The sequence below is a fragment of the Papio anubis genome, chromosome 3 (assembly GCF_008728515.1).
Source record: "Papio anubis isolate 15944 chromosome 3, Panubis1.0, whole genome shotgun sequence".
Classification (NCBI taxonomy): domain Eukaryota; kingdom Metazoa; phylum Chordata; class Mammalia; order Primates; family Cercopithecidae; genus Papio; species Papio anubis.
The window spans coordinates 44,545,050-44,689,228 of NC_044978.1; the positions used below are offsets into that span (position 1 = coordinate 44,545,050).

Here is a 144,179-nt window from a genome sequence, read left to right on the forward strand (position 1 = left end):
CATGCAGAAACTACCTACCAAAGGTCTCACCTCCTAATACTATCACATTAGGAATTAGGATTTCAACATATGAAGTTTGTGAGGACACAGACGCTTTGTCTATAACCAGAATCTAATAAAAATTATCAGGCATACAAAAAAGCGAGAAAATATGAGCTGTAAAAAAGATAAAAATCAACAAAATCAGTCTCAGAACTGACACATGTAACAGCATCAATACACAAGGACACTAAGATAGGTATTAAAACTGTCTATTCCCTATGCTCAAAACTGTGCAAGAATGTAGAGAAAGATAAATCAGGCAAAAAACAGACTGAAGAGATTTTAAAAGCCTCAAATCAAAATTTAGAGATAAAAATGAAATGCTTAAAATTAAAAAAAAAATACATTTGATGAGGTAAACAGCAGATTAGACATTTAGAATTATCTAAATGTCTAAAAGATATAGAATTTATCTAAAATGAGAAAGAATAATGGCTAAAAAATAAATGAAGAGAGCTTCAGTGAGCTGTAGAACACCTTCAAGTGGCCTAATATATAGAGAGAGTCGTTGAAAGATGGGGAGGAGGAAAAAATTGAAGATATAATAACCAATAAATTAGATGAACTCTATAAACCTACAGATCCAAGAATTTCAATAGACCTCAAGCACAATAATATGAAGAAAACTACACCAAGGTATATTAGAATCAAATGGCTTAAAGATACTGATAAAGGAAAAATATGAAATGCAACCAGAGAAAAAAGACACATTATATACAGAAGAACAACATAAAAATGAGGGTAATTTCTCACTGGAAAAATGTAATTAAGAACATAATAGAGCAACATCTATAAATACTGAATGGAAAGAACAATCTGTCAACTTAAAATTCTATACCCAGCAAAACTGTCTCTCAAAAACAAAGGTTAAAAGAAAACTTTTTCCAATATACAAAAGCTGAGAATAAAACTATCACCAGCAGACCTTACTGCAAGAACTGTTAACACAGGTTCTTCAGGCAGAAGAAAAATCATATCAGATAAAAGTTTGGAATCACACTAAAATACAAATAGCAGTAGAGACTTTTTCTGATATATAAAAGCTGAAAATATAACTATCACCAGCAGACTCTTACTACAAGAACTGTTAACACATGTTCTTCAAGCTGAAGAAAAATCATATCAGATAGAAGTTTGTATTTACACTAAAAAATAAATAGCAGTAGAAATGGTAAACATATGGATAAATATAAAAGCCTTTTTTATTTTAAAATCTCTCTAAAAGATAAATATCTATCTAAATAAAAAACATTAACAATACCATACTGAAGTGTATAACGTACAGGGAACACATGTACAAAGGCTGGAAAGGAGAAATGAAAGTATATTGTTTTAAGGTTTTTAGACATGAGGTGGTGTAATATTAACTGAACATATAATGTGACAAGTTAAACCCTAAAGTAACTACTAAAAAAAGAATATGAGGTAATAAGCCAATAACAGAAATAAAATGCAATAATAAAAAATGATCAACTCCAAAATAGGGAAAAGAGTAAAAAAGGAAATAAACAATAGATAGGACAAATAGAAAACAAATAGGTAATGGATTTTATACCCAACTGAACTACTATTTATATCAAATGTAAAGGGTTTAAACATCTTAATTAAAAGGCATAGGTTATCATATTGGCAAATATAAGCAAAACTCAATCCTATGTTGCTGTACTTTAAATACACAGAAATAGGTTAAAAGTAAATGAATGGGAAAAAGATATATCATGTTAACATTAATCAAAAGAAAATAGGATTGGTTATATTAATAATAGAAAATTTTAGAACAAAAAAATTACTAGGAATAAAGCAAGACATTTCATGATGACAGAAGGTTCAATTTATTAGGAAGACGTAACAATCCTAAATGTTTATCTACCCAACAACAAAGCTTCAAATTATACAAAGCAAAAACTAATAGATCTGCAAGAAGAAACAGACAAACCCCTATTATACTCAGAGATATAAATATCCTTTCAATAGTTAACAGAACAAGTAGATAGAAAATCAAGAAGAAAATATAAGACGTGAACAATGTTAATTGACCTAATCACACTTTCATAGAACACTCCACCCAAAACCAGCAGAGTATACATTCAATTGTACACAGAATGTTTATCAAAATGGACCATTTTCCTGCCCACAAAAAAGTGTTAAAATTTTAAAAATTCTATGAATATGGAATATATTCACTAAAAACACTGGAACTGAGTTAGAATCAACAACAGAAAGTCTTCAAAAACAAATCCCCAATTATTTGATCACAGAACTTAAATGAGGGATTAGAAAGTGTTTTGAACTGAATGAAAATGAAAGCATGGCATTTCAAAATTTCTGGAATGTGGCTAAAGCAGTGTTAAGAGGAAAATACCTACATTAAAAAGAGAGAGAGACACATCAGGACAGAAAGAGGTCTCAAATCACTGACCTCAGGTTTCATTTTTGGAATCTATCAAAATCAGAGCAAATTAAACCCAAAGTAAGCAGAACAGAATTAACAATAAAGATCAGAGAGGAAATCAATTAAATTACAAAGAAAACAATAGAGAAAATAAATAAAACCCAGAGCTGTTTCTTTGAAAAAAAAAATCAATAAAATTGATAAACCTACAATCAGATTGATGAAGAAATAAGACAAAAATATGCAAATTACCACCAATATCAGGAATGAGATAAGTGACATTATTACCGATTCTATAGAATAAAAGGATAACAAGGCAATCGTTATGAACAACTTTGTGCCGATAAATGAAATGGACAGATTCCTTGAAAAGTAGAGGCTACCAAAGCTCACCATGCTGTAAAGAGTTCACAGCTGCCCTGTCTCCAGAGAATTGTTCTTGGCAGAATGGAACCTGCCTACCTGGGGATGCATGACTCCTAAGGGGAAAACCTGCAAATAATAACCAACTATTAAAGGGATTAAAAAATTAATCTCTCTACATTTGTCTCAAGTTGGAACCAATTCTATGGTGCAATTCATGCTCCAAAGCCCCCTTGGAATCAGGCTGAAGCTAGATCCCGCTTCCAGCCTTATTTAAGCTTCCTTCCCTGGCCCTATTCTGCTGTTCTCAACCTCTTCTTCCTTAGTTCTTCTCAATGAATTACTTTCCAAGAATCCGTTTCAGCCTCTGCTTATAGAAAATCCTACCTAAGATAGGGCACTAGAGGGAGGCTAGAAGGCAAAAGAGAGAGAGAAAGGACTTGCTCCCCAGCAATGACCCCTTATCTTGTGTTATGGATTAAATTGTGTCCCACAAAAGGATGTTAAATCCTAATGCCTGGACCTGATTTGGAAATAGTGTTTTTGCGGATGATCAAGGTAACATGAGGTCATTAGGGTGAAGTCTAATCCAATATGACTGGTGTCCTTATAAAAAGGAGAAATTTGGATGCAGAGATAGACCTGCATAGAGGACGGATACAGAGAGATCACTACCTATAAACCAAGGAGAAGAACACTGGAGGCTGCCGGAAGCTAGGAGAGAAGCCCAGACACACTGTGCCTCATATCTCTAGAAGGAGCCAACCCTGCCAACATCTTAATTTCAGACTTCCAGCCTGCAGAACTGAGATAATAAATTTCTGGCTTTTTGTTGTTGTTGTTTGAGATGGAGTTTTGCTCTTGTTGCCCGGGCTGGAGTGCGATGGCGCGATCTCTGCTCACCACAACCTCCGTCTCCCGGGTTCAAGCGATTCTCCTGCCTCAGCCTTCCAAGTAGCTGAGATTCAGACATGCGTCACCGCGCCCGGTTAATTTTGTATTGTTAGTAGAGACAGGGTTTCTCCATGTTGGTCAGGCTGGTCTCGAACTCCCGACCTCAGGTGATCCACCCACCTCGGCCTCCCAAAGTGCTGGGATTACAGGCATGAGCCACCAGGCCCTGGCGAATTTCTGTTGTTTTAAACCACCTAGTTTGTGGTACCTTGTTAAGGCAGCTCTAGGAAAGGAATATATCCTGTCAGTAGCAACTGGCTTCAGCCTCCAATCTTCTTCCCACACGGCCATCATCAGCTTCATTTCATCATCTCAGGTTATCAACACCTGCTGGGCAGCAACCCTATCTACACAGCTCTACCAGGGCTCTCCAATAAGCGTCTAGGTTCTATTAACCCCAACTCTTCCCTCGTCCTCAATCCCTAGGGATGGGAGTGGCTACCTGCAGTAGTGTTCCCCTTTCGCCTTTTCAGTTCCACTTAACTAATTCCTCATCTGTAATTTGCACTGTGAAAATAGCTAGCATGGTTTATTTCTGACAAAGACCCCTGAGTAAAAATCATCTCATTCCGAATTAAGAGCCTGAATCCATAACATACCTTATAAGATCCCATGCAATGTGGACCCTGGCTATTTCTCTGCCCTTGTTTCTGCCCAAATATTGCCTCGGTAAACACTTTTCCTGACAATGTATACAAAATTATTATTTCTCCCAACCCCGGCAGTCTTTGGCCATGCTCCCTTTTCTCTGCAGCATTCCTCGCCATCTGGTATAATCTATATCTGTTTGTTACCTGTCTTCCCCACTAGAATATGAGTTCCATGAGAAAAGTTTTGTTCACTGCTGTGTCCCCAGGGTCCAGATCAGGCTCTGGTACACAGTAGGTGCTGACTTTTGAAAAAAAGACTAACTGTAGAAAACACCCTAGAAGCAGCCCTACCATTTTTGCGTCCATTTATCTGAATTATAACCAACCTTTAATTTGTAAAGGATATTTACCTCGCTTTGCTGGCTGTCCTTCGTTTGTGGAATCACACTTTAGTAGCAAAGTCTGTTGCACTTCCTTAGTGATAGTGCACTTTAAACTGTGTGCTTTCTTCTATTTCACAATTTACTTTTTGAGACAGGGTCTTGTTCTGTCGCCCAGGCTGGAGTGCAGTACAATCATAGCTCACTGCAGCCTTGATCTCCTGGGCTCAAGTGATCCTCCCACCTCAGGTTCCCAAGCAGCTGGGACTACAGGTGTGCTCCATCATGCCCGGATAATTTTCCTTATTTTTTTAGAAATGGGGTTTCACTGTGTTGCCCAGGTTGGTCTTGAACTCTGGGGCTTAATCTATCCTCCTACCTTGGACTCCCCAATTGATGGGATTACAGGGGTGAGTCACTATGTCTGGCCCAATTTAAAGTTTTTTTAATGCAAATATTAGCTCCATTTTAAACCTTTAAAAATTATCAACTCCATCAAGATCAGCCACTCAGCAGCATTTATTGAGAGGCTGGTTGCTGTGCTAGGAGTTGAAACTAAACTATGTTGGGGTGTCCAAAGAAGGAAATGCAATTCCTGCCCTTGTGGAGCTTATAATCTCATGAATATTCAACTTGCACATATGTAAGCGTCTCAGGTATTTACCAATGATGCACAAAAGAAAATAAATAAAATATAGTATCTATATACTTGTTAGGTGAGGTGCAATGGTTGAAGGGCCATTCAAACTAGAATAACTCTTAGAAGAGGTTGTTGTTAAGCCTAAATTTAGAGAAAGAGACAAAGATGGATAAGTATGAGGGAGGAAAGAAAGGGCACTTGCAAAAACAAAAGTGAATGACAAATACACGGAACTAACTTAATTAGTTACCTGGAGTCTGTAAACGAAAAGTCTGCGAATTTGGCCTCTAGCCTCTGAGTTATCTATTCTGCACTTCTCCTCAAATGTATCAAATTATATTCTGAACTCAAATGGTCCTAGACTTTCAACAGTGGTTGGAGTCACTTTGCACTCCTTCCAAGTTATCCTAGGTCTCAACTGAAATGTCATTTTCCCAGAGAAGCTTTTTCCAGTCGCTTAATCTGAAATAGATGTTCTTTGTTATTCTATCCCTTAGCATTTCTTTCATAGCCTTTACCATAATTTATAACTGTAATTTTATTTGTTACCTTATCATTTGACTTCTATATTAGATTAATAACTACCTAGAAGCAGGGTGTTTGCATTATTTTTCAGTACTATATACATATCAGCATGGTGCCTAACACTTAATATATATTTGTTGAAATGGAATTAAATAGTACATATTTCTGTGAAGGCCAGAAATCCATACACAAAACTGATTCCAAAACTCAAAATAATTTTATTTTAAACACTTACCAAAGTTAAATTGTCCTCACTTCTGATACACAGAAATGTATATTCATATAACTCTCTTGATACATACATATACAAACATATATACATAATTCACATACATGATAATATTTTGACCTTTACTTCTGAAATTAATTTCAATTTATGTCACATATTTCATTTTTTACAATCAACTAAATACGTTCATGAAAATAATTAATTCTTCTAAAGTAGGGAATATAACTCTGGATAGGACCTATGAGGGAGGGATGGTCCAAGCTGGTGCTAGCTCATACACAATGATTTGGTGTACATTTTAAAAAGGACCCACATCCTCTGGGTAGACACAGACACACAGCAACATAAACTCTGCTTGGTGAACGGAGCCTGGGCAGGACTTCAGCTCCCACTTTAGGTGCTCTTGCACAGGGCATGACCTGCACATAGGTGGCAGTTCTGGAGAGGATTACTCAGTGGTGGTGTGAGCACATGTGATCTAGCCATCCTTGGGCTGTTCCATTCCTTGCTAGAAAAGGCCAATTTGATTTGTCTGGATTATTTTCGTCAGGAAGGGGTCCCTTCTTCTTTTCACCACTCTCTGTTTAGCTGAAGAGGGAGACCTCTCCAATGAAAGAGGACCATTTTTCATGTTCAAGTGTATGCACGGCTATCCTCTGTTCCTTCAGCCTCCAAGGGGGCTTTCAAGGTTTAATCGAAAGAAATAACCCTGTGTTGATTCTTGATTCCTAAGAAATTATGCTGTCAGTCTGGTTGTAGGCAAGGGTGCAATTTTCCCTCTGGAAAAAACGAATCAGAAGTTAGTCCATTTGTATAACACTGCTTAGTAACTGTTTAGAAATTATATCAGTAACACTAAGAATAAGCTCAAGCTATCTCCTAAGTGACCCAATTTATTGACTTTCAGGACAAACAGTAGATGAAATCAATTCTAGTTTCCATATATCAAAACTAACAAGCATGTCTTATTTCAGTAATCTTTTATAAACTTTCTGTATCTTAGGGTCAAGGGTTATAACAGATGCATAGTATTTTAAAAACAAAATTAATTTACCTTTAAGTGTCCTTAGTCTTGAAGTATAAGCCATAAGAAAGGCCTGTTTCAAAACTACTAATATGAATTTATCAGAGTAGGAGCTCAAACCACTGAAATATGTTTTTAGAAGGATTTTTACTTTGGAAAAGGAATATAAACTTGGCATTTGGGAATAAAGGGTTGGATAGTGGAAAGCACCCCAGATTGGGTTCGAGTCCTTATTCTCAAACTATCTAATGAGATGAAACTATGCAAGTGATTTAAATTTGATGGGATTCATCTTGAGATCTATTAATGAGTTTAAAGTCTTAAAGTGCTTGCAGCTCTCTGATTAATTTTATATTAAAAGTTCTCAAAGCAGAAAGAATATCAGATATAAAAAACAAAACAAAACAAAACAAAACAGCCTGTGAGATCCTAAGTGGACTTACAATCACGTGTATGAAGAATCATGTGTATACAGCAGCCCCTGGGGAAAATGTTAAACGTGTCATCGGGGCCCTACCTTTAGCTGAGGACTGGGCCAGACATCCTAGCAGATTCTTTTCAGTTATTCTGATGTGTCACTTCTTTTGGGAAAAACCTAACTTCACTAATATCCAGGTTCAGCAAGTGAAAAAGACAGAAGCCTTACCTAGCCACCGTGACCACTTTAAAGAAGTGATTAATTTAGTCAGCTGCCCACCTCAATCATCACCAACTTTTGCAATCGCTTGGCGAAATCAATGTCCAACAAGTGAAGCAAATCCAAATATGGTGAACATTCCTCCATTGCCAAAATGGGAAAACTGCCTTATCTCCTCATCAAAGCCCATCTTCTGGGAAATCAGCTCCTCTGTTAAATACCCAAGTGGGCTAGAAGCACATTTTGTGTGCAACCCTGTAGAAGCTCGTCCTGATGCCAACTTGCAGGGATCCAGTAAACCTCAAGTCACCGCTCTTGATAACGTAGACATCTTTTTAGAAACACTTTATTTATACAGACTTTGTCTAGCTGGGGAAAAGGTTAATTTATTTGTATACACGGGGATAAGTAGAGCACAGCGCTTCTGGACGCCCTTAAACTTGCAACTAATTCTTTCTCCAGATCTAACGCCTCTGTTTCTACTCCCGGGGAATCTCTCCCCAGGGACTGCGCGCGCGTGCGTGCGTGTGTGTCTGTGTGTGTGTGTGTGTGTGCTTTAAAATGATCCCTAATTCCGCGCCCAGCTTCTCTCCGTCCACCTGTGGCCCAAGAACCTGTGTTCCCAGATGGCACCAGCGGGGCCTGGCTTATTCCAGAACACATGTGGGGCCTTGAAAGGTGCCTCGGGGACTAACCCGCCCAAACCGAGGCAAACACTCTGGGAGGCCGACTCCGGCTTGGCTTGTGGCCCGACACACCGCCCCACTCCGCGCACACGTGTCTGTGACACTTCAGCGGCTTGCAGGACCTCCAGCGAGGATGTCTCCAAACCATCTCAGCCTACTCAACGGCATGTGGGATGTCCCCCTGCCTCTAAGTCAGACCCCAAGAAAGATCTTTGAGGACTTGAGCTTCACATTGAAAATCAGTGTGGAAAATGGGGGTGTCCGTGCGGCTGGGGGAGACAAAGGGTCCCAAAAACTCCCTCCCGTCCGCTCCAGCCCACTTAGTTCACCCTCCCACGGGGCGAGGGGCGGGCCGGGGGGCTGGGGTGGGGATGGCCCTGGAAGGGGTCCCTCCCTTCCCACCTCCCACGGCCCACCCTCACTTACTTTCTCTCGGAGCCTCTGCTTGGCCGCCTTTAGCCCAGGCGATGCGGAGGGGAAGCGGGGAGGAGAGAGGAGCCTGCGGGCTGCAGCAGCCGGGCAGTCCCGGAATCTCCGGACTGCGCCCCTGCCCCAAGCCCGCCGGGAACCGGGGCCGTGGACGCCCCCACCCGGGCGCCGCGGCGAGGCGGGCGCGCTGGGTTCAGCACCCTCGAGGCTGGCTCCGAACGCTCACGGCCCTCCCCCTCCGTCCGCTGCCGTCGCTGCCAGCCGCCCCTCCCCGCCGCAGCAGGGAGGCCGCCGGGGCCCGGGGGACGCGCTCGCGCGGGGGCTGCCCCCTCCCCTTCCCCCCACCCTGGGCGGGGGCGCGCGAGAAGCGGTGACGTCAAGGGGCGCGCTGTGGCAGCACCTCCCCGCGCGCTAGTTAAAAAGAAGAAGAAAAGAGGGAGCGAAACATGAGAGGCTGTGTGAGAAGCTGCAGCCGCCGGCAGAGGAGACCTCAGCATCATCTAGAGACCAGCGTTGACCCTGCCTCCGCCTGCCCCGCCGCCGCCGTCGCCGTTTCTGTTCCTGCTACTGTACCACCTAAACAACTCCCGTTACACGGACAAGTGAACATCTGTGGCTGTCCTCTCCTTTTCTTCCTCCTCTTCCAACTCCTTCTCCTCCTCCCACTTCCCAGCCGCAGCAGAAAGCCCCTAACCCAACTGACACTGGCACAACTGAAAACGGTGTCATCTGCACAACTTTATCTCGCTCCTCGGGCTCCCCTAAGGCATTGGACCCATCGCCGCGTCTTTTATTTTTTGCAAAGTTGCATCGCTGAACGTATTTTTGTCCCCGTCACCTCCCTCTGCCTCTGGAGTGCCCTGCAGCCCCGCAGCCTCCTCCTGGAGCTGCGCCTTAGTGCCTCTGCTGGGCAGTGGCGTTCCCCCCCCATCCTTCCGCGCCCAGCCCCTGCTGCTCTGGGCAGACGATGCTGAAGATGCTCTCCTTTAAGCTGCTGCTGTTGGCCGTGGCTCTGGGCTTCTTTGAAGGAGATGCTAAGTTTGGGGAAAGAAACGAAGGGAGCGGAGCAAGGAGGAGAAGGTGCCTGAATGGGAACCCTCCGAAGCGCCTGAAAAGGAGAGACAGGAGGATGATGTCCCAGCTGGAGCTGCTGAGTGCGGGAGAGATGTTGTGCGGTGGCTTCTACCCTCGGCTGTCCTGCTGCCTGCGGAGTGACAGCCCGGGGCTGGGGCGCCTGGAGAATAAGGTAGGCAGTCACCGGCCTCACGGACGCGTACTTGGCATATTGGCTGGGTGGGGTTCCCTGTGGCTCTGGCAAAGCCGGTGGCTGTAAGAAGGGCAAAACTTCTTTGGGGGAGTTCTTTTCATAACTTTTCTAAAGCGCTAACGTGATTCTGTTGTGTGTTCTCTGGGGTAAGCGAATAGCTTTCCCGCCCCCAGAGTCCGCGGTCGGGATGCTGTGCAAACTTGCCTATCTCTGAAAACAGACGCTTCTGCGGTACCCGCACCCTGGGCTGGGTAAATATTTTAAAAGAATCGCGATGAACAGTGTGTTTTGGATCGAATGGGGCACTGGCTGCGGTGAAACTGTAAATTAAGGTGGCTGTGGTTTCCGGTTTATTTTTCTAGGGTAAAAAGATTTGTGCCGTTTTCTCCACGTGCTCGGTTAGGGATAGGATTGAATTGTAAAGGATGTTGAAGCATGGTTGGTTTATGATCCCCAGCCCCGTCAGAGGGGGGTGTCTTGCATTACATTAGTTAAACCAACAGAAAGGAACTCTTGGTCCTCCGGTTAGGGACCTGAAAAACACTGGCGAAAGATTTTGCTGGGGCGTTATCACGTAAAACTGAGACGATTCTTCGTCATTTTGTAACATTATAAATTCAGACTTTCAGGGTCAGTTAGGTGTCTTGGAAGAAGATCTTCTCTAAGAATTTGTTTTAAGAGTAATGGCATTTACGTTATCCTTGTGTTAATAAGTTTAACTAAATACTAACATGGTGTTTGTTGACTGTAAAGACACGCTTGTTTTTGAGTTTGCAATATCATTCTTGCCAGGAGATGTAGTCATGGGTGGTATTCACTGTACACCAAGGAATGATTGCTGGGTCACGTCATTAACAATCACTGCACGTGAAATAAACAATCAGGTGTCTTTGCTCCCCCTCCCTTTCCCCATTTTAGGTTTAATTAAGAATTCCTCTGTTAGAACACTGCCAGTTGTCAAGGTCTGAGAGACTCTTGGAAAACTCGTGCTTCAGTCTTGCTGGCCCAGGCATTAAAAAAAAAATACCCAGGCTGAATCTAATTTTTATGCTCAGTTCACGGTAGATTTCACTCTATTCTCATGTAAACAGCTCCTACGAATCAACATATGTGTCTGGGTGGTATCTCTCACTTTGTTTTGTAACAAAAAGCCATATTGCATCATTTAATTTGCTCAAGTCATGCAAATAGGAAAAAATCAATAGGACAAAAAGGGGTCGACTTATCCTCCTCCCCACTAAACTGCTGCCCACACACAGAGTCCTGTTGCTTATGGCAAAAGAATAACAACAACACCATTGTATTTGTTAGTTGGTTCACTAATGGGTGAAACTAGAGAACATCATTCTCTTTCAGTCCCCAGCTCTGTCCAAATGTTCATGCCTTTTGAGGGAGCATTTGTCCAACTCCTTCTATTCCCAGATGAGTGAGAACTGTCTTGCTGCAGGTTTTCAGCTGCAACTCTCTTTTTATTCTTACCATATGCAGCAGGAGCCTGAGATTCAGGGAACAGATATTCCAGGATTTTATTCAAAACAATGTCATTAAGCTCCCGTGTTGCAATTGAATTAAGTTTCAAAATAGCTACATTCAGGTCACCTTAAAGGTTTTATCAGGAGCCCTAAAGAACCAGCAAATTCAGAGAAAAGTTTAGAAATATTTGCCTTTAAGTCTCCCTTGGTGTAATATATACTATGAATATACTGATGATCTAGGGACCCCTGCAGTACTCAACTCTTCCAGGGACATATGGAATGAAAATTTTGTTCTTCACTAAATGGTGGGGAGAAAGGGAAGGGGGATGGGACCGAGGGGAGTTATAGCCCTTAAGAGAAGTTATATAATTTTTTTTAAAGAAATCATTCTTTAGGAAGCAATCTGCCATGTTAACTATACACATTCCTTTCTGTTTTATGTGCTTCCAATCTTCAACAAACCCCTACTCATTTGGAAAGTCTGTCTGAATTAAGTTTGGTACACTAGACTTTTGCTGGTTCCATTACAAGTGGTTTATAAACTAACAATACCCAAATTGTTCAAAACAGAGATTTGCTATAGCTATGCATATGCATTCTTGACCTATATTAGTTCTCAAGTTTTAATAGTTTTTAAAACATGCTATTTTATAATAAACTTCAGTGTTTCCCTTTTTCCCATAAGCCTTCCTGGATTATAATATATGTTAGGATCTTATTTCATAATGTGTATACAGGAGAGATGATTGCTATTTGAAAGGGCCCTTTTTTTGTTTATGGAAGAAAAAAAATCCCCAGAAACATTTCTGCAGCTTTTCAAGAAACTACAGTAGTAGGTTTTTCCTACAGGAAGAAATTTCTTAGACAAATAGATAGTAGCAAACTAGGTAGGAATATTAGCATGCTCAGCCATACAATTAAGTCCTGTTTCTAGGCTAAGAAATTTTCTTTAATGAACTAGAATTGAGTTCAATTCTTTAGTCATGGAATTATGTTCTATTTTAATTTTTTATATATTTTAATAATGTTCTATATTGTAATAAGATTGTTAACTACCTTGACAAATAAGTACTGTCAAAATTTAGGAAGTCATATTATCTTAGCAATATTATCGCACTTTCTAAATACAGCATGCTAAAAGAATCTAATTCTCATTAACCAGATTGAATCTGCAACCAACTAAAATACCCCCATTTCTAAAACTTAACTTGTAGCCACAGAGGCATAGAAGCTCTCTCTACCTTGGGTGGTTTCACAGCCAAAGCTGTCAAGGAATGGGTGAAAAGTAATTGTTTTCAAGTGTGCCCTTTTACAATCATTTGTTTGCTCTGGCTCTTTCAGGCACAAAGGCTATTGTTGAACACATCCAACTAAACAAATAACTCATCCTGGGGTCCCTTTAACAGCTGCCTTAGTACAATGATCTATTTACATATTAGCCTAAAATTGAAACTGAACTCTTTAATGACATAATCCAGCACTATAGTTCAGAGACACATGTGTTCTACCCAACAGCTGAACAACCTTGTAGGCATATGATTTTTAGAAATAACTTTTTGTGTACCAAGTGATCTTAAGGCGACATCTTAATATACTGTCATGTATTTTCTCCTTTTGTCCCCTCATCGAACCCGTGTGGGTGCCTTTTGCCCTCTTTGTTTAGTTACTTGGTAAATAAAGAGAAATACAGAAGGTCTCTGTCACCCATTTTACTATTTGTTGATAAGCTATAGTTGGAGGCCACGCTTTACTGTGTATCCCCTATTTATCTTACCCTTCTTCTATGGATTTTACTTTCGTGTGGCTAAAGATTAAAGGATGACCTGCCAGATGTTATAAATTAGTAACAGCCACAATGATTACTAGGCATGCTGTAATAATGTCTCAAAGTTTTACATGATTTCTGAAGTATATTTAGTTTTAACCACTATGATGGTTTTGTATACAGCTTTCAAAAATTGAAACAGGAAATTAGCTTAAGTTTCTTCTTAAGATTGACGGCATCATCAGAAATAAAGTTAAGGACCTATATAAGACACCGACACATAGGCAAAAAAGAAGAAGAAATTACGCTACACACACCCAGACTCATCTGTCTAAAACCCTGTTGCAGCTTTGGCTGAGTCAGTTTAATTGACTTCAGTAAGACTATTGGTTCATTGAAACCAAAGCCAGAATGATGGCTCTATCTATCTTCAAATAGGTATTTACACTGCAGACCTCACACAGAGCAAAATGTTACCATCCTGCTGGGCCGGAACAGCATGAAACTTTAAAAAGAATAATATTATACTTGATTTCAGATAATTTATTGAATCCTACTTCTGAAACTTTTGATGAGAGATCTGTGGCCAGAACACATTCCAAAAATTGTAAAAGACAAAATTCCTTAGGCACTAAAATCAAGCTCTTCCTGGATAGCAGCTGAGAGAGTATACGAGGATCATTTTGTTTCAGCTATAAAAAATGGAAGCATGCATAATCTCCATAAAACCAAAGGTAATTACATTCCAGTTTTTCAGCCAGCAAAAGAGGTGGCTTCAGCATCCTGCAGTTGTTCTGTTCTTAGTGGACTGCTATATGATAAACAAACAGAATTGCTTTATGATAAACAAACAGAACAGAGTTGAACACTATTAATATTGAATAGATCTGGTGAGGTCTGCCAGAGTATGGACAATAAAAGACATTTAAAACATTCTTGGAATGCAAATTCTAAGGGTGTAGTCCATGTTTCCTTTTAGAAAATTTTATCCATTTAAGCAATTGTTATTTAAATAAATTGATAAGACTGTAAATATAATTGTGATTAATAATAATTTTTCTGAATATTGTAGCTACAACCCATTATACGTTTTTCCAAAATATGATCACTTCTATTGGACTTGCTGCATACTAAAATTTCAGTATGTTTGTATTCAATTTTTTTTCATTACTATGCTCTTGCAGATTCAAATTTTTGTGATGACCTGGAATATCGTTATCCCAAAAAACAAGCCATAGATTTACCCAAATTAGAACCTTAATTTGTTAAAGGAATATTTGTTTAAAACAGTGCTCTAGAATTTAAAATGTTAAATTTGATTGATAGTTCTAAAGAAGTAATAAAGTATAAATATAGTTAGATGGATTGGGAAAAGGTTTAAAATTCAATTCCATTATGTTGTTTTTAATGTAAAAAGTCAATACTTGATTTTGACAGCACTACATTTCCCAAGTCAAATATTGTGTTGATATTGCTTTCTGTATATATTAAAGGAGGTTCTGAAGGCAGGTTTTTAAAGTTACTGCTAAACAACAAGACCTATTCTGTCTATTAATTGCTAAACTCAATGAATCAGTAACTCAAATTGGTCTTATTGAAATAAAAGACATGTCACTGTAAAAATTGGGATGAAGGTATGCCACTTTTCATTAAAATTCACTACATATCATTCAAAAATACTTCGTTAAGCTCTTGTGTTTATTCATGCATATAACATACCTGAGGACCCAGTTAAAAAAATTTTCCTGGCTAAGATATAACGAATAATAAAAATTGGTTGTAAACCTGTTTGATTTCACTTTGGATATTATTTTTATAAAACATGAACGGCAAATCCTGCTTTAGAAAACTTTCCCTAATGCAGTCTGCAAATTGAAAACTAATTGAAATTTGAGAAATGTAACCCAAGTATATTTTTGACATAATCATATTAAGAATTTCAGGAATGAAATAGATTTTCACGTAAGACACAAATAAGTCGTGTCTTGAAAAATTCTGTTTTGCATGCAGTTGGACAAAGGTTGGGATTTTAAAGCTAAGTATCATTCAGTATACACTTTGAGGCAGAATGAAGTGATAAAGTCTTAAAGAGTCTAAATATAATTGTCTTTTATTTTTTCACACCTGAAATACAGATGAAGTCTTTGATTTGCAAGAATAAGAAGCACTTTTATGTATCCCTGCCTTTTGTTCTCCCAGCCCAGTCCCAGAGACTATACTTGTATCCTTATAAAGGCATTCTGTATTGTGACACAGTAATTCTTTTCAGAAAACTTCATTGGCTAAATTAGACTTTTCTACTTACACAATTGCAAAAAAAATAATAACTATACCTAACTTTACCTAACTAAAAAAATTGTTTGTTTCTGATTTATGACTTTCAGATATTTTCTGTTACCAATAACACAGAATGTGGGAAGTTACTGGAGGAAATCAAATGTGCACTTTGCTCTCCACATTCTCAAAGCCTGTTCCACTCACCTGAGAGAGAAGTCTTGGAAAGAGACCTAGTACTTCCTCTGCTCTGCAAAGACTATTGCAAAGAATTCTTTTACACTTGCCGAGGCCATATTCCAGGTAAGAAAAAAAAAATGCATAAGTAAAATAAACCACTGCACAATATCCTTGTAAGATACCTGTGCTTAAATGCTTATTTATAAGACTTGTAAAATTTATCTTGTCTTTAAAATTACCTATTTTACCTCATAATTAACATTTTCAAATTTATAACTTTTATGGCCTCTAAAGGGAATATTGTAATTTCAGTCTGCAAATAGTATAATTGGTTTTGTCGACTTATTATATATTTCTTGTTAAGCTGATAATACAGGTGGTAATCTTTATACACATTGTATTCTCAATCCAAATTCCTCGTTGGTGCCTTCTTTACCCATCACCATCAATATCAAGGCAACGTCTTCTTCTACACAGCTGATACATAACTGGAGAATGTCCACTGACTTGTAAGATAGATCCTTAAACAAAATATGATTAGCAATCCAAAAAAGTAATATCTTACAAAGCACTTTCACATAAAATGATGAATTTTCTCCTCAAAACCCCTGTAAGGTAGGTAGAAACAGTGGAGTCCTCTCCAATTGACAGATGAGGAAATCTGAGCCTTGGGAGAAGTCAAATGCCTTACTCAAAGTTATACAATGAGAAGGTGATAGGAGAGATATGGACGTTCTCATGCATATAGTGTCATGAACATGCCTAGTCACTATTGTAGTTTGGACTCTAATAAGCATATATATTCATTAATTAATTTTTATCATCAAAAATTTGTAAACTTTTGTTACTGTTGCTTTAGTTGGAAGACTCAACACAGAGGAAAAAAATAATTTAATGAGACATTCTATTAGGCAAAGTCGCACACAAATCTACTGAAGATTAAGCAGTATTTAAGGAAAAGGCAAGTTTTAAGAACTGTAGAATGCACTGAGAGAATTTTTTTAAGTGCTCTATACATTTTACTTTTTTCTCTGACTCAGGAAAGTGTAGATTTTCATATTTTTAATATAGCTCTCTTAATAACCTTATAAAATATTTTGACTTGGGTTGCTTGCTTCCTTGAATATAGCATAACATATATCTAAACCCATTCAATATGAAAATATTATTATTGTTTTCATAAACCACAGCCATGTTTCTAAGCCTTTTCTCAAGCAGCTGTTTCTTCCTCTTTATCACATTCCCCAGAGCAAAGCAGAATAGGTCACGGTTGCCTAGATGGCCTACAAAGAAGTGATAACAGATTCGATACCATAAATGTTTGCTGGAAACTTCAAGTCTTGAACACTTGCCTTTAGGACTATAAATTGAAAGTGATATCAACACTAAGCATTTTTATTTACCATTATCTACTTTAGATAAATACAACATGCTGGATTTGGGGACTTAACTGTGGGGGTCTTTATATATTTGAAGTAATTTTAGCTTCAAAAAACAATAAAATAAAAGTAATATCCACTGAAAGAGAGGGCACAGCAAACAGCTCAGAGCCAGAACTGCAAGCACCTCACTCCCCAGATCAACATATGTGGTGACGAATGACAAATTTATTTTTCTACAAAGTTTGTATATATGTAAAACTGCTGAAGTGCATCAAGATGTCAAGTGCTTTTGGTGGCCACCCAGGCTGCTTTGAAAGATAACCAGATGAAAGCTCCACTCTAGAGGTGGACAGAGCAGCAAGGGTGCTTTCCAGAGACTATGGAAGGCTTTACCCACAAGCAGAGGGGGCTGCCCCTGCGTACATCAAATGCTAATGATCATTCTCAATACTTGCCCCAAAAGTGAGCTATAGTAACACACTTGCATTACTTATGCTAATCGATTTGTTGCCTGGATGGATCCTTGGCATGTAGGTTACCATTTCCTAAAGTACAATAAATAAGATGCTAATCCCCACCCTTCCCAGCCCCTGCTCCCAGCAAAGAAGTGTCTTCACAACTGTGGAACACAGATTTTTTGGAAATTACTATAAAAGCAAATTTTAATAGTTTTCCCTTAAGTTGATTTAATGATATGGTTCACTTTCCTCTGAAGTTCAAAGTGTTGGAAAACAGCTACATTGTGATTCTTTTTTAGAAGAAACTGATCAACATATTTTTGACTATCCTCATTAATAGCTTCATCTTTCTACACAACAAGAACTTGAAGAGGAAGGTACCTCGAGGGATGTATTTTGCTAAAATAAGGCAAATGCTGAAAGAATTGGGAGACAGAAAATAATTCCAGAGACATCTTCATTTTTTCCCTATTGCCCAATACATGAAGAAATGTATATATAAATGACCTAATGATTTGCTTTGACTCCACGGCTTTAAGAAAGCACAGTCACTTTAGAATATTCATATACCTACAAGATAGCTACTTCCTAGAATGCTTAATCAAGAAATAGTCATAGTCTGCTTATTTTTCCAAAAATGGGAAAAGATATTACAAATCAATATAGTGAGTATATACTAGAGTTTTATGAATCATAATATTTTCCAGTTGTGAATTCACTTAGGGAAGTAAATTCTCAAAACTTCTAAAATTGCCAAAAACTCACTGCTCGTCTCTGCAGGTCTTTTCTTCTGCTTAACTGAGCAGGGTAGCTACTTTGCTAATCACTAAAAGAAGGCATAACATACTCTATGGGAAGCATATCTAATGGACATCTATTGGCCTTGCTTCTTCCTCTATATCTGTAGTCATAATGATTTTTATCACTCTTCGACCTCTTCTCAGCAGTAGGTTATTGTAGTGTGAAATGTCTGCACACAATTAGTTCAATTGGTTTAATCCTGTTGCTAATAAGGCCAAGGTCAAGGGTTTGATTCAACTGAATTTTTCTAGTCCTTAGCCATTCCTAACCCTGGTCAGTTAGCTTACACATGTGTCTTCTTAGTCCCAAGGAGAGTAAACCAGAAGGAGTAAATAGATGGATATATCAAAATCCACCGCTTCTATTAGGATATGTTCATGAGTAAGTCTTACTCATGAAGAGTCCGTAACTCTTTTTTTTTTTTTTTCCTTATCATGATGAGCAGCACTTACAATGAGGAAAAATAACTTTTCCCTGGAATACATGCTGAGAGAAAAGGGAGAACTCAGAATACTCCAAGGAAGCATTTATTTTATACGTCAGTATTTATCGGGTGCTTTGTGGTATAGCATAACCAGGCTCACTATCCAGGAGAGTATTTACAGGTCCAAGATAGTTGATAAATGATCAGAACTTAAAAAAAAACAGCTGCTAGAATATTCAGTGTTTGTTCATTATTAGTAGACCTGACCATATTATGATGATCCTGAGTGAGCTAAACATACGCTTTCAGTAAAATGCCAAACAAAAGGGAACCCTGGCAATAAATGTTAAAATATATCTCCCTACTCATCATTGTTCACTGCAGAATCGGGTCATTTAAGGTAAAATATTAATAAAAGTGTTAGATACTTAAATTCAAATAAAATTACATGATTGTAAAAAAAAAAAAAAAAGCCCATGTATTTAAATGAAATCTTCTGAACTGGTTTTCACACTTAGGTTATTCAATTTGTCTAAATTACATAAGAAGCTTGGAGTAAACTTATTGTCTGTATTTTTTCTTAATTTGCTAAGCAGGCATCATACCTCTGGAGCCACCAAGTTTATGAATATGTATTCATTAATCTTTAGATATTTCATTTGAAAATGACTTCTCATTTCCTCGTGTTTGTCGCAGTTACTAATTCCATTTAAATTGGAATCGATCACCAGCATAGTTAATTAATTTCCCCTTAAGATGGTATTGGTTAGTAGACAGTAATGCTGAAATACACATGTTTTTTAAGCAAGCTGGACATTTCTTTTGAATTGCATTTTGAAATTTTCCTGTGACCCTTCGGCAAACATCACATTAAAACTATATTTGTCACTCACATATCCAGTTATAAATATGACCATGGTGTGACAGTCTTCCTGCATGCATAATACAGGCATGGAGATTTTGTTGCCTGGTGGTAAATATTTCCAAAACAAGATCTAGCCCAAAACTGTGCAAAGAGTTTGATTTAACAATTTAGTTTTTTTTTTCTTTTTACCACTAAGAGACTTGTTTCACACTATTAGGCAGTTTTCATCTGAATGCTTACCCATTTAAGAAGGGAGGGGAAAAGTTATCTTTTGCAAATGGTGACTTGCTAAAGATGAGTAAATGCTTCTATGGCCTTCATTCCTCTCCCTAGTTTCTAATCCTTGAATTTTTTTCAAAGAAAGATAACTTTCTGATTGCCTTGCCCCTCCCGTGGAGCACTTCCCAGCTGCTTGCCTCTTTTTCTCTGTGCCCCCCAACCGCATGCACACACACACACATACACACACACACACGCACACACACGCACTCCCAAGGACATCTGCTCTTACTTGCCTGGTTGCCAAGACAAGATCCTTTCCAATAGCCTAGTCAGAAATTGGCAGTGAAGAGTCTCTCTCAGAAAGTTCAGGGTGAGACATTTCACTCAAAAGTTAGGTCAAAATGTACTTCAAGCTTTACAACCATTTGGGACCTTCACATTCTAAGATAAGTGTTAGGTTTGAGGGGTCCTAGGTCAAGCACATAGAAAGTAAACTTGTGGTGTCTTTTATGCACCATTGATGAGTCTCACTTGGCTGATTCCAAATTCTTAGAAATCCTTGCTAAATCTGAATTTGTTATACAACTCCTAAATTTCTACTGAGCTACTCAGTATGTTTATCACAAAATTGATGAGGTATGAAAATCTAATTTGTTATATAAAAATAAAAACTTTAGATATATGATATAAAGTATAAGACCAGAAGCAACAATTTAGTTCCACATATAAGGCTGACTCTGGCAGCACCATCGTATTTTGAGAGCAGAAATCATTAGAATGTGGAAGTGAGTCTTTCTAATATGTCCCAGAAAGGTAACACCTTATTGACTCAAATTGTAAAGGTAATATCAAAACTTTTTTGCCATAAAGTTCTTTTATTTCATATTCAAAGATAGCTGTCTTTATATAATAAAATATTTAATGCATAAGAAAAGAAAAAACATCTTTCTTTTAGATCCTATTAAGTAACTCTGTTGTTATTTTTGTTTTGACTTGTTGATATGTCAGCTTTTCTGTTTGAGATGATTGAAGGAATATTTTAAATATAATTTTTCTATTACAAATTAATCATTATCTCCTATAAGTGAAGTGCAGGAAAAACATATTTGAATATGGAGGTTCTGTTATAAGCATCAATTCATTGCTTGATCATTACACAGTGCGTCAGTTGTTTATTATAGTATATAATGACCTTGTGTTATTCATCAGATTTATTATTTAATCTTATCTAAGTGGCAATACACTAAGATTTGTAAAATGACCAAAACTGGCACCTGATGGACTGTCTCCTTCCTGATTCTTGTTTGTTCATCTGAGGAAGTTATTTAGTATTGCAGGAAAAAATGCTAAATACTGATGATGAGATAAGCTCACAGGTACAACGTACAGTAGCTAGAGAATCTTGAAAAGACATCAATGCAACAGCAAGATAAATGCTGAGTTTGTCTTATTTGTACCTCACAGGAGCCTTTTAATACCCAATACAATATTATTTCACTTTTACCACAATTTTAAAATTTAGTTTAAAACACAAATAGGAATCCCAATCCCTGATTTTTTTCCTTCTTTTTATTTAGTATGTATGTATGTATTTATGTATGTATGTATTTATTTATTTGGATAGTGTCTCACTCTGTGGCCCAAGCTAGAGTGCAGTGGCATGATCTCAGTTCACTGCAACCTCCACCTCCCAGTTCAAGTGATTCTCCTGCCTCAGCCTCCCGAGTAGCTGGGAGTACAGGTGCATGCCACTATGCCCAGCTAATTTTTATATTTTTAGTAGAGACGGGGTTTCACCATGTTGGCCAGGCTGGTCTCAAACTACTGACCTCAGGTGATCCTCCCGCCTCAGCCTCACAAAGTGCTGGGATTACAGGCGTGTTTTTATTTCAGTCTAGGTTCTCCCTAAAATATCCATCTAGTTTCTAAAAATTGTTTTCCTCATCTTATATCTTTCAAATAAGGTGGTTTTACTATGACACTAAGTGTTTCTAATGAGTGTTTTTATGTTTTTTAAAGGTTTCCTTCAAACAACTGCAGATGAGTTTTGCTTTTACTATGCAAGAAAAGATGGTGGGTTGTGCTTTCCAGATTTTCCAAGAAAACAAGTCAGAGGACCAGCATCTAACTACTTGGACCAGATGGAAGAATATGACAAAGTGGAAGAGATCAGCAGGTTCATAAAGATAAATGCTCTTTAATCTTTAAAAAAACCCAACTGACAAATCTTGTGGTTTTGACAGTGAATCAACTGTCTGTGCTTATGTTCAGCAGCTATATCCTCCAGATGCTTTATTTTTTTCTTTGTGGTAGTTTGTTTCTCTAAAATTCTAGCTTAAATGCTTTTAATACTTAGACTACTAATCTTACATTATGAGCTTGGCTTCTCTATGACTCATGTGAATTTTATGGGTGTAGTTTTAAGCCTGAATTTTAAGATTGTTGTTAGCCTATGGCACTGTGAAAATGTTCAGCTCAATTACTATTGGCAAATCAGATTTTTCTAAATAGATCTTAGAACTTTCTCTCTACATGCCTTCCATAAGGTTTATTTATTGTGAGTAAAACTGATTTTAATTATAGTCACTGAAAGATGAAACAATGAGATTATGACTTCTAAAAATATATACATGTTTTGATTCTCTTATTTTACTTTCTGATAGAAGGCTGTTCTGTTGTTTGCCATTGAAAGAATTTAAAAGAACCACTTAAAAGAATTATATTGTAACCCTTGGGTTAGCAGCACTGCATGGTTCTCAAAACCATGATTCCTAGAGGAAATAGAGTTTGAAAAGGATGCCAAGTGCATCCCTTATCTCCTTCATCTCAAGAAAAGCTTACTGGTTTTCTTTAATTTGTTTAGAAAGCACAAACACAACTGCTTCTGTATTCAGGAGGTTGTGAGTGGGCTGCGGCAGCCCGTTGGTGCCCTGCATAGTGGGGATGGCTCGCACCGTCTCTTCATTCTGGAAAAAGAAGGTTATGTGAAGATACTTACCCCTGAAGGAGAAATTTTCAAGGAGCCTTATTTGGACATTCACAAACTTGTTCAAAGTGGAATAAAGGTTGGCTTTTTAAATTTTATTTATTTTTGTGCTGGCTATGTTAATTTTATTTTAGTGTTACCTTCCTCACTGAAGGTATTTCTTTGTAATAAAAGAAAGAATCTTGCAGGAGAAAATAAGGCGACCACATAAGGAAACAATAATTACGGCACCTGAATTAGGACAGTGACATTAAATTTCTGTTATTTGTTGACTATCGTGCAATGCAATCGAATTGATATCTGACATGCTTTCCCCATGTAATTGACACATTTAAAGGAATCTTTGGCTTTATAAAGTATTTGTTTAAATATTGTTTAATGGGCATAGCACAGGATTGTACATCCATTTGCTAGTAGAAGCAAAGAGGTCTTTTGGTTATTTTGGCAATTGCAAATCATTCTTTCACCATCTCTGTTTTTGAGTCTGTCTCATAAAAATACTACTTATACTATGACTTCCTTGTACAATGTTTTTACAGGTAAGTCAAATATTTCTATAATTAGCCATCTATATAACATATATTGCCCTCTTTTTCACTTCTCTAACTTGAATTCTCATGTTAAATAACCTAGGTATGTAAACAAAATTATTGTCAAGTTTGTTTTACAAGAGTAACACAGTACATTAGCAGTACTAAACTATAAAGCAAATTATGACATTCTAAAATTAAGACACATGTAATAGCTCATGCCTATTTTAGAGTGAAACAAAGTAACAATATGATTTGGGAAGAACTGGTTATCCTTTTCATTTCTTAACTGAAAAAAAAAAAAAACCTAAAGGAGGATTTATAGTCTTCTACTCACATAGAAATGAGCTCTTTCTTGCTTTGTTGTGCTGTGCTCAGTGGTAAGAAGACCCAAATCAGAAGAAACAAGTCAGGAAAAATACAGATATATTCCTGCTATTTCATTTTCTTATTGTGTGAGAGTTAAGATGACTCCAGTCTTTACTTTTTACCATTGTAAATAATGTTATTTATTATTCGTATACATTTTACTTAATCTGGTCATGGATGACTTCCTTAATATTCATTTACAGGAAGGGCATTACTGAGTTGAAGATTATAACCATAATACATATTGCCAATTAGCTTTAAAAATATTTTCAGATATTTGAGAATAATATTAATTATTTGAGAGAATATTAATATTAACAATAGTTTTCAAATGTGCTTTGAGTAAAAATGTTAGTACTAAAAAGATATGTATGATATAATGTAGATGTAAGGAGGGCTCAGAATACTGGAAAATGGTTTTATAACAAGAACTGATGTTCTTGTTTCTACCTCAATTTGACTGCCTTTTAAATCAGTGTTCCTTCAGCATCCCTATTTCAATTTATACCCTTCATAGGGATATCTGATGATTCATTAGAATATTCAGCTCTGACATGGAGATGTTTCATCATGCAATAAAATTGTACAAGCAAGGATATAACAGTGCCTTGGTTCTGAGTATGTGTGTTTGGCAGTCTTCTAGGAATTCTGCACAACTTGGCCAAATTTGCAAGAAAACTTGCAGAATTTGGACCTCCTTTTCCAGAAGAGCTCCCGAGTTTTAGGGGCCTAAAATATACTTCAAAATCTATTATTCTAGCGACTGATATGACATATTTTAAGGTGCAATATTTTAAATTCCTTTGGTGTTTTAGCACTAGTTATGCCCACAAGATAGGAATGTATCACATGGATATCAGAGTGTGTATAGTGAGTAATGAGATCACATCCTTCTTACTTCAAGCAGGTTATGCTGCAGGTGGCCTTTATCTCAGTGTCTATGGAACTCCCTGATTGGAAGAGTTAAACAAGGCCACTGTCAGTATGATGGGGCAAATACCATCACATTTATGAGTTGATCATAGCACTGATTTTGGTGGTTGCCCCTCAGATACTTGTAATGTAAAAGAGTTTTCACAGCTATTTTTGGCTTCTTTAATATATGAAAGTTATCATATATTTATGACAGGATTCTGTGTTTGTCAATAATCATTTTGCATAAGTAATGCTTATACTTTATGAATTTTCAAAAATTATCATACATATCAACTCTTCTCTATTTTTTCAGTTTTAAAATCCTAAGAGAGGGCATAAAGCTGTTTAACAGACTGAAGTATTAATTGCAATACTCAAATCACAGAATTGGTAATACATACTAAACCCAGCCTCCACATGTTTGAAATTGAGAATAATAAACACCACAGTGCAGAACCCCTTCACGATTACATTAATTGATGACCAAGAGGAATATGTTAAGTCAGACATAAGGAGGAATTGCTGATTATAAGAGTTTCTAAAATATATTGCTGGCTATAAAAAAAAATCTGGCATTCCTTGTCTGCTAATGTAAATTAATTGGGAGTGATTTCTGTCACATGGTAAAGGCTGACCTTTTTGTGGCGAACAGTCGGACTTGCTTATCTCTTTAAACCTCTACCAACCCTGATTCTTACAACTGCTTGAGAGGGATGCCATCAGCCAAGAGCCAATCATAAGGGAACTTGGACAACTCTTCCTAAATGGGTCCTGACTGAAGCTAAAAAGATGATGTCTTTTTTTTAAACACCAAGATCGTGCTGTGTAAATTGTAGGAGATTGTAGTACCCTGGGGGCTAAACTGTCTATAATTCCAGAGAAAAAGTTAATCTGCAAAAAATGCAAAGCACAAGCTAAATAATTAACTTCTTTTTGCTACAGAAAAAAAAGTTGTAGCATTGAGATTAAAGAGTAAGTCAGGAATATGTTTTTAAAATATGTAGTGATTTGATACGTCTTTGATGATAGTGTACTCTACAAGCCAATCACTAATACTGGCACTGTGAAGAATGGGCCACGTGTCAAATTGATGAACAAACTTTAAAACTTTCATTGTGTGTGTGGCTGTGTGTGTGCATGTGCACATGCAGCATTGTTATTCTGTTGTTATCGTTTTATTCCAAAGGGCAAAAATTACAAAAATTTTACTATCTCCCGAAAGAAACACTTCTTTAAGATACTCGGTGATTTGAAATCTTTAAATTGAGCTTATATCTGAGCTCTGAAATCAGAGCTTCTGGCAAGTACTAGAACCAGTTTTGTCTGTGTAAAGTCCTTGGCAGTGACAGACTAATGGCTCTCAAGAATGGCTTCACAGTACGATCACCCAGAAGCTTTCAAAAATTCTTATAGCCAAGCTGGGTGCGCTGTCTCATGCCTGTAATTCCAACACTTTGGGAGGCCAAGGCAGGAGGATTACTTGAGGTCAGAAGTTCCAGACCAACCTGGCCAATATGGTGAAACCATGTCTTTAATAAAATTACAAAAAAAAAAAAAAAAAAAAAATAGCCGGGCATGGTGGCATGTGCCTGTAGTCCCAGCTACTCCAGAGGCTGAGGCAGGAGAATCACTTGAACCTGGGAGGCGGAAGTTGCAGTGAGCCCAGATCATGCCACTGCACTCCAGCCTGGGCAATGCAGTGAGACTCCATTTCAAAAAAAAAAAAAAAGAAAAAAACCAACTTCTTGTACCCCAAAATAGTCAGTCAGAATATCTGGGGTTGGCACCCAGGCATCAATATGTTTTTAAAGCTTTCCCAGGTAATCTCGACATGTAGCCAATTTGAAAACCACTGATAGAGACCGAGCCAAACTTCTGGGTCAGTTACACATTGAATGAGACATATTTTCTCTGCCAAGCCTACACCCAAGTCCTATTCCTGACTTAACAACTAAGAGCAGGTGGTTGGACACCAGTTGTCATTTGCCCTGTACCTTTTCTCATTTACTTAGTTTATATATATATCTTATCCAATTTGAGTGAGGAATTGGGTTAATTCTGGCAACATGTAAGATGCTTGATATAAAGGATACGAAATACCATTTGAAAAAAAAAAAGGTATTTAAAAATCTCAAGTTAATTCTAACTGGGAAATGGCTTTACCCATTAATCTTTTTCTGTTTTTATTCCATTTTGGAATCTGGTGCTCAGCTAGTTGGTGAAATTGCTATTATTCTTGTTCTTAAAACATGTGGATTGTGATTATATATGTAAACCCTTGTTAAAAGCGACAAGGCCACCAGAAGATACTCTAGTGTAATTTCACCAAAGCGCCCCTGGCTGCCAAGAATGGGAGAGTCAGCCTTAGCTTTGCATGTGTGTTAAAGGAAGGACATGCCCGCACCTGTCACTTGACAGGGTGGCCCCTCAAGGAAACTAGCAAACACCATTCTCTGCCACTTAGTTCTTGCGAGTGGTCAGAGGACAAAGAGTTTCACACCCTCAGCAGCCCTCGGCTGGCAGCACACAGCAGACACAGCTGAAAGGCTTGTCTATCATTGGAACAAGTGTCACTGGACTCCTGTCCCTCTCTATCTACTTGGATCCTCATTTCAAAAGATGCTTTTAGAAGCAGTCCTTTTACCAGGGGAGGAGAGGACATGAGGCTGAAAGCTGCTAATTGTCCGGGTGACTGAGCCAATTGAGGTGGAGCTCTTGAGAGACAGCAGTCCCGGTGCCCGGGAGTCACAGGAGCATGTGGAGGAGGATGCAGGGTCCACCAGGGCAAGCCCTGATGGGGCAGCCTCTGGTTTCACAGGGTTGTAAATCACAAACATAATAATGAGTATCAAAAATTTAGTGAAATCTAAGTCCTCATCAACCATGGAGGCTGATGTTCCATTTCTCTGAACTTTGTCAAACCTAAATTTTTACATTTTTTTCTTTGACTTGCAACCGTAAGGTAACCCATGAAGCATTAGTGTGTTTTTGCTTGAGTGAAATGAGTCAAAGAAGATTGAGAAGCAATTTATTTTTCAAAAGTAGTATTGGTAACACAGCATGCATACACATTATACACACATACACATATGGTGATTATTAGATCATGTAACAAATGCTTCCCCAGAAAAACTGCTGAGAACTCTGCTTTTAAGTACGCGTTAGGTTAGAATAAAGCCCGTGTTAATAGAAAGAAAGCAACAGATTATATTTGTTAAACATTATAGTAGAAGAATCACCATTGTGGCATATTTTTGTATACTGAATGACATTTTTGAACTTTTTGACTTAATCGGATTACTGGTCAGAAGTCATTACGCCTCATCTAAAAGAGAGTTGCTATAGTGGTGGAAATAAACAATAAATAAACTCAGTCAAAAAGTGGTAGAAATTGTCTTCCCCAAAATAAAAATTTTTAGGCAACTTCTTTTTTTTATAGTTTAAAATTCTGGTTACAAACCATTTATGTCATGTAAAAATATAAACAAAATGCAAATTACAAATAAAGATGTTTTTATTTGGTTTTTTTTGTGTGTGTTTGTTTATTTTTTGGGACAGAGTCTTGCTCTGTTGCCCAGGCTGGAGTACAGTGGTGTGATCTCGGCTCACTGTAACCTCTTAGGTTCAAGAGATTCTCCTGCCTCAGCCTTCTGAGTAGCTGGGATTACAGGCATGTGCCACCATGCCTGACTAATTTTTGTATTTTTAGTAGAGACGGGGTTTCCTCATGTTGCCCAGGCTGGTCTTGAACTCCCGGACTCAAGTGATGCACCTGCCTCGGCCTCCCAAAATGCTAGGATTCCACCACGCTTGGCCTCTTGTAATAAAGTTTTTGACTGCAGTTTTTTCTAATATCAAGGTAGTAATAACATGGCTTTGAATCCAACTATTTTTATTTTATTAAGTGTTGCTGATCCTTTATATCACAATGCTCTGTACTCTGTGAAAAATGTCATTTTCAATTTTTATATAAGTTTAATCTCATTTTAAATGTATAAATGCCCACAAAGAAAAATTATTTTTCATAAAGCCAAAAGTCCCTTAATAATGTGAAATAACCTCAGTGTAATTTTCCATTTGGTTGAGTTAGTTTTTGCTCCTGGTATTCTTTCATTATTTTTGAAATTGCTATTCTATTGATAAAACCTATTAACAAGTGTAAATGAGCATTTATGTGGTTATGCCAGTTTAAGGCAGTTTAATCTATATATTACTTTCCGCCATATTTTTTACTGAAGCAGAAACTGGCGTGGCAGATGCAACGTTTCTCCAGTTGAGTAAAGAAAGTCCTGCCTTCTCTTAAATTTTAGGTCCCGCCAGTTACAGCAGAGGTGAGGAAAGTTTTTACATTAATATCTTTATATTTACCTAAGATTTGAAGGGCAAAGGAAATAGAAGCTATAAATCTGAGAAATCTCATGGTAATCACTTAAAACAAGTGAAAAACCAAGAAATCTGGACCCTAGAAAAAGTTTGCCATCTTTTTTTTTTTTTTTTTTTTTGAGACGGAGTCTCGCTCTGTCGCCCAGGCTGGAATGCAGTGGCCGGATCTCAGCTCACTGCAAGCTCCGCCTCCCGGGTTCACGCCATTCTCCTGCCTCAGCCTCCCGAGTAGCTGGGACTACAGGCGCCCGCCACCACGCCCGGCTAATGTTTTGTATTTTTAGTAGAGACGAGGTTTCACTGTGTTGGCCAGAATGGTCTCGATCTCCTGACCTCCTGATCTGCCCGCCTTGGCGTCCCAAAGTGCTGGGATTACAGGCGTGAGCCACCACGCCCAGCCAAGTTTGCCACTTTAAAGGGCGTCTCTCTAAGTGAGATGTCTACCATCTTCTAGAGACCATCTCTGACTAGAAAAAATAAGAAAATCTATTGGTGATATCAGTTATCATTGTTTTCCAGTGGCTATATTACCTCATAAAAAGAAAATATCAAACTTCACAAAACTATCTCTAAATGGCATAGAATTCCCTTTGGTACAGAATTCCCTTTTAAAAATAATTGATTGTTTCCTGATACTACAGTAGTGTGTGTGTGCGTATATGTGTGTGTGTGTGTGTGTGTGATGAGAACACTTAAGAAATCTATTCTCTTAGCAAATTTCAAGTATACAATAAAGTTTAATACTGTAGTCTTCAAGCAAGCCATGATGTAAGCAGAAACTCTCTTCTTCTTTCTTATTAATCATAACCACCACTTTTTAAGCCCTTACTTTCACAGTCATTACATAGATCACTTCTGGAATCCCTGTCAGGTAGGTGTTAATATCCCTTTTCATAGATGAAGGGACTGAGGCCCAGATGTTAAGGAAACTGCCCTGATACCACAGCTAGCAAGTACCACAGACAGATTTTAAATGCAGTTTTTCTGACACTGTGCTCTCAACCAGGATGCTATGCTGCTGAATGCTGCTATATTCCTCTGATGAGTGGCACTGCATGAGAGGAGAGACTGCAGAGCGTGTTAAGTAAACAAGATTGGTGATGGTTGGTGTCAGCATGCTCAATAAGGATGCTGAGAGCCCAGCATCCAGAGTCACAGATAGACACCTGGGTTCTGATCACTGTTCCTACCAAGCCTTACTGGTTGTTTGGCCTTGGACCAGTTGTTTAGCCTCTCTAGGCTCACTTTCTTCATCTGTTAAATAGAGACAATAAAAGGTCACACCTAATATTTTGCATGCACAATCACACATAAATGTGAAGTGCTTTGTAAGCTGTTAACCATCATCTATTATACTAACATAAAAAGGAGGGGAGGAAAGAAACTATGCATGACTCACAAGCTCCAGTGACCACTGCTAGCAATACACCCTGGGGTTGAAACAGCCCCTCCTAAAGTGAATTGTGGTGGCTCACTTCCAATCCTAGCATTTTGGGAGGCTGAGGCAGGAAAATCACTTAAGGCCAGGAGTTCAAGACCAGCCTTGTCAACATAGCAACATCCCATCTCTACCAAAAACTTAAGCATTAGCCCGGTGTGATGGTACACACCTATAGTCTCAGCTACTGGGGAGGCTCAGGCGAGAGGATCCCTTTGAGCCCAGGAGTTCAAGGTCACAGTGAGCTATGATTTTGCCACCACACTCCAGCCTGGGTGACAGAGTCAGACCTCATCTCAAAAAAAATAAAAATAAATAAATAATAAATAAAATAAAATGTGTCTGAATAACTTATGGAAAACTCATGATAGTGTTAGCATTCGCACCAAAATAATATGGCAATCCCATGGAAACAAAGTTATTGATGCATGTGGAGTGGCTTCCTTTACCTCAGAAATATAAACCTAGGATATATATTTTTATTTAAATGTGTTACTAGAGAAAAACAACATCTTTTGACAGCATCAACTTTTGACATTAATTATAGGGTATTGCTGCGCACCTCACTCTGCAGAGCCCCCAGCTCTGGAGTTTCTCGAAGCACATGACTAATGATGACTAAGCACAAAGCAGCCAACCCCTAAGAACTACAGCAACCTTTCAGCAGCATTTCCTTGCTTTCATAGTAGTTTTTCTCAACCTGGATATTATAGTAACGTCGGTCTTTTTTGTGTTTATTTTGGAACACGGTTTGTGTCAATCTGCCACAGAGTTAATAAATTGTAGGATTTGCAAAGGAAATATACTGGGACTGAAAAGTAAGAAGGCACATATTTTTGCCCACTAGCAACTATGGCTCACAGCACAGATTTAGAATGTCGGTTGGGAGGGAGGCAATTGGGTAAAGCTGCTATGAAATTAATATGTAATGGATATTACAGAGAGTATATTTCTCAAGAAATTAATATTATTATTATTTTGAAAAACAGATCAGGCCAGGCGTGGTTGCTCACACCTATAATCCCAGCAATTTGGGAGGCCAAGCCAGGAGGACCATTTGAGGTCAGGAGTTCAAGACCAGCCTGGCTGACATGGTGAAACCCTGCCTCTATTAAAAATATAAAAATTAGCCGGGCGTGGTGGTAGGTGCCCATAATCCCAGCTACTTGCGAGGCTGAGGCAGGAGAATCACTTGAACCCTGGAAGCGGAGGTTGCAGTGAGCTGAGATCATGCCACGCCACTGCACTCGAGCCTGGGTGACAGAGTCAGATTCCATCTCAAAAAATAAAAAGCAGATCAGTAAAACGTGCCATGAAATCAGAGAAGAGAGAAGTTTAAAAGATTTTAAAGTTAAATAACAGCAACAGTAGATGGTAGACATTATCAGTGAAATGTGCTGAAGATCAGGTGCAAGAACATGTAAGTGGAGCCGCTCATAGTGGCTCATGCCTGTAATCCCAGCACTTTGGGAGGCCTAGGCCGGCAGATCATGAAGTCAAGAGATCAAGACCATCCTGGCCAATATGGTGAAACCCCGTCTCTACTAAAAATACAAAAATTAGCTGGGTGTGGGGGTGCACACCTGTAGTCCCACCTACTCAGGAGGCTGAGGTAGGAGAATCACTTGAACCTGGGAGGCAGAGGGTGCAGTGAGCTGAAATCATGCCACTGCACTCCAACCTGGTGACAGAGCAAGAGTCCATCTCAAAAAAAAAAAAAAAAAAAAAGAATATAAATGAAAAAGCCCCAACTACCTATCTCTCAAACCTCAGGCTACAATAGACCCTCCTTCTATCACCTTGATTCAATATTTTATATAAAGTCTAAATACCAAACAAATTTGCTCTTTGTTTTGTGTCTACCTTTCTATGATCAACTTTGGAAGTTTGTTTATGTAGCATAAGGCTTTTAACAGACTTCTTTCATCTTTGCACTTTTATAAGTATATACATAAATTTATTTTATATAGTATATAATATTTATATGCAATAAGTATGTACAACAAATATGTTGTCAATTTCTACAATACATTTTAAGGTATTTGTTGATAGTAGTCATCAACTGATATTTAATTTTAAAGTCTATAATTATGTTGAACTATTACAAATCAAAGTGCCCAGAACTGAGGACATAATCCAAAGTGTTTTAAAAACTAGATCATTGTCTAGAAATTAAAATTGTCTTTGGACCTTTCAGTCAAATATGTTTTGAAAAATAAGATGCTATTTATCAAGACCATTTTATAATGTGTTATCATGAGAAAAGCTTTTTCTAAATCACGTAAGTTTCTATCCAGCATGACCTTGTGGTTCCAGCTGACAATCCATACAGTCAAAGTTGCACTCAGGAATTACCATCAGAAGGGAGGTCAAATTGGAATCCTTTATCTAAAGAATTTCCATTTTACTCTATCTATATATGTCATATACACCTTAAAGTTCATCTATTCACTCACTTAAAATATTATGCAATTCCTCAGTCCTCAACTTCAACTTACAGAAAATCTATTAAAAATATCAACTAGTTTAAGATAAAATATGTGCTAATTACTCTATCATACCTCTAGGTAGCAGGATAACAAAAAAAAAGAGAATGTCAATGAATATGATCTAAACTAATTCCATCATTGCTAGCAGTTGAAATAATTTAATCTGATTATAGAACTAAATCCAGTAAACTGAAGCTTAACACAAAAATAAAGCATTATTTAAAAATATCTTACAGTTTTATATATGCCCACAAAAATTCTTGTGGAAAGAGTGTTTCTTTTAAACATGCAAATATTGAATAATGTGACTTTCTCTTTAAGAATAGCTAAATTGGCCAGGTGTGGTGGCTCACACCTGTAATCCCAGCACTTTGGGAGGCCAAGCAGGTCAAGAGATTGAGACCATCCTGGCCAACATGGTGAAACCCTATCTCTACTAAAAATAATAATAATAATACAAAAATTAGCTGGGTATTGTGATACGCACCTATAGTCCCAGCTACTCGGGAGGCTGAGGCAGGAGAATCGCTTGAACCCAGGAGGCGGAGGTTGCAGTGAGCCGAGATCACTCCACAGCACTCCAGCCTGGTGACAGAGTGAGACTCCATCTCAAAAAAAAAAAAAAAAATCCCCTGCATTGACTTGCATCTGTAATCCCAGCACTTTGGGAGGCTGAGGCTGGTGGATCACCTGAAGTAAGGAGTGCTCAATCAGCCTGGCCAACATAGTGAAACCCCATCTCTAATAAAAATACAAAAATTAGCCAGGCATAATAGTGCATGCCTGTAATCCCAGCTACTCGGGAGGCTGAGGCAGTAGAATTGTTTGAATCCGGGAGACGGAGGTTGCAATGAGTCGAGATCATGCCACTGCACTCCAGCCTGGGTGACTGAAGAGACTGTGTCTTTTAAAAAAAAAAAGCTAAATTATTTACTTTTAGGTTGGTGCAAGAGTAATTATGATTTCTGCCACACTATTTGGTCCTAATAAGCTGTTTCTAAACCACCCTCTTATTCTAACCTGACTTTGATCCAAACAGATCACAAACTTTCATAAAATGGCATCTGTCCTCAGGCTTTTCTAGATAGGGAAACATGACTGATAAGAAACCTTAGCCCACAGTTTCAAAGTGTTCAGAAGAATTCCTTTAAGAAAAAAATGAATTGTGTGTGTGAGTGAAAAAATGCTTAAGATTGTGGTGGGGGGAGGGGAAAGTGCTAGTCTTAAGAGGATAGAAATAACGAAATTTAATTCCCATTAGATTCTTAGGCTTTCTAGGAAAGACGTGGTGATGAGGCTCCCGTAACTGCAAATATCTTTCTGGATGGCTGTGAACACATATGTTCAGGAAAAGTGAAACAAAACTTGAACCAACATCCCTCCACACACAGGTCACCAAACATCTGTCATAAGTTATCAATTACTACTCTAGACTGGACTCAAGCCTGTGACCCGAGGTTGAAAAAGTCCCATAGTTCATTCTCTTACCCTGTCCGTGATTTTTCTATGTATCACCTTTAAAGCTTCTGTTTAAATCTCCAGGGATTTGGAAGATCAGATGACTCCGTGACGTTAATAATGTATTTACACCCGAGGTGTCTGTGTGCCTCACCCTGGGGCTGATCTTATGCTTGCTGCACCAAAACGCTTTACCCTGTCATTGACATAGTTCTTTAATTGCATAAATGCTTTAATTGCAAACTACAGACAATGTCTCCTTGTCCGAGGAGAGTGTTTTATTTTCCTTAAGATTTTGAGTTTGATTAAATGTTAATACATACAAGAGTTCTGGGCAAATAAACAAACAAACAGGCAAACAAAAACCGAAAACCCTTCTGGGCATGTCTAGGTGAGCTTTTTCCCTTGAGAAGAATTAGTTATTGGAGGGACTACTAAATAAAACTTAGGTGACAGCATCAATTGTCAGAGCCTTTGATCTCTAATGGGTTGCATTCCTGTAATATTCCACCTCAGTTGGATGTGTGAGAACTAACCATGGCAAAGCCATATCACTCACTTGCTGACCATATGATATCAGTTTTGCCACACAGTGATGGCATCATCTCTTCTGGGATAGTGATGACCTCACTTATGAAATCAAAGGACTAGGCTAAATAATACCTTAGGTCAGCCAGGCGTGGTGGCTCACACCTGTAATCCCAGTGCTTTGGGAGACTGAGGCAGGCGGATTACAAGATCAGGAGTTGGAGACCAGCCTGGCCAACATAGTGAAACTTTGTCTCTACTAAAAATGCAAAAAATTAGCTGAGCGTGGTGATGGGTACCTGTAATCCCAGCTACTCAGGAGGCTGAGGCAGAAGAATCACTTGAACCCAGGAGACAGAGATTGCAGTGAGCCAAGATCACACCATTGCACTCCAGCCCGGGCAACAGTGCAAGACTTCGTCGCAAAATTAATTAATTAATTAATTAATTTAAAATAAACATAATAATAATACCTTAGGTCCTTTCTTGCTCTACAATTCTGAGGAATGGAAAGTAGTGCAAATCTCCAAGAAAATTATGGAAAAGATAAGGGTTCCGTGTGATCAGGCATTGGATGACTCCTTGCTGGTCCTGGCTCAGAAATTGTGGGGCATACTTTGCTTTCTTTTGATTATTTTTCCCTTTGTAGTAATACGGAAACCCAGTCAGCATCTCCCAATGCAGGGTTTGGGTGGGTACCTTGCCTCATTGACCAATAGGTGCATCGTCTTTCTGTATGATCATCATTGCTCTGTTTAAAATTTTAAAAGCTGCAGTAACTCAACATGTAGTGAGGTTTCAGGTTTTAGTTAATGACAAGATAATGTCTTGAATGTGCAGGAAAACAGGGAAGTAAATTTTTTCAAACCTTGATCAAGGTGAAGATATACCATGACCTCGAAGTGGACAGTACTTGGGGTGGTGAGGGAGAAGCCCAGCCTGGAACTCAGAGAAGGAAAAGGAAAGTAGTTGTAGGTGATAAGATTGCAGAGTTGAGCATCCTGTGTTGGTGGGAGCACAAAGTGTATAGGATCTGCTATGATCTTTGGCTTCTATACTGAGTGAGATGGGGAAGCATTGGAGAGTTTTGAACTGGAGTGACATGATCTGACTTAAACTTTTTAATTTTTGTTATTTTTTAATTTTTATTTTATTTATTTAGTTTTTTGAGATGGAGTCTTGCTCTGTCGCCCATGCTGGAGTGCAGTGGCACAATCTCGACTTACTACAACCTCTGCCTCCTGAGTTCAAGCGATTCTCCTGCCTCAGCCTCCCAAGTAGCTGGGATTACAGGCACCCGCTACTACGCCCAGCTATTTTTTGTATTTTTAGTAGAGACAGGGTTTCATCATATTGGCCAGGCTGGTCTCGAATTCCTGACCTCAGGTGATTCGCCCACCTCGGCCTCCCAAAGTGCTGGAATTGCAGGAGTGAGCCACCACGCGGGGCCCCGGCCCAAACTTCTTAAACAGGATCTATAGTGGCCACGCTGAGAGTAGACTTGGAGAGGCAAGGGTGGAAGCGCAGATGTAGGGTAGAATACTGACTTCTAGTACTGGCTCTGCTATGAACGTTCTTTGTGCCTGTAAGCCAGTCATTTCATCACAGGAGCCTCAATTTTTACCTGTAAAATGAGAGGATCATTAATATCTGAGGTTCCTTTCATTTCTACCTTTCAGTGGGTCAATACTTGGAAGAATATTGCAAATTTTTTCTATTAAACATAAGCATTTTTACACATGGTGTTTCCAAAATTTATACCTTCTTTCTCATAGTTTTAAAGTGCAAATTTTGAAACTCAGTACATTAGCAACATAGGATATTTCATGGGTTCTGGTGAAAGGTTGTAAATTACAGGAAAATATCAATTGTGGTAATGTAATGAAGAAGGCTCACTCTACGCCAGTTGTAATTGCTAATTCATGAAAATGGTAACCACAATTAAAGACTGTTTGAATGATACACACACACACACGTATTCCTCCTAGGAAATGCACATTTAAAGGGGTAAAGGGGGGAAAATATGATTAAAGCATAACTATACTTGGGTTTAGCATATAAAAGGTCAAAATCCAGGTATCTTGAAGTCAGAGAGGATTAAAATGAAAATGGAACATAAAAACATAGGCCTCTAATACGGGGATATGGAAAGCTTGTTGTAGGGAATTTCTAACTTTTTAAATTGTAAAATAATTGACCTTACTAATAAAGTACCTGTAATTCACTCTCAAAAGTAGAATAATCCCAAATATCCATAATGGGTTTCTTTGTTGTAGATGAGCAAATAACCTCATCTAACAAATCATTCTTTCAGGCTGTATGTTAAGCTGGCAAAGAACTGTCCCCTTTCCTACCTGCATCTGAATCTACAGAAGTTAATTTTGTTGTGGATAGAGTAAATTAGATGTGAAAAATTGAAAAGGGAAAGAGGTTAATGCTTGATCATCTTACTTGCACATGCAAGGATTGAAGGGCTCTGTTTCCTTGAGAGAATTCCCATGATGCCAATTAACCTAACTTATTCCAAAACAATTCTCTGTTTGGAAAGAATAATTTTCATTGTGGGTGTTCCTTGAAATTGTATGCCTCATCCCCTGTTATTACTGAGATGTGTGCTGTGCAATTGAAAGTACCAGCCTCGTTTCCATACACTGTATGGATTAGAGCTGTATCCCACACACGGTGTCAAATAATGTTTTAATTTTGTCCAATGAACACATATTTTAACTTCTAGCAATTTTTAAAAAATGTGCGAAGGCCATCTCTGCCTAATATTAAACCCAGTATCTTATGTCAAAAACTAAAAGCAGGAGACTTGTTTTAATCAGGAAATAGCTTTTCTTGTCATTTATTTTTTAAGTGAACTTCCTTGGTTGGATTTAAATGGCATCTTCATTTTTTAAAATAGTATAATGCATTTTTCCTCCACTGTGGGAATAAACTGAACTAGAAAAGTTTGAAAAGGATATAACTAACTTTTGGTAAATGTATTATCCTTTTTTTTAGACTGCGTTCTCTATTTGGATTGCTGGAGTAAAAAAAATGAATAAATCAATTAACCAATATGCATTCTGAAATTTAATTTGGTGAATAGAATATATGTGCTTTTCATCAGGTACACACCTTTTTAAGTCTGAAACCACCACACACAAAGAATTTAATTCTGACAGACATTTGTTCTCAGCATAAATACTTTAGGGCCAATAGTTGTCCCCACTTAATCATGCTTCTTAAAAGTGAATTCCAGAAGACTTGAGGCCCCAAATGACCCCTGGTAAGGTGAGTTGTCAGTAAATTACTTTTATGATGTGCCCTGGGGAAGTAGGTCTGCTAGAAACTTGGTAGGGAACTGGCCCCCTTTGCCTGTAGGGAGATGACCTTTAACTTCATCTAACCTTTGTGTTTCTAATTCTAAATTTCAGGGAGGCAGTTAGTCACATTGTTGGATATCATTTTAAAAGAGTCTCTCCTGTACTCAGAAGACAGTGTTAACCACAAATTTGTTGTTTAACCTCTAAATGAAGCATCCTATAAGCATTTTATTTCTATACTTTAATTTTAAATACCATTTAATGAATTGAAGTAGAAAAGAGTTCCAAATGGATTCATAGTTAAATTATGACTGCCTTAGATGAAATTTAGGAAACACTGCAGAACATTTAATCTCTCTAATTTTGCTAATTTGAACTTACTGTGGGGCTTGAAAATGCATATGAACAGTTAGAGATGAATGAAGATGTTACATCAGAATACAATTAATTTTTCACAAAATATTTAGTTATTGAAGACAAATCTTGCTAACTTTGTTGTCTTCATTATGAGAAAGTTTTTATGGTGCTTTTGGGGAATAATAAATACAGTGAAATTATCAAACATAGGAATTTAGATTCAGTTTTGGACTAAAAAAATTCTTATTTGTCTATACTAAACTGAAATCATTGGGAAATAATTTTTGTTCACAGGACATAAAATACACAGAGATTATTAATTTCTCATTGGTTTTGGCTGACATTTGATAGGGCAGTATTTTTAATTCCTTCCTAAACAAAAATAGTTCATGGCTCAGTTTTTTTTAAATATAATTGTACTATTAGATTAAAAAATATTTACATATATATACATATATGTGTGTATATATGCATAAAACACTGTATTGTTCAATGAAATATTACTAAAAACAATAAGCTTTTCTAAAAAATTACACACCTAATTTTTAACCAGAGAATGTTTAGGTATATGAGTACATAGACTAAATGTAGAATATTTCCATAATCTCTTTGGTTTATATTTCAGTTTATAGCATAAGCAAAGCCAGGCAGTCTAAACTTTGCATTTGATATCAATCCTTTGGAGGAGATCAACAAAAGCAGTCATAGGAGCCATTAGTATAACTTCAGTAATTTTTCAGTGGGGAAAGAAAGAGATCATCAAAATTCTTTCCTATAAACCAAAGGTTCTGGCTCAAGAGTGTATGTAAACAAGATGTATGTTTTAAATACAGCTTAAATGCCACCCAGGAGAGAAATTCAATGGTGAAAGAGTTGTCAACAGACTGAGGGCAATCTTTAAATGATGGGCAAAATATTAAATTAATGACACTAATGTTGGGAATACACAGTCATGTGCTTCCAAGAAATTCAGCACAAAATGTCCCCTTTTCCCCCACCCTAAATTGTTTATATTTGGATCCAGAGAGATAGTAAGGCAAAAGATTTTACTTGAGAACATGGCAACCAAACTCAGAATTTTGAAACAAATTTGAAAATAAAGTTAGAATGAAATGTTATTTTAATCCTGCCGAAAGCATTTGTTCGTCATCATGTACATTTCTACTTAGATATGGTTAGGAGCAGGGTTTTTTAAGTTATTGCTTGTGTGTTTGTTTTTGTTTTGTCAAAAATTTTGCATGAAAGTAAATTTATGGTCGTAACCATTACAGCATGTCCCACATTATCATTCTCTGGAGACTCGCTATTCAGTTTCCATTCAGCCTGGACCAAAAGACACACTCATAATGTGTTCTATGTAATGAACAGGGCCCATCTCTGGAGTCATCTCCGAAGCCCAACCCAAAACACAGGACCTAGAATGTGGAAGGTAGTTTCCCCACAGGAATATCAGTGTGCTTTGATCAGAGGAAGGTAAATGGGTGGTGGTCAGGAAAAGCAACAAGGATATGAAGAACTCACATATCATGAGGGAGAGGAAATAGAAGCAGAGAAACTATAAATAACCTGATGTATGCCTTAAGGAAAGTATAACCAAAGTCTTGGAGATGCCAGAGTAAAGAACAGGTGAACAGGTAATTCCATCCTTCTGAGGATGTCTGTCTCACATAGGAATGATTCTTAAAGGATATGGGCATTGCCTTTCATGCAAGAAACATGATTAAGAGATTGAGATGAGGCTAAACATGTAAACTGAGACCAGAGAGGGTACCTATAAAGCATCTTATATGTTCAGCTAGGGACTCTGTGTCTCTTCTGTGGTAGACAGCAAGGGAAGTTATGGCCAGCCTCCCAGTGATGTGTTAGGTCTCTGTGCAACCAGTTGGCTTAAGACAAATGTTACCTTAGCTACTGTGACTGCCATTCTTACCCTTGTACAGGATTTGGGAGCTTCTCCCTGTTTGGAGGACAAGACGGCTTAAAAACTGAGTCTCAAAAGAATTGAAAAGTGAATGCAAGGGAAGAAGACTTTAGGAAAAACAGAAACTCAATTCAGATGCACTTCGTCAAAAACCAAAACAATTTTACTCTCCCCTGTGTTGGCTTCATGTTTTCACAGGCTTTCTCTTCATGGCACAGATTGTAGCAGCTCTAGACTTACATCCTACCAGCTTAGCAAATCCAGGAGAAGGAGGGCTGCTTTTCCCTGAGTCTCAACAGCAGTCTCATAACAGATGCCACTGGCTTGGACCCTACACCCATCCTGGGGCCACTCATGGTCCCAGAACTTCTCTGGAGCCAAGGACAGAGCCCAAAGCACTCAGCCACAAGTGTGGAAAGGGTACCACCCCCAGGGGGAATGGAGGTGTTGTTAGTAGAGAAAGGAGTGGACCCTGGGCAGCAATAACAACAGACATTTACTGCTTACAGAACAAATAAGAACACTCAGAGTCAGAGTCCAGACTGTTAATATTCAATCCTGTCTGACTTTCTCCCTGTGCTTCTTAGTACTAGGCTTTCCTCTGTTAGGGACATTGAAGGTTTATAAAGCAACCCAACTAAGGCTTTCACTTGGTAGAGTGTGCCTAATTAGGCGGTATTTTCTTAATGTTCATATAATATTTGTTTCTTGCTTACTTATATCTACTTACTTTTATAAGACATGTAGACCCAGAGAGGTACCCACATTTGAGGTAGCAATGAAATATGTCCAGGAAGCCTTACTGGAATGCCAGAAGCAATGGAGTCAAAAAGACTGACTTAGTAACTTCTAAGTTGCAGAAAATGGCTCATTTCCCAAAAAAGGAGTAGATGAATCCTTGTAGGAATCACATCTATACAACCTATAGTCCCATCCTTCCTTTAAAAGGCTTTTGTAAAATTTCTATTTGATTTCTGTCCGTTAATCATATTTATTAGGGAATCACTGTAATTTGCATCGAAATCCATAAGAATAACAGAAGTATATCAGGAAATGCCTCCAAAATGCTTATATAGAGATTATGAAACATCTGCTGATGAGGTTTTGTACTTTGGTAACATAATTTTGAATTGTTTTGTACCCTATGGCTCTAAAGTTCACATCTTCTTTCCAGTGATGTTGAGTTCCATTATGTGCAATTTAATTAACTTTTGTAGACAAGTATGACTTTTTCATTATTATTAAACTTTAAGTTCTGGGATGCGTGTGCAGAACATGCAGGTTTGTTATATAAGTATACATGTGCCATGGTGGTTTACTGCACCTATCAACCCGTCATCTACATTAGGTATTTCTCCTAATGCTGTCCCTCCCCTAGCCCCCCATCCTTCTGACAGGCCTTGGTGTGTGATGTTCCCCTCCCTGTGTCCAGGTGTTCTCATTGTTCAACTCCCACTTATGAGTGAGAAAATGCAGTGTTTGGTTTTCTGTTCCTGTGTTAGTTTGCTGAGAATGATGGTTTCCAGCTTCATCCATGTCCCTGCAAAGGACATGAACTCATCCTTTTTTATGGCTCATAGTATTCCATGGTGTCTATATGTCACATTTTCTTTATCCAGTTTATCACTGGTGGGCATTTGGGTTGGTTCTTTGCTATTGTGAACAGTGCTGCAATAAACATACATGTGCATGTGTCTTTATAGTAGCCTGATTTATAATCCTTTGGGTATATACCCAGTAATGGGATTGCTGGGTCAAATGGTATTTCTGGTTCTAGATCTTTGAGGAATTGCCACACTGTCTTCCACAATGGTTGAACTAATTTACACTTCCAACAGTGTAAGAGTATTCCTATTTCTCCACATCCTCTCCAGCATCTGTTGTTTCCTGACTTTTTAATGATCTCTTTTCTAACTGGCATGAGATGTTATCTCATTGTGGTTTTGATTTGCATTTCTCTAATGACCAGTGATCATTGGTTTGTTTTTTTTTTTTTTTTCTGTTTGTTGGCCGCATAAATGTCTTCTTTTGAGAAGTGTCTGTTCATATCATTTGCCCACTTTTTGACGGGGCTGTTTTTCTCTTGTAAATTTGTTTCAGTGTTTTGTAGATTCTGGATATTAGCCCTTTGTCAGATGGATAGATTGCAGAAATTTTCTCCCATTCTGTAGGTTGCCTGTTCTCTCTGATGATAGTTTCTTTTGTTGTGCAGAAGCTCTTTAGTTTAATTAGATCCCATTTGTGGATTTGGGCTTTTTTTGCCATTGCTTTTGGTGTTTCAGTCATGAGGTCTTTGCCCATGCCTATGTCCTGAGTGGTATTGCCTAGGTTTTCTTCTAGGGTTTTTATGGTTTTAGGTCTTATGTTTAAGTTTTTAATCCATCTTGAGTTAATTTTTGTATAAAGTGTAAGGAAGGAGTCCAGTTTCAGTTTTCTGTATATGGCTAGCCAGTTTTCCCAACTCCATTTATTAATTAGGGAGTCCTTTCCCCGTTGCTTGCTTTTGTCAGGTTTGTCAAAGATCAGATGGTTGTAGATGTGTGGCGTTATTTCTGAGGCCTCTGTTCTGTTCTGTATGACATATTTTAATTTGTCTTTAGTCATAATAGCATGATTAACATGCTGTAGACTACTTAAAATGTAATATTGTCAGTATTTCTTTATACTTTGAAATATGCAGGACATTTCCGAACATTCTCATGAATCTATTAATGTGCCTTTGCTATTTAATATGCATATTAAAATCTGTTCCTGTTTATTCACTTAAATGAAAGCAAGAGAAAGTTTAAAAAGCACAAACTCTGACTCTGTTGGAGAATGTGTGTGCTTTTATCTCTAGCAATTTGGAAAGACTTTAAATGAGTCATTTGTTTTCTCATTGACAGTCTTTGTTACATTTAAACATGTTCATGAAATTAATGCTAACTATATACAATAAGCATTCAAAAATAAAAAGTCAATTTCTTTTTAATGGAAAAAACTTGTTTATGTCTTATATGTCTGAGTTTTAAGTAGGAGTAGTTTTATGTAATTATATGACACGATTTTACTTTTTTCTAACTAAAAACATGCTTATGTGCTCACTGTGCTTTACTAAAAAAACTTTCTTGTTTTCTATTGTCTGCCACATCCATTCTAAAATCAATGTTTAATTTACTTATGTAGAAAGTTTAAATAACATTTCTGCTTTATTTCACCACTTTAACCCCTTGTCATGCTGTTCATTCTGTCATTCATTCAAATGATGGGAAGACATTTTTCTTTAAGACAAGCTTTTTACCCATGGCGCAACCCATAGAGGATTGTTACCAGAAGACAGTTACAAAGCTACTTTCTGTTTGATCAAAAAACGGACAGATTTGTGGAAATCAGCTCAGAAGAATAATCTGTTTTCCAAGATCTCTATGTAGGGACTTAGTAAATGTCTTCCCTGTACTTTGTAGATCTGCAGAAAATAATATGGTTCAGCTCTACATCAGAGCTATGACTATATGTTTGCCATTCATTGATGGATTCATTCATTCATTGAAAGAATGATTATTGGACTTCTTCTAAATGAAACAGAAGAACTAGAAAAAATCCAGAAATTCTATTTTTGCATGTTGATGAATTACAATAAGCCAATTGTAAACATTCAGATAGAGATTTATGGTATTAGAAAGAGAGAAAGATAGAAGGAATGAGGGCTTTTGGACTTGTGTCCAGGATTACTGTCTAAGCAGGTTCAAATGTCTTCCCATTTACTTGTTTTCTGTCAGGATATTGATGCAGTCTCATTGTTCCCAGTATTGACCTGCAAAATACTAAAATGCAGAAAATTTCTATTTATCTCTACCAAAGAATAGGAATTTCTCATTAACTGAATATTTTGATTGACTAATAATTTAAAAGATACATGGTAAAAATGACCAATTTTCAAAGAATGTACATAAAGGTATCATGAAAAATGTGAAAACAGCTTATTCTTATATGTAAAATATGAAATACTGTAATATTCAGGTCATCTTTACAAATATATCAGGTTTACCACCTTTCACTTTCTTTATGTGAAACCCACTGAGACTAGATAGGTATTAGAATTCAGGGACTTTCAGATGTATATTAAGTCAATATGGTTCATATATTATACATTAATCTAACTGCAGAAAAACATCTGAATATATAAAGACTATGAATTGTTTCACAACCATTCTGGTCTAGTTTTGCTGGAAAATAAGTATGCACTAAACTTATAAAAAACCTTTTGCTCTTTAGAGTTTTTTGGACTTCAAAAGTCTATCAGATTGCAAAGTTGTTTTTTTTGTTTTTTTGTTTTTTTGTTTTTTTTTTGAGACAGAGTGTCTCGCTCCATCATCCAGGCTGGAATGCAGTGGCGTAATTTCGGCTCACTGCTCCACCTCCTGGGTCAAGCAATTCTCCTGCCTCAGCCTCCTGAGTACCTGGGACTACAGGTGCAGGACACCACACACAGCTAATTTTTGTATTTTTAATAGAGCTGGGGTTTCATCTTGTTGGCCAGGATGGTCTTGATCTCCTGACCTCATGATCCGCCCGCCTCAGCCTCCCAGTGTGTTGAGATTACAGGCAGGAGCCACTGCATCCGGCCCCCAGATTTCAGACTTCTTATTTTACAGCAGCATGCTTTAGCATCTCATTTATCTGGCAATTAGATTTCATCATCACCTTCGGGGGACAGAATTGGGAAGGCAAAATGAAGCAAAACTGGCTTCTGAGCATCAAGGAAAATAGCTGTGGGTCACGTGCTTTAGTTATAAAATTATAAAACTTTTGGAAGTGGAAGGAACCTTTGGAATCATGCCACCTAGCTCTTTCATTCTACAGTTGAGGAAACTAAAGCATGGGGAGACAAAATTGTTAGTTTGAGGTTGGCTAGCCAGAGCCATACTCATGTTGAATTATTTGTAAAATTAATCTTCATTGTTTAACAAGGCTAATGTTTTGCTGTAAGCTTTCCCAGAACGTTCATGTTTCTGAGTGATAGTGATTAGAACAGCAGATTAGAAATATAGGGGACATAGAAGGCACTCTAGAGACTAATTTACCGAGAAGTGGAACTGAGAAGCAGAGGAGGAACAGCAGATTTGCAGGACGGCAAAAACTTCTCAACGTACTCTGAAAGTTAGACAGCAGGAGTAATAGATTGCTTTAGGGATGACAATGCCTGCTGGTTGTTCAGGTGCTCTTAACCAAAGGAAATGCAGTGTTTTCCCATGAAAACAAAGTGAAGGACCACATGGCACCACGTTTTGACAAATCCGTTCACCCTGGGTTAGATTTATTTCTTTCAAAACACCACCAAATATCAAAGTAAAAAAAGAGTATTTCAGGGGACTGGAATATATGGGAAATCTCTATCTCTGTTCAATTTTCCTGTAAACTTGAAATTTTCCTGAAAATAAATCTATTAAAACAGACAGAAAGAGAGAGAGAAAGACTGCATTCACTTCTCATTGATATTTCAATTAATGGAATTTCTTAACAGACACCTTTCGGAAGAGAGACTGAAACAGCAGCATTACTGCTATTGACTATTAGTTATTTTTAAGAAAACACCATCTCTATGTGTGAAACAAAATACAGATGAGACCATTTTCTAAAAGGTTGACACTAAGACTCTAAGAACAAGTTAAAACTGTATTTACATAGGCAAGGATGTTTAAAATATATTTTTCAAAGATCATCGGCCAAACTTTTATTAGCTTAATCTCTGTTAAAGTGCAAATATTACTGAGAAAGCTGACTGTTATCCTTACCAGTCTTTTTAGTTTAATGAGAGCAAATTTCAGTTCTTGTCTCAAATGCAGATTCTGATAAAATAAAACTTGGATATATTTGATTTAGAGAGGAAGAAAAAGATTTAAGCAAAGAGAGAAAGAAAGGCAAAACCTGAGAGGATTTGGACACAGAAAACAAGTCTCTGGTTTTATAATCTTGCCCACATTAAAGTAGTAACTTCTAGAATAAAGCTCCATTGTCAGGTCATAGGATTTTACGTTCTTGTCCAGTAATTTCCAAACATTATTAGTTTGCTTAGATTGTTGACATGTAATTAATAATTAATGTTTCTTGTTTTCTATCTAAAATAAAGAAGCTTGGATCAGATTGAACAGAAATAAAATATCTTCTTAATCTCAGTCCTCCCTTGGGATAAACACAGAGCTAAGCTATTCACTTTAGTCTTCATTTTTAAATAAGAAATAAAGAATAAGTTGGTATTTTATGAGGAGTTTCTGAATATAAAAGTTGAGCTATAGTTAAAAAAAAATTGTGGCTAATTACAACATTTCCTTTTGTTTTAGGAATGTTAAGGAGTTAACAAAAGACCACTGTGTTTACAATAGTTGGTTCTTGGAAATTAAATTTAAGATAATAGTCAAATAATGTAAATTTAATTGAATTTAAAACATGATAAATTATTGTATACCAACTGCTTCCACATATGTAGATATTATTTAGCTTTTGGGCCAGAGTAAAGTGTACTTAAGACATGCTATATGGTAATGACTTAGATTTAGGCTTGACAATCTACGGGTTGAATCTGGCCCGTAGCCTGTTTTTGTAAATAAAGTTTTACTGGAACACAGCCACATCATTTGTTTATGTATTCTCTGTGGCTACTTCTGTGCTACAACAGCAAGGTTTGAGTAGTTGCCAGAGAGATTCCATGACCCACAAAGCCTTACGTATTTACTATTATATCTGGCTCTTTAAGAAAAACGTTTGCTGACCCGCGATTTGGATGGTCAATTAGTGATTCTCAGCACACTCCTCCCTGAGTTGTGTTGCCTTAAATCTTTGAAGACCTCCTGTAGTCCCAGCTACTTGGGAGGCTGAGGCAGGAGAATTGCTTGAACCCAGGAGGCAGAGGTTGCAGTGAGCTGAGATTGCACCACTGCACTCCAGCCTGGGTAAAAGAATGAGACTCTGTCTAAAAAAAAAAAAAGAAAGAAGAAAGAAAGAATTAGTCCAGTCACAGTGACTCACGCCTGTAATCCCAGCACTTTGTGAGGCCAAGGTGGGAGGATCACCTGAGGTCAAGAGTTTGAGACCAGCCTGGTCAACATGACAAAACCCATCTCTCCTAAAAATACAAAAAAAAAAAAAAAAGAAAAGGAAAAGAAAAGAAAATCTTTGAAGACACTAGAATATCATTTGTACAAGGATATTTTAACAATATTAAGGATATTCTAAAAAGTTTAGCATATTTTGCTAAATACAGATTATAGTCATATTTGAGATTATAGTTTATATTTCCTAGGGCTTTGAATTTTTTAGGACATCATTAAGGAACCATTTTTTATTTCCATATACCAGACTAGTGAAAAGAAAGTGGCATTGTTGCTTCTGATTGCATTCTGTAACTTTCAACTCTAAATGACTTGTGTAGGATTTCCACCAGTAATTGGTTTGCCTGGGTCTTGTATACATATTTCACATCCTAACTTCATTATCTTGGCCCCCTGCATATGCTGCTACTCTCTACCATTATCAATGCAACAATTTCCATGTACTGTATAACTGCAACCTTTTGCACTATACAAGATAGCCCAAGAACACTCTTCATGAGTTGCATCCTAACTGTAGCACTACCCACCTTACACTGACACTCCCTGTCCATGTGGGCCGTAAGGTCCTGGAGAAGAGGGATCATACCAATATCATCTTCCTGCATGTCAGCCTTGGGCACTGTTTGCTGTACAAAACTGAAATTTTTATCTACAAGTGTACTTTTAGAATTTTCTCCTCTGTTCAAGCTCAGTAGTTGAAGTAGACATTAAAGTAAGGGTGTCCATTTAATTTGTCACCAAATTGGGACGATTTTGAGAGTAAAGAAGAATGTCTGAATAGTTGTACTAGGACATAGACCAGAACTATGTTCAGAAAACCAGGACATACAGTCACCGTAATATTTGGAGACTTTTAAATTACAAAATTTCCTTAACTATACCATGTCTGATATTAAATACTTGTACATCATAAAGTAGACATTAAAATGACCTTTATAATAGCAACAAATGACCAAAAACAAAAACATTTGAAAAATTGTGGAATTTCAGTTAACTCGGACTTAGTATCTTGTGCCTGATAGAAGCAACATGATGGCCAAGCCTCCTTTTCTTGCTCTTCTATTTTCATAGGACCTTCTCATCCTTTTCATCATCAAGAAAATCAGGTGGCTGTCACTATAGACAACTACCGATAAAAGAAAACAAATTAGAAGAAGGCGACTCATCTAGGATTGTGTCAGGATTAGGAAATAATGTCTTGCACCAGCCATCTTGTTCCATTTCTTTCCTTTTAAATTATTGCTCCTTTTATTCGAAAGCATAATCAGGCACGCATTGATCTTACAATAAGCTTTACTTATAGTAAAACTGAAGCACATTTTAAATTATGCAGTTCACTATATTAAGCCAGGACTTTCCAGTCCACCCAAAGTTTCCAGTAAAGTTCTGTTTGACCTTTGTATAAAGACCACCTTTACTAGGTGACTTATTTTTGCTGCCCTCTTGGGTGGTCGAATGAGGCAAATTTCCCTGTTGAACAACATACAACCTTCTTTTTTGCCAAGTGAACATTACACTGGGATGTGGCTTGGAGGCACAGTTTCTCAATACTATAAACAACTGCTTTCTTGGAACAGCTTGTTGCTGAAGCATAAAGAGAGGTTACTCTTGGTTTAGCCTTGAGTAGCATATGAATTGGTTAAGGAAGTAAGTGTGGCTCACCCACCAAATTACAGTGGCCATAATATAATTAAGTTCGGTATCCTCCCTAGAGGCTCTAAGAAGTATTATTATGACACCAAACTTAAAGAAGAGGGATTTTTTTCTTAAGAGCCAGGAAATTCATGAGAAGCAGTCTTTGGGGGAAATGCTGCAAAGATTTTTAAAAATCAGTAGAAATACCTAAAAGTTGTTCAAGAAAAAAGGCTGGTTAAAATACAGTAGTTAGTTATCTATGATCCTGAAGACTATTAAATCAGTGTCTCTCACAAAAATAGGCTGCCTTGGCATTAAAGATGTTATCGAAATTGGGATGGAGAAGAAAAGGGAAGATTAAAGATATATTCATAATATTAATAGTAAAACAAAGGAAAATAGGAAATGTTACTCAAAAAATTATAGGAAAGGCAATTGCTCTCTGCTTATCCAATTTGTAATTAAAACGCAAAATTTCTTTTAAGTTAAAGACTTAATTTAGACTATTAAAAGATTATTAAAGACCTGCGTGTCTCTGAGTAGAAAGAAGGAGAAAAGAGAGTAAGAATGTAGAGCCATTTACTGGCTCAGCATAAGGCCACAGCTTTCTTAGCAATGCAGCTTGTACAGTTGTCAGAACTTTCTGGTAGAACCCTAGTCCGGGTGCAACAGTCACAGAGACAAATATGAAAACGGGAACATGTGTGAAAACTTAAACACATAAAAAGAAAGATGCTTAGCCTCTATTTCTTTCCAAATAATTGCTGTTCAAAGCATTGCTCTTTATCTCCTGGGCCCCATGATGGAGTGGCTTAAAATAAATCATCAAGTCTTCAGGGCAAGGGTGATTAATTTTTTTGGTCATATACTGCTGCTTTGTCACTCTATGTAATTGTTGTATTCAGCCAGTCTGCTTATCATTGGTCACAGCTTCATAATGTCACAAATAATCCTGCTTATGTTTATCTGTTGAAGTGTCAGCCATCCATGCAATAAATCCTATGACAACCTAATAATATTCTCTTCATGTGTTTTGTGCAGAAGCTACATTGCAATAAGCATGGCTTTCACATAAGTAGAGAGTTTTGGAGTAAAGGAGTGACTCAGGGCAAAGTGTGATTCCACAGACAAATCAAAGGGCCGAATGCAGTATCTGGCAAATCCATCTTTAATGCAGCCATTCCTCTACATGGCCTTGGTTTAGAGTCTACATTAATGCATTAATTCTAGGCTAGTACAGAGCTTAATGATGCATCCCTGCTTAATTTCTACCAACTTCACAGAGGATATTTTTGTCTCCTGCAAGTAGTATTCAAGAAAGTTTATTAGATGTGCTCGTAGTGTAGTGAGCCTTATGTGTGAAAAGGAAAGCCAATGCCTTTGAATTCTTTCATTCTGTGTGGAGTTGCCCTAAATTAAACTGATGCTTCGGTGTCTTCATCCCTTACACAATCAGTTGCATCACTCCTCCACCACAAAGCCATAAAACTCACTTGATCGAGTGAGTGTTTTACATGTTTCAGGTGCCTAATAACTTTTGGCAACTTTTTTCTTTTTCTTTTTTTTTTTTTGCTATTGGCCTATAGGTCATCTCAGCATTATCAAAGCTAAGTTTGACAACTTACATTCTATTTGCATGTGGCTTTTAACTTGTTAGGAATGGGAATCCACCTTTTTGAAGTTCCACTGTGTTAGTGTCTTTACAAGATCCAGTCTTGTAATCTAGATATGATTATCCCTTTTTACAGATAAGGAAACTCATGTTCAGAAAGTTAAGTAATCTTCTCAATGATATATGTCTAGCAACTGGTAGAACCAGGATTCAAATTTTATGTCCAATAATTGTGGACAAAATCTGTCTAATAACCAACCAAAACCCAGACTATGAACGCATTTAAAGAAATTTTGCTCCAGAATCAGCACTGATTTTCAACTCTGCTGTCTTCTGTGAACATTGCATAATAAACTAACACCAAGTCAAATACAGACCATGTTCCTGTCTGAGTCAGCCTTGGTTCCCAAGCACGAGTCACTTTCAGAATAGCTTGTTGTTGAAGCAGGAAAAAAAAAAAAAGTTGTGCTTGATTTGGCCTTGCGTAGCAATGTGGATTGTAAAGGAAGGTAAACGCAGCTTGCTAGAAGAGTCCCAGTGGTGCTGGTCGACAGAGTGTCCATCTATAGAATTAATTGGAGAGTCTTTTTTTTTTTTTTACGTTCCAGGCAGCCAACGAGTGAAAATGCATAATTTAGGCAAGTGTTGAGGAAAAGGCTCACCTGTGCCAATATAAGATTTTCCCATCTTGAATGAGTGGGAAGTTTAATTTTTCTGCAAAAATAAATAGGAAGTCTAAGTATTAGAACTTACGGGGAAGAGTTATGCTTTCTAATGTATTTAAATAAATGTGAGGTTCTTCTGTTCCCTTTCCCAGTCCATTTTATCCTTTAAAAGACACAAGTCACAGGGAGCATGTTAAATGTCAAAGAAACTATGTAAACTGGTAGATGTTAATTAACTCTGCCAGACAAAACAGTTGCAGGATTGGATAAATGAGGAAGTGCATCATCTAAGAAGTTACATGCAAGAATGGAAGGGATGAGAAGTCATTCTCATACACACAAAACTTCTCAATTCTCCTGTGTCTGGATGAAGGCCATAGACATTTTATGAATTTAAGGTGGGAGCACCAAAAATATCATTGGAGTGCTTATTTCTTCAAGCTTGCTGTGTTGTAAATGTCATCTAGGGACGACACCATACCAGTAGGAAGATATCATTTAGAGCTTGTTCTAGATACTGAAACCATTTCGGTGACAGATAAATACCTTCTTAAGGGTTTGGTTTGCAAAAAGAAAAAAAAAATCTTTCTATCAATTGCTGGATGAGGTCACACAATTGTTTCAGTCTATAGTGATTAAACTATACCTGCACACATGTGATTTACAAGACAGTTTGATTTCAGAAAGCTTTTATTAATGTATTTGATTTCACTCAGAGTGTGTTCTTTATAACAAACAGGAAACCTCACTAACTATAATTCAAAGTTTGAGGAATGGAAAGGCACATAGATGATGTCGTACATTATAAATATTTTTTGTACTTGCTGGTTTATTTCTAAGGAAATTATGAAAATGACATCATAATGATGACTGACTTTTATTAGTGTTTTTGCTCTGAAAATCTAGACAAGTAGTTACAAAGAAAAACAAATTGTCTAGTGTTACCGCTTAATACTTTGCCTGATGTTTTCTAGTGACATTAATCTTGGGAAGTGATTCCAGGACTACTTTGCTACCATGAGTTCTCTTTTATACATTTATCATCAAAAAGAACATAGTGGTAAAGTACAACATTTTTTAAAACTCAAAACAGGAAATAATTACTTTTGATTTTTGCCTAGAGTACTGCTTGGATTAGTCTACAACTTGAAAAACAATTTTAGACCAGTATTTTATAGACCATTATTTGTTACTATCAGAGGAAGGTTTAACATAACTATTTATTATATATTTTAGCAAGATGCTTCTTTTTTCTACTACTATCAAATAGAAATTGTTAACGTTCTGTTTCTAACTGAAGCCTTACTCTAATATCTTTTCTAGGTAAATTATTTTATTTTATTTTATTTTACTATTTTTTTGAGACGGAGTATCACTCTGTCACCCAGGCTGGAGTGCAATGGCGTGATCTCAGCTCACCACAACCTCCGCCTCCTGGCTTCAAGCAATTCTCCTGCCTCAGCCTCCCAAGTAGCTGGGATTACAGGCATGCACCATCATGCCTGGCTAATTTTTGTATTTTTATAGAGACAGGGTTTCACTATGTTGGCCAAGCTGGTCTCAAACTCCTGACCTCATGTGATCCATCCACCTTGGCCTCCCAAAGTGCTGGGATTACAGGCGGGTAAACCATTTTAAGTGACTTATTTGATAATTGTATGTTTTGAAAGAGAAGATAATTGTGTAAAGATAGATGAAATTCACGAAATTGAGGTTTAGGTCTTAGAGTCTACTATTAACCTACACAATGAATATTTGAATACCTAGAGGTGTCAGTCATTGGGCTAAGTGCTAAGGTGCAATCGAAGAATAATAAAACTTGATTTCCATCTAAGATTTCTGTATGGGGTAGGGAAATCAACACAAAGTGATATGATGGTAGTATGGTGTCCTAGCAACACCTAGAAACTACTAGGACGAAAAGAAAAAGACATGCTTGCTACACTCTGGAGTCAAGGAGGACTTTGCAGAAGTGCTGGAGCTGGTCTTAAATGATCAACAAGTTATTCCATAGAAACTAGATGGGAATGATCTTCAAAGCGAGGGAACAAACAAATGCAAATGCATCAGGATATGAAAGCCAAGAGAGCATCAGAGTTGACCGTAGCTGGAAAGACATGAACATGAGATGGAATGACAGAGCGGAGACTGGAAAGAGAGGTTAAGGCCATATTGTAAAGTGTCTCATAGCCCCTGATAAATTATTTGGGCCTATTTTATAGGTGATAAGAGTCAAAAAGTTTTGCTTTGTTGTTATTTTGAAGAGGCAAAGTAAAATGACCAGATTTGTTTGTTACAAATCTATGTGAAGAATGGGCCAGTGTCTTATTAGCATAGCCAACAGAAACAAAAAACTCTCACAATCAAAGAAATTTTTTGTTCTTTATGCTGTCGGTGATATTTTTTAACCTCCATTTAGATTTATATCAAGAAATTCAAAGAAAACAGCTTTATCTGTGTTTTAACCAGCTCAGCAGCAGTGGATGCCAAAGTCACTCCAGCATTAATAAGGGCAGTTCTACCTTAGGCCATATTCCTACTTTAAGACTGTTTTGGAATGATGGGTAATATTGCACAAAATAATATTTCATTGTATATTGAGGGGCTCCCAGACAATCTTATATGTATCTCCAATATCTACCATTTATTAAAATTGAAAGACTGCCAATTTTCCAATAGAAAGAAAACAAAACTTCCTTTATCATTTTCATAGTGATAAAATATAGACCACCAGATATCTGGATTTCTAATATCAACACCAATATGGCCTTACATTTTGCTTATAAGTATAAAAAAATTCAAGGTTTATTATATCACGCTTACTAATTTTGACAGGTAGTTTCACATTTGAGCCCCTGATTCCTGCTGTCTAGGCTTACATGTGTGACATAAAGACAATATGTTTGCATCTGGCAATATTTAAGAAAGAGAAGAATAAGGCAATTGATTGATATTGCTGACATTTGTGTCCATAATTAGGCTGATGGATTGCTGCTTCAGGAGTTTTGCTTTTTTAATCATTTGATGATTCTTGAAATATCTATGTAGTTTTTGCTAATGTGCTTATATTTCTATTTTCTTTTTTAATTATCACACATAATACATATAAATACAAACAGTGCCTCTGTTTATATACTTAAATAAGTCTATGTATAGGATTTTTTATATAAGGAAGGAGATGCCTTTTTAAATTAATTTTTAAATTTGATTTCAAATAACTCCAGCCACCCAGTAACACATGCAGCTTTACTGCAAAAGCTGCACGTGAGAAGTCTAAGTACCATCAGCAATGCCTCCACCAAAGCCCTCACTCTAAAGTCACTTGTCACACATTCTATCAAATAAGGGAGAAAAAACCAAATACTATATCCTATTACAGTTTTCCACCTGAGACTATCAAAATAGAAAAGAAAAGAATTTTTCCTAATGGAAAAAGTCTAAGTGCTCACATAGAATCATTGAATTATCATTTTTGCTAGAGTTGACCTTATGCATTTCAAGGGTGGCACTGTCATGTACAGGAACAGGACACTCATTGCTTCTCCCACCCATCCCCACCATGATGAAGAAAAGAGCTGATTAGTGAACAACTAACAAATATGTGCCATCTGGGTACTAGTAACTTTAAATTTTTATTTAACGTATTTTTCATTTTTTAAGAAAGTACCTTGTGAGTTAGAAGTTATCATGCCTTTACAATAGAAAAAAGCTGAAGCTCAGGGGTGTTAAATTATTTCCCCAAATTCAAACAGCCTGGAAGTCACATAAGCAAAGATTCAAACCCAACTGTCATGTAATAGAGCCCACATTCTCTCTACCATATTTACGTGTGCCCTCAGATACCTAAAATTCTCCACAACCAGCAAGAATAGGAGTACACATATTTTTGCACTCTTCTCTTCCATTTCTCTTTTCCCAAAGAATCACACTCATTACAGATAAAGTATCTCTCTGGGAGATGCTGTTCTTTCTTTACCTGGAACTTTCTTCCCTTTCTGGCTCCTTCTCATTCTTGAAGTCTCAACTTGAATTTTTAGAGAAGTCTTCCCTCTTTAGAAAGGTCTGCCCTGACACCCTAGCCTGAATTAGATTTCCCTTGAATTATTTCCCATAACACCCTATTCTTGTCTTTTACAGTCCTCTCCAAAGTTGAAATATGTATTTATGTATAGCCTCACTTGTGTAAAGTCTCTCCCCAACTAGAATACAATATCCCAGGCTGTGGTATATTGTAACAATGGCTAAATTTTTTTGAGCATCAGTAGTGTGTCAGGGATCATCCTTCTATCTTTCCATGCAACAACCCACAAGGTAGGAAATGTGTATATTTTGAAAGTGGTAAAACTGAGACACAGAGAGGCTAAGGTAACTTTCCCAAAGTTAGAAAGCTATCGAGTGAACGAGCCAAGTTGTAAAGCAAGGTAGCCTGGATCCCTGGGCCCATACTCTTAAACACCATGCTGTGAATGAACAGGAATCTGACAGATGAGGACATGGAATCCACTGGCATACCACATCTGCCCCTTGATGACTGAGTGACATGCTGGGATCTGAGAGCAAGAGCTGTGCAGTGAGTGAGGATAAATGTTCATAACGTTATAGGTGTTGAAGACAGTGGGTGCTGGCAGTCAGGAAAGTGGAACCACCATAAACACTTCATTTGCCCTGTGATTTAGAATCAGGAACTAATCTCTGCATAGTGATTCTGGGAATTGGAATGGGACTCAATTTTCCATCAGTTTTTTTCAAGCTGCTACCTGGGTCGAATTATGAACATACTAGAACACTGGTCAGTCTTTCACTGTTTGGCTCTTCCCTTATGGACTAATAACACAGTCTCAAGCAATTTTAATATCAGAAGTTCCCTCAAATTCTGTCCTTTGATCCAAAATTGTATTAATCATAGATATTTAAAGTAAATTTTCATTATATTAAAAATGATGAGGAACAGAGCTTTTATTCATTGAAATCTATCCTGTTGGTGAAACTGCCATGGAAAAGGTGAACAACTGGACACTGTCTTCCTTAAAATAAATCCTCATGTACTTAAATAAGGTTATTTGTATTCCTCAGAGTTTTTTCTTTTGTGACTTTAAGAAATTCAAGCCCTCCCTTTAGACTTTCTTTATAAATCCTGTTCTAATTTTATAATCACTTTTCTATCTTTAATCTGAATTTCATCCAGATTTTTTAGATATCTATAATATACAGTTCCCACATTTATTTTATCTGAATGGAATAGAACATAATTTCTTTCCTATAGAAAACATGGAACTACAAAATTTTATATTTTAAATTGTCATATAATTTAGTACTAAAGATGCATTTAGTCAGAAATACATAATAGTTTTTATTCAGAATTAATACAAAGATATAAGATATCAAATATCAAAAAGAGTTCTTAATTTAGATATCTGAGTCATAGCAAATGTTTATTTTCTAAATGTTGATTTGTAGCTATTGATATTTTGGAATAAGAATAATTTTTCATATAAAAATGAATGTTTACATTGTTCATATTTTAGCGTTTTAATGTTTCTGTGTTGTTAGAATTCCGCATTTGATCATTTTGTAAAATAGTACTTAATAAAAATATCAAAGATTCAAAGAATTTGATTCTGCTACTGGGTAAATTGCAAGTTTAATTGACATATAAATCATGTAAATACAAACTCTACTTAGAAAATAATTTTTAAAGTACCATAATTGTGTTATGACCTCGAAGTTCCAGCAATCTATTGCATAACTCTTCAAGAGAAGTCACATGGAGGAAACCTCATATTTCCTTAAATTTATTAGTGTTCCTTGGTGGTCTAAACTATTGGGGTTTTTTTTCAAGGTTTCTTTTCAAAGCAATAATCTTACTTAATTGCTTAATGTTTTCTCTTATATAAGTCAGTTTGAATTCTTATTTAGAGTAACAATAGAAATATATAACGGCCAAGAGTAGTGAAACATGACTAGGAAACTCAAGTATACCAGTGTTATATTTCTATATAATGATGTGAAGATAATGCTTTTAGCTGCATGACCAGCATATTAGCCACACATCATAAAAACCAAACTTTATAAAAGCAAGAGGTCAAATTCATTAAAAACAATTTTGTACCCTTTGCTACAGTTAAGCATTTATCTTTAATATTGTGATTTCTTTCTTCTATTAAAAGGGCCCTGAATCTCCCATTTTCTGACAGGAGAAAAAAAATTAAAGCAAAAAAGTTATAAATCACATGAAACTATCGAGAATACTTACTTTATATTCCTGGGTTTAATGTTTAAAATAAAATGGTAAGACTTTATGTCTCAGAGATTTTAGTTTTAAAGATGGTGAATGAAATCATATAAGTCCATTTTATTTCCTTTGTTTTCAATATAAAAATCTAATATTCCAGTAATTCCATAAAATTAACTTTTGTTTTTACAGAAGTTAATAGTTCTTATGTTTGTAAGATTATTACTAATAAAGTATGAAAATGCATTTGTCTTTATTATAGACCAAGTCATTCTAAAAAAGACACTTCTTATCCACTAATAAATTATAAGGGAGTCTGAATAAGTTAATGGGTTTTCTAAATTGTCTTCCTTATTCCAAAGGAAATACTTGCTTTTTTAACAAGATTTGCTCAACATTTGTCAACTTAATTTTTTTTAACTATTCATGATTTAAGAATGGTCCTAAGAGTGAAATCCATGAGACACTGAGAGAAGAAAGAATTGAACCTCTCCAAACATAAATAATATTTCCTTTATTCTGTGGCATCATCTAGTCTTTGGGGATATGTATGTTTTTAATGGATGTGCATACTCTCACACACTCCTTGAATAATCTTATATTCATCTTTAGCTTATAATTGAATATCCAAATTTAAATCTAAATTTGGTGCCTTTTTTGTTTCTATAAATATGTGTCATATTAGTCAATAGGGGCCTGAAGTAATTTTCACAGCTCTTTGCTACTATCAAAAATACACATTTTTCTAACATAAATCTTGGCAGTGCATTTTCACATTGGGTTTGTTTTTGGTGGGGAGGAAATATTGTGATTTGCCATCAGTATTATTAAAGAACACACAAATGTTGGGATCTATTTCTTTCACCTCTTATCTTTGTCTACTAAATAATTGCTTTATGTTTAACTTTAGAGTATAAATTTTATATATTTTAATGAAAAAACTATATTTCTACCATAGCAAAGTTAAGGGTGTTTCAATTTTAGAACAAAAGTTTACATTACATCAAGCCTTACAAATCATCCATTAATAAACCAACCACTGGTAACACATACCACCTAAACCTCCTGAAAAGACATACACAAATCTTTATCAAAAGTATGTGGTGAGCCTTGTGCTAAATATAAGTGTAAATGTGCCTGTCCATGCCTGCAATTTTCTGAAGTCCAAAAGTTCTTTGGATGGCAGGCAGCAAGTTAATACTACTTCTACATAATGTGCACGCATTCCTCATCTGATCAAAATATAGGACTTCACATTCTCTGCTTCAAAATCACATTCCCTTCTTGAGAAGCTTATTATGTTATAGAACAACTGAATGTGAGAATAGTTCTTCCCTCTCTGTGCACTATAATAGTTAGATCTTCAATTCGAATAGCACTTTAGAGCTCATTAAGTAATTTTACATTCATCATCTTCTTGGATTATCTGAACAACCTTATGTGATAGATTGAAGATATTTACCAAGAAGTTTTCCTTTGCCTCAGTATTTATGCCACACAAATTTACACAAATCCACACTTCTTTTTTTCCCAAACAGGCCATTTACTGGCACAACACTACCTTAAAACCTAAATTAACCTTTGTGTTAAAATAACTGAGGTACACACTTCAGTATATCCCACGTAAGTTAAAATGACTATGTCATTTAATTTAAAGTAATATATATGAGTTAAAGTAACTGAGGGATGAGCTTCATTTTATTGCCTTGAAGAACTTCAGAAACCCAAGTTACTTAAGACTGTTTCAAAACTGCCTCAGTTCATGAACAATAGGTGCTGATAAGAGAATATAGTCTCTTCTCTTTTTGTTCATTTCTTCATTTAGGAAGTACTTGGTAGAGCATTGTAACATAATAGTTCTCATTGTGTGTCTTCCAATTACAGACAATCTCTGCTTTGCTACCTCTATTTGCACATTTGGGGCAAGTTACTCAATTCCTCTATGCCTCTGTTTCCTTACATGGAAAGTAAAGATAATAAAACAGTATTAAACTTTAGAGTTGTTATAAAGTTTAAACAGAATAATGCTTGAAAATCACTTAGTACAGTCTCTGGGATGCAGTAAGAACTCAGTACATCCCATTTGTACTATAACAAGGAGGTACAGTCAGTACCTCCACTGTCAATGAGGTACTATGTAAGAAATCAGAAATGCCAATATGTGGTCTCTGCCTTCAAGAAGCTTACAGTAGGCCGGGCGCGGTGGCTCACGCCTGTAATCCCAGCACTTTGGGAGGCCGAGGCGGGTGGATCACGAGGTCAGGAGATCGAGACCATCCTGGCTAACACGGTGAAACCCCGTCTCTACTAAAAATGCAAAAAATTCGCCGGGCGAGGCGGCGGGCGCCTGTAGTACCAGCTACTCGGGAGGCTGAGGCAGGAGAATGGCGTGAACCCGGGAGGCGGAGCTTGCAGTGAGCCGAGATCGCGCCACTGTACTCCAGCCTGGGCGACTAAGCGAGACTCTGTCTCAAAAAAAAAAAAAAAAAAAAAAAGAAGCTTACAGTATACTGGAGACTTGTTCCTAATTTACATATCTAACATTTGGTTGTATCTAACATTTTGTTGTGTCTAACAAATTAGTTAGCTTAATATTTTACCCTTTTACAGTTCCGTCTAGAATATAGTTTTAAATTTTTTGTTCAACAAGTCTTAAGCCTATGGTTCATAATAGTTTTGTAAGGTTACAAAGTTTTTTCTAATTTTAATTTTTATTCATTTTTTATTCCCAAGAATATTCTTGTAGTTTTGTTAAACCATCATTAGTTTACTTTCATTGAGCCTAAGTGCACAGAATAAAAGCTTTGCTTTCTCTAAGTGTCACCAATATTTCTATATTTTTTTCTTCAAAAAATTGTTTACTGCCAGGATTTTCTTTTTGAGAAGGGTTTATGCTTTTTGGAGGCTTATTGTTTTATTACTTTATTATTTCAAATAGATGTTTCATACAGTTTAATTTTATTAGAGCATTTTGTCTTATTGAGAAGATATTTTAGAAAACGGAACTTTGGAATACTATGGATATTATTAACATCTGATGCATATTGAGCCAGATAGTCCCTTGTGTTTAAGTCATTCTCTGATATTATATTGGATTCCTTAGGCACATATATTAAAGTTTCCACAGCTGTCGACTGCTGCCCGGGCAAGATAAAAGGTACAAGTCAAACCAATCTCTAATACGCCGTAATGTATCACATGCCACAGTTCAAATGCTTTAAAAGCCTAGGGAGGAAATAGTAATATGAAGACAATAAATTAAATTCCATTTGACAAATATAAATTTTATATAAAATAAATCATATATATACATAAAATCTTGTGACTATAATAGTTGTAAGTGTATAACTGAGTATGTATATACATTTTTCCCCATAGGTGGAAACATCAAAAGATCATTCATATATGGAATAAGAAGGAGCTATGAAACTAGAAATTCTAGAAAATAGCCACTTCCAGTATCTTCCAATGTCTTCACTCTGAGTAGGCTGTAACTTAAACCTAGTATGACTGATTTATTTTGTTTTTTTGAAGAAAGTAGAAAAGAGAATTACTGTCACTTACAGGTAGATGATTTCCATGTGGAATCTCTTTTATTCTCCCATTTGCACTTTTCTAATCTGTCTTTGCATCTGCTACCTTCAAAAGATAAAATGCTTGAAAATCCTAAACATATATTTGACATGGACCAATTGCCACATATCAGAGATTATATACCCCATGAGACGCTTCCTAAAATTCTGAATTGCTGGTTATCTTCTAGCAGCTCTCCAGTGTTATCTAAAGCAGGACAGATTCCTTTGTCAGGTGTGATGGAGTGTGATGGAGGTGAGCTTGTGTCCCCCCAGCATTTTAAAATTGTATATGCAGTTACACCCTGCATAAAGACATTTGAGTCAATAATGGACCACATATACAACAGTGGTCCCATAAGATTATAACACCATATTTTTACAGTACCTTTACTATGTTTACATGCACAGATGCTGGCCGTTGTATTAAGTTGCCTATAGTATTCAGTAAAGTAACATGCCGCACAGGTTTGTAGCCTAGGAGCAATAGGCCATACCATATAGCCTAGGTGTGTAGTAGGCTCTACCATCTCAGAAGGAATCCCCATTGTTAAGCCTTTCACAACTGTACTTTCTTGGAGGACTGAAACAGTGAGTAAACATGATTAAGGAGAAGAGACAAGTTGAGCCTCAGTATTCCATTAATTGGAGTAAGTTTAAAGGAAAACCAAATCCGGAAAAGTAGAGGAAATTTTAATGAAAAGGGAGAATTCCTATTAGAAGTGATAGGTCCTTAGTTTATTGTGGCTGGTTGCATCCTCAGAGAATAGTGCAGGCCAGAAAAGCCAAAAGAGTGGATTACAAAATGACATGAGATATTTATGTCTTTCCCAAACCTAAGTTTAGAAGAAAAAAAAGAAAAAAGTCAAGTTCAAGAGTAAGAATTTTATGAATGAAAAGAAAACTACCAAATTATTTGAAGTATTCCCAAGTGGACTTGATCATGATCTCCATTTCCCTAAAAAAGAGAATGGGCTAAGTAACCTTTCAGGTTCTTTCTGGGGTGTTTTCTGACACCAAATGAGAAGTTTCCTCTCACACCCACCAGTCCTCCCACACCAATTGTGCACCCAATGATTCAATTTAGTTCAATTCAATTCTGAAACTATCTGGACTTAGCTCAGACCTCACAGGTTAAGGACTCAGCCCCATAAGACTGCCCCTACTTCAATTACCAATCACAAATGGGGTGCCCATGCTACCACATTTCTGCCTAGCTGGCTACAAATTTGGAAGTTCCCATAATTCGCCTTTAGGCTTGATAATTCACTAGAATGACTCACAGAACACAGGAAAGCACTTTTATTTACTATTTACTGGTTTACTATGAAAGATACAACTCTGAAACAGCCAAATGGAAGAGGCATAAAACAAGATATTGCAAGGGGGTGCTGTGCAGAGCTTCCCTGCCCTCTCTGGGCGTGCCACTCTCTGTGAACCCTATTGTTTAGGGCCTTATGGAGGTTTCACTACACAGACATGATTGATGATTGAATTACTGGCCATTGGTGATTGAACCCAACCTCCAGCCCCTCTCACTCCCTGGGATTGTGGGGTGGGCTGAAATCTCCAATTCTCTAATCACACGGTGGGTTCCTCTGGCTACCAGCCCCCATCTTGAAGTTATCTAGAAGCCCACCAAAGTCAGCTTATTAGTATAAAATCAGGTGTGATTAAAGGTTCCTTACAAATGAAAAACAAAATGCACTCCTATCACTCAGGAAATTCCAAGAGTTTTAGAGGCTTTGTGCCAAGAACTGGAGACAAAGAACAAATATATTTTTTTAATATCACAGAAACGAATAATTCAGTCCCTCCCATAAGCTAGCTCAGGGACCTCAGGGGATTGACTCCTGTTCTGAGACCAATTTAGACTTTCGGAACTATTGAAAAGCGATGCTCCTTATCTTTTCCAAGAGTTGTAAAGAAGTCAGTGCTCTGCAATGTGTTTCGCAGCTTATACACACAGCAAAATAACACAGCTTTAATCAACTTAAAATGCAAAGATTGTCCTCCAGTTAGTAGAAATGGTTTATATATATTTAATTTTACCTTCTCTGTATCTTGGATACTCGTTTGACTAACTTGGGAGTTTTGATCTGACCTGAATTCATATGTGAAAGTTTTACATGTCCACATTTTATCAAATGGTCTTCTTGCTCCTTCTCCTCAATTCTGAAGGATACCTTCACCTCATTCTGAAGAATGTTGGTTATTCTTTCAATACTGACAGCTATGAGAAAGAGCTTATTGTAACAGAGTGTTCCTTAAGTATTTCCTTGTGAACTTATATATGAACTTCACTGGTCTCCTCGTTCAGTGCTCACAGGAGGGCATGGCCATGAAGACACAAGTCATAAATCCTTGGGATCCTTTTTTAGAAATCAATTAAAATATTCATGTGGTAGGCAGAATAATGCCCCTTCCCAAATGATGTCCTTGTCCTTTCCCTAGAACTTGTGAACATGTTACCTTACATGACAAAGGGGAATTAAGGTTGCGATGGAATTAAGATTGCTAAACAGCACATAGGAAGATTATCCTGGATCATCTGGGTGGGCTCAGTGTAATCACAAGTTCTTAAAAGTCGAAGAGGGAGACAAAAGAGGTCAGAGTGATGTGATATGAGAAGGATTCAACCCGCCATTGCTGGCTTTGAAGATGGAAGAAAGAAGACACAACCTGAGAAATGCGGATGGCTTCCATAAATTGGAAAATGAACGAAAATGGATTATCTCCTAGCACCTCCAGAAAGAAACTTAGCTCTGCCAACATTTAATATAAACTGTGAGGCCCATGTTGAACTCTAATCTACAAATTAAGATAACAAATTTGTGTTATTTCAAGCCACAAAGTTTGTGGTAAATTTTTATAGCAGTAATAGAAAATGAATACAATCTGGTATTGTGTTTGAACTAACAGTTCTCAAACAAACCTGTTTTCCCATTTCCAACCAGCAAATAGTTCCAGTCTAAGAGAAAGCATAGATTTGTGTGAGAGGGTCACATGTTAGCCCCAAGTCCTCTTTTTCCTCTTTTTCCTTTCATGATACATATCAGCAAAACATATGCAAGAAAATGACAGTTAATAAAAGAAATGTGAAAGCCTGCCTTATAGTAAAAGTATATATCTTATAGGGAATTCAAAATACCACCACTCTATTCTTACGTTAATTCTTAAAAATTCCTTGAGCATTAAGAGAGCAACAATTTTACTAGAGAGCTTCATTCATACCTGTGTGCCTGTGTCATGTACATAACATAAATTACAAGATGGTCTTACTGTTTGTAGAAACTCTGCTCATTTCTTCATGTAATTTAGTTTTTATGTAATCAAGCTGGTTTTTTTCTTTTTCTTAGCAAGTTTTAGAGTGGGGAAACCTCAGGCACCAATATATAAATTAATCTTTGTGTCAGAAGTTACCAAAAATATTTAATTCTTATCTTTAACACTTGTTTTTTGACCATGCACATTTCCAACATTGTAGCATTGTTCATTCTCCTCAAAAATCTCCAAGTATGGTTGGAATGAAACAACTCAAAATTCAAAACTATACTTTGTTATGTGCTTCCATATATAAACTCATTGAGAGCAGGGATTTATTCTTGTTAATTGTTTATCCCTAAGCACCATATCCAACACATAATGGGTATTCAATAAGTATTTGTGGAATAAATGTAAAATAAAATTTTTGACAAGGCAGTAACAACTAATGTCTTGAACATAGTGTCACATTACTTAGTTTATGTTTCATGGCTTTCTTAATATCATAGGGTCATGTTGTGGATGACTGAACTTGAAGTCAGCCACTTCCCAAAAGGTCACTAAGAAAAATTGTGTTTCCTAAAATGTACAAGTCAGTAATTCCTGAAGGACATTAGGGCAAATTTAAAGCAAAAACAGAAATCAGAAAAAAAATAACTTTAACCACATTAAAATATGAAGAGAATGCTGTCTTTTAAATATCACAATGAAAGATGTTGCCCCACAATGTCTGTTAAAAAAGAAAAAAATAGGGCCGAGTGCAGTGGCTCACACCTGTAATACCCACACTGTCAGAAACTAAGGCAAGAGGATCGCTTGAGCCCAGAAGTTCAAGGCTGCAGTGAGCCACGATTGTGACACTGCACTCCAGCCAGGGTGATAGAGTGAAACCATGTGTAAAAAAAGAAAAGAAAAAAATACTTTATGTTATAATCATTTTATGATTATCTCTTCTTTCAAATGGATACTTAATTATTCAAAGAAGGGAATATCCTTAATTGGTTAGAACTTTGATCTGTTCACCAGGGAAGAATTTATCCCAAAGCTGCAGCACTAGGTCTGATCTTGTACTTACATTAAAGTTATCAGTACTCTTCATTTTGTGGTTGTCTATTTTCTGTGGACCCTGTGAAATTGCTTTTAAGAGCTGACTGATAACTAGAATGGCAGATAGTTAAACACTTATTAAAAGTGCCCAAAGAGGGTTTTATGATTTTCTCTGAAACAAGTTAGACTCCAGGTTCCAAATTGTGGGAACATTATTTTCAAATCATTCAGCACTCCAAATTTGAGCAGTCATTTGTGTTTGCTGTAGGGCTGTCCAGAAGTTAATGTAGCATTGAAGAGCTGAGCAAAGGGGAAGAGGGGGTCTTGTGTCAGCCTATGAAGCTTGGATGAGGTTCAAGTCAGTAAGTTGTTTTTTTTTTAAGCATTACCAAACTGAGGAAACCCTAAAATCTTGTTGGTAAGTTACTTGTTGCCCTTCTAGCTTTCAGTTTTGTTCTAGCAATGCTGTCTGTGCATTCCCAGAAGCACAACATACAAAGTGCTCAGTGCTAATAATGAAGTACAATTATGATGTGAATATTTGGACAAATCACTGCTTTTCACATGAGTAAGGATAAACATTTTGGACATTGGTTAACAGTTTTTAAAAGTATAATGTTAGGGCTGGGTGCAGTGGCTCACGCCTGTAATCCCAGCACTTTGGGGGGCCGAGGAGGGTGGATCACCTGAAGTCAGGAGTTCAAGACCAGCCTGGCCAACATGGTGAAGCCCCATCTCTGCTAAAAATGCAAAATTAGCTGGGCATGGTGGCGAGTGCCTGTAATCCCAGGTACCGGGGAGGCTGAGGCAGGAGAATCACTTGAACCCGGGAGATAGAGATTACATTGAGCCGAGATTGAGCCATTGCACTCTGGCCTGGGCAAAAAGAGTGAAACTCCATCTCAAAAAAAAAAAAAAAAAAAAAAAAAAAAAGGATAATATTAGAAGTCAGTGTCTTTTTGAAAGGCACGACTGCCTGAATCACAAATCTTCCATTTGCCATTCTATTAATATGTTTTTCTCCCTTTTTAGCCAGCTTGGCTCAACTAATCACTAGAAGCTCAGGAATAAAATAAAAACTCCCCAGATGCTCCCTAGACTCAATTCAATAACTGACATTTCTGGAAGGAGTGTATGATTTTGATTCCATATTCTCTGAGCCATAAAACCACACATAATGAAGGGGAAGGATGAGAAGTGGTAAGAAGGAGAGCAGTTAGTAATACTGACACCAGGGCTTTGTTGTTTTTTTCTACTGAGCCTCTAAAGTTGCGTTATCGGATTTGGAAACAGAGTGAAGAGAAAAGGGAGTCTTTGGGTTAGGGGACTAGACCAACAGAATGGGGCTTTGAACACACACAGTCAGAGCTGGGGCAAAGGGGACTATGATAATAGAAGGAAGTACAGGAGCCTGGGAGATCTGGTCTGCTGGCCAGTCCCAGTTCCAGGCACCAACATCTAGGCTCTCGGGCTAGGACAGTGTCCTAGTGAAGACTACAGCTGAAGCAACCTTAAATATCTGGTGGTATTTCTGATGGTGTGGCCTCTAACTGACCCTAGTCTAAAATTAACCCTTCAGTGCCCAATCAACCTATTTCTTCATAAGATCTTCAAAAATGACCCAGACCTTAGAGATAGGTTTGCATTTGAGAGTTAAATCATAATTTGTCAGTAATATATTTTAATTAAATAGACAACATAACTCTGAAGTCTAATTCAAGTGAAACATGAGCTCTCAATACATTAATCTCCTGGCACAGTGTGGCACAACAGGAGTGTATCTCTCCTTTCTAATTTCTGAACATTTAAGAATCCTGTTATATAATTTTTAAATCTAGATTTGAGAAAATCTAGGATATTTACATAATATATTAAATTGTTTTCATCAGTGTAGTTATAAAAGTGAGTATTTCCCTGAAATGACTTAAGAGTAGTAAAATTTCTAAACTACTTTGCACCTGGAAGTTGACCCAAAAATGAGGTCATATGTAATGATTAATCAATTGTAAATCCTATTATCTGAAAAATTCAGACTTACTGACTTTTTTTAATTGCTTTTTTGATTTATTTCTCTGTCATTCACATGTCTCATTCTTTTTCCATATTTGGCACTTGACTAAATGTCAAAAATGCCCCCAAAGTCATTTCTGTGATAGATGGTATCTCTAAAGTGAACGGTTGTCCTCCATCACTTGTGGATTTGTTTAAATCTCTTTTCCCATCTGTCTTTCTACGGTGCCTTAATTCTACATTCTTAATTCCTGAAAAGCAACCAACACAGTTTTAAAGCATGTTGCTATCCAATTCAAATTGTATTTCTGACGATTTGATTAAAAACTACAAAGAACTACTTTCAACAAAAGCTGCTTATAGTGGAACAGAAACATTTGTGAAGTAGGCATGCAATACTTAACCTGCACTCACAGCTTTAGAGGGAAATATATTTGAGGGAGGAATTAATCACAAACGAAATCCCACCCTTGGGCCTCATTAGACAATCCGTCAAGGAGGTTCCAATGTGCAGTGGCTTCTCTACAGTCAAATTGTACTTACATATCCTAGCTTCCAGTGTCTCATGAGAAATCTAAGAGATTTTTATATAATGAAGATTTAAGCAGAAAAACAGCACCCTCGAGTTAATACTAAAATCACCAGAACAAGATAATCTGTAAAACAGAGAGTCATTCATATGTAAGTCATTAGAGTTTTACCTTTATGATTAAAATTAAAATTATGCATATTGTGATGAGCAAGAAAGTTGACTTTTTGACATTGAAATAATGATTTGGTCGTTCTGTGTATTTGAAGCCATTTTAATATTTATATGCTCTGAAAGTTTGGGTATTCTACTTTGGGTGATCTATATCTAAAAACAGTTTTCTCTAGGCCAGGAAACAAATCGATGTTTATTAAAAGTAAACTTTTATGCCTAAACCTTTGAATTCTGAACTCCATGTAAAATAAGAACTACAAACAGTTCCTTGCTTTGCTAATAACATATACTATTCTGTGGGGGACAAAAACATGAGAGTGCTTCCATGACTGAACATGACCTTGTGAAGAGGTTGCAGTATTAGAGATTTTTTTTTTTTCTCTGCTAACACTTGAGAAGGAATAACTTCTCATAGCTTTTTGCCATAGGCTATGTCGTGATGTTTAATGGAATAAATAAGGTGATGTGCCATCAGCAGTTGCAGCATTCAATTTATATGCCATGTTTTTCACCGAGAAAGTGCTCCCTGGCTTTATTAGTATGTGAACTTTAAGCCTCTGATCTAGATAATTTTAGATACTTTGATTTCATTATAGAAATTCCTAGACTACTTGTGGGATAAAACAAAGGCTAAGATCATATTGAATTTCAACAAGTTGAATTAGCAGAAAATGAAGATAAAATGCCTTTCTATTTAAGAACATGATGATGTTTTAATTGTTATAGCATTTGGCATGCCTAATGTATACAATCCTTGACATTCGTATAATAACACAGGAAAGTTGTTTGGGATTTTTCTTTAATTTCCTAGTGTCCCCTTTCCTCCCTAGCATTTCTCCCACTCCTTCCCCAGCCGTGGCCTTTAGGCCTCCTCCCGCTGCTTCATCCTTCTGTAAAGAAAAACCTTATACAGCGAAGGGATTCGTGTAAAACTGCCTCATTTATAGATAGATAGGCAAGGCTGCCTATTACCTAGCTATGATGAACAGACCACCATCGTTGTGACAACTGATGTAGATGCCTCCAGGGTAAAGCAAAGGTTTACATATTACACAAGCAATTTAACTGTTTTCTAAACATATTGCCAAGACAGTGGGAGTTGGCAGCCCACACTGTGTTTTAGGTTTTGGAGACTTGGATTAGAAGTGACTGTTGATTATGAACCTTTTTATTTGTCTTCTATGAACTACAAGCAACCTAGTAACCCGGGAAAGAATTCTTCACAGCACTTAAACTTGTCTTCCCGGCGTCCCAAGATTACATACACAAATCACTTGACAAAAGTGGTGTAAGACTCTTGCGCATAGATAACCACACAAGACAATTGTCTTGTTCTAACCCTTAAAGAGTTCCACAAAGTGAAATGCTTTATAATCCTTTTTTGTGCAGTAGGCAAGGAAGAAAAGAAAGGAGGTTGGGCAAAGATTATCCAAAGGAAAGAAAGAGACTCTTTTGGGGTTCCAGTTGAAACACAATAAAGAACATAATTAACTTTACAATTCTTTGTGTTTTTCATTTGACTGCAGGGAGGAGATGAAAGAGGACTGCTAAGCCTCGCATTCCATCCCAATTACAAGAAAAATGGAAAGTTGTATGTGTCTTATACCACCAACCAAGAACGGTGGGCTATCGGGCCTCATGACCATATTCTTAGGGTTGTGGAATACACAGTATCCAGGTATCACTAAAAGGCATCAAAGCATAGACATTTTTCATCTTATTTTCTCATCATTTTTTCATAAGCTTTTTTATTTAGAAGTTGCAAACAAGTAGCCAAATAAGGTGGCAATAATTAAATCATTATCTCCGTCTTACTGAAAACCCCCTATGTGTCTTTAAGAGAAATTGAGAACAACAATGGTTTTGACATTTTTCCTCAATTATCTCTCAACTTAAAGGCTACTTCTGAAACTTGGAAAATAATGTGATTTTTCAGCAATTTCTATTAGCTCCATTTCAAATATATGTTTCCTTATTTACTATGTGCCAGGAGTTTGTTTTTTCATTTATACACTATTTACTTTCTAATGGACTCACCTTAAATCTTTTAACAGTCATGGTATTGTTTTCTTCCCACAATGTAGAAAAAATCCACACCAAGTTGATTTGAGAACAGCCAGAGTCTTTCTTGAAGTTGCAGAACTCCACAGAAAGCATCTGGGAGGACAACTGCTTTTTGGTCCCGACGGCTTTTTGTACATCATTCTCGGTGATGGGATGATTACACTGGATGATATGGAAGAAATGGATGGGTTAAGGTAAAAGACTGATCACAAATGGGTTTCTGTCAAGGTTAAAATGGTTTAAGTGCCAGGAGAAAAGGTGGGCACCGGTAAATTAAGAACCATCTTTGAAAGGTCACCTTGTTTAAATACTTAACTTTTGTCGTCAGTGTCTGCATTTATGAAATGGAGAGGAATTCACTGATAACGCTATGTGATCTTTTGTTTGTCATGAAAAGAGTTACTCTTGCGTAGTTCTCTGCTCCGGGGCTGCCTCTGCTAGGCACAGCACTGAAAAGCAGTGGCCCTGTACAACCATACTGCCTCTCAACACTGCGTAATGGGCTAAGATCGCCCAGCGAAGCTGCTTGGGGAATACAGAATACATAGATGTAGGTTGACAAAAATTAAGAGAACAGAGGCAGAAGAAAAAAAAAAAGCAGGGTACTACTGATGCCACAGTCCTCAGCCACCATCACACTGTGTCTTGGTTCAGTTGCTTGTCTGGTTTCATTTTCCACAATAAGGAATTTATTTTATTTAATTACTCATTTATTTATTCAGACAAAGTCTCACTCTGTTGCTCAGGCCAGCATGTAGCGGCGCCATCATGGCTCACCGTGGCTTCAAACCCCTGGGCTCAAGAGATCCTCCTGGCCGCATGCCACCACATCTGGCTCATTTTAAAATTTTCTGTAGGCCAGGCGCGATGGCTCACGCCTATAATTGCAGCACTTTGGGAGGCCGAGGTGGGTGGATCACGAGGTCAGGAGATCGAGACCATCCTGGCTAACACGGTGAAACCCCGTCTCTACTAAAAATACAAAAAATTAGCCAGGCGAGGTGGCGGGCGCCTGTAGTCCCAGCTACTCGGGAGGCTGAGGCAGGAGAATGGCGTGAAGCCGGGAGGCAGAGCTTGCAGTGAGCCGAGACCAGGCCACTGTACTCCAGCCTGGGTGACAGAGAGCGACTCCGTCAAAAAAAAAAAAAAAAAAATTTGTAGAGATGGAGTCTCGCTGTGTCGCCAGGCTAGCCTTGAACTCTTGGCATCAAACAATCCTCTCACCTTGGCTTCCCAAAGTGCTGGGATTACAGACGTGAGCCACTGCACCCAGCCATTTTAATATTTTATTTCAACTAAGGGGATGATTCTTTCATCAATAGAACAACCTCACCATATTTAATATAGGTGAGATATATAATGAAAATGTAAAACACATATTCTGTCCCCCAATTTCTCAGTGATTTCACAGGCTCAGTGCTACGGCTGGATGTGGACACAGACATGTGCAACGTGCCTTATTCCATACCAAGGAGCAACCCACACTTCAACAGCACCAACCAGCCCCCTGAAGTGTTTGCTCATGGGCTCCACGATCCAGGCAGGTGAGAACACGTCTGTCTTCTCCCTGACTTTAAAGCCAGGCGGGGATCCGGGAACCGGGAAAATATAGCATAGAGCATATACCATCACAGAGCAGCCAAAGATGGTATCTAAGGCCGTGCCTCTGAAATCACAACGGGTCCTTACTCAAGTGAGTATTTAGCACTCTGTCTTCTATTATTGTGAGAAGCAGATTGAGAAGGCAGATTAGACAAGGAAAAGGACAAATTCATGGAGAAAAATTCACCTTAAAATGTGGAGAGGTTATTATCAGATAAACACTATTGGACTAGTGTAATGACCAATACTTTAATCTGAACAGTTTAGAGAGATACACTTTTTGATCTGTCTCCTTAAATCCCACTGAATCTTAAGTTCTTTATATATTACATGAGAGTGATAATAACTGCCTTGCAATGATTAAATAAAAATCTGTAAGTAAAGTACCAAATAGTGTGTCTGACCCCTGGTAAGTTTTAAATAAACTGCAATTCTTATTATCATAGCTTCACTTAAAATATGATGCTGCAGTGTTAATTTGCAAGGAGTTGAGCAAAATATTAACTTTTATTTCACTTTGAAAACATTGCAAATACTAAAGGACTCCATATTAACTGTTGGTACTATAATGAACCAAAACAAAAGATAACTAAAAAGTATGTAGAGTGAGAAATTTGGGGTACATTTTGTAAAAATGCTATGAAGTATAATACAGCAATTCAGTAACAAAAGCTTCATCCAGTCTATGATCTATTATTCCTACTCAGGGATATCTAGCCACATCCATTCATTTACTAGGTAAGTTATTATTACCATTTAATGTTTATTGAGTGTTCACTATGTGCAAGGTGAATATTTCTCAAACTTTTTATTTTTATAATCCCTCATGCCCTTCATCTCCCCTCCATCAAACCCAAGTCTACAGTTCATTTCCTTTTTGGCATCTCAGCAGATCTTAAAATCTGTGTGACAGGGAATACTTAAGGTGGGTTCAGGATGTGGAGGAAACTGTCACATTCCATTCCTAGAGCTCAGAACTCACAGATACCACCACAAAGCAACACTTTGAAGTCAGGCAGCCTGAGTCACCACAATCCCACTGGAGCTTTCTCACAACCTTCCTGGGGGTCCTGAACCTCAGTGCAAAAACATGGGACGAGGTGCTTTACAGACCAGATGTGTGGCAAGATGCCTGTGCTGCGGGGCCTCCCCACCTCTGGTGGCAGAGGGCTGAAGGAGAAGTTGGTGTTTATATTCCACTTCCCTCCAAGAGTATTCTAAGCAGAAGACGATTTAATAAAGTAGAAAGAAAACTAAATTAATCATTGGCTAAAAATAAAGCAAACTTTTGTTAAGCACTTTGCTGCAAGGTGCTGAACTAAGTATCTTGTGTACTTCATCTCCTCTCTGCTTCTCAGCAAGGCTCACCATCAGCCCCACCTCTCCCACTCCCCTGTTATTAATAGACTAGTTTTCAGGACAGTGGTAGATGTGCAGCAAAATTGAGATAAAGGTATAGACATTTTTATATTACCCTTACCTCCACACATGCATAGTCTCTCCCATTATTATCATCCCCCATAGAGAAACATTTGTTATAGTCGATGAACTGACACTGACACGTGATAATCACCCAGAGCCCATGGTTTACATTAGGGTTCACTCTTGGTGTTGTGCATTCTGTAGGTTTAGACAAATAGATAATGACATTATAGTCATATAATGACACCATTATAGTATCACCCAGAGAGTGCCACTGGCAGGGCGCTTTTTCACATAAGAAACTGAAGGTTACAACGGTCAAGCAGTTCTTAGTGGACCTGGTATTCAGCCAGAGCCATAGCTCCAAGCCCCCAGCAACTCCATCTGGCCTACTTTCCAGATTTGCTGTTTCTTCTTGGAAACAAGTCAAATCTCTTTTTCTCATAGTTTCTCCATCTTCAAAGAAAGGTAATAGAGGAAAATGTTCTCCCCGCTGTGGATTTAGTTCCACCTTAAGTCACAGCATGACTCTATCATGATCCCTGCCAGGCATTGTCTTCTGTGAATCATTGAACTAGAGAGGACAATAAAGGGACTGTTGCCACAGAACAACTAACCCATCTTTGGCAGGTCAGGCTTATGGTTTCCCTGTCATGAATGAGATCATCTGGAGCCAAGAGTTTATGTTTTGTTTTTTGTTTGTTTTTTTTTTTTTATAATTGCTACATGACTCTTCTGTCTCTTAAGAACCAGCACCAACTCTCATTTTTGTATCTTATTTTTTAAATTTCTTTATTAGCTCCAATGGTTTGATTTTGTTTTTAAGTAATTAATATATTTTGTTGGCCTAGAACAGTGATTCTCAGTGGGATAATTTTACCCCCAGGGGACATTCGACAATGTCTGGAAACATTTTTGGTTTTCACAATTAGGGTGTGGTGGAGGGCGAGGGAGTGATGCTACTGGCATTTCGTGTGTAGAAGCCAGAGATGCTGCTAAACACCCTATAGTTGGCAGCACAGCCTCCCCAGACAAAAAATTACCTGGCCCAAAATGTCAGCAGTGCCAAGGTTGAAAAATCTAAAAACAATGCAAGCCTGTTTTCCACACTTTTGATAACTTCAAAAATTGTATTACGTAACTTTATTCTTCCCCCAACCCAAGCTCCTCATACCCTGTCCCTCAGTGACTGAAATATTCCACAAACCTTGAGCCCCTCTTATATTCCTGGCTTTGAACCAGATAACAGGAAGATAGTAATGAAGTTGCAAGTCCTGCCTCCTCTTATGGAGCTTCCTGTCAGTGGCTTAAGTCACAGAGATACTCTGGCCCCCAGATTAGGAATGGAAAACATGATAACAGAGTCAACGTAAAGACTTCGACTTTTGTAGGGACCAGCTTTACTATATTCCCGGAATTAGAGCACGTGTTTTCCTGTGTTAGAGCAGCCTAAGTTTTAGAATGCAGCAAATTCATATAAGAAACTCAAAATTAATATTATAACTAGTACTGTATTGTGTGGCACAGAGATGAGTTGACAGTGACACTGTTTTTTTTTTTATGTTATTTTACTTTAAATTCTGGGATATGCATGCTGAATATGCAGGTTTGTTACATAGGTTTACATGTGCCATGGTGGTTTGCTGCACCTATCAACCCGTCATCTGGGTTTTAAGCCCCACATGCATTAGGTATTTGTCCTAATGCTTTTTGTCCCCTTGCACCCCATCCCGCAACAGGCCCCAGTGTGTGATGCTTCCCTCCCTGTGTCCATGTGTTCTCATTGTTCAACTCCCACTTATGAGTGAGAACATGCGGTGTTTGGTTTTCTGTTCCTGGATGGTGACACTGGTTCTTATTCACAATACTTTATCAGTGTATTATACATGTGATATTCCTTAAGAACAGACTAACATTTGTTTTAAGACAGTGTGCACATTTGTAACATAAGAAATTATAAATCATAACAAGAGAAATTAAGAAATATATTCCAGAGATTAAGCTTCAACCAAGTAAGCAACCACATTGGACTACTTCCTTCAGTGCTTTCTAGAAGATCCAAACTAAATTGCTCATAGGATTCTTGCCAGTCCACAAAGGGCTCCTTCCTATGTCAGGAACCTCCAGTGTGAGCTTGGAAAAGATCACGGTAGGAATTAATGTGCATCCCCTCTTGTTATGCAGATGTGCTGTGGATCGACATCCCACTGATATAAACATCAATTTAACGATACTTTGTTCAGACTCCAATGGAAAAAACAGATCATCAGCCAGAATCCTACAGATTATAAAGGGGAAAGATTATGGTATGTAGAGCATAATTTGCTGATTTTGCTTTAGTTCGAGTTTTGTTTTAGTATATTTAGTAATTGAAGAAAAAAGGATTTCTGAAAAATGAGCGTTTGGGAAAGCATAAAAACACTGGCCTAACAATCATGAGGGAGTAAATTGCTCACTTTTTAAAGCTCCAGTGACTCTTACAAGCCCTGAGGGTTCCATCTGGTTAATTACCATGGATTGAAAGGTTCTCAGTAGGTCCAAAACATTTAACAGTCCTTCAAAAGTTAGCAGCTTATATTTTGCTCATCAAAGAATCAAGATGAATAACTTCTATTCAATAGGGGAGAGCAGCTTGTCTTAACATCTTATATACAGAGAAAAGTGTTAAAAGTAAGACATTTCTCAATATCCAACATGCTTGTCTCAGCATTAGGAAAATTGTAAGTGATTCAAATAAGAATGTAATTTTTTAAAAAAATGTTTATCTTAGAGAAAACAAAGTAATCAACTTGCAAAAACAAGTCATGGGAATGGGACATTTAAGCAGTATTTTTAATAACATGATTACTTGAATATTTAGAGAGAACATGTAAAAATATAAAGTTGGATAATAAAAAAGTTCAAAACACTTAGTTTTTTCAATATTTTAGTATTTATTCCATTTGAAGGAAGCAATATATCAACCATTATTATTATTCAGGAAGCACAGTAGATTAAGATTATTAAATTGATTGCTTTTTCTATTTACTCATTCAATACAGATATTTGTTTAACACCAGGAATGAAGCAGCTGTGTTAGTTCATGTGGTATTCAGTTATTTCACTTTTTTTAGGGGCGTGTGTGTGTGTGTGAGCACGCGCATCTTTTAAAAGCCAAACCAAAGAGTAATGTGATTTGAAAAAAAAAAAAAAACTAATGAGTCACTAGCTTGATGGAATTTTGGCTATATTTGTAGGTTAAACAAAATTCTACAGTCACATTAATTGAGGTTAAGCTAAAATTGGTTACAATATTAACAGCACTACATTTATTTATTTTAAAACACATCTACAGTGCTTACTACATGCCAGACCCTATAGTAAGCACTTTATATTCATTTCCTTTACAGAACAACTCTATGTGATAGGCACTATCATTGGCCACATTGTACAAATGAGGAAACTGAAGCACAGAAAGATTAATTGTCACACAATACAAAGTGGCAGAGTCTGGATTTGAATCTGAGCAGCCTAATTCAAGAGTCTGTGATCTTAATTGTTCAATTATGCTACCTCTCAGTGTGCTCATTATTTAAAATTTCTCTTATCTTTTCTACTTTTTTGTAGTATCGTATACACCATAATCACAAGGGAGGGGAAGAGGTCATTAAAATTACTATCTTTCCACAAAAGCCTTTGATAAAATCTGTTGATAATGACTTATTTGATATTAAATACATAAAGGGTAATTTTCAGATTAGTTTGCAAGTAGCTTTAGAGCTTTTCCATTACAATTAGCATGCAGATATCCAAGTATGTAATGGCCTGAACAGAAAGACAGAGGCACAAGACTATACACATGTAATCAGGAGTTATTGAAATAGACTTTGTTATCCACACAACTCTATGAACAGAACATTAAAATATTTTAATGAAGATATTACTTGACTAAGTTACAACATTTTCACATATAGAATAAATGCATGTTTAAAGACCTTTTCTGTACTATGTTTTTATTTTCATTAAAGTGTAGGCTTTTAAACATTTTATATCTTTTGACAGAGGTCTGTCTCAATTTACTCAATATATGCGGAAGTATTTCCACAAAAAACTTAGTATGTAAAGCCTTAAACGTTTTTTTAAAGTATTTTGGTTCTAAAGTAAATAATCATGAGTCCCAAAATATCCAGATTCTAATTTCATTGAAAACTTGGTATGTCTTGAAAATTACAACAGCAGGCGTTTGCAGAGCATGCTCATTTCATTTAGCTGTACATGGAGGTCTTTTAATGTTGATATTATTTAGCAAAGACTGCTTTCATTAAATATCCCTAGCAAGAAACCCTTTGGTGTATCATAGAACACATTTCAGAGTTAAATCACTGTAGTAATTGTTGTTTGGTGTACATTCCTTTTACTTTACGAAAATATGTTTCATTTGATCTAATGCTATGTTTCTTTCCAGAAAGTGAGCCATCACTTTTAGAATTCAAGCCGTTCAGTAATGGTCCTTTGGTTGGTGGATTTGTATACCGGGGCTGCCAGTCAGAAAGACTGTATGGAAGCTATGTGTTTGGAGATCGTAATGGGTAGGTTTGCTGATACCACAACAGTATGATATATCAAATGACATATCCATTAATCATTTGGCAAACTGCCACAAAATATTCAAATGATTGTCTCTTTTTGTGCATCAGATGGGGATCACACATAAATAGTATTTACTGTTAGTTCCATAGATATAGTGGTTTAATTGAAGAACTTCCAAAAAGATGCTCTCTCGACAGGCGTGATAAATTTCATAAAATAATTTTTAAGTGCACAGAAGTCTTCAGATGGACTTTTCATATTATTTGGGCTCTTCCCTTCATCCTCAACATAAATTTACCATGACAATAATTAATTTGAAAACTATTATTTTACTTGCCACATAAATATTTTTTAAATTATACTGGAAGGCTCAAGATTTTTGGTTTTGCCAAATTTTCAGGACTTTAAGCAAGTTAATATAATTTGTCTCTATAAGTAGGAATAATACAAAATTAAATTTTAGTCTCAATTTTCAAGGTCACATTGTGGATAATTGTAAGAAACTCTGTGACAAAATCCAAATTAAGAATCTTGTTTCCTAAGTCACTGGCATTCAGGCATATGGCAGAGCTGATACTCTCGGTCGCTACAAGGAACTAGAAAAATGTACTGACCCCATGCTCTTCCCCTGTCCCTCTCTCTGATTAATAGCACAGCATGGATTCTAGTCCTGGCGAGGAAATATCATTCTCTGGATGAAGGGGAGGGCTTTTCTCATACTCAGGTACTTTTAGTGCCCCCTCCAAACAAAATCCTATCTTTCAGTACTTTCTCCACATATGGGAATTTCACAGTACTCACACACATTATGGGCTTTATTATTTTCCCCTTTAGAAGCCAGGTCTATGGCAAAGCAATTGTTTGTTATGAATTTTATTTGAGACATTTTATTGTCATCATTAAACAAAAGTATGTATTCATTGTAGGTTTATGTTATGTTTTGTTGTAGGAATTTCTTAACTCTCCAGCAAAGTCCTGTGACAAAGCAATGGCAAGAAAAACCACTCTGTCTCGGCACTAGTGGGTCCTGTAGAGGCTACTTTTCCGGTCACATCTTGGGATTTGGAGAAGATGAACTAGGTACTGTACAATCTGCCATGAAGCATAAATATAGCAATCTTATCCTCTACTTGTTGGAAATGTAATCTACAGCAAAGATTAAGATGGTCCAGTTACATATTCTCTACCAGTAACTTTTCCCTGAGGGCCTTTATATTTTATTTTCACACTAGAAATACTAAAATATAAGGCAGAAAAATGGGAGGCAGGAAAAATAATTTTTTAGTCCTGAAGAGATAATTTTTTAAATGTTTAATGATATGTTTGATTATACATCTGAGTAATTTGTGTATATTCTCTATCTAAAAACCTTTCCATTTATCCATGTCTCTTGGAATAAATAAAAAAGTTTTGTTGGAATCTGAAACTTGCCTTATCTGCTATTTCTTTTTTCTTTTTTCTTTTTGCCCATGGGGGCATGAAATTTGAGCAAGATGATCTGAGTACAGATCTTCTTTCGAATAGAATAGAAATTATGTTCTCATGGGACAATCTATGGTATAACATATAATGTATTTCTTGGCATGTTTATCAAAACGTATGCAGCTTAAAAAGCAAAAAAGAAGTTGAAATTGAAATATGATTCATCAGTGAGTAAATAGTTTACTCTCTACTAATTCAAATTACAGAGATAAATGTAGTTTCATAGTGACTCCCTTTAAAAAATAATATTCAAAGAAACCATAACTACTATGCTCCTTTAGCCTCAGAGATAAATTTCTAGGCATAAAGAAGAATGTATGTTTCTCACGTAAATCAGAATATTTTCTCTAAAACTTAGGATTTGGATTTTTTTACATCAAATGGAGACTTCATCAGAAATAGTTTCATGCCCTTTACTTAGAATAATAAGGGACTCAGACAAGACTGTTGAAACACATAAGATACGTTTCAGAGCCACAGGAACATAACAATTCAAAGAAGAGAATCCAGTCTATTCTTTTCTTGTTCCAGTACTGAAAGCAATTTAAAAATTTTCCTTAACATTCCCTTACCCCACTCAAAGGAACCAGAAAGATACTTTTCCTCACTCACATCCTCTGTAATATAATTTTAATTTCACTGGCAAACAATGATTTGAAAAGTAAAAGAATGAGGCCAGGCATCGTGGCTTATGCCTGTAATCCCAGCAATTTGGGAGGCCAAGGCAGGTGGATCATCTGACGTTGGGAGTCCGAGACCAGCCTGGCCAACATGGTGCAACCCCATCTCTACAAAAACTACAAAAAATCAGCTGGGTATAGTGGCAGGCCCCTGTAATCACAGTTACTTGGGAGGCTGAGGCAGGAGAATCGCTTGAACCCTAGAGGTGGAGGTTGCAGTGAGCCGAGATAGCACAAAGAATGGTTTGTGTCTGAGTTAGAGATGAATGTTTAGATGTTGTGACTGAATAATTCTGATTTTCCCAGACCTTGCTACAAATGATTCATCATCACTCATTATGTTAACATCACCACCATTAGGTAAACCATCCCAAATGTCTGTGTCCACTTAATACTATTTAGGAGCAGAACTAAAAAATAAAAATACATAATCCTGACTCTCCAAAAGCTACAACCCTGTATATACCTCATAATTAAAATAAATACAGTTTCACTGGATTACATTTTAATGTGAAACTCCCTAGCTTTAATTGAAGAACCATACAAGAAAGTGAGTAAGTTTTTGCACCTTTTGAAATAAAAGTATTGAGAGTCTGGGACTTTGCATATTATTTTTTAACTATAAAGTCAGGACGGATTTGTTGTGAGGATTAAATGAAGTAAACTATAAAATATTTGACAAAATAATTTTAATTCTTTTGCTTACATTCCTTTGCTTTGTACTTTCATTTTTATTTTTTCTGTTGTGCCTACGTTTTTAGTACAAACTGTGTAAATCTTTTTCAGAAGTAGAAGAGTAGCAGGGTGTGTTTAATGCACAATAGTAAGAGAAATATAGACTAAATCAAGGATTATTTCATAAGGGAGGACCAAATATAAATTTTAAAACTTTATAAATGTGTAATTATAAATACAGCTTCTAATTTTCTATTCACATGATCAATTCAACACATAGAATTATATGGAAGTAGTGGTGATAAACGGGGTGGTTTTCTCCTAAAAGAGTACCTCATCTGTTGTATTTCATCATTATGAACACAGCTAGCATCAAGAGTTAAGAGTTTAGAGAGTTGAGACGGAGCATCATGGTGTCTCTCTCTCTCTCTCTCTCTTCTTCTCTCTCTCTGTCTTTCTCTCCCCTCTCCCCCAGTGTTTATTTTAACACATTGCGATGCACTTTCATATATTCCAAAAAAGCTAAAGATTAAGAAGGCACACCCCAATTTCATGTGGCCTCAAATTATCAATTAACGGTAACAACTTGATAACTAACATGTATCAATCTTGCACAGAAATAAATCAAGATAAAACTTGCCCATTTAATAGTCACTCAACAAATATTTATTGAGCACCTACTCTGTGCAAAGCTCTGTTCTGGATGCTGAGGATGCAGCAGTGGATAACGAGACAAAAAGTCGGCTGGGCGCAATGGCTCACGCCTGTAATCCCAGCACTTTGGGAGGCCAAGGCGGGTGGATCACGAGCTCAGGAGATCGAGACCATCCTGGCTAACACGATGAAACCCCGTCTGTACTAAAAATACAAAAAAAAAAAAAGAAAAAAAAAAAAATTAGTCAGGCGTGGTGGTGGGCGCCTGTAGTCCCAGCTACTTGGGTGGCTGAGGCAGGAGAATGGCGTAAACTCTTTCAGGGAGCCGAGATCACGCCACTGCACTCCAGCCTGGGTGAGGAGCGACACTCCGTCAAAAAAAGGAAAAAGACAAGAAGTCTAAACTAGTGTCATGAAATTTATGTTGCACAGGAGGAGGAAAATCAAAATAAATTTTTTAAAATACTGTATATAAATTGGTGATAAATGCTTTGAAGAAAAATCTAGTAGTGAAGAGGATTTTGTTGGGAGTTGGGGAAGGTGCGATTTTAAAGTGCAGTCAGGAAAGGTGATATTTAAGTACAGCCTTGAAGGAAGGGGAAAAAGATGAACCTAGTGGAGACTCACAGGAAGATGGAGCCTGTAATAGGGGCCTGGAACAGCAAGAACCTGAGACAGGAGCCTGAGTTGGGAACTTGCCTCCCATGTCTGAAACCACAAGCCAGTGAGGCTACAGAAGAGTGAACAAGAGGGCAAAATGTTGCAGATGAGGTTATAGCAGTAGGTGCTACTGTGAGGATTTGCTTTTGCTCTGAATGAGATAAGAAGCTATTGCAGAGCATTGAAACAAAGGAGTGTGATCCAACTTACATGATCTAACTCTTTTGAAAAGAATCACTGTGGCTGGTACGTTGAGAATACACACAGAAGAACAAGAGTGGCAACAGGGAGCTCAGTTAGACAGCTGTTACCATAATCTAGATGAGAAATAATATCTGCTTGCACTGGAGTAGTAGTGGGATATGGAAAGGAGTGACTGGAATCTGGAATTCTGGATGCACTGTAAAGGCAGACATGTGAGACTCTTGCATAATCTTTAGGCAAGTGATTTTCTTGTGGACAGATGGAGATAGATTTACATACAGAATAACTGCCAGGCAATAGGAAGTAAGGACCTGTACTGCTATAAATTTGCTTACTGTTATTTCTTTCTTTAACAGGTGAAGTTTACATTTTATCAAGCAGTAAAAGTATGACCCAGACTCACAATGGAAAACTCTACAAAATTGTAGATCCCAAAAGGTGAGATTTCTTTTTATCCCATTAAGTCAATAATTTTCTTCTTCCAGTTATTTTTGTTCATTCAATTAATGATAGGAACGTCACAATTAGCAATCAGCCAAGATGTACACTTCTGCCACTTCCATATGCTTAGCACTGTCCTGAGAGGATCCTCTTCCCCTGTCTATGATGACTAATGCCACTATGCAGAACTTCAAAAGCTCATTCGTGTGGTTCTTGCTGTCATCACAGAGCAACATTATATTCATGGAATCAGAGTCTTCAGTTAAAAGCCAGACAGGGGCCCTGACATGTGAGGCAGTGGCTTAGGCTCTGGTGTTGGAAGCCATAAACCCTCCTTATTGTAAAGAAAATGAGAAACATACTGGCAGACATGACAGGTGCTTAGTATGATTTTTGTTAAGTAAACAGGTAAGTTACTCTGGCAGTTCAACATCTGAGCCTCATTTGGAAACTATCTGAAAGCTCACAGCGCTCATGAAGACTGTGGTAACTAGACAAATATAAACTTAAGTAGGGTTTTGTTATTTGCTTCAGCAAAAGAAAGATTTGAATGTTTTAATCCTTTAAAGAATATGTTTATCTCGCCCCGGTCCTTCCCACTCATGCATCACAACATTTATACATATGTACTTCAATCATCTTGAATCATCACTAGTCAGTTGTTAATTTCATGGATCAAACCTGAATTATCAGAAGCTGCTAAAATTATATGTTGTTGAAAAGACATTAGTCATCAATTTAGAAACAGCTAATCATAACGAAACCTGAGGATCCTTACAGACACGACTGTTGCTGAGCACTCGGACTTGTTACTCTTTAGCCACACCATGCTGCAAATTTCAGATTCCTTCTATATTATTTTCATGACTCCATTTTCAAATTTCAATTCAAGTCTTTTTCAAAAAAGTTAATTCTAATACTCTGAAAAGTTTACTAAGGGCATTTTAAAATATTCTTTTTAAATTGTAAATTGTGTATGTTTTTCTGAAATTTTCTCCTTTTTTATATGACAAAACGCTTTTCTGAGAGAAATGTAGGTTGACATTGGATCTTGCAGAACAAAAAGAAGAACCAGTTCTAAATGATCTCTGGGCAGTATCACATATCACATATCACAGGTTGATAACATCCCTTCTCTATTTGACTGTATACATTTTCTTTCACAGTAAGAGAAATACCCATCTATATACTACAGCAATTTTTTTCCCTCAAATGTGAAATTAATGTCCTCCATAAGAAAAGCAAAGACATAAACAACAACAACAAAAAAATCAGACACTTAGGGGATTGTTGAAGTTGGCAACCTTAAGAATAAAAATCAAACTAACATTAATTCACAAAATTCTAAAGATTCATAATGAGGTGTAGGGGTTTCACTCAGATATAATACAATTAGTTTCAAAACAGTCATTGTTATTCTATTATACTGTCTAAGTCTATATGTTTTTGCAAAGTACCTGGTAGCATTGTAATGGATTCTCTCTCCTTCTCACAAAAATCTTTCTCTCTTCATTTGGATTGTTTAGTCTGTGACTGAGCGGAGGTGAATTTTACACCTTCAGTCTATTATTAGTGTCTAATTACCAAGGTTGCCATAAGGGACCTTGGCTTTGTGATCTTAGTTCTCCTCTAGTAGGGTGGTCTCAGAGTGACATACCTGAAGGCCTGACTTCTCATTATGGTGCCTGTTTCTGGTGAGTCATGTCATGTGGGGGGCCTGGGTTAAGATTTGTGTTTGCTTTTCAGAAGGTGGGGGAAGTAGCAGAGTCCCAAAGAAACCGTCCTTGTACACAGACATGAGCGTAAATTTCAAAATTAAACTGACTATAAGAAAACAAATGTTTTTATAAACATTTGTTGGGAGCCTCATGCTGTTTTGATTTGGCCATCAACGTTTATTATTATTGTATTTCTTCCTAGATGAGTTGAAGTTCTATATAAGCAGACACTTAAGTGTGTGAACAGGATTATTTTGGAAACAAACTAATTACAAGCATAGTGGTATTCAGGATGTCCGTGTTACGGCAGAATTGTTTTTCTAAAATTTTTGAGGCTGAATTTTAAAAAAGAATCTTATCAACTAAAAAAACAATATATAGACACATTTTGTTATACCAAAAATCAAACACACAAATTAAACTCTTAGGTTAATTGTATTCTCGTACCAAAGCCCCCAGACTTGCTAGAATAATGTTTTCAGAATAACTTTCAAACATCAGTTGATTTGTGGCCCAAGAAGAGAAAAGCAGAAAACTGTGAAATTTTTATTTTCTGTATTATATGTCATAGAAGTTACATTCTTACCATAGGATTTATGTTTTTCCTATTTTTTTCCTACATGTGCGCATGCACACACACACAAACACACAATGAGGGAGTTTAGAAACCATGGAAATTATACGTATAGTATCTCTTAAATCATTTTGGCAAAAACAGATAAGGTTCTAGTATTACCACCTCAGTCTGTAAGGACAATTTGATCTAAAGCTGTAAGCTACATAATCATTTACGTAAGTTTCAAATCAATTACAGTGTGCAGCAACCTCAGAAAAGGATGGTGAGATATCCTCTTGTAAAAATTAAATGCCATTGTTTAGCATGAAAAAAAAAGAAAAGAAAAGACAATGCCTAGAACTCAGGAGTTAAGAAAAAACTCCTGAGTTTAACAAAAAACTCCACCAGGCCGGGCGTGGTGGCTCATGCCTGTAATCCCAGCACTTTGGGAGGCCGAGGTGGGTGAATCACCTGAGGTCAGGAGTTTGAGACCAGACTGGCCAATCTGGTAAAAACTCCATCTCTAGTAAAATCACAAAAAATTAGCTGGGCATGGTGGCGGGTGCCTGTAATCCCAGCTACTCGGTAGGCTGAGGCAGGAGAATCACTTGAACCCAGGAGGAGGAGGCTGCAGTGAGCCGAGATCATGCCATTACACTTCAGCCTGGGTGACAGAGTGAGACTCTGTCTAAAAAAAAAAAAAAAAAAAGCAACTTCCAAGGAAACAGAAAAGGAATTAAGTTTGCCTCCATGTTAGAACATTGTACACACTCTTGGAATACCTTCAGGGATTGAACAGTCACATCTTATGGCAGAGCAGAGTTAAGGTCAAATCAACACCAATCACCCAGTTTACTCAGCCAACTCACAGGATCCAAAAAAGTCTCTAGTACTGAATTCAGTATGCCTTAGCCTGGGGGCTCCTTCAGCTAGCAGTTCTAGAAAACAGATTTAGATGAACTGAACACAAAATCTTGGCAATAATTTTACTTTCACTTAGTAGTGCCATCTGAAACTAGTCAAGATTGGGAGCAAGTCTATCTGGGTCAGACAGGGAGTCAATTGGTCTGGTCTCTAAATCTTCCTTAGTGTAGCACCCAGCATAGATTATTTCACCAAACTGTGCCCCTTTGTCCATCAAAAAATATGTAGAAGATGATATTTCTGTCCCTGCTGCATTCTACAGAGGACTGTGAAGGTGTTTAAATAATGTATTTTAAACATATTACATTCTTTAGTAATTTTTGTGTGTTTATTCCAGGCATTCCAGGATTATTTTCAGATGCTCTCTCAACTTTTAAGGTTCCTTTAGTTCCAAAATTGGAATAAAGACATCTATGGAGCTTCTAATAACCTTCAATAGAGCCAGGCATGGTGGCTCACGCCTGTAATCCCAGCACTTTGGGAGGCCGAGATGGGAGGATCACTTGAGGTCAGGAGTTCAAGACCAGCCTGGCCAACATGGTGAAACCCTCTATGTACTAAAAATACAAAAATTAGCTGGGCATGGTGGTGCATGCCTGTAATCCCAGATACTCAGGAGGCTGAGGCAGGAGAATCACTTGAATACAGGAGGTGGAAGTTGCAGTGAGCCGAGATCATGCCACTGCACTCCAGCACTGGGCAACAGGGCGAGACTCCGTTTCAAAAAAAAAAAAAAAACAACTCTCAATACGTAGTGTTCAAATGTCCAAATTATACCGTGGACGCTCTTTGCTAAATCCTTTCAGAAGTACATAAATGTTCCTAGGGGTGGAAATTAAAGAATTCCGACAAAGTTATGTAACTTCCAAGATTTATTTTTATAGAACACAAATTTTTTCATAGTATTGACAAATATTCTTTAATTTTTGTTTCAGATGAACTTAAACCAAATGACTTTTTTTGAAACTTTTCCAGGCTTTATTTCTCTAGGAATTTGTAAAGGAAAATTATTCTCCATCATGTTGATTTAATTACTATGTACCCACTCTTGCTATATTTTAACATATCACTTATCTGTTACCCAACCAAGTCACACAGACCATTCCCTTAATAAGGCTATAAATTAACAATGCAAATTCCAGGCTCGAGGGGTCATTTTATAGAAATGTTGTATCCCCAATCTCCTCTGTGACCAATATCAAAAACTGCCCCTCATTCTTCTTCCCCCCATGGCCCACTTACTGCCCTTTGTTTATTGTTTTCTTAATATCTTCATCCTACTTCTTATTAGACTGGATGCTAAAGAGTGTTTTTTTCAAAAAAATCACTTCATAAGAGGAAACCAGTTCTGTTTATCCTTTGCATATGTCTCAGGGAGCCAGCAGGCAGCTCTGCCATCCCAAAGAAAGTTATACATAATAGAGCAGCTTTAGCCCAATAAGCCAGTCTAGTCCCAATTCATCAGTCAAAGTTTTATGCAAGTGGCCCCCCTAAGTTGATAAATTCCCACAGTGCCTGTTGACCCAGCTGCCAAGTCCTCTTGCAGCAGGTGGTGTTTTCATGGCCACCCTGACAGTAATACAAACTGTTTAGCAGCTCCATTGACCTTTCAGCTATTAACAGGGATACAGGCTCCACTAGGGACTAGTTTTCAAACATGACAGAATTTCTTAACACTAGAGGTCATGAACAAGTATATGCCCTATAAAAGTCCATTCAGCATGGTGGATTTGAAGTCTAAGAGGCAAGGAAACATTTTCCACATTTTTGCTATCATCATTATTCTATGTATCCAGTAACCAAAGATGAATATACATGTATCTGTCTGATTATATTCTTTCTCAGTATACTAGATTTCCTGTTGTGGTGCACAATACCTTTTCAACTAACAAATCCCTACTAAGCTGCCATATAGCATCTGAAATTTTAGAGATATACTACAAAAGAATTGGGCAAGATCAAAGTTGAAACTTCTAATGAATGGATAAGCATGCATACATAATAGATGGTAGCAGCCTGAGTATAACTAAAATTTTATTCATACTTTAGTAAGATTTGCATACATGTACATGTGTACAGACATACTGAAACATACAGGTAACACATGCAATATTATGTAGAGCCATCACCTATTTCAAAATAAATAGGCACTATTATATAATAATTTGTGAAAAAAACTGTGTGTGACCGTGTTATTTTAAAGTGTTTATGTCTTGTTTTTAAAATCCATCATATGCTTTTATTCCAAATGCTGACAGATTTGTATTTATAAAATGCAAAACTACTTCTATTTCTCCCCTACTTGAAACCCTTCACTGGTCTCCCACAGCTATTAAAGATGAATCTAAACTCTTAATTTTTCCCCAACTTTAAGGTAAAATTGACAAATAGGAATTGCATATATTTACGGTGTACAACATGATGTTTTGATAAATGTTGTGAAATGACAGAGTCAAGTTAACTTGCATATCCGTCACCTTACATACTTATCATTATTTATAGTGAGAACATGTACCAGTCTTCTTGTGTGTGTATATATATATCTCTCCTATTTCCTGGAAATGTGACATATGACCACAGCATTCAAAGAAATTCTCTCTTTTATTCTAAGTAGTCTCTCTTAAGCTATGAATTTCAAATCTTAGAATATCATCTTCTTTAGTAATTGGACAGATTGCTATGAAAACTTGACTGAATTGCCACTTCAAACTAGCATTCATTTAAAAAGATATAATATGGAGAATGTGAATGATGAAGAATATATTCTTCAAAGTGAAACTTATATATTGAGTCAAAAATTCCTAAAAGCATTTTCTTTTTCAATTAACACGGCCACAACCACTGCCATGCCCACCACTGTCTCTTGTAGGACAATGCTACAAGTCTGATATTAGTCCTTTTGAATATCTTATACTTTTATCGTAAGGTAGTATATCATCAGGTATTACAGTACCTTAGATAAAGACGGATTTAATGTTGCATTAGATATGTCTAAAACAGTCATGCAAATTTTTTGAAAAGATGTTTTCTAGAGGAAGATGTAGCTTATAAAGAAAAAAACTGCATCTTAGCATCACTTTGTTACTAATTCATTTTGGTTGAGTTAAAAAAATTGTTACTTAAATGGCTTATTTTTGTCAACTGTGACGAATGAATGATATATGAACACCAAAATTTGGAAATTTATCAGGCTAGTCATCTTCAAAATTTGAACTGACATTCGTGTGCTCTTTTATAGGAAAGAAACTTGTTTTAAATTTCTTTTCTCCTTTAAAGCATTTAGTGAATCTTAAATTTCTACCTTTGAATGATATGAAATTAAAACACTGGTAGATCTATTGCTTTATAAGTGGAGAAATGGAGTTAAGAATTTATTTTTTGATGATTTCTAAAAGAAAAATACTGCATTCTTAAAACTTTTGAATGATGTTGTAATATAAGTGTTATTTATTTATTCTCTGTGTGTGTGCGTGTGTGTGTGTTTGAAACGGAGTTTTGCTCTTGATGCCCAGGCTGGAGTGCAATGGCATAATCTCGGCTCACTGAAATCTCTGCCTCCCGGGTTCAAGCGATTCTCCTGCCTCAGCCTCCCAAGTAGCTGGGATTACAGGTGCACGCCACCAAACCCAGCTAATTTTTTGTATTTTTTGTAGAGATGGGGTTTTGCCGTATTGGTCAGGCTGGTCTCAAACTCCTGGCCTCATGCGATCTGCCCACCTTGGCCTCCCAAAGTGCTGGGATTACAGACATGAACCACAGTGCCCAGCCTATTTATTGTATTTGTTAATATTAGTTGTCATTCCCCTGGGCTGTTTTCATTACAATAAAAATAGATAAAATCCAAAAAAATTTCTCTGATTATATTGTTACATAAGCAATAGTTGTGCCTAACATTTTTATCAATTATGGTTTATGAATTAAGTATTTAAGTTAAAAACTTGATTTTGGACATGAAATTCTGAACAGAATGTATTTCCTTTATATTAGGAAGCAATGGCATTGGCTTTTTTATTATACCTTAATTATTTAGTTTTTATTTTTGTGCCATATCAGAGTAAGTACAGATATAATCCAAGATTCCTGATTTGAGTAGCCCTGATTTCATTAGAAGCATTTTTTGTATGTCTCCTGTGTTCAATTATGTGCCACAGATGGAGAGAATGAATAAGAAGTTGGTCCCATCCCCTAAGGAGTTTATTTTTACTTTAAACCAGGAGATTGCATATATTATTAAAATGTAAAAATTATTATTTGAGGCAAAACACTTTGAAACAAAAATACTGTACCATAACACTGTACATTATAAATTGCCAAATTGATGATCCAGAAGTTATTGATGTAGGTAAAATCCACCATTGTTTGGTTTTCCATTTCTGTTCTGCTACAGTGTGACTTTCTTTAACACTAATAAGCTCATGTACAAAAGAGAATCTCAGCATAACATGAAAGTAGTTATGTAGCTTTTCAAGCAAGACGTAAGGAGAATTATAGGGAAAGGAACACGCCCTCAGTCTAGCTGTTGCACAGGCAGAAAAAGCCTTCTCAACTGAGCTGTCAATGAAAAGTAAGTCCCTGCACTGGGTTTCCGCCTTTCAAGATGCATCCCACAGCTTTCCATGGCTCTCTTCAGGGTGCACATCCTCTTTTCAGAGTTCCACTTCCATCATCATTTTGTTTTGTGTGTTTCTAATCTTTCCTGAAGCGACCTCCAGCTACTTCTGAGCTGCTCGCTTGGTTGCCCAAACTTTCTTCCAAGGTACCAGCTTTTGTTTTCATCACTGCTTTAGTTACAAAGCTGCACAGATCTTGAGGGGTCTGCCCCAAACCAATTCTTCCCATAAGCCCTTGTCTTAGTCAGCTTAGGCTGTTATAACAAAATACCTAGGTGGCTTAAACAACAGACATTTACTTCCGACCATACTGGAGGAAATCCAAGAGCAGGGTGCCAGCATGGTTGGATGCTTGGTGAAGGTTCTGTTTCTGGTTTGCATATTGCCACCTTCTCACTGTATCCTAATATGATGGAGAGAGAAAGAAAGCAAGCTCTCTGGTGACACTTCTTATAATGGCAATAATCGTATCATGGGGGGTCTATCTTCATGACCTTATTTAAATCTCACTTCTTCCCAAAGACCCCGTCTCATAATGCTGTCATTTTGGGGGTTAGGGAGTCAACATGTGATTTTGGAGGGAAACAAGCAATCCATAACAGCCCACTTATTTTAAGTGCCATTTTGTGGAATACAATATTTTTCAGGAACATGTACATTGAATTACAGTAGAAATGCCTATTTTTTCTATATTCACTGCTCATATTATAGTTGATCAGTTTCTAAAGCTAGGATATTGCAAATATAATGCCACAAATACCTATAGCAATTTGATAAAACTGGACCTTGTCTATCTAAAAGCACGTAACATTAGAATTTAGTTTCATTAATCTTTTCTCCTAGGTTTTTCCTGTAAGATATTACACAACTTTTCATGTCCTGATTTTCCCATGGAAATATATGCATTGAGTTAAGCTGATAAACCAAAGTTGATACAGGAGATCCACATACCCTTTTAGATATTTGTGCACTGTGGTGATGTTTGTGTAGTGAGATTAATAGGACCTGAAATAAAATGTGGGTACGTTGCTACCTTTTTTCCTAAACTAAGAGGGCCAGTTCAGTGGAAAGAACACTGAACCAGGAAAGAGTTCCAGAATTCTCTGTAACTAGCTGTGTGACAGCCACTTAATAGCTTCATACACTTTCTGATCTTTTAAATTTAAGAATTGCAAAGTTGGCCCTCACTCATGAGAATAAAGTTAAACATGAAAAATGTAAGTGGCTTCATTATTTGCTTTTATTATGGTTGCATCTTTAACCACAAAAGAAAATTAGATGGATATTTGTGAAATTTCTGACAATCTTATTAGCAGTAGATAGTCAAACCTATGGCTCAATTCACTAAATTACTATTGCTTTTGCCTCCTTTGAAAGGTTTAGTGCCAACTCAGTTTCAAACTGCCTAGGTATTAAAGCCAAGTAACACTGTTTATTAGTGAGCAAGTCAGTTCATCATGTGAGGATGAGACTTTTAAATCGCAGAAATCGTCAAAATGAAGAGAATATTAATCACAAAGAAGACAGCCAATGCCAAGCCCCACTTGTTTTCAGGACATTTCAGAACAGAGAAATTTCTAGACACTATGTGAAAATAAGACAGAACATTAGCTTTATCCATCCTAAACTCAAATTTTAGAAATATTTAGTACAAATTAAAAATTTGAATATGATTTATAAAGTACATAAATTCAGAGTTATCCTTGAATTCAAAGGTTTTTTTTCCTCTTTATTCTAGTATCAGAGTTATTTAAGAATATATAAAACATATATTTCTGCAGCCTACATATGCTATAATGTCAAGGAAGGTATTCCTTAAAAATAAAATGAAAGCAGTAACTCTTAAAACATTTAATTTCTTGCTGTACTTCAAATAGTACTTGAAAAATACCATTAGGAAATGTATGTTGCTGTCAATACTGCCATGAAGTCCCAATGAGATCAATATTACGTGGTTACACAGGAATAGATTCCATTGGCTCTGTTCTTCTACCTGAAATATGATTGTATTATAAATATGTGATTCCTCAGCAAAATTGAGTTTGTATAATGCATTGTTTTTAAAGCTGCTACAAAATGGCTATGTATAGTCTCAAAACATGCGGTAAATCCTTCAGAATACAGCATTCTACTCCTTATAAGTAAACTGACACTGAAGAAAGAAACACCAATATGACCAGGAAAAATTCAGTGAACAGCCAGATTAAAGACAATTGCAAAGAAGAAAAATATCAGTTCGTATACTGCCTTTGAGAAAGGCAATAAAAAGATGACACAGCAAGTACTATACTAGCACTTATTCCTATGCCTAAAGCTCCACAGATGGGAGACAGTAAAAATTTATCCCATCATGAGAAATTTTTCACTTCCTTACCCTTTTTTAGGTAAAAGTGATGAGTATTGGCTTAAAAACGATGAGTGGTCAAGGATAATCATTGTGTATCAAATTGCTTACAGCGTGAGGAAATTCATTAAACCATAGAATCTGCTGTGGCATTCGAAGACTGTCTCCTTGTTCAGGCAAAGACTCCACCCAGTTGGAAGATTTCAGAGCATTCTGTACTTGGAAGCACCTGAATATACTAATTAAAGGCCACGTTGATTCCTCTGGCTGGGAAATGGACCTAAATTAGAAACAGGCCTCACAAACTTGAATATGCATGTGAGACACCTGACCATTGTGTTAAAGATTCAAAATCAGTAGATCTGGGGTTATGGCCTGAGATTCTGCATTCTGTGGAATGAGGATTTTGACTTATCAGTTTTTCCTAACTCATGAGAATGAAAGAAAGCATGGAAGAAAAGTAGTTTTTTAAATGTTAGAGTTGCAAGGGTGCCCTTTTCCATGTGTCCCAATGTGTCTATGGATAAAGAAGTAAGATAGTTCTTATGTCACCTTCCACCCTTAAACATAAAGCTGTCTAAGAGAGGCTACAGAATTAGTATATCTTCTAATACCTCTATCAGGACTTCACACATAAGTATTACTCTTGATCTGTATATCTTGTTTTACAATGAAATGAATTCAAAATCTAGACACCTCACAAAAATTTCAGAATGAGCTCCTTTCCTTTTTGTTAGACAAAATAGATTTCTGCAGTGCTCATTTGGAAGGGTGGTCCTGCTCAGACAGGATTTATCCTTGTACCTCCACACAGAATCAAAGGACTTCCCATGTACTGATTTATTTGTTCATCCCCTAAATTAAATATCATGAAATGAAAACCATTCATAATACCACTACCCAAAGACGTTCACTGTCGGTCTTAGCTATTCACAGAAAGTCATCCCCTATAACGTGTGTTATAAATAACTTATGCTTCTCAACTTCCTTTTTTTCAAAAAAGTATCCAAATCTTTATACTACTACACAAAGCAAGCCAAAGTTGGTTTCTAAGAACATTTTTTAAATTTCTGAAAACAGTGCTTTATACATTAAAGAATGTTGGACAGTTTTCTGCACCAGAGCTTTAGCGTTTCATTATTTGTCATGCGTGAAGGGATTAGGAAATATGTTTTTCAGATTTAAATTAAATTCAAGGGCTATGGGGATAGCTGAACGAATAGGCTAGATATATTCTTTTCTATAAGCCTAAACACCCTCTTGGGTAAGTTTTCTGTTTTGAAAGTTACTCTGATTTCATTTAGTAGAGTGAAGGGTCCAGAGGTTTAAAGAGTTGTTGTTTAAAAGAAGAACGAAACAATTTAAATGATTCTAAATCATTTAAATGTATTAAATTAGATTTAATATATTTAAATCAAATTTAATACATTTAAATCTAATGTATTAGATTGTACATTAAAGCACCCAATTTTCCAGTCCAATAAAAATAAGTATGAAAATGGGTGAATGCATCACAGATGTATACCCTAAAGTTTTGTTTAGGTCCTATCTAGGTGTATATATGTAGCACTTAAGTATATGTAAGATGGTCTATTTCAATATGACAATAATAATAAAGTTTAAAGGTACTGTTTATTCCCTTTTTGTTTCTCTTTATTCCACGTAAAGAGGCCTTGTTCTTTTCAGTGAAAGGGAGAACGTCACCATTACAAAAAGTGATTGCAGGGAAATGGTTGGAATCACCAAAAATCTTTGTCAGATGCTACCATATATTAGAAAATTGAATTTTAATGTGTTGACTTAATTCTCACCTGGAAGAGAAGACAGTCCTGTCTCTTTATCTCATGCTGACTTTGACTTCTTAACCTTCGGTTTATTTACTATGATTATAATTATTATCAAAATGTATCTTTCAGAATGAGTATAACTGTACCTTGAAAAAAACTTTAAGACAAGTTTATTTAAGCAATAGAGAGAAATACAATAAAGGTTTTGTGTTTATGATATGAAAGTATAGCAATTAGATTTTAAGGATATCCCTCCCCTGAATGGCCCATATTTTCCTGATGTCTTTACACAACAACATAGAAAGGGCGCAAACACCCTTTTAAAATTCCACATTCTCATTAATTTCATTCATTCAACAGATTTTTATTAACCATCTTCCATGTGCAACACATTCTTCTAGGTCCTGGGGAGTCACAAGAGATGAGAGGAAATATTTGTCCTCATGGAGTTCATATTTCAGAGAGTGTGTTTGAGAAAGTTGCTACTATATAAATTCAATTTAATTTCTTTATTTATTTATTTTGAGATGGAGTTTCACTCTTGTTGCCCAGGCTGGAGTGCAATGGCATGATCTTGGCTCACTGCAACCTCCGCCTCCTGGGTTAAAGTGATTCTCCTGCCTCAGCCTCCTGAGTAAGCTGGGATTAGGCACCCATGACGACACCCAGCTAATTTTTGTACTTTTAGTAGAGACAGGGTTTCACCATATTGGCCAGGCTGGTCTCGAACTCCTGACCTCAGGTGATCCACCCACCTTGACCTCCCAATGTGCTGGGATTACAGGTGTGAGCCACCGTACCTGACCTAATTTAATTTAATAAACATTTATTGACTTATACCGAATTTTCCTATTTCCTATGAATATGAATACTTGAAGAAGATAAAATACATGGTAGTATGTCATCTTTCTATAACATCCCTTAAACTAGTTGCCTCCTTATCTGTGCTTCTATAATACTTCATGTGTGCCTGTATCATAGCAAAGATCACACTGCATTATACTTTTGTGTATGCCTGTTTGTCTTATCCTCAGTGGTCTGTGTGAGGCTCAGGACCCTGTACTCTTTATGTCTTATCCTCCTGAAGAGCTCAGTACTTGCCCAAGTGAATGATTGGACTTGAAGAGGATTGAGTATGTAGCTTCTGCCCTTAGAAAATCTTCAGTGAAGAAGGGAAAAAAATAGATAAACAGCCTATTCCTGACGAGAACCCTATAAGAGACAAGCAATCTTTTATGTAAATGTTCATATTAAGGGAATCTTGATAGAGCAACAGTTTAAAAGAGAGAGGATTGATTTAATATAATAAGTACAGAATGTTATTTATCAACTATGTAGAACAAAAAAAGATAAATTCTCCTGGTATTTAAATAAAACTTGAGGGAATTACAATGTTTGTATATTACAGCTACACAGTCTTATATAAATTAAAGTAAACAAGCCCAGGTGGGAAATAATTACTACATCCGCAGGTAGACAGACATTTACCAAATCTTAGGGGAAAAAAAAAAAAAATTTAGAATCTTCTCCCTAATATGAGTTTCCATATGTTTGAATGTTTGGTGAAAAATAGTCAAAGCATCAAATTGGAGTATCAACAGGGAAACAGGGGTCAGACACTCTCCCTGAAAGAATTGCCCTTCAGTATCGGATTCCTATTTATCATGTCCTCATTCCTTTCCCCAGTGCCCGTGAATCAGTGTTCCTATACTTTGCCTCAAACAGGCAACATCTTCTAGTTGTTGTTTAACAAAGTTCACCTATATACATGATCTAAATGATGCCATCTCTTTAGATTCACCAGTTTAGGCATAAACCATCTCATGGGGAAGTATGTGAGAGTAGGTACCTGCAAATTTTGCATTGCCTATAACATGTAATAGATTTTTGACATATTCTGTTTCTGGGTCTCTTTTCTTGAATGAGTCAGAAAGTGGGTGAGCAAGTGAGTAAGGAATAGAAATTAGATGCACAGAATTCTGCAATTTCAATGAGAATTTTTGTTTACTGAATGCCACTTCGTAGATGATCATGGCCTACGACTCAGAAGAATTTCATGGCTACTGAAAAACTGCTCTTCTTGTGGTCAGAAATGCCGCCATTGTCTCACAAATAAAATAAGAATTTTAAATGAGAAAGAAATAGAATATACTTGGGATACTGAAGAACAGCAAGAAGAAGGCGAAGATTGTGTCCTTACTTTTCTTGGCATAGCCGTTTAACATCTTCTCTACCTTATCCCACCCCACCCTTACTCCCAGAAAGACACTTTTGAGGAACACATGGAAACTGTTAATGTTTTTTGAATAAAAATATGCTTAGTGCATAGAATGCCTGCAGGACCTTTCACAGAAATTGACCATTCCTAGATTCAAATAAGAGGCTGAATAGATTTAAGGGTGTTTTGTGAATTGTCATGTTAGCTGCAGAACACAGCACTTTCAACAGAGTGGGACTTTTCTTCAGGAGAAGAGCTAGGGAAGCCACTGTACGTTTTAAATATTTTTGTTTTTAACATATATGGTTTATATGGTTTTGAGTCATTGTAGAAACAGCCTGTGATCAGGCCCCAAATTATTATCACTGTTCATATTGCCATAGGGACATAACAAGGTAACCTATCTCAAAAAAGCCGAGTCTGCAGGGCTTAATTATTTGCTTGTCTCAGAAAGCTCTGTAATTTACCTCTTGAGGTTTTGACCTGTAATGGTCACCTTCTTCTTATGGTACTTAAGGTGTCCATCTGCTTGGCCATCCTAATACTGTTGATTTGACTGTCAATGAAAACATTTGTTTACATTCCTTAACTGAAAAGAATCTTCTCACCGCACTGTGGCACAGGTAACAGCGACTGATAGGAAAGTGCCACTGCACATTTTTTCCCTGAAGATTAGGTAATGAGCAGTTGTGACCATGACTCCAGCCTGACCTAGCTCAAATGACATCTTACTTTAAAAACAGTAAGAAGCATAAAACTCTTCGGAAGGCATCTTAGTTTCCACTCTAAATGATGGCAGTTGTAGAACAATTAAAATCTATGACTTTTTACATTGCAAAGATGTTTCTGTTTGCTACTTTTGGCATTCTTTTTCCTTATAGCAGGACAAAATCAAGTTATTTATATATATATAATCTTGACATATATGTGGATCAAAATCAGATTTTATATATATATATATATAAAATCTTTACATATATATGGAGCTTTCTGTGCATAGAGTTTAAACTTTGACTCAATAGTATACACCCATATATTACGGTCGCCTTTCAAAAAAATCAGTCTAAAAATATTATCTCAAAAGAAATGTAAAATTAAAACAAAAATTGATTCCAAAGCTTTTCAGGCTACAAGTCATTTTGATGAATGCCTTCAGCCCTGTACTACTGCCAACTGTGTCAATAACAAGTGAAACTATCTCAGACACTATTCCTAAACATTTTTGTAGATATGGGGGAAAAGTTTTAAGGTATTTATACATCTTTACTTTAAATATTGCAATTGTTAGAAATTCGTAGTTACCAAATGTGAAATATCAATTTAATTAAAGATAGTTTTCATCAATGGGTTTTGATCAGGATAAAGTCTCTTAGAATGTTTAATGTGTTTAGTAGGGTTACAAACTGGTTAGTTTGTTTCCTCACTGGTATGTATTTCCTATCCTTAGAAAGTTGTAAATCTGAGTGAGTCTCTTAAAGAAATGAAATAAAAGTCTCTCTAGAAAGTAAGAGGCATGCTTTGTGAGCCACAGAATCACTAAATTTCATTCCACTGCTGGTTTTCAACTGGAATACACTTTCAACTGTTGTCTTTTAATGTAGACCTTTAATGCCTGAGGAATGCAGAGCCACGGTACAACCTGCACAGACACTGACTTCAGAGTGCTCCAGGCTCTGTCGAAACGGCTACTGCACCCCCACGGGAAAGTGCTGCTGCAGTCCAGGCTGGGAGGGGGACTTCTGCAGAATCGGTTAGTATTTTTGTTTTCACCTGAAAAGGACTGGGGATGAGTCAATCCTTAGGTACTCAAGAACTCAACACCGATTGTTTCTTCTACAATAATATAGTGTTCAAAAGTGTTTAGCTATTTACAATACTATTAATGCTCATCTGTTTCTGAACTTGTAAGTAAAATCTTGCTCATTTTCTTAATGTAAACAATTCACTTATGTAAGTTAATTATAAATATGCAAAACCTTTAAATGACTGAGTCCTTTCAAAAAGTAAAAAATGCAAATAGCACAACTAGATAATCTCTGTGGGCCTCTCAATCCTGGGTTCTGAGATTTCACACTAGCCAATGACTTAGTGTTTGCCAAACCCCTCTCCAAGCACTAGCATTTTCCAGACACCCCGTAAATGCCCTCCCTGCCTTTACTGCTTGCTTTCCTACCACAGCAGACTAAAAACAGGGCTTTTCAGTGGGTGTTATTAAATAAAAGGGGAAAATGCAATTATCTGGAGACATATTATGAGATTTTTTCATGCTTTTTGCCGCTCCCCTGTGAACCATCAACTAGGTGTGCATCTGCTCAGAGAGAGCAAAGGAGATTTATTCCAGGGTTGTTCTAGCCTATAACTTGATAGTTCCTCAATTATGTGCAGTGATGTTTAAGTTCTACTTGGTGTAAAGTCAGAAAATCAGATAAATTTAGAAACCTAGAGTTTAAAATGTGTATGTTGAAAATGCATAATTAACAATCAGCATATACCATCACTTAGAAAAGATTTTGATCTCGGTTATTTCAAATATTAAAATACTTATTGCCAATGAAAATTAAAATATCAGATTAACATTTAATATTATTTATTCATAAATGCTATCTTTTTGTTTGTCCTCAAGATGTATTTCAAAGAATTATAACTATAACTTGTCTATTTTTATATTGCCCAACAAAAATAACCAACATTTAAAACCAAACATAGAGGATACATTTTAAACTTAAATTGCTTCAGCATTAATAACATTATGTGTTTGATTAATACTATGGTTATGTATCTAGGAAGGAATTATCAAAATTAAAACTCAACAGAAATGAAGTAATCACATTATTTAAAACAAATGCTTACATGTTATTGACCCATCCTCTCTACCTTTTTGTTAGTTGACCAAAAATATGAGAATCAGTATTCAAATGTAATGATATTCAAATTCCTGCTAATATATTGTCTTTCTGCTTTCTTTACTGCCGGACAATATCTACTTTCTCTGCTTTTTTTTTTTTTTTTTTTTTTTGAGATGGAGTCTCTTTCTGTCGCTAAGGCTGGAGTGCAGTGAGGCAATCTCGGCTCACTGCAACCTCCGCCTCCTGAGTTCAAGTGATTCTCCCACCTCAGCTTCCCGAGTAGTTTGGATTATAGGTGCCCGCCACCATGCCCTGCTAATTTTTGTATTTGTAGTGGAGATGGGTTTTCACCATGTGGGCCAGGCTGGTCTTGAACTCTCAACCTCATGTGATCTGCCACCTCGGCCTCTCAGAGTGCTGGATTACAGGCGTAAGCCACCATGCCCAGCCTCTCTGCATCTTTTAGTAACAGAATATAACATACAGTGTCCATTCTGTTATATTCCCTGCTTTGCATTTTGCCTAATCTCTTACGTTACCTGAAGCCTGCTAGTAACAGCGTGTTTAAATGAGGGTGAATGAATTATCTTGAATACAGTTGGCATTGTACAAAGCTTAATAGATACTGATAATAAATTGTGATATAAATGAAAATAGACATACATTGAGTTAACATAAAGTTTTACTCCATGAGGTACTTTCATTTTTACACTGAATCAATTTAAATAGTTTGAATATGTAACATTCACCAAAACCATTCTATAAAAGTAATCTGTTTATTTGGGATGTTTTGGACCCAATCAAGAATTTTATTCACGTACTCACATTGTTTACTCATCTCCCACAGATTTAAAACATAAAATTGTTTGTTTTCTGCTTATTTTTTCTTTTCCATGTGTCAAAAACAGACCCCTGGAATTTGATTAATGTATTTGAAAGGTTAAAATAACCCTGTCTTGTCAAAACATAGGGAAATGTATTGAAGGAATTTGACTCCATCCACAGTGACTGTACTCCCCAGATTTAATCAGAAAATGGCAATTTATATATCCAATTTTATGTCTCATTTTAGCAGTATATCTTTATATTCCCCATTTATATTGTAGTGGCAAAAATTCTTTAATGAATAAATTCTGTGCTGTAGGGTAACCCTGAAAAGGTTGGCTCAGAACATCCTTTGTTGGCCAATTGCACTGACTCCAGAAAGGGACTTCAAAATGTCATCAGAGAGCAAAGCATATGCTGTCTGCCCCCTGGAAGCAAGAGGAAGGAAGAATCCAAAGGAGTTCATATGGTGGATATTCCACCTAACCAAAATCCAAAACTGACTGTTCCTTTATGTTACATTGGAGATGCTTGAGCCTCTCTGTCTCCCCCTCAGGCTGGGTCACTCCCATGTTGAGATCCTACCTTGAAGGAATGGGAACAGAGTTTGCGAGGCCCTCTGTAGCGAATGCTCCTGTGGAGCAGAGATTTTGAAGGACTAAAATCTCCATTTTAAATAGAGTTAATTTTGCAAAGGGTTGCAACTGTTTCTCATGATCTCTGCTTCTCTAGAAATGTCTCTTGTTCTCTGCCGAGTTCAGGCCTCCAAATAACTATGGGTGTAAAAGCGCGTTTCCTACTTGTATATTTATCTTTCAGATCATTTTGTAACTATCTCCCTCCTTTGTTCCCTCGCTCCCCTTATTCAGCAATATTTGTAGGTCTCATGCTCAGTCCTGTTCCTGACGTACAGAATGAGAGTGTGATGTTCTTGCTCTTTTTCTCTCCCAGCAAAATGTGAGCCAGCATGCCGTCATGGAGGTGTCTGTGTTAGACCGAACAAGTGCCTCTGTAAAAAAGGATATCTTGGTCCTCAGTGTGAACAAGTGGACAGAAACATCCGCAGAGTGACCAGGGCAGGTATTCTTGATCAGATCATTGACATGACATCTTACTTGCTGGATCTAACAAGTTACATTGTATAGTTTCTGGGACTGTTTGCATATTCCCTTCCAATGGGCATTTATTTTTTAGCCTGTCATTAAAAAAAAAAAAAAAAAGACTGTTATCCTGCTACACACTCCTGTGATTTCATTCTCTTTTATTAATTTAAAAATGATTTCCAGAAATGTGCAGATCCTCTGTGTGTATGTCAGCATGTTTGTTCACATATGCACATACACATACTCATAATCCCTATATGCGTTGTTGCTTAACAGATGATTTTTAAAAATATATACTTCCTTGGGCAGAGTAATTTACACAGAAATTCCACTGTAAATTGATAATGGATTTTTTATGTCACTAGAAGAGATTATTTGACTTCCCAGGAATTTTCTGTCAGTAATCACTAAAGTCAACTTTAATAGAGTTTTGAAACATTACTGTGCAATCTGATGGATCTAATAAAAAAGGTAATATTTTTATATTAAAGTACTATACTAGGAGAGAATGTTTCAGAACTCCCTGATGAATTTCTAAGTGAGCAACTTGATATAAAATTGTAATCTTCATTTTTGTCAGTGTATCCAATTACAGAATGTTACACTTACCTTTTTATTGGCTGAGAAATCTGATTACTTCGTCTTAATCTCAAGATCGTTTTCAAGTGTTGTATAATTAAATCATAACAGCATATTTTAAAATCAGTCTTCCTAAAAAGTCTGCTTTCATTGTATATTTTATTTAACAATAGGCACTGGGTTTGTGTTACATATTTATATATTTTATTTTATTTTTATAATATAGACATCACCTAGATGAAACACCTTTACCCTGTCCTGTAAAACACTAAAGTTACATTTTTCACCAACTTAATTGGAAAGAAGGGGAGTGAGAAAGCAAACAGTCTTTAATGTGCTGTGGATCTAATCTAGCAAGGTATCCTTGTGCCAACATGTAATCATTAACGACGGAAGAAAAAGCAAGAAAACAGCCAATTCTTATAAAATTCCAGCATTAAACATTTGTAAAGTGCTTTTCACCATAGCAAGACTGTCAGAGTCCATGTTATTAGAATGTTGCAGATTTCCACTGAATCGAACCTCACTGGAGAAGAGCTCACTTGTTTTTTTAAAAATCTTGGCTATGTAAGCTGTTACCTGTACAAATTTTTAACATAATAATTCTTGCCAAATACGACTTTAAATGTACGTGTTCCTTCAGAACTCAATGAAAATATTCTTTGGTTAATGTATCAATAAATTTTCTGTAAATGTTCTGTTCAGGGTTTTAAAGAGATGACATGTTCTGACTTAAAACTGCAAAAAGTCTAGTAGATATTTTTCTTCATGGTTTTCAAAGCCAGCTCTCCACGTTTGGATTTTAACAAAATATAAGGCCTCTTTGCACTACTGAAAAAACACATCTACTCATGACAAGTGCATACCCACTATGGGTGTCCTTCTTCTGTAAACATCCATTCCTCTAGAATCTAAATTGTAGAGCAGTATAGATTATGCAGTGCCGGCTGACTTTCTAAACCTGCTCCTTACCTTTAGGAATACAGGCCTCAATTTAAAAAATACATTGTAGCTAGTATTTCTCTACTGTTTTAAGGTGAGAGATTTGCAATTAAAGCCCAGTAAGCATTTATATAGAAGCCACAATGTAGAAAGATTGGTTAAGTACACTGCTCTTGTCTTCCATATATGATTACTTAAGTTTCAAGTGACCTCATGCCAAATGGAAATGGGTTGAGAAATCTTGGTTCAGTGCTTAGTGAACAATAGCCTGCATTAAAAAGTGCATGCATAATTTTGCACAATTTAGATTCAATTGACAGTCTATTCAAAGAAGTCTCAGGATTAAATGAGCATGGAGACCAAATTGCCCTCTTACCCCAGAAAAGGGGTGGTCCCTTCTAGTCACACTAACACTTCATTGGCCCAACAGTGTGACAAATCTTGCAATGAACCATGCAGTAGCCTGCATCTGTAGGTTAATAGCAATCTTTTGTCTCCATTGCTTTCTCTTCATAGCCCTTTTACTGAATTCCATCACAGAAAGTTTTACAATTAAAAAAAAAAATGTCCTGACAACCATTTTTGTAAATGGACCTTACCATCTAATCGTCCCTTATTCAACGTGGGTGACATTAACAAAATGTGAACTTCTTGTGAGGGAGCCAGCTGTCTAAATCTGTCAAATCGTGCAGTTTTATTACACATTCTCCAATTCTTCCTAGCTTCCCTGAAAACAATAAGGATACTGCTATATATTCAGTAAAATCTAAAAAAATCAAGCATTTCTTCTTACATCTTTAAACTTTCCGTCTCCTCCCCAAAATAAAAGGTGTTCTATTGCCATTAGTTCTACTGTTTTAAAATATCTATATTAAGTTGACCAGGCCCAGATTTTTTATACAGCTTTTTCCCAAGTGAAAGATTTTCAAGTGACTTAGAAAAACATATGTGCCCCAGGTGTCACTGCCTTTCCTTTTGTGAGTCGTTAGAATAAAAGACCAAATTCTTCTCAAGAGAAGATAGCAAGATCCACGGATATTAAACCAAGCAAAGAAAGTAAAGTCATTGGAGTCATTTCTTTCTGTTCTTAGGAGAAAAGTAGATAGCACTGGCTAATTGATGGCAACATATTTTAAATTAAGTGGTCAATTCAAAAAATCTCTTTGACCTTTTCTTTCAAGTAGATTTTTTAAATGCATGACTGGAGAATTATCTTCAATGATTCATGATGAGAGGCAGGTAGGAATTGGTTAAGAAGTAATAGCTAGGAAAAAAATATTGTTTAATCACAAGAAAGGCAACATCTGCTCAGTTCATAAAGCACACAATCTCAAATGGAAGAAATAAAGGTTCTTCGTAAGAATACTGATGCATAAGATAAAGACAAAATAATGCAAAAGAAAAATGTGTATTATTATTCCCTTGTCCATTCTCAAGTTTAAGCTGTGGTTGTCAGTTGAATGTGAAATGACATTATAGTTGTTTTAAATGGTTGGAAATAACCTTTCTACTACTGTTTCTGCCACACTGTTGTCCTGGTTCATAAAACCTTGTTTTCTTGACAGTTATTTAGGTAATAAAAGGAACACCAATTGGCAGATCTTTAAGTGAAAAGGAGAAAAGATTTAAGAAATTGAGTGATGGCTAAAAGTGCTTCCATCCATAACTTTTTTTCTTGAATTTTTTTTCAATGTAATTATTGTAAAACATATTTTTTTATTTTATCACAAAGAATACTCGGAAGTTTTCTCAGATTGATGAGTATCTCATAAAGAGTAGAGAAACCAACACATACAATATATACACACAACCTAAATAGAAAACTGTTCTCTTTGTTATTTGCATGCCCCAGCGCAGTTACTGCTTCCCTATTTAGTTCTTTGAAAATAATTACAAAATAGTATACTAACAATTTTAATCCATTTGCTGTTTTTTGTTTTGTTTCATTTTGTTTTTGTTTGTTTTTGTTTTTGTTTTTGAGACGGAGTCTTGCTCTGTCACCCAGGCTGCAGTGCAGTGGCACGATCTCGGCTCACTGCAACCTCCGCTTCCTGGATTCAAGCAATTCTCCTGCCTCAGCCTCCCGAGTAGCTGGGATTACAGGCACCCGCCAGTATACCCAGCTAATTTTTTGTGTGTTTTTCGTAGAGACAGGGTTTCACCATGTTGGCCAGGCTGATTTCAAACTCCAGACTTCAAGTGATCCAGCTACCCAGGCCTCCTGAAGTGCCAGGATTACAGGCGTGAGCCACCATGCCCAGCCTCCATTTGCTTTTGATATTGTTTTTATCTCTGAGTTATAAACTATATAAGCTTTACCAGGTGTAAGGTGTGAGGTTAGATGCTACATCTAGGAGCGTTCAAGATATACATTAATTTAAACTTTTATTAATCCAACTTTCCACTAAAACTCTTAGCTTTGAAACATAAAAGACAAATCAAGCCCAGATTTTTAGAGGAAAGCTAAGGTATACCATTGGCAGTTGTAGTTTTAATTGTAGTTGACTGATTAACCAATTAGTTTATAAAATGTTACCTATAATGTCTATGTTCTCTTCCTCTCCCTCCCTCCTTCTCTCTCTCTCGGCTAATACATATGTTCATGTGTGTGTATATACATGTATATATATACACATACATATATATACATATACACACATACATATATATATTCTTTTTCCTTTTAGCCACTTCCCTCTCCTACATTTTCTATCGGTTTTGCCTAAATAGACGTGTTCTCAATACAACCATGTTGAAGGTATCCTGGGCTAGACTGCTATTGATTTTGTTGGTTATGATCTTTTCTTTGTTTTTCTGAAAAATAGCCTCTCCTGGTTCCACATTTTCTCAAATTCTATGTAACAAAGAAGTGGATAGTAAACAAATGACATGCTAGGCTGATCTATTACAATCATTGAAAGAAATAAGGAAGAGCAGAAATCTCTACCAGTCCAGATGCTCCCATTCAGCTGCTCTAGCATAGATACAGGAAAGACATGGAGAGTAACACTGGGGTTAGCTAACAGCAGGGAAAGTTAGCAGCTATTTCCTAGCCAAGGAACAACCTTCTCTATGGAATAATTTTAGAAAAATTATTCCAAATCTGTGAGAAAAAAAATAAGAAGCCGTTCCTCAATGGAGACTTTAAAAATCTTAATTTCCCTACCCCTGAGATTTGAAGTTGCAGAGGACTCAGACCGAAGTCCTATGGCAGAAAATGTACATATTTTTAAACTACTCACAAGAAGTAAACTATTACTGTGAATGCTGGCAATACCATCAGAAAGTTTATCTTTACAATACCTAAAAATAAATATATGTTTGCTATCTTATCCTTTTTTTGTCACACCACCATAAACTGGTCATACATATATAACCAAATTCATTTTATATATATATATATGTGTGTATATATATAATATGTAAACAAATGACATACTAGGCTGATCTATTACAATCATTGAAAGAAATAAGGAAGAGCAGAAATCTCTACCAGTCCAGATACACACATATATATATGTGTGTGTATATATATATATAAAACCATGGAACCTGCCAAACACTAATCCTAGCCAACTTCAATCCTTCTTTCTCTTAACTATCTTCTCTGAATAAGTTCTGGACATCACCTTAAAATAAGTTTTTAGGAGAGTAATATATATTCATGGGATTGTGAGGGAGCATTGTACAGCTGTTTTCTTCTCGGTCACTGTGGTGATTTTCCTAGATGCTATGGAAAGGTTTGTTCACTTATGAGATTAGGACTTTTCTTAAATTCTTAAATTCCTCATTAAATATGAACCTAAGGTATACCCATCATTTACTTTGATTCCCATATAAATTGTATAGGTCATATATAAGTCAATTAACAAAATAAAAAATAAATAATTGGATTCCTTCTATCAATACAAAGCCTTGTGCTTAAAACCTGTTATTCTTTTTTAAGCCAGACTAAACAGTAACATAAAAAAATGGTATCAGCCTAACATTAAATCTAAGGTTACTTCTCACATACATCATAAAGTCAGCCATCATCTTTCATGTAGGATTTCTTGGGGTTTTCTTTTTGCATATATAGATCATGTGTTACTTAAATCCAAAATACATGTGTGTATATATATACATATATATGTAACTTAATATAAATGTATGATGAGTTATCTCAATTGACTATAATCTTCTAAGTCAAAAAGAAAACATTTCAGTATATAATATAAAAAGAACTGAACATTAACAGTAATGGGAAATTCATAATGGCTAAATATGAAATAAGCTTTGTCTTTGCAGTTACAAACTAATTCTTGTACATTTTCCCTCTCACTAAAAAAAATAACTAATTGATAGTTGCCATTCACATGAACAAGGTATGATCAGGTTTGGGATCGTACACCCAAAACCTATGTTTCTTTACCTTATATTCTTAAAACTTGAGACATGATTTTTCTAGAATAAATTAAGATTTCATGTACAATAGAGTCCTTTTCCTAATACTGTTATGGAGAAACCAACTTGACTACCTTATGAAAGATCAGATATTTCCCTTATCTCATTATATTCACAGCATATGTTTGGACATGCATTTCGCCAAGAACCATGTAGTAATAAGATAAATGGTAACAGAGGCACTGTGAAATTTTTAGAACTTGATTCCCCAGGACATGGTATAGCAAACTAAACTATTTATTCAAAAGTAACCCAACTAATTAAAGTGAAAAAAATTATTGAATCACAATGAACAAACATAAAACAACACTTAAATGAGAATTCTGCGTCTTTTTTTGTTTTATCTGTGATTTATTTTGTCCTGTATTAAGGAAAGGTTATCCTTATCATTCTTCGAATATGTTTTGGTTTCTCTAATAGTTCATTTTCCTTTAGGTTGTTGAAAATTAGGGCAGTTTGTCTGGAACCTTACTCACAGGAGACACCAGGACCAACCCATGCCTAGATTTCTGTTAATAAAAGGGAGAAGGGTATTTGAACAGGTAGTAAAGGCGGTACAAGTTTAAGGGAGCAGGGTTAACATATGTACTAGGTGAGATTTCTATAAATGTCTGAAAAGTTACATGCATAGTCATTGGCTCAGGTAATTTCTCTGAATTTGAACTTATTTGATTTATTTAACCAAGTTATTATAATATGCAGTTCTCTTTAATCAATCTTCTATTATTCAATCATCTATCCATTTATTAATTCAACAAATATTTATTAAAGTGCCTACCATGATTATGTGCTGTAGAAAAGACAAGGACATTTACTAAGGGGGATTGTGGGCCCAATGGGCATCATGAGCATGTTTGAAGCAAAAGACAATAATCACATCCAACGGCACCAGTTCAGCTCAACTTTAGAATTCAGCAGTAATAGTACAGATGGCCTAAAGTACATCTGTGTGTATCTGTACATGTGCACACACCCATGTATATATATTTATCTATCTGTACAAACACTACATATGTATACACACTATCTATGTAAAATATAATATATGTATAATGCATATAAATTCTAACAAGTGTATTTGTGTTATCTTTAAAATAGAACAATTGTATCTTGAAGTGGTAAATGCAGAGAATTGGTTTTATTGTTGATCTGTGGATTTAATGATTTTTAGGTAAAAAGGATGTTTAAGTGTACAATTTCATTTCTTAATTTAATATATTTATGTAAATGCATGCCTGAAATTTGGTTAGATTGACTGTGTTTTGTGTCTTTTAACGTGATCAAATGATTAAACTTTATCTTATGACTTGATGTACATGTGCTATTTTAAAATTCTTTTTTATTTTAGAATTTAAAACTTTTTTCTAAATATACAGACTGATTACATAAAGACCAATTTTTAAATACTCTATAGACAAACTACTTCAAAATATTCTCATCTTTTGTCATTTTTCACGTTCTAATTTTAAAATTTTCTTCCAAAATATATGCCAATGTTAAGGGTCAGTTTCATTAGGCAGCCATGAAGATGTTACATTGATAAATTTGTTCTAGGTTGTAAGTCCCTTAAACCTCATCTTTTCAAGTAAGTAAGAATAAGTAACGAATGTAGAAGAGCAGTTAGGAGCCCTGGGTGCCCAAATGGAAGGGAAGAAGCATATGGAGGGGGAGGGACATGAACGAAGGTGATTGCAGGTAGCCTAAAACTTTGCTGACCTCGCTATTGCTTCCAGTTAACCCTACCAGGAGTATTTTGACCCGTTACTTTGAGCACAAATTTAAAATCTGCGAATTTTTTTTTTTTAGAAAAGCAAAATGTGTTCATCTAAGTCCCCTTTCTTCCTGGATAAATGCATCTCTTTGACTCGTTGAAATGAAAAACTCTCTCTCTGCAAGACATTATTTCTAAGAGAATAAAATGTGTTATAAAGTGTTTATTCAGTAAGTGTTCCTCAGCTCAGATTGCTCTTTAGAAGTTTTAAGTTAGACAAAATATCACCATGAAAAGAGCCCCCTAGCTCATGTTCACAGCAGCCCAGGAAACACCACAATTCTTTGTTTTTCTGCCTTTCTGACTCCTGGAATGCGTCCTTGTGGCTCAGCCCATGATCACCCTTTTGTTTCTTGTGTGTCTACTATTTTTTTGAATCCCTGATAGACCTATACCATTTCCTACATATGTGAAGAAAATAATAGTACATATATCCACTCTAGTGATGGAAGTGATTTCCTGCTCTCTCTGGGTTCCTTCACTCTCTCTTTTTTGGCTTCTCAGATCTGCCATCACCAGCATAATTCCCGCTTTAAATTCCCGCTGTGGTAAACACTTAAAGTGGCCTCCATTTCCCGTTTTTAGACGCTGATTGCCACAATTTTTTTTTTTAAATTTTTTAATTTTTTTTTTTTTTTTTTTTTGAGACAGAGTTTTGCTCTTTTTTTTTTTCTTTCTTTTTTCTTTCCAAGTCTTGCTCTGTTGCCAGGCGGGAGTGCAGTGGCACTATCTCAGCTCACTGCAACCTCTGCCTCCTGGGTTCAAGCGATTCTCCTGCCTCAGCCTCCCAAGTAACTGGGATGCCCACCACCACACCCAGGTAATTTTTGTTTTTTTAGTAGAGACGGGGTTTCCCCATGTTGGCCAGGATGGTCTCGATCTCTTGACCTCATGACCTGCCCGCCTCGGCCTCCCAAGTTTCTGGGATTACTGGCGTGAGCCACCACGCCCAGTCAGAGTTTCACTCTTGTTGTGCAGGCCGGAGTGCAATGGCTCAATCTAGGCTCACTGCAACCTCCAACTCCTGGGTTCTGACTCAGCTTCCCAAGTAGATGAGATTACAGGCACCCACCACCACGCCTGGCTAATTTTTGTATTTTTAGTACAGTCAGGGTTTCACCATGTTGGCCAGGATGTTCTTGAACTCCTGACCTCAGGTGATCCACCAGCCTTGGCCTCCCAAAGTGCAGGGGTTACAGGCGTGAACCACCATGCCCAGCTGATAGAAGTATTAATAAGAATGAGAGACCAGGGAGAAGAGAGATGATGTGGTGGAACTAAAAAGGGACATGATGACATCTTTAAGAGGGACATGATGAGATCTTTAAAAGGGCACATTAAGAAACCATTATCTTGGATCCCATGTGATCACAACGTTAGAGGGATCCTACTTCCAAACTTGGAATGTAAACCTTAAATTCCTAAGGCAGTGGAGAAGTGGAACCTTCACAGTTGTCACTAAAAGACTTCACAGCTCACACTGGTACTATCACAATTCTCAGCTGCCAAGTTCCCCAGGATTTTGACAGTTAATGTGACAGATATGTCTATAAAATCTCTCCTTTACACTCACTTTTTTAATAGAAAAGCTGAAACTAGTGTTCTATTTCCAACGGAAATGCAATTTAAAATACCAGCCACACTTAATATCTCTTCAGTAAAAAATAGTTTTTTCTATTGGGAGTTCTAAAGAGGACCCTCTGAAGATTAAATCCTATTATCATTCAAAGAAATGAGAGGATAAAAGAAAGGAAAACAATTTGGATAAAATATTTCTTCTACATTTTTATAATTTTCATGCAGTATTTTCTATGATTAAAATAAACAAACACTTTAAAAGGGAAAAGGAGGCGGGAGGGAGAGGGAGGTAGAAGTCCCAACTATAAAACTCAGTCTTCTTGGGACTATGCCAGCATCAGAAACTACTTGAGCTCAGTCTTGTAATTTAATAAGATGTTGTCAGATCCTTTTGACATATTTATAGCCTTATAATTAAAACTCCTTGATGCAAAATCCATGTGCTTCATGTAAAGCAATTTCACTTATCGTAGACACTCTGTTCTATGATCTACAGCTACCAAAAGCAACACATGCCAGGTGTACTGGCAAGAGGCAAGAGCTCTGGCCTAGGGCTGGGAGATGTGGATCCTGTACCCAAGTCTCCAACTAATTAGCTGGAAGCTACTGGATATATCTCTCACCGCACTGGGACTCAGCTTCCTTATATATAAAAGAACTCAGGTTCTCTCAGCTCTAACAAACAGGTATTACTATTAGGTAGTACTAATTTCATGATCTATGTGGATGGCAGATTTGAAACTGCAACTCTTACATAGGAATATATTAACTACTGCATTTCACGAATTTGTAGTGGTTACATAATCATAAAAGACACTCTCACTCATTTTCCTCTAATCTCCCAGCCTCCTCTTTGCCCTGGCTCTCCCACTCTTCTGTGGTTCTGGTGTGGCCTCCTCTTAGGTGTTCTCTGAATCTCTTTTTTCTGTTTCTTCTACCTGGTAGGTTCACTCTTGAACCCATTCATGTCTCCCACAGCTCTCACTCAAAAATTTTAAGACATTATCTGATCCATGTCCATCATTTCCTTTATGCTGAAGAAGTACATGTTACAGGGAAGCTGCTACTCTCTTCAGGGTCCTTAATGCTTGGTTTTGCAACTGTCACAAACATCATTATTGCCTCTTCCATGAATTATGTCCCCAAGAGAACTGCTGTAGGCACCCTACCTGACAGCATATTCTGGGCATGTAGAAGGGCAGAAATGCTCTGTTGATATCATCGAGAAGGCAGTCAATTCAAGACACAGAAGAAAGCATAACCAAGAATATTAGTCTTCTCAGGCTGCCATAACAAAATATCACACACTGGAAGGCTTAAGAGAAATTTATTGCCTGGCAGTCCTGGAAGCAGGAAGTATAACATCAACGTGTTGGCAGGCCTGGTTCCTTCTGAGGGATGTGAGGAAAGAATCTGTGCCAGGCCATCTTCTCCCTATGTCTTTTCACATCACCTTCCCTCTACATGTGTCTCTGTGCCCACATTTCCCTTTTTATAAGGACATCAATCATACTGGATTCAGGCCTAAACTAATGATTTAACTTGATTACCTCTGTAAAGACCGTCTCTCCAAAAGGGTCACAGTGTAAGGTACTGGGGGTTTGGACTTCAACATATGAATCTGGGGAAGGGAGAGGGGGAGGGGACACAATTCACCACAGCACTGTGCCCCAGAAATGGCATCAGACTTCACGGAGGTCTCATTTTCATTGTCTGACACAGTGCTTCTCAAACTCCACGGTGCCTCATGTCACATGGGGACTTCACTAAAACACAGATTCTGATTTAGTACATCTGGGCTGGGGCCTCAGATGATCTCCAACAAACTCTGAGGTTATACTAATCCTGATGGTACACAGCCTTACTTTGAGGAGCAAGGATCTAATTCATGGTGGATAGGCTGTTTTAACTTCAAGGGCAGAATGGTAATGCTCGAAAAGACTTAATGAAAACATGACCTTCTGCCTCCAAAAAGGAAACAATGGTGTGGTTTCCATCTTAATTCCAGGCTTGTGCTTAGTTGGGTAGAATGTACACAACAGCACAGAGTCAATATTTGTGCTTAGCAGTCAGTCATCCTCGTGACACTGGGGATCCTTGCTGTGGTTACTACAACTGCTGTTCTTATTTTCAGCAATAACATTATAATCACACAAAAAACTACAATATTTCAATGTATGCTGGAATTCATCTGTCTGTTTAAAACTGGGTTGCTAAAGTGATATGTACTATAAATAAAATATACATTAGTTTTACAGTGTGTAAATTGTGCCAAGATAGTACATTGCAGTAACAGAAAACTGTGAAAGACTCTTGTTAAGAGAAAAAAAAAATGAAAGGAAATTATCACTATGAATAACTATACTTTAATGAAGATGTAGACCCTGAAAAACAAAGAAAATAATCATTTGTGCTATATTGATTTTTTTCTACCAATTTTATATAGACTTTATGTTTTAGAGCAATTTCAGGTTAATAGCAAAATTGAGAAGAAGGTACAGATATGTCTTGTATACCCTCTCCCCCCACATATGCATAACCTACCTCTCCTGTTATCAACATCCCCCACCCAAGAGGTACATTTGTTAAAATTGATGAACTTACATTGACACATCATAATCACTCAAAGTTCATGGTTTACCTTAGGGTTCACTCTTAGCTCTGTGATAAATGGATAATGACATGTACCTGCCGCTATGGTATCATACAGAGTAGTTTCACTGCCCTAAAAATCTTCTGTGCTGCACCTATTTATCCCTGTCTCTCCCCAAGCCCTGCCAACCACTGATCTCTTTAACTGCCTTTATAGTTTGTCTTTTCCTGAATGTCATATAGTTGGAATCATACAATGTGTAGCCTTTTCAGAATGTCTTTTTTGTGGAAAGAGCCAGGTGATATTTGTACTGGAAGTTGGTTGGGTTACAGAAAAGAAACTTTGGGTTTAGGGATCCCAAATCTTTTATAATGGACAGTAGGCAAACCTGCCTGATCTTTGCATTAGAGGGAGAAGCTATCACTATCTTTCAAGGCTGGTTGTTATATAAGTATCCTTTAAAAGTTAGTTCAGAAGAAATATATTCAAAGCTTCTGCTTACAGGATACACAGAAACAAAAAAGGTCCTGGAGAATTGTCTCCCCGTAAGTACTTTACATATATTGATTCTTTGAACCTTCTCAACAACAACATGAGATAGGTACTCTTATGCCATTTTATAGATTAAGAAATGGGACACAAAGTTCCCACAGCTATTCAATGGTAGAGTGAGGATTTGAACCCAGCAAGAGGGTTCTGGAGCAGCACTGTCCCACAGAAATATGTGAACTACATATATCATTTTAAATTTTCTAGTAGCCACGTTTTAAAAGCAAAAATAAACAAATAAAACTAATTTCAACAATATATTTTGTATAACTCAATGCACTGAGAATATTATTATTTCAATATGTAATCAATATCAAGACTATTCATAAAATATGTTAACGCTGCTATAGTGTCTTTGGAAGCCAGTGTGTATTCTACATGTACAGCACATCTCAATTCAGACACAAAATTTTCATCAAAAATACTTGATCTGTTTAATAAAGTTTGCATGAAACTTAGAGCTGAAAAAGTAGATTAACAAGCCCAAGTTGTTCCAAACACACTTAAAAGCTTTCTAATGACTGAATTGAGTATCACTTTTTAAAGTTAAAGTAATTAAAATTAAACTACTTAAAAACTCATGTAAACATTGAGTTTCGTCATAGTAGCCACATTTCAGTTACTGAAAAGCCATATATGGCTAGTGGCTCTTGTATTAGACAGAAAACTCTAGAACATGGGCACATAATCACTGTCTTCTCACTTACAAAGAAAGTGCATTAAAAACATAGGGAATTTTAATTTAATTTTTTTCTTCTATTTTCATTGTTCAATGAAGTCACAGTTGTTACTTTAATCTGGCTGCCCTGACAGATTATCGACAGAAGTCAAGAGAAGCCAGTGCAGAATGGCTGTAGAGTAGTTGAAATCCATTATCAGAGCCCAGTCTCATAGTCAGACAGACCTGGTCTGATCCACACTCTGTCAGGTCTTGCCTTTTCTCAGCTGTGTGACCACAAACATATATCCTGAACTTCCTTAACCCTAATTTCTTTATCTTTAAAGTTGAACAATAATAGCACATCTGAAGATAAAATAAGGTGATTCATTTAAAGGACCTGACATGGTGTTTGGCATATAATTTGTACTAAATAAAGGTCAATTGTTATTCGGTAGCTAGAGTAAATTTGACACAAAAGACCAAACATATATGAGAGTAGATAATTTTGAGATGCCAATTTGTTTCCCAAAGAAAGTGCTTGCTCATTGGCTATTCAGCCCAGTGTTACCCTCTAGTGCCAAAAACCTTGAACAGCAAGCGTCACCAACCAAAACACCAGAACAGCAAATCTCTGAAAAGATGTGTCCATTTATTCAACCTCAGATGCTGTTAATTAGCACACCATTTTCTAAGGCCCATTCTTCTCAAGTTTTAATGTTCTTTCTTACCAGTTATCTGAGGATCTTGTTAACATCTTAGTGAATCTTGTGACTCACTAAGAATGTAGTGGAGCCCGGTAACCTGCATTTCTCAAAGGTCTCAAGTCATTCCAATGCTGCTGCTCCACAGATCCTCCCTGAGCAGCAAAAGTTTAGACAATTCTATTAATCCTTCAAACTCTTTTGAAAGTAACCACCACCAAACTGTTAGAATAAGGAATTACAGGATTAAGCAAAATGTTATCTTCTTTCTCCTACAGACATGTGCAAGAGGAAAAGCGCTAAATTTATACTAAAGCTGAAATACACCTGAAGTTTAAGGATTATTTCAGCTTGCGTTCTTCCCAGGAAAGTGCCTCAGCAAGACAATAGTGGGGTGGATGGGTCAGTATGGCAATTCTTACATTCTTTTGACCTCAGAATGTAATTCAAGATCATGTGCTAGATTGGAAATTAATGTTGAGTACAAGTTAATCTGTGTTCATAATTTGAGGTCCGAGGTACTCTGGACTAGATAACAACATGGTGGCAATATCCTAAACCAGCAGTGGAAACTGAGTCTCAGTAGCTACTAATTAGTAGTTGTTCTAATGTCTCATAGTCAAAACTTTGGAAGAAAATATCATCTGTGTTTTATTTCATATTTGATAAAATGGATGAAAAGATAATTGACATGTTTCCGCAAACTTCAAATGAGATAATGTGGTGAAATTTCTTTGAAACTATTGTCCCATAGATACAGATACAATTCATTAGAAGTCTAACAGAGCAAACTGGCCTTGTATCTTCTTGGCATAATGGACAATATTGATTGTTTCTGGTAAGAATAAAAGAGGAAGGGGAATTTGAAGTTTATTTAAATTTTTTCATCCATTTAAAAACACTAATTAAGGTCACAATGACTTAATTGCTCCAAATTTCTGGGTATTTATGTTGCCTCCCACAATGAGACTGCCAAATTAATGATAATATTTATTTTTATGTTGTTTTCAAACATTTGTTTCTGATTATGAGTTTAATATACAACAATGCAGTCATGCTTTGTTGGTAAGTTTGCCCATTATCTAGCTGAACTTATTACGTTACTGATTTTGCTAAAAACAAAGTTCACAGAGGTTTTCAAATGCATGCTGAACATCAAACACAGCAGTTATGTGGAAAGTCTATTGCACTTATCTCACAAAGCATTATCATATTGAACTCACATTTTTACCTACTTTCAACATTCCCCTGCCCTCCATGGATATACACGGAGACAGGTCTCTCTACTTCCTTGTTTCATAGTAAGAAATTTCTTTATGTGTTTCTGTTGGCTTCTCAGAAGCTTGCTAAAGTATTTCAATTCCACTTGTTTTGATAATGTGCGTCCCCTAATTGACTATCCCATTTACAATATTAGATTTTTAAAAAGCATTCATATTAATGTGCTATAGTCATTACAAATGTAAAGAGAAAAAGTGTACTTGATTCCCAGAGTTTGTAGAAAAGCAAAGCCAAATAAATGCAGCCCCATATTTCTATAATGGAAAAAAAAATCAAGGTAGAAAAGAGAAAGGTAAGAAAGGAGGGGAAATTGAGAGAGAAAAAGCAAAGGAAGGAATGAAAGAAAGTAGAAAGAAAGAGAAAGAAAAAAAAGAAGGTATGAAAGGAGGGAGGAAGACAGGAAGAAAATTTGAAGGTTTCTTTCCCATATATCATACTGTCTTTTTTAATTTACACAACAAAACCCAACAGGGCCTTGAATAGTCTTCAGCAATCCACCAATCAATTGGTATATAATTATCTAAGACAAGTCTAAGCCCTATTGGAAAGACAAAGGTATAGAAAGAAGGTTCTTCATTCTCATAACACTTAAACTCTGGGAGGAAAAAGCAACAACAATCTAAACATAAAAAGATAACACTATTAGTGCCTAAAAGTACTTATTAGGCAAACCAAACCTTTTTTCTTACATGTAGTCTACTGTGGTTACTTAGCTAAGGCCTATGTTTGGGTCCTGGGTCAAGAGATGTGGGTGAGATCTTACCTGTGTCACAATTAAGATTCCAGGTGAATTGGTGCAATTAACCAAGAAAAGAAGAAAGACGATTCAAAAAAGTTCGACTAGAAATGAAAATGGAGACATTACAACTGACACCACAGAAATACAAAAGATCACTATGAATACCTCTATGCACACAAACTACAAAATCTAGCAGAAATTGAGAAATTGGAAACATACAACCCTTCCAGCTTGAATCAGGAAGAAACAAAAATCCTGAACAGGCCGATAACAAGTAGTGAAATCAAATCAGTAATAAAAAATAAAATTGTCAACAACCAAAAAAAAAGCCCAGGGTCCGAAGGATTCACAGCTGAATTCTACCAGACATTTGAAGAAAAATTGGTACCAATCCTAGTGAAACTATTCCAAAAGATTGAGAAAGAGGGAATCCTCCTTAACTCTTTCTATGAAGGCAATATCACCCTGATACTGAAGCCAGGAAAGGACATAACAAAAAAAAGAAAACTAAAGACCAGTAACCTTGGTGAATATAAATGCAAAAACCCTCAACAAAATATGAGTAAACTGAATCCAACAGCACATCAAAAGATAATTCACCATGATCAAGTAGATTTTATCCCAAGGATGCAGGGATGACTCAACATATGCAATTCAATAACTGTGACTCAGCACATTAACAGAATTAAAACAAAACAAGAACTATATGATCATCTCCACAAATGCAGGGCAACTATTTGTTAAAATTCAGCATCCCTTCAACAAATTAGGCATAGAAATAGCATATCTCAAAATAATAAAAGCTGTATATGACAAACCCACAGCCAACATCATACCTAGTGGGGAAAGTTGAAAGCATTTCCCCTAAAAGCTGGAACAAGAAACGATGCCTACTTTCATCACTTTTATTCAACATAGTGGAAGTCTAGCCAGAGAAATCAGGCAAGAGAAAGAAATAAAAGGTATCCCAATTGGAAAGAAGAAGTCAAATTATGTTCATTTTCTGATGAGATGATCAAATACCTAGAAAGACTCCTCCAAAAGACTCTTAGATCTGATAAATAAATTCATTAAAGTCACTGGTTACAAAATCAATGCACACAAATCAGTAGCACTGCTATACACCAACAATGATTGAGCTGAGAATCAAATCAAGAATTCAATCCCTTTTACAACACCCTCAAAAAAAAAATACCTAGGAATATGCTTAACCAAGGAGGTAAAAGATCTCTACAAGAAGAACTAAAAACACTGCTGAAAGAAATCGTATATAACACAGAAAAATGGAAATACATCTCATGCTCTGGATTAAAATAATATTATGAAAATGACCATACTGCCCAAACCAATCTACAGATTCAATGCAATTCCTATCAAAATACTAACATCATTTTTCACAGAATTAGAATAACAATCCTAAAATTCATATGGAATTTAAAAGAGCCCAAATAGGCAAAGCAATCCTACACAAAAATAACAAATCTGGAGTATCACATTACCCAACTTCAAATTATACTACAAGGCTACAGTAACCAAAACAGCATGGTACTGGTATAAAGGCAGATCTATAGACCAATGGAACAGAATACAGAACCCATAAATAAAGCCAAATACTTACAACCAATTGATCTTTGACAAAGCATACCACAACATAAACTGGGGAAAGGACACCCTGTTCAATAACTGGTGCTGGGAAAACTGGATAGCCACATATAGAAGAATGAAACTGGATCCCTATCTCTCATCACATACAAAAATGAGCTTAATATAGATTAAAAACTTAAATCTAAGACCAGAAACCAAAAAAAAGACCACTAAAATAAAACTTAGAAAAACTTTTCTGGACATTGACTTAGGCAAAAAATTTATGACTAAGACCCCAAAAGCAAATGCAACAAAAACAAAAACAAGGCCAGGTGCAGTGGCAGACACCTGTAATACCAGCACTTTGGGATGCCGGAGTGGGTGGATCACAAGGTCAGGAAATCAAGACCATCCTGGTTAACACGGTGAAACCCCGTCTCTACTAAAAAAAAAAAAATACAAGAAATTAACCAGGCATGGTGGCGGGTGCCTGTAGTCCCAGCTACTTGTGAGGCTGAGGCAGGAGAATGGCATGAACCCAGGAAGCGGAGCTTGCAGTGAGCCAAGATCATGCCACTGCACTCCAACCAGCCTGGGTGACAGTGCAAGACTCCATCTCAAAAAAAATAATAATAAAATAAAAATAAAAATGAATAAATAAATAAATAAGTGAGACCTAATTAAACTAAAAAGCTTCTGCACAGTGAAAGAAATAATCATCAAAGTAAACCAACAGCCTAAAGAATGGGAGAAAATATTTTCAAATTATACATCTGACAAAGATCCCTAACTTAATATCCAGAATCTACAAAAAACTCAAATCAGCAAGAAAAAAAAAATAATAATCCCATGAAAAGTTAGCAAATTACAAGAATAGACATTTCTCAAAACAAGACATATAAATGGCAGATAAACATGACAAAATGCTCAACATCATTAATCTTCAGAGAAATGCAAATTGAAACCACAATGAGATACTACCTTACTCTAGCCAGAATGACTATTATTAAAAAAAAGTCATAAAACAATAAATGTTGGTGTGGATGTGGTGAAAGGGGAACATGTATGTACTGCTGGTGGAAATGTAGATTATTACAAACTCCATGGAAAACGGTATGGAGATTTCTCAAAGAAGGAAAAGTAGATCTATCATTTGATCCAGCAATCCCACTACTGGGTATCTACCCAGAGGAAAATAAGTCATTGTATTTAAAGGACACCTGCACATGTATGTTTATCACAGCACAATTCACAATTGCAAAGATATGGTACCAGTCTAAGTGTGCATCAACTGATGATTAGAAAAAGAAAACGTGGTATACACTGTGGAACACTATTAGCCATAAGAAAGGGTAAAATAATGTCTTTTGCAGCAATTTAGATGGGGCTGGAGGCCATTGCTCTAAGTAAAGTAACTCAGGAATGAAAAACCAAGTATCATATGTTCTCACTTATAAGTGGGAGCTAAGCTACAGGTACGCAGAGGCATACAGAGTGGTATAATGACACTGGAGACTCAGAAGGGGGGAAGATGAAGGTGGGGTGAGAAAAGAAAAACTACCTATATGGTACAATGTACACTACTCAAGTAATGGGTGCATTACTTAGACTTAACCACTATACAATTCATCCATGTAACCAGAAATCACTTGTACCCCAAAAGCTAGGGGTTCATTGTCGCATGCCAGGAAAATTTAGGACACAGACACATACAAGCAGTTTAGGAGTGGAGGTTTAATAGGTAGAAGAGAAGAGAAAGAGAAACAGCTTCCTCCATAGAGGAAGGGGTCTCCAAGCGGAAAAGAACGGCAGACCTCAAATGCGTCAGGTCTTATAGTCCAGTTAGAGTAGGAAGTTGTCTGATTTAGGTAGGGCTCACAGATTGGTTCAACCAAGTATAACATTTACATTGCATGTGGGGAAGGCTGGTCGCCCCACCCTAATCTTGTGCAAATGGGCTTTCCAGTTGATCAGCCCCATCTTGTCTGCTTCTTACCATACACATGGCTGGCAGAGAAGGGAAGATGAAACCACCATCTTGAACATGTCTAGTCCCTAGTTCCTGCCAGCATTCACCTGTGCCATCTCTCAGCTTGCTTGTCTATGTCTGCAGCTCAACTTTCCAGGTTGCTCTTTGTTAGAAAATGATTTGGGGCTGCTTTTCTTTAAAAAGAAAAGCCATACTGAGGACTCCTATACCCTTACTATCTGCCCAAGTTCCTCTTAACTCCTGTATCACAAGATTGCCCTCTCTCACCACTCCTATTCAACATAGTACTAGAAGCTCTGACCAGAGCAATTAGGCGATAGAAAGAAATAAAAGACATCACTAAATAGGAAGAGAGTAAGTAAAAATATCCCTGTTTGCAGTAGATATGACTCCATACCTAGAAGACCCCGTGGTCTCTGCCCAAAAGCTACTTGATCTGATACACAACTTCAGCAAGGTTTCAGGCTACAGAATTAATGTATGAGAATCAGTAGTATTTCTGTACACCAACAACATCCAAACTGAGAGTCAGATCAAGAATGCAATCCCATTCACAATAGATTAAAAGAATGAATTCCCACTCAAAAAAGAATAAAATATCTAGGAATACAGCTAACCAGGCAGGTAAAAGATCTCTATAATGAGAATTACAAAAGACTGCTCAAAGAAATCAGATATGACACAAACGAAAAGAAAAACATTCCATGCTCAGGGATAGAAAGAATCAACATTGTTAAAATGGCCACACCAACCAAAGCAACTTGTAGATTCAACACTATTTTTACTACTCTCAAACTACCAATGACATTCTTTACAGAATTAGAAAAAACTATTGTAAAATTCATATGGAACCAAAAAAGAGCCCTAGTAGCCAAGGCAAGCCAAAGAAAAAGAACAAAGCTGGAAGTATCATGCTACCTTACTTCAAAGTATACTACAGAGCTACCATAAACAAAACAGCATAGTATTGGCACAAAAATAGACACATAGACAAGTGTAACAAGATAGAGATCCCAGAAATAATGCTGCACACCTACAACTAAATGATCTTCAACAAACCTGACAAAAACAACCAATGAGGAAAGGACACCCTACTCAACAAATGTTGCTGGAATAACTGGCTACCAATATGCAGATGATTGAAGTGGACCCCTTCTTTACACCATATACAAAAATTAACTCAATTTGGATTAAAGACTTAAATGTAAAATCTAAAACTATAAAAACTCTGGAAGGTAACCTAGGAAATACTACTCTGGATGTAGGGCCTGGCAAAGATTTCACAACGAAGATGCCAAAAGCAATTGCAAAAAAAAAAAAAAAAAAAAAAAAGGTAAGACAAGTGGAACCTAATTAAAGTGCTTCTGCACAACAAAGAAAACTATCAACAGAGTAGACAGCCTACAGAATGGGAGAAAAAGTTTGCAAACTATGCATCCGAAAAATTTCTAATATCTGGAAACTATAAGAAACTTAAACAAATGAACAAGAAAAATACAAATAACCCCATTAAAAAGTAGGCAAAGGACATGAACAGATACTTTTCAAAAGAAAACATACGTGTGGACAACAGGCATATGAAAAAATGCCCAACATCACTGAGCATTAGAGAAATCCACATCAAAACCATAATGAGATACCATCTGACACCAGTCAAAATCGCTATTACTAAAAAGAAAAGAAAAGAAAACAAACAAACAAACAAAAACAGATGCTGGCAAAGTTTCAGAGAAAAGAGAATGCTTGCTTATACACTGCAGGTGGGAATATAAATTAGTTCAGCTATTGTGGAAAGCAGTTTGGAAATTTCTCAAAGAACTCAAAGTGAGCTATCAGCCCAGCAATCCCATTATTAGGTATACACCCAAAAGAATATAAATCATTCTATCAAAAAGATACATGCACACGTATGTTCATTGCAGCATTATTTGCAATAGTAAAGACATAGAATCAACCTAACTGCCTATAAATGGTAGACTAGATAAATAAAATGTGGTATGTGTAAACAATGGAATATTACACTGCCATAAAAAAGAATGAGACCATATCTTGTGCAGCAACATGGATGGAGATGGAGGCTGTTATCCCTAGCAAACTAACACAGGAATAGAAAATCAAACACCCCATCTTCTCACTTATAAGTAGGAACCAAACATTGAGTACCCATGAACACAAAGAAAGAAAAGACACATGGACCTACTTAAGAGTAGAGAGAGGGAGGATGGTGTCGATTAAAACACGCGCACGCACACACACTTATTGAGTATTATGCTCATCACCTGGGTGGTGAAATAATTTGTACACCAAACCTCTGTGACACACAGTTAACCTATATAACAAAACTGCACAGGTACACCTAAGGGAATCTAAAATAAAAGTGAAAAGTAACAAGAAGTTTCCTAAAAGTAATAATAATAAAACAAAATCAAATCACATTAAACTTTTTTAAAAAGTTGTTTACACTATACTTTAGTATATTATGTATGAAATAGCATTTTGTCTAAAAAACAATATATCTACCTCATTAAAAATACTTTATTGCTTAAAAAAAAATGCTAACAATCAACTGAGTCTTCAGCAAGTCATAATCTTTTTGCTGGTGTAGGGTTTTGCCTCTGTGTTGATGGCTGCTGACTGACCAGGGTAGCTGTTGCTGAATTTTGGAGCTGCTGTGGAAGTTTCTTAAAATAGGACAACAATGAATTTTGCTGCATTGATTGATGCTTTCTTTCATGAAAGGTTTCTCTGTGGCATGCAATGCGTTTGATAGCATTTTACCCGCAGTAGTTCTTTCATAATTGGAATCAATCCTCTCCAACCCTGCTGCTGCTTTATCAACTATACCGATGTAATATTCTAAATCATTTGTTGTCATTTCAACAATATTGACAGCATCTTTTCCAGGAGTGGATTTCGTCTGAAGAAACCACTTTCTTTGCTCATTCATAAGGAAACAGCTCCTCATACAGTCAAGTTTTACCATGAGATTGCAGTAATTCAGTCACACCTTCAGGCTCCATTTCTAATTCTATTTCTCTTGCTATTTCTACCATAACTGCAGTTACTTCCTCCAGTGAAGTCTTGGGCCCCTCAAAGTCATCCAGGAGGTTTGAAATTAATTTTTCCAGCAGTCCTACTAATGTTGATATTTTGACTTCCTCCCATGAATCATGAATGTTCGTAATGACATTTAAATGGTGGGTCCTTTCTAAAAGGTTTTCCATTTACCTTCCCCAGATCCATCAGAGAAATTGTTATCTGTAGTAGCTATAGCCTAATGAAATGTATTTTTAAAATAATAAGATTTTAAAGTTTAAATGACTCTCTGATTCATGGGCTGCCGAATAGATGTTGTGATAACATACGTGAAAATACCATTAGCCTCCTTGAACATTTCCGTCAGAGCTCTTGGGTGACCAGGTACAAGTGTCAATGAGCAGTGATATTTTGAAAGAAATCCTTTTGCTAAGCAGTAGATCTCAAAACTGGGTTTAAAATATTCAGGAAGCCATGCTGTAAACACATGTGCTGTCATCCAGGTTGTTTTTATTCCATTGGAAGAGCACATGCGGAGTAGATTTAGCATAATTCTTAAGGGCCCTCAGATTTGGGAAATGGTGAATGAGCATTGGCTTCAACTTTAAGTCATGAGCTTCATTCACCCCTAACAAGAGAATCAATCTGTCCTTTGAAACTTTGAAGCCAGGCATTGATTTCTCCTCTCTAGCTATGAAAGTCCTAGATGACATCTTCTTCCAATAGAAGGCTGTCTTGTCCACAGTGAAAATCTGATTTTTATTGTAACCACCTTCATCAGTTATCTTAGCTAGATTTTCTGGATACCTTGCTGCATCTTCTCCAACAGCAATTGCTACTTTATCTCATACTTTCATATTATGCAGAGAACTTCTTTCCTTAAACCTCATGAAGCAACCTCTGCTAGCTTCCAACTTTTATTCTGAAGCTTCCTCACCTTTCTCAGCCCTTATAGCCCTGAAGAGAGTTGGGCCTTGCTCTAGATTAGGCTTTAGCTGAAGGGAATGCTGTGGCTGGTTTGACCTTCTATCCAGGCCACTAAAACTTTCTCCTTATCAGCAATAAGGTTGTTTCCCTTTCTTATCATTTGTGTGTTCACTGGAGTAGTACTTTTCATTTCCTTCAAGAACTTTCTCTTTGCATCCACAACTTGGCTAAATGTTTGGTGCAAGAAGCTTAGCTTTCAGCCAATCTCAGCTTTCAACATGCCTTCCTCACTAAGCTTAATCCCTTTAGCTTTTATTTAAATAAGAGACATGTGATTCTTTTTATTTTTCTTTTTTTTCATTTGAACACTTAGAGATAATTGTAGGGTTGCTAACTGGCCTAACTTCAATATTATTATGTCTCAGGGAATAGAGAGGCCTGAGGAAAGGAAGACAGGTAGGGGAACAGCAAGTTGGTAAGCAGTCAAAATTCACACATTTATTAAGTTCACTATCCTACACGGACATGCTTCGCGGTGCCCCAGAACAATTACAATAGTAACCTCAAAGATTACTGATCACAAGTCACCATAAGGGACACAATAATAATAATAATAAAGATTGAAGTATTGCAAGAATTGCCAAAATGTGACATAGACACCAGTTAGGCACATGCTGTTGGAAAACTGGTCCCAATAAACTTGCTTGACACAGAGTTGCTGCAAAATCTCAATGTGTAAAAAAATACATCTGTGAAGATCAATAAAGCAAAGTACAATAAAATGAGGCATGTCTATACCCAGATTCAAAAAAGTTTATTTTTAGGCAGGTAGCCTGGGCCAAAAACAGTATGACATTGTCATACTGCTCCAAACAGGCTGTATTCATTTAACTTCCCATAAAGTTAAAATCTCTAATAAGATATATGTGACTATTGCCACAGACATACATAGCTTCTCAAAATCAGTACCTCATACTATTGGAGTTACTTCATGATCAAATTTGCTTCTATACTCATTATGGAAAAAAAACCCCAGCAGTGCTAGTATTTTTAAGATATATTAATCTAAAAACCACCGTGTGAAGATACATCATTGTTATTCCTTAGGAAGACAATCAAATGCATTTTGCACAGCATCCGTAAGAGTGGTTCATGAGGATCCCCAAGCAGAATTTTTAATGTTCACTTGGATAACTTTGTCTAGGTCTTTTTCACCTCAATTCCACTTGTCCCCAAATGCCTTTCCAGGCAATTTAATAAAACATGTGAGTCATAAGGAATAAACAGTTGAGCTAATTGAAGGGGGGAAAAGGGAGCAAAAAATTCCCACAAAGTAGTTCCTTATCCAGACCTGAACATTTATATGCACACATAATCAGTGGCCAAATGTTTCACTGTCTGGCTAGGTAAAACGTGGTCCAATGTTCATTGAATTATGTATCTATAGCAGAGAATTCCTGTGACATACTCATTGCCCTGTATTGGAGAACTTAGAGTGCTTCTGGAAAAACTAGACTGGGCAGAAGAAGAGCAGAGGAAAGAAAGGTACTTACTAGCAGAGGGTGCATCTCTAGGAAGTGGGTCTGGAAATGGAACAGAATAGAGAACCCAGAAATGAGACTGTACACCTACAACTATCTGATCTTCAATGAACCTGACAAAAACAAGCAATGGCAAAAAGATTCCCTATTTAATGAATGGTGCTGAGATAATTGGCTAGCCATATGCAGACGATTGAAATTGGACCCCTTCCTTACACCGTATACAAAAAATAACTCAAGGTGGATTAAAGACTTAAGTGTAAAACCCCAAACTTTAAAAACTCTAGGAAACAACCTGGGCGATATCATTCAGGACATAAACACTAAAAAAGATTTCATAAGGAAGATTCCAAAAGCAATTTAACCAAAGCAAAAATTGACACATGGGATCAAATTAAACTAAAGAGCTTCTGCACAGCAAAAGAAACTATCAACAGAGTAAACAGAAAAACCTACAGAATGGGAGAAAATTTTTGCAAACTATGCATCCAACAAAGGTCTAATATCCAGTATCTATAAGGAACTTAAATAAATTTACAAGAAAAAAATACAAACAACCTAACTGAAAAGTGGACAAAGGACATGAATAGATACTTTTCAAAAGAAGATACACAGGCAGCCAACAATCAAATGAAAAAAAAATCAATATCACTCATCATTAGAGAAATGCAAATCAAAACCACTATGAGATACCACCTCACACCAATCAGAATGGCTGTTATTAAAAACTCAGACAATGACAGATGCTGGTAAAATTGTGGAGAAAAAGGAACATTTATACATTGTTGGTGGGAGTGTAAATTAGTTCATCCATTGTGGAAGACAGTGTGGCAATTCCTCAAAGTCCTAAAGATGGAAATATCATTCAACCCAGCAATCCCATTACTGGGTATATACCCAAAGGAATATAAATCATTCTATCATGAAGACACATGCACACATATGTTCCTTGCAGTACTATTCACAATAATGAAGACATGGAATTAACCTAAATGCCCATCAGTGATAGACTGGATAAAGAAAATGTGATACATATACACAATGGAATACTATGCAGCCATAAAAAAGAACAAGATCATGTCCTTTTCAGGAACACGGATGCCGCTGGAGGCCATTATCCTTAGCAAACTAATGCAGAAACAACAACAACAAAAGAAATAAATGCCACATGCTCTCACTTATAAGTGGGAGCTAAATGTTGAGAACACATGGACACATAGAGGGAAACAACATACACTGGGGCCTTTTGGAGGGTGAAGGGTGAGAGGAGGGAGATGATCAGGAAAAATAACTAATGGGTACTAGGCCTAATACCTAATACCTGGGTGATGAAGTAATCTGTACAATGAATCCCCGTGGCACATGACACAAGTTTACCTGTAACAAAACTGAACATGTATCCATGAACTTAAAATAAAAATTGAAAAAAAAAAGAGGTGGGTATGAGTTGTGGGTTTCTAGAACAAGAAGGCCAAAGAGCAGAGGAAAAGCCTCAGAATGTGTGTGTCTTTTAAATAAAAGCTTAAAAGCATTGGACAAATGTCAGCTTAAAAGGAAGAAGAGATAAGGAAAACTTCTTATTGCTGTTACATAGTTATTACTCCAGCCTTCAGAAAGTGTACGGACCAAGGAGGGGAAAGGCTATTTCTTTTCTTTCTTTTTTCTTTTTTTTTTTTTTTTTGAGACAGAGTCTCACTCTGTTGCCCAGGCTGGAGTGCAGTGGCATGATCTCGGCTCATTGCAACCTTCGCCTCTCAGATTCAAGCAATTCTCCTGCCTCAGCCTCCTGAGTAGCTGGGACTACAGGTGCATACTGCCACGCCCAGCTAATTTTTTTGTATTTTAGTAGAGACAGGGTTTCACCATGTTGCCCAGGCTGGTCACGAACTCCTGAGCTCAGGCAATCTGCCTGTCTTGGCCTCCCGAAGTGCTGGGATTACAGGCATGAGTCACCGTGCCCAGCCATGAAAGGCTGTTTCAAAATTAATGTGTTTTAGTTCCATAAAAGAATTGAGTTGAAGAATCAATTAATCCTGGCATTTGGGCATTCATTCAATATTCCACTAAACCACAATTGCACACACACTTTGGGCTAGTGGTATAGGAATAACCAAGATAGGCAAGGCTCCAGGCCTCAGAGAGTATACATTCTAAGGAGGGAGGCCTATTAGAGAAATTAATGATAAACAATACCTACATATTGCAATAAATGACACTGTGGCAGATCACATTTTCCAAGGTTGGATGCAACAAGGTCTCTCATCCCACATGTTTCCTGGAATCATTCCCTATGAAGACATGGAGTCTTATTCCTCTATTCTTGAATCTGGGCCAATAAAAAGGAGAAATGATGCTAAGTGACTATCAAGGCTAGGTCATAAAAGACGACGAAACTCGCACCTTGCTCACAGGAACAGTTGGCTCTTGAAGGCTTTGGCCACCATGTAAGCAGTTTAACTACCCTAAGGCTACTATGCTGTGAAAAAGCTAAAACTAGCTCCACTGGGGAAACCATGAGATTACATGAAGGTCATGTTCAGCCTGACCCAGCCACAACAGCCTTGCGCTGTCTCAGCTCCAGTCACCCACTGACTGCGATGGCACAAAAGACCTAGAGCAGAGGCTGCCACACTAAGTATTTCTCCAATTTCTGTCCTGAGAAAACTATGAAAATGATCAAATTATTGCTTTTGCTTTAACTCACTAAGGTTTGTAGTGATTTGTTGCATAGTAATTGATGAACAGAATAGTTATGAAGGAAATGAATGGGGTGATGACAAAGACAGTAACTGGAAATGAGAGCTACTCTAAACAGGGAGATCACAGAAATTCCATCTCAGGAGAAGGATGTGAGGAGTTTGTGGGGGAACATCTGAGGGAGAAGTAAAATCAAGACCTGGAGGGAGAAACAGACTGGTCCTGGCCATCAGAATGGCTGAAATATCGGAAGCAAAGGAAAGAATCGAGTTGGAGATGTAGGTAGGAGACAATTATGCAAGGACTTATAGGGTGAATAAGAAGTTTGGGTTTCGTTTTAAGTGCATCAGAAAGCACTTGGGAGAGTTGAAACCACTAACATGCACCAGTGCGTACCCACTAAGCCAGCTGCATTGGTTCCAAGGCTTTCCCTCCTTTCCACAACTTCCTCAGTGGATGATCAGTAATCCAAATAAGGGGCTTATGTGTTTACTGGAAACTAAAATGGAGTGAGTGACATAAAGAAACAGTATAGCCACAGCCCCAAACACCACTTTCTGTTCACACTTCTGTGGCCCATGTGTCCTACACCTCAGTGATTGGCATCCTATTCTTTACAAGGTTTCCTAGTGACCAAGACATCTGGTCCTGAATTCTCTCAACCTTGCACTCTGTTTTGGTATTTATTTTAATGTTCACACTTATTTCCCCTCTAAAGAGCTTTATTTTTGTACTTCTTCACAAACCCCAACGCTGAGTATGTACTTGTTGAATTAATGCCTTGCTAGAATAATGAAAAACAATAAAAGAGATATAACAAATGTTTAATATCGTAGAAAAATCAGCACGTTGAGTAAACTGTAATCTTCAAACCCTGTCCTTATGTATATCATGATGAGTCCTTCTAGGTGAAGTCTCTGTGTCCTGGGCCTTCAATAAATCTTCCCTGGTTGCTGAGGTTTGTGGAGTCTATTTTTTGAAATAGCAGTTGCAATTCTAAAGACACTCCCAGGAATTTCAGCTCTGTGAGCAAAAAAGGGAGGTAGAGATAGGGGGATGAGATGGGAGAAGGTGGAGAAGGTGGTCGACTGGTTCTTATTACAACTGTTTAAGTTTCATTTACCTGTTTCTCTGGGTTGCTCAGGTCCAGGACAGTGTTATTGGATGTTGAACACCTGTCCTGACACACAGAGAGCTGTATCTAGCCTTGCCAAGAGTAGCACTGACATTTCTGTTGCATGGAATTGCACAAAGGGACTAAAACGTGGACACTCATGGGCCTCATCTGGCTCATGGGATTCTGGCTCAAGAAGAGTCACACCACTCATTACAGATTACTAGAGTCTCTCCTGTGTTTTTAGTTCCTATGGTGAATGCAAGCTTGTCCTTGTTCTTAAGCCATTTCATTTTGTTCACTGGACGTTTTTATAGGTCTCAACTTACTCTTTGATGAGACATGAGTAAGAGCAGAGTAACACCTAGACCATATTGTGCTAAGTTTATTCTCGGGGGGTTCTTGGCCACATTCAATGAGAGCTGTATTCAAACAGAATGTTACATGGCTCAGCGAGCTCTCCATCCTGAGAATCCAGAATATCTCAAAGATCATGGAATAATAACAAATATACAGGGACCTCTAGAACGGCACTTCTCAAATGTTACTGTGCACACTAATCATCTGGGTTACCACCTTCTGAAAAGGAGATGCAGATACAGTAGATCTGGAATGGGTCCAAAGAATGCCTTCCTAACAAGCTTCCAGCTGATGTCAATGACCTGGTCCAAGAGTATAATTTGATTCTCAAAGCACGGCCCCCAGGCCAGCAGCATTAGCCTTACCTGGGTTATTATGTCCTTTCTCACGTTGCTATAAAGAAATACCTGAGACTGGGAAATTTATAAATAAAAGAGGTTTAATTGTCTCATGGTTCTACAGGCTGTACAGGAAGCATGATGCTGGCATCTGTTCATCTTCTGGTAAGGCCTCAAGAAACTTACAATCATGGCTAAAGGCAAAGGGGAAGCAAGACGTCTCACATGGTGGGAGTAGAAGCAGGAGAGAAATGCGGGGAGGTGCTACACACTTTTAAACAACCAGATCTTGTGAGAACGTACTCACTGTCATGAGAACACTACCAAGAGGGATTTCATGAGAAACCCTCCCATGACCCCATTACCTCCCCCCAGGCTCCACTTCCAAGACTGGAGGATTGGAGATTACACTTCAACATGAGATGTTGTGGGGACACAGTTCCAAACCATATCACCTGGGAATTTGTTAGTAAATGCAAATTCTCAGGCCCTACTGGATTAGAAATTCTAGGGGTAAAGCCCAGCAATCTGCATTGTAATAGACCCTCCAGGAGATTCTGACGGATGGATGCTGAAGTTTAATAACCATGGCATTATCAAGATTCACTCACTTTGGTGAACTGAGGGATTTCAACGAGTCTCCAAATTTTGATCTAATAATCAACAGTTCTAGAATCAGAAATTTTGATTCCTCTAATACCAATCTAGAGTTTAGAGTTTAAATCCATTTCAAAATGTTTTATCCTCATCATTAAGGTACAACTTCCATATAAAATCCTCAGTATATTTTCACATTTTAAAAGATCATTCCCTTCAATCCTCATTTAATAATCTAGTTCAACAATATGATCTTTGGACAAGTCCAATATCCTGAAATCTGGGCTCTTAATGCCCAGGTATAGATGTCAGGCCAAGGGGCATTGGAATTCTTGAAGTCTAGGCACATCTTTGGGCATTTTCAGTGGCCTTGTGGTTTTATACCTGATAGGAGGTAGATAGAAAGCTCAGTATTATCTCAGGCTGGAAAATGGTGGACTCGAGAGTCAATTTCTTCTACTTAAATGGAGTAAGTCAAACGGATAGCCTCCTAAAATGATTGGCAGAATCAATAAGGTCAGTAAGAATTAGATTACCTTTCCAGCGTACACTGGAAAAATACCTCAGGTCTCAGACTTTGAGGCAAAATTTCCAGGACTGCCAGGACCCTGTTAACTATCACTTTTGAAAGTGCAAAAGGGCAGGTTACCTCACAGGTCACCAGAAAAAGCAGAATCTGGAACCTGTCCAGGCCACATATTACCACCTGGGACGCCTGTGAACCAGGCCTAGAGCCTTCATACTTACTCTGGTTTCAACTTTCACAACTGGGACTACTTTGCAATTTCAGTTTTAAGAGTAATCTTGGGGAGAAATACATAAACCCCTGACTAATACCTTCGCGATTATAACTGCTAGTACAAGACCATGCAACAATTTGAATAACGCTGACTAATAACATGTTAGACTACTATAACCCTTTTCATCTAAGGACCTCAAAGCACTCTGCTCATATGACTTTACTAATCCTTGAAATAACTTCTGTGAAATATATGGGAAATATTATTATCTCCATTTCTCAAGAGGAAAAAAGCGTCTGTGAATTGCCCAGGTGTCACCTCACTCTCATAACTAACTTCAAGTCTTACTAAGGGCAGGCAGAGAGATATGGGATATTGGGGGGCTAAGGAAGAAGGGGGATAGCAGAATGACAATCTAGAGCAAAAACAAATTTGGTTGTAATGAAAGCAACATTAATCATAGAGCAATGGAATCACTAAGAAACAGAAAGTAATCGATTTTTAAATGGTGTACCAAGAGTTGAGTTAAAAAAAAAATGGGAGAGGATTTACAGTTTTGTTTCAGAATACAAATTTTTATATCTCCATGCTTTGCTTCAGTCTTTACTTGGGTCAGTGTAGCTTCAGGGGGATGAGATGAAGGGAGGCCCTTGCTTGATCTCTCCAACTTCTTTTTCCCAATACCACTTTTGTAGTCCGTATTTTATTTATACAAAAATTACAAAGTTTTCCCCAGGACATCTTTGAAGATATTATCAAAAGTACCTCAGATTTCCTAAACCGATGAGTTAACATTTAAAACTTTTTAGAATTGTGCAACAGCCTTTCTTTTTCTTTTCCTTCCTTCCTTTCCTCCTTCTTTCCTTTCTTTCTTTTCTCCTCCTCTCTCTCTCTTTCCTCTTTTCTTCTTCCTCATTTTAAAATGTCATAGGCTTCCTGACATGCTTTGGCTGTGGAAATGGAACATATTTTCTCATTAGGTTAATTAATGGCTCTGCTTGGGTGGCACAATTCGGTGTAAGTTTCCTTTTAGAATTCTGTCATAACTAAAAAGGATCTTATTTTTGTTATGTTTTGTGGTGTCTTTAAATTTTTATGACTTCTACTTTGTTTAGTCTGTGTGTAATCCTTCTTTTGAAACCTAATGTCCTAGAAAATTTACAGTTTTCTCTCAAAACTGGCACTTTTTACATTTTACAGTAATTCCTGTTTCTTTAGTTTTCACTAGAACTTCATTTAAGTCCTTAAGGTGTAATTCGCAGCTCAGGGAATTTATGATTACATCGTCAAAGTAAACTCCCCAACAGCAATATATTAAACCTGACAAGATGCTGTTCATTAATCTTTGAAATATAGCCAGGTGCGATGTAGCAAAGTGAGGCTTCCAACTAAGAACAGCTGAAGGACTCTGAGCTGCCCTGTCGAAAGGATTCCTTCCCCATCATTGCCAAGGCCACCTGGGTGAAGACTGAGAGGGCCAAAGACCTTTCCTTGGCCAACCACGGTGTTCCCTGTCTCCGCCGATGTTCCTACAGCTTTGAAGCCTCTCACCTTTTCACCGTTCATTCATTCAACAAATATTTATTGAGAGCCTACAATGGGCCAGGCGCCAGGTGGGTCTGGAAAGACAGTAGTGACCAAGACAGACCCAGTCCCTTGCTTCATGGGACTTATAGCTCGTCTAGCTATGAACAATAGCCTCAAGACTCCTTTACCCAATACTATCAAACCCATGTGATACAAACTACATCGCCAGGATCTGAGGCCTTTCTTCTCTGCCCTAGATGTACCTTTGATGCTAAATGATTCCCATCATTTGTGAGAGAGACTGTAGTACAGTCTCTACCACAAGTGGTGGGAGAACGGATAGAGGTTTGCAAATGGCACTATCAAAGAGAAGCAGCCAAATCCATCTTGGGGGCAGTCAGTGCTCAGTCAGAAAAGCAGAGCTCAGCTCATTACTGTGCAACACTATCTCTAGGAAAATGAGGAAAATCCAGATAAAAGGCAATACCTCTCAAAGGCATTTGTAGATCTTTCCCTAGACCTTTCTCTTTGCCTACATAAAATAGTGGGTGAATACAATGTGGGATTCTGGCCTGGGTCTGGGAACAGGTAAAAAACTTTAATGGAAAAACACATAAAACCTGTACAAAGTCTGGAGTTTCATTACTAGTAATATCAATATTGATATCTTCATTTTGACAAATATACCACAATAATGTAGATACTAATATTGGATAAACAGGGTGAGGGTGACTTAGGAATTATCTGTAAAATCCTTACAACTTTTCCATAATTCTAAAATGACTCCAAAATAAAAATGTTACTTTGAAAAGGTTTGCTTATGAAACAGGATCCTTAGAATGAATAATTAAAAAGTTACTAAAATAAAATAAAAGCATATCATGGGCACGAGAAAAGGATATAACTCATTGGTAAGCTACAAGTCTTTCTTGAAACTAAGAACTTTATCCAGGAACTGAAAGCCTAGAAGCTGATATTCTACTAAAGATAATATTCTCATTGAATTTTGTTCTCTCTCTCATGCCACTTGAAGTCTGTCTTGTTGGTTTTAAGATCTCCTTTGAAGGTGTGTGTAAAAGAAACAAGTGTGTAGAAGAATCCTAGTCCCTAGTAGAATAGGAAGCAAGGTTCCTATTATTTCATATTATAGCTCCCTGAATACATCTGATCTTCCCATCATTGCCACCTTCCCTAATTCACACACACACACACACACACACACACACACACACCCCAGATCATTGCTGATACCCAGCTAGCTTGTCCTTCCTTGTCTGCATACTTGCTCTTCATTTTCCTGGTGTTGTAGAAACTTCTTTTTAAGTAACGTAACAAGTATTTATGTAGGCTGATTAAAGATATTCCTAGCTTAGAACTGCATTCAAGAAGACTTGGCTCACAGCATCTAATAAGTGATTCTTGTTTTTGTTAGCCTTGTTACACTGTGGGGTAGTTACACAATACATGTAATCCACACATCCATTTAAATCTTTTCAGGGAGCATTTTCCGTTTTAAATAAAGATGGTGGTGATGAAAGCATTATGTTCTTAGCTAGCTGCATGCTTGAAAACATAATGGCTTTGTAAACCAAGTGTAAATCTCTGAACAGACAACTGGCTGCAATAAGAAATGTTTTCAAAAACCAGAGTTAGCTTTTCAACATCCAAATGGTGCCTTATTTAAGCTGAAAATTTATGCCCATCCAGGGAAATTGATGATAGACTTAGAATATTAAAGTTGGGATGATTCTTAGAGATCATCTAATATAATTTTATCATATTAAAGATGACAAACATTGAGGTCCGGGGGCTTGTGCCTTATTCAAGGCTTAAAATGACTGAGCTGAACTCGAAACCAGATACCAGATGCCAGGCACTCTGTCTCCTCCTTGTGCCAAACTGGCTCATCGTTTTGGGGCTGAGGCTCTAGCGTTTTAATGTGATTACTCAACAGTTTGTTTTGTGTTTCATACCTTTTTTAAAAAAATGAAATAATGCGTGCAAACAACTGGGAATTACCACACACATGTCATTTGTAATTGTTGCTGCTGTTACGAATATCATTATCATCAACATTGGCTTATGAGAGAGATGCATGAAAATTCTACAAAGTCTACACAGGAAAGAATGACAATTTTTACATGTTGACAATTGTTTTCTGCTCTATCCCTTCTGATTCCACTGCATTATCGGGAGGTCCCCTATTCTCAAGAATATTCTTTTTAAAAATGCCTTTTCTTCTTTTGGACTTTCACTTTGTCTTTTTTAACATATATATATAAGCCGACAAGGGGAGCTCACTGAAGAACAGAGCCCAGGTTTCTAGAAAGGCTCTGCAAATAGGAAGTAAAACCACATCACACCATTCATCTGCCAAAAGTAATAAACCCAGTCAGCCTCAGCGCCCTCTTGACTTCGTCAGCAACTAATGCTTCTCATTTCTCCCTTTCCTTGCAAAGGAAAAGGAAAAGATGCCAAGCAAAAAAATGCCAGGCAAATCAAACCATGGGAAAAATAACACCTTCAAACTCAGGGCAAAATTCTCATTTTCAATCCTTGCTGCAGATGTCCCATCCGGTATGTTTGGCAGGAAACACAGCTCTTGGAACAAGATGCAGAACACAGGTTAGAAAGAAGATTTGGGCCAGAGGTGGTTTGGTAACTTTAATTTGTAGTTATAAACCCTGAGAAATTTCACTATGGTTTAATTTCATGCAATAGTCAAAACAAATCCATATAAGAGCTGTCCTATATGGCTCTAAGAACACATTCGTATAAGAGATGTACCGATATAGCTCTAGGAAACATATCTTCTGATTTCCCACAAACTATTTTAATTAATTACTCCCCAAATTAATCAATCTGAGCATATCTTTAATTGGCAGAAAAATAAACTACAAGCTCAATATTCAGCATTCCAATATTTGCCCCAAGAAGAAACTACTGTGCGAATTCCAGCCTGGAAAAGCTATTCTTGATTCTTTCCTTCATTCTGACTTGAATCCACCTGCTTCCTGTCTTCAAAATCAGTAGAGGATCATTTGAGAATGAGTTTTAAAAGCCCACCTTCCTATTGGTTTCCATCTTTCTGGTTACTAAGAGAAAACATAATTAATAACTTTTGATGAAACAGTCTTTCTTAAATATAGAGCTCTGGATTAAAAATCAAGAGACTTGAAATTTTGAAGGTATACAATGTGCAGTCTTTAAAAATTTTTTATTTGTAAATGTCAATTGACAAATTATAGTTATATATTTGTATGGTGACACAAAGTGATGTTATAATGTAAAAATACAGTGTAGAATAATTAAATCAGCTAATTAATATGCCTATCTCCAATATTTGTTTTTTTGTGGTGAGAACTTTCGAAATTTACTCTAATTTTGAAACGTATACTGCATTATCATTCACTATATTCACCACATTGTGCAATATACTTTAAGGTTAAAGAAAACCTAGTTCTTCTTGTATAAAGGCCTTATACCTTTTGACGATCATTTCCCTATTCCTCCCACTTACCAGCCTCTATAACCAGCATTCTTTCTGCTTCATTTAGTTCCATTGTTTTAGGTTCCACACATGAGTAAGAACATGAAGTATCTATCTTTCTGCGCCTGGCTTATTTCACTTAGCATATGTTCTCCAGTTCCATCCATGTTGTCACAAATGACATGATTTTTTTTCTTTATAGAGGCTGAATAGTATTCCATTGTGTATATATGCCACATTTTTATTCATTCATCTGTGGATGGACACTTAAGTTGATTCCATAAAAACACTTGGGTTTTAATCCCTGCTTTTCCATAAGTTCATTGTGTATCATTTCTGGCTTCTGAAACTCCTTCTGGATCCTCCAACATATTCTTTTAGTAATGAGAATAGTTTAGAGAATAATGGAAGCTGATGAGGATGTGAAGAGAGGAGAACACTTGTACACTGTTGATGAGAATGTAAATTAGTACAGCCATTATGGAAAACCTTATGGAGGTTCATCAAAACCCTAACAATAACAGTAATATATGATTCAGCAATCCCACTACTGGGTGTATATCCCCTCAAAAAAGAAATGAATAAATCAGAAATATATCTGCACTCCCATGTTTATTGCAGCACTAACCATAATAGCCAAACTATGGAATCAAACTAGGTGTCCATCAATGGGTGAATGGATAAAGAAAATGTGGTGTATATGCTCAACGGAAAATTATTCAGCCATAAAAAAGAATGAAATCTTGACATCTGCAGCAACGTGAATAGAAATGTGTCATTATGTTAAGTGAAATAAGTCAAGTACTAGAAGACAAATATTGCATGTGTTCATTCATATGTGGAAGATAAAAAAGTGGATCTCATGAAGATAGAGTAGATTCATGGTTACCAGAGGCTGGGAAGTGTTAAGGGAGAAGGGCATGAAGAGAGTTTGATTAGTGGGTACAAATACACAGTTTGATGGAAGAAATAAGACCTAGTGTTTGATAGATCAGTAGGGTAATTAGAGTTTACAATAATCTATTGTATATTTTGAAATATCTAGAAAAGAATGATTTTAATATTCTAGCATAAAGAAAAGACAAATATTTAAAGTGAAAGATATCCCAGTAACATTGATTTGAACTTTACAAATTATATGAATGTATTAAATTATCACGTGCCCCAAAACATGCACATCTATTATCAATGCAAAAACAAGAATAGTCTCTTCCAGCTTTAATATTCTGATTTTATTATTCCTGCAATTAGATTTCTATCAAATAGGCAGACAGGAGTACATTAATGTCTTCAAAAATAGTTGTCACGTGTGGAGAAAGGCACATACTCATATGTCTAGAGATGGGTATTAATGAAAAAAAAATCACATGACTGGAACAAAAAACTTTGAATTACAACACTACTCACGTTTCTATTTTTTCTCCTTCACCAAACATTGTCTTTAGCTGCCTTTTTCTCTGCCCAGAATTTCTTCCAGGAGAGTGTGCCATTAGCAGAAAACTTAAATGCATCTAAGGAAACTTTTTCTACAATGGTTAAAAATTGGCCAAGAAGGTAACATTTTGAAAGCATGATTTCATGCTTAATCTTTGTTTTGAAACAGACTCTACCATAGACTGTGGAAGGAAGTAACTAGCATGCATTGAGCCTATCTCTATATTTGAATGAATGCTTCATGTTTAACATTCATTGCTTCATCTAATATCACAGCACTAAAAGAAAGATATTAATATCCTCTTTCAACAGAGGTAGAAAACCAAGGCATAAAGTTTAATAACTTATTCAAAGTCGCATATGTAATAAATGTTAGAATAGAAATTTAAACCAAATGTGTATAATTCCAAAGTCTTTCCTCTATAACACATGAGTATATGTATACTGTACTTTGCCTCATAGAAAAGATTCAGCTTATTAACAGTATCTAAGTTAGGTTTCTTTACTCTAGATAAAGTACATACAGAGTCAGGTAAGTATAAAATTTAAACTGTCAAGCACAAATTATTAAATTTGATAAGTACTGACATAAATTCAAAATAAGGGAGAAAAGAATATTCTTATTTTGCAAGAGAGTAATGTATGGTCTTTCTTGTGGAAGACACAACCAATGCTTCAAAAGTTGCCAAAGGGATTACATATCTTACTGAGATGGCCTTATCACACTGGCCGTTCTTTTCGAGTAACATTTCCCTACTGCACTCTGGCTTTAACCTAGAGAGTTTCAAGGACCAAAGAGGCAGCAAGTAGAGGTATGGCCATCAGGGCAGTGATCAAAAGCATGCATAGAGTATAAAGGCCACTAAAGTGAAAATCAAAGAACCACCCCGGCACCTTTTTGGTGTTCCTGGCTGGGATTAAACTCCCCAAACATCCCCCTCATTCCATCCCCCATCCACATAAATACACTGTTTATATACTTCCCTCCACCCTCGTATATCTAGCAAAACCAGGGGCTGTGAAAGGGAAGAAGCAGGAGGAGCTTCCAGGTGTCCTGCTCCAAGGGATTAGAACAGCTCAGCTTTCAACTCCCCACTATCCCACTCATTTACTCCTCATACTGTACCCGTCACTCACCCTGACAGGAAGAACACCTTGCACCTTTGGCTGTCTTCACAGGATGTATTTATAAATAAAAGCACCTGTCTGTGAAAGCCAATCATTCACAGGACCCACCTAGGAGACAATTGATTACATGTTTGGGGAGTTTCTGTGCCTGAATGTTTCTGACAGCTCTATCTGCACTACACAGGCTTTTGTGAGATTCTGTGTTGAGAGAGAGAAAAGCAGTTTCCTTGTCTTTTTGTATTGGAAACACATCTGCAAAGTTGTCACACTCCACAGCAAGTAAACCAAAGGTAAACATTTAATAGTACTTGGAACTCTACCCCTTCTCCACTAAGGAGAGTTAAAACATGTTGGTTAAATAAAAAGTTTGGCTGAAATGAGATTCTTCTCCAAACACAAAAGGAGGTTGTAATTTTAAGCATTTTTCTCCTTGGATTTAATCATGAATATTAAGTATTGGTACCCAAGTGCCAGAGTAACAAACTAAAGTAAAGACCACCCATTAACTTAATTCCAAAGGCTTATTTCATGTAACTCAAGCTCCAGTTATCTGAGAGTGAGTGATGCTTTTCACAACTGCCCATAACAAAAACCAAAGGGTTTATGGCAATTTGACCCTTTCATTTTTCACAAGTTTATTTTCAGATAGCTAGGAAAATATTTTTCACTTGTATTTGATGACATGATTTCAAAAGCATCTTGACTAATTTCTCAATTAGCCAGGATCACCCCAAATGCCACTCACATTGAATCATAAGCCAAAAAGGCCATTATTCACTAACGAAAATGTAGCAAAACATAATTTGGACCCAATAATTCACAAGATCCTAATTCATAGAAGCAATTGACTTTCTTCTACATTTGTATTTGCCACATCTTAATACCATTCCTTTTATTTCTTTTTACGTATTTTCATTCTATTCAGGTCGAAACACTCCAACCCTGTCCTATCAACACCAACACTCCATCCTCCTCCATGGCCATTTTAGATGAAAATGAAAACGGAAATGTCTTTTGATATTTCAAAATCTATAATGCACCTCTCTTTCCTCCTGAAAACAAGATATCACAGATGTTTCAGTCAAAGATCTGAGAATAAAATCACTTCTGCAATTGTGACACGATACCAAAAGTGAAAACACATTCTTAATGCATTATTTGCCTGGAAAAATAAACTGCATTATGGGGAGGAATGTGGAGCAAGGTAATCACAGAAGCCCAGGAGCATAAGAAAGTTAAACTTCCTGTCCTGTATCAAATGTTGACAATTCTAACTTCTCTGTTTCAAGAGGACTTTCTGGGACACATTTGCAACATTGCTTAAAAGTCCTGCCACCTAGTGGAAGAAGTAAATAAACTAGTCCTCAGGTAACCTGCCAAATGGAAAGACCCTACAAAAACAGCTCCTCTGTCAACACACTCTCCCTCAAAAATCATATTTTGAAACTAATTTTCATAAAGTGTTAAGATTAATCAAATGAGTCATTTTAGTTTCCTTGTTCAAATGTATCATATTCAAGGTAGGAAAGACTTGCGTTTAAGCACTGGGAGCTATGCGTAGAATCCAAAAATAGCTTTAGCTAATCTACTTTAGTTGATAGTTTTCAAAATGGATTCCTCAGAGTTAAGAAATAAACCAGACCCATACCAGCTTCTCCTTGCAGAGGGCACTTAATCCTCCAAAGACGCAGCAGAAGAACTCTTTATAGAAGGAGTTTCTTTAGTTGGCTAAGATAAAAAATCTTGCCTCAACAAGAAGATAGATCATTAGTGGCCAGACCTCACAGATAGCCACTAAGTTTCTAAGAAAACTTCCTGATGAGTCATGCTGAGAGAAAACTCCCCAGAACAATTTTGATCAAAATTCAATTCTTGAGTAAGATCAATATTGCATGGTTGGTCCCAATTATACCAACAGATATATTATGACAGCAATCAATTCCTCAGTGACCTGAAGGAATAGACTTGCCTCCCTGCCTACCTGGCTAAGAAAACATGAGTGTCTTGGAGCAACCAAAGCAAGAAAGGTGTGGGAATTACTACACACTGCAAATGGAGATGTTTCTATAATACAGTGTCACTAAACACAGTTACTATTAGCCAAAGACTATTTTAGAGTCTTCTTTGTCCATAGGTAACTGCATACGGTCCTAGGAAAACACCTATTAGCTCTTTCTAAAAGCCCAAGGCTATTCAAAGGAAAATAACATTTGCTTCTGTTAGAAAGCTATGATTCCAGATCCCATTAGTTACATCTTCAATTGAATCTCCTGTCTCTGGGGTAAATGATCTAGTGACAGACACTTGTGGATAAATGATCTATAGATGAACACAGGTGAGGTTTAAGTTTATATGTATAAAACACTTTAAAGGGAGTTATGAAAGATCATCTTACCACTCAGTATTCAAGAATTATGCTCTGTGCCTTTATCCAAACTTTCCATTACTTGTTCAGTTTTTTTAAACAAACACCATTGTTTACAGATCCAGATTTGATTTCACAAAGAATTTATTTCATAATTTGAGACCAAAGTGCTTTTTATAATTTAATTATTTGTATTGCTACATTCAAGAAGAGTTTTTCCATCACTCTAACAGAAAAACACATTTTTTAAAGTTTTAAAAACAGAGAATCTTTAAAACTGGTTCAAAATAAAGGAACTACAATATGTCCAAAGAATGTGAAATATATTTGTAATAAAAGACCTACTGTATTTCCAAAAGAATGTGAAATCTAATTATTGTTATATCATTTTATCATTCTTTCCTAACAATTTTCATAACTATATGATTACACTGTCTCCTTTCTAAAGGAAGTAAATGAGAAACCAATATAAGAATCTGAGACCTACACTACAAAATACACTAAAGGGGGTTCTTCAGGGTGAAATTAAAGGAACCCAGATGGCAACTCAAATCCATTTGCAGAAAAAATGAGCACTGGTAAGGATAGTTACATAGGTAAAACTAAAAGAATACATGGATTTTTGTTTGTAATTTGGTTTTCTTCACCCATTTTTTAATGTTTATTTTCAGTTCAGGGGTACATGTGCAGGTTTGTTATATAGGTAAACTTGTGTCATGGAAGTTTGTTGTACAGATTATTTCATCACCCAGGTATTAAGCCTAGTACCCATTAGTTATTTATCCTGATCCTTTCCTTCCTCTCAACCCTCACCCTCCAAAAGGCTCCGGTGTGTGTTGTTCCCCTCTGTGTGTCCATGTGTTCCCATCATTTATCTCACACTTATGAGTGAGAACATGCAGTATTTGGTTTTCTGTTCCTATGTTAGTTTGCTAAGAATGATGGCCTCCAGCTCCATCCATGTTCCTGCAAAGGACATAATCTCATTATTTTTTATGGCTGTGAAGTAGTCCATGTACCACAATGTATATGTAGCACATTTTCTTTATCCAGTCTATCTTTGATGGGCATTTAGGTTGATTCCATGTCTTCACTATGGTGAATAATACTGCAATAAACATACACATGCATGTGTCTTTGTAATAGAATAATTTATGTTCGTTTGGGTATGTACCCAGTAATGGAATTTCTTGGTCAAATGGTATTTCTGTCTTTAGTACTCTGAGGCATCGTCATGCTGCTTTCTACAATGGTTGAACTAATTTACATTCCCAACAACAGTGTATAAGTGTTCCTTTCTCTTCAAACTCTGCCAGCATCTGTTATTTTTTGACTTTTTAATAATAACCATTCTGACTGGTGTCAGATGGTATCTCATTTTGGTTTTGATTTGCATTTCTCTAATGATCAATGACGCTGAGCTTTTTTTCATGTGATTGTATGTCTTCTTTTGAAAAGTGTCTTTTCAAGTCCTTTGCCCACTTTTTAATGGGATTGTTTTTTGCTTGTTAATTTGCTTAAGTTGCTTACAGATGCTGGATATTGGACCTTTGTTATATCCATGCATTACAAA

General features: G+C 36.9%; 1 protein-coding gene and 1 long non-coding RNA gene across 4 annotated transcripts; one reads left to right on the forward strand and one right to left on the reverse strand.

The window, feature by feature from the left end:
• Positions 1-6,084: 6,084 nt before the first annotated feature.
• Positions 6,085-9,208, reverse strand: LOC110743340. The gene is made up of 2 exons (XR_002522230.1): positions 8,889-9,208; positions 6,085-6,894 (listed from the first exon to the last, which is right to left on the reverse strand). It is a non-coding gene; the product is annotated as an uncharacterized LOC110743340 (long non-coding RNA).
• On the forward strand, positions 9,176-105,374 carry HHIP (hedgehog interacting protein). Of its 3 annotated transcripts, none has more exons than XM_021938828.2 (14): positions 9,176-10,137; positions 15,783-15,975; positions 22,024-22,180; positions 22,868-23,069; positions 70,044-70,195; positions 70,602-70,775; positions 71,982-72,125; positions 75,790-75,911; positions 78,050-78,173; positions 79,124-79,254; positions 82,886-82,967; positions 98,729-98,877; positions 101,750-101,878; positions 102,707-105,374. In XM_021938828.2, the coding sequence occupies exons 1-14, from the start codon at positions 9,859-9,861 to the stop codon at positions 102,715-102,717; spliced, it is 2,049 nt and encodes a 682-aa protein (XP_021794520.1). In that variant the 5' UTR covers positions 9,176-9,858; the 3' UTR covers positions 102,718-105,374. The 3 variants fall into 3 exon arrangements, with proteins under 3 accessions (XP_021794520.1, XP_021794521.1, XP_003899276.1); XM_021938829.2 differs by having other exon boundaries at positions 101,750-101,874; XM_003899227.3 differs by lacking the exon at positions 102,707-105,374 and having other exon boundaries at positions 101,750-102,606.
• Positions 105,375-144,179: the final 38,805 nt, after the last annotated feature.

Excerpts from the sequence above, each read along its gene's own strand:
- HHIP (XM_003899227.3), top strand. The coding sequence starts at position 9,859 with ATGCTGAAGATGCTCTCCTTTAAGCTGCTGCTGTTGGCCGTGGCTCTG. Across the intron at positions 22,181-22,867 it reads AAAGTGGAAGAGATCAGCAG|AAAGCACAAACACAACTGCT; the intron begins GTTCATAAAGAT and ends TAATTTGTTTAG. Across the intron at positions 23,070-70,043 it reads TTGTTCAAAGTGGAATAAAG|GGAGGAGATGAAAGAGGACT; the intron begins GTTGGCTTTTTA and ends ATTTGACTGCAG.